At 48.8% G+C, this 120,889-nt stretch overlaps 9 protein-coding genes, 1 long non-coding RNA gene and 1 pseudogene across 13 annotated transcripts; 9 read left to right on the forward strand and 2 right to left on the reverse strand.

The window, feature by feature from the left end:
* The first annotated feature begins 3,080 nt into the window (after positions 1-3,080).
* LOC117850585 (beta-glucosidase 38) lies at positions 3,081-5,828 on the forward strand. Its single transcript, XM_034732442.2, has 11 exons — positions 3,081-3,331; positions 3,438-3,496; positions 3,602-3,677; positions 3,770-3,841; positions 3,958-4,045; positions 4,165-4,408; positions 4,499-4,614; positions 4,708-4,919; positions 5,017-5,048; positions 5,147-5,249; positions 5,356-5,828. The coding sequence occupies exons 1-11, from the start codon at positions 3,106-3,108 to the stop codon at positions 5,625-5,627; spliced, it is 1,500 nt and encodes a 499-aa protein (XP_034588333.1). The 5' UTR covers positions 3,081-3,105; the 3' UTR covers positions 5,628-5,828.
* Positions 5,829-8,282: 2,454 nt separating this feature from the next.
* LOC117850919 (chloroplast stem-loop binding protein of 41 kDa b, chloroplastic) lies at positions 8,283-10,780 on the forward strand. The gene is made up of 9 exons (XM_034732808.2): positions 8,283-8,550; positions 8,661-8,801; positions 8,909-8,995; positions 9,200-9,290; positions 9,562-9,616; positions 9,714-9,774; positions 9,855-10,193; positions 10,279-10,368; positions 10,459-10,780. The coding sequence occupies exons 1-9, from the start codon at positions 8,461-8,463 to the stop codon at positions 10,633-10,635; spliced, it is 1,131 nt and encodes a 376-aa protein (XP_034588699.1). The 5' UTR covers positions 8,283-8,460; the 3' UTR covers positions 10,636-10,780.
* A 4,348-nt stretch (positions 10,781-15,128) lies between these two features.
* Positions 15,129-16,545, reverse strand: LOC117849240 (uncharacterized). The gene has a single exon (XM_034730809.2). The coding sequence runs from the start codon at positions 16,228-16,230 to the stop codon at positions 15,199-15,201; it is 1,032 nt and encodes a 343-aa protein (XP_034586700.2). The 5' UTR covers positions 16,231-16,545; the 3' UTR covers positions 15,129-15,198.
* A 4,941-nt stretch (positions 16,546-21,486) lies between these two features.
* LOC117849238 (uncharacterized) lies at positions 21,487-23,938 on the reverse strand. Its single transcript, XM_034730807.2, has 3 exons — positions 23,774-23,938; positions 23,587-23,621; positions 21,487-22,595 (listed from the first exon to the last, which is right to left on the reverse strand). The coding sequence occupies exons 1-3, from the start codon at positions 23,936-23,938 to the stop codon at positions 21,557-21,559; spliced, it is 1,239 nt and encodes a 412-aa protein (XP_034586698.2). The 3' UTR covers positions 21,487-21,556.
* Positions 23,939-24,138: 200 nt separating this feature from the next.
* Positions 24,139-43,560, forward strand: LOC117849237 (protein ALP1-like; annotated as a pseudogene).
* Positions 43,561-62,089: 18,529 nt separating this feature from the next.
* Positions 62,090-65,455, forward strand: LOC117848940 (uncharacterized). 4 transcript variants are annotated; one of them, XR_004638967.2, is made up of 3 exons: positions 62,172-62,756; positions 62,880-63,022; positions 65,183-65,455. It is a non-coding gene; the product is annotated as an uncharacterized lncRNA (long non-coding RNA). The 4 variants fall into 4 exon arrangements; XR_004638968.2 differs by having other exon boundaries at positions 62,880-63,014; XR_004638966.2 differs by having other exon boundaries at positions 62,175-62,756; positions 62,880-63,018.
* A 761-nt stretch (positions 65,456-66,216) lies between these two features.
* Positions 66,217-68,771, forward strand: LOC117848637 (inositol diphosphatase DSP3). Its single transcript, XM_034730120.2, has 5 exons — positions 66,217-66,562; positions 66,714-66,807; positions 67,940-67,997; positions 68,114-68,157; positions 68,278-68,771. Exons 1-5 carry the CDS (start codon positions 66,408-66,410, stop codon positions 68,503-68,505), a joined length of 579 nt encoding a protein of 192 aa, XP_034586011.1. The 5' UTR covers positions 66,217-66,407; the 3' UTR covers positions 68,506-68,771.
* A 410-nt stretch (positions 68,772-69,181) lies between these two features.
* Positions 69,182-70,463, forward strand: LOC117848636 (photosystem I reaction center subunit XI, chloroplastic). Its single transcript, XM_034730119.2, has 2 exons — positions 69,182-69,475; positions 69,799-70,463. The coding sequence occupies exons 1-2, from the start codon at positions 69,341-69,343 to the stop codon at positions 70,288-70,290; spliced, it is 627 nt and encodes a 208-aa protein (XP_034586010.1). The 5' UTR covers positions 69,182-69,340; the 3' UTR covers positions 70,291-70,463.
* Positions 70,464-77,293: 6,830 nt separating this feature from the next.
* On the forward strand, positions 77,294-78,635 carry LOC117847774 (putative cyclin-dependent kinase F-2). The gene has a single exon (XM_034729056.2). It carries the CDS (start codon positions 77,387-77,389, stop codon positions 78,398-78,400), a length of 1,014 nt encoding a protein of 337 aa, XP_034584947.1. The 5' UTR covers positions 77,294-77,386; the 3' UTR covers positions 78,401-78,635.
* A 4,780-nt stretch (positions 78,636-83,415) lies between these two features.
* LOC117849236 (uncharacterized) lies at positions 83,416-84,425 on the forward strand. Its single transcript, XM_034730805.2, has 2 exons — positions 83,416-83,724; positions 83,817-84,425. Exons 1-2 carry the CDS (start codon positions 83,416-83,418, stop codon positions 84,405-84,407), a joined length of 900 nt encoding a protein of 299 aa, XP_034586696.1. The 3' UTR covers positions 84,408-84,425.
* An 11,919-nt stretch (positions 84,426-96,344) lies between these two features.
* On the forward strand, positions 96,345-97,388 carry LOC117849235 (putative cyclin-dependent kinase F-2). The gene has a single exon (XM_034730804.2). It carries the CDS (start codon positions 96,345-96,347, stop codon positions 97,386-97,388), a length of 1,044 nt encoding a protein of 347 aa, XP_034586695.1.
* The last annotated feature ends 23,501 nt before the right edge of the window (positions 97,389-120,889 follow it).

The following is a 120,889-nucleotide window of genomic DNA, read 5'->3' on the forward strand; positions in this document are numbered from 1 at the left end:
TCAGTTTCATGCATGGACAGGGAAACATAGGCATCGACGAGGTTGGTCCGTCCGTGTGGCTTGCATGCCGGAGATGATGTAGAGAAGTCCGACGTGCGCTGCGGTGCTCTCACTCATCCCTTCCAAGCTCCATGACTGCCCGGCTAGACAAGGCAAGCACGTCGGTGCCGCAGCCTAGCGGCTCTGCCTAGACGTGGCCGGAGACGTGGACCTCCCTACGCCAGAGTCCACCGTACGTGCACCCGAGGTCGACTTCGGCGCCCTCGTCGCCGGCGTTGTACGTGAAGCTTCCGGCGTACACTACGAGGACCAGCTCAACGTCCACTACTAGAAAAATGACTTCTCGTCCATGATCTCAGTACCGGTCAAATTTAAGATTCCTACCACCCGGTACTAAAGGGTTACCTCCCTCCTCTCTCCATCTCTCTCAGCAATAATTCTTATCCTGCTGCTCCCGTCCGCCCATTCTCTATCTCTCTCTCTCCCATCTGCTCCTCTCCCCTCTCCTCCCCACACTTCATCTCCTCTCTCGCAGCAGCGCGGTGTAGTGCCGCCCTCTGCCCCCCTCCCCCCCCTCCGCGCGCCCCTCACCGGTGGTGAGGAGCAGCGGCGGGGCGAGGTGAGGTGGCGTCGGGGAGCAGCCGGCGGAGCGGCGGCGGGTGGGTAGGTGTGGGCGCGGAGGCCAGCGGCGGGGGCGGAGGAGGCGGAGGCGGGGTGGAGGCGGAGGAGGGGCGGACGAGGCGGAGGAGGAGGAGGAGGAGGCGGAGGGAGGCTGGGGCCGACGGGGGCAAGTGGCGGGCGGAGGGCGGGGCCGGTGGCGGCAGGAGGAAGGGGCAAGCAGCGGGCGGAGGGCGGGACCGGTGGCGGCGGCAGTTGGGGCCGGCGAGAGGATTTTTTTATTTTTTAATATAATTTAGTACGGGTTATTACAACCGGTAGTAAATGACCTCCTCTAGTACCGAATTGTTAGTACCGGTTGCACAACCGATACTAAGGGGGTTACGGACCGGTACCAGAGACGATTTATTTAGGAGTGGTCATTCATGGAGACCGACTAGCTCCTCACACTGGCCGCGGCACTCACTGAAGCAATCACATCTGGAGACCACGAGTCCATGAAGCTGCTCGCGTTTGTCCACTGAAGCCTAGTCGAGTCCGTCGCGCCGCCGGACGGCCGGAGAGTTGGTGAAGACTACTTCAAGATATCATCCACAAGGCCACCTACGTGATATATGAGCCATGCATGCATGCACGCACGTATATGTGTGCGCTGCATCTCCTGTTGTTTAAGTGATCAAATAGCTATATAGCGAAGAAGTGATGCTGGCCTTCAAGAGCCTGCCGCCGCTGTCGTCACGACCATCTCGCCACCCACTGTACATGTTGCCGCGGTCTGTCTGCCGGAGTTGCTACTAGGCCGCCTAGCTATTCTTCAGAAGCGCTGCCCGTTCAAGCTTATCCTCAAAGTACTAGGCCACAAGTTCAGGCCCACGATTTATACGTATACGTACACCACGAAGCTGCGATAGGACGTCGCCGACGCCACGCTCCTCTTCCTCATGCATGTACCATCAACCAACAACACTTCACACGTCGTCCCTGTCCGACGAGCCCGGACGACGAGGCGGCCGCGGCATCAGCAATGGCCGCGCTATAAACGGCACCACGGACCGACGAGGCCGTGGATCATGCCTACGCCTGTACCTACCACCATCATTCATCTGCATGGAAGAAGTGAAGCGAAGACGAAAACGACGACCACGCGCAGCTTAATCGGAGGTGTCCCACAGATTTGATTCGTGGGGAGTAATTAACTGGGAGTTTTCTAAAGCCCCGGAAATCAGAAGACCGCATTACTTGAATCAGATGGCCCTCACATGAGGCTACGGCGCGCGCTATATGAAGGGAACTTGTAATTTTGTTGATCAAAGAATTAATGAAATACTCGTATCCCTACTTATTTTTTATTCGTGTACTTAGTACACTGGCACGCTCGCGTTTATTTTATTCCACGCACTACACGCGTTCTCACAATCCTATTTCGTGTCAAACATGCGAAAATAAACGAAACAGTGGCTTATTTCCTCCCTAACAAGAAAATATTGAGTTTCTAGCTCGACCTGTGTACGGTTTGGCTTGGTCTTCAAGAACACACTTTGACCGCTAATTTCTCTTGGAGTCTACGGTTTGTGCCAACAGAAGTTTGATCATTAAAAAGTATTCCTATATTTCTAATTACAAATGTAATGTAACCACAATTCCATAACACAACCTTTTCATATTTGTTAGACTAATTGTTGGTCAAAGCTTAAGAAGTTTAAATGTGAGTGCATTTTAGGACGAAGGGAGTCTACGAGCTCAATAAATATATGAAAACATGCTTATTATTATTATATTTTTAAAACGAAAAGATTGAATAATACAGTGATGATTCAGATTTTCTCATTATGTTTACTGATGACCTGGATTTCGTTTCTTTCAATCTCGGAGGTTTGGTCTAAGAACCACGCACGTGCACCCTATCATAATGATAAGATTGAACCTGCAAACTGAGATTGATGGTCACCATAGACATCTTATTATCAATGGACACGTCATCCAGCATAAAAAAATAGCCACATTAGTGAGATACAATAAGTTACAACATAGATTTGATCCTGTAGGCCATGACCACATCTCAAGTCCAGAAATATTCTGGTGATGCACTTATGATCTCCTCATGCAGCGCACGCCACGCCCATTCTAGAAACATCACGGAGCTCAAGAAGGAAAATGCAACATCATAGCATCAAAGCCTAACTAATCACCCATTCCAAAACCCCGAAAAGAAATAGAAATATAGGAGTAAGAAATACTGGTGGCTGAGCACGAGTACAGAGGCACGTCTCCACAATCACTGGGACGAGGAGTGCGTGGGAGAGCTACCCCTACGCGTGCAAGAAAGAAACAGTCTCTTGTTCAAACCCAGCGCCGCCATTTCAGCTCTGCTCTTGCATGCGGCTGCCGGATCGCGTCCTCCGCTCCCCGGTCTCCATATATAGCGGCCTACGCAGATCAGACTCCCCCCGCCACCGCCGAGTCCCTCACCTGCCACTGTCCTCCGACATGGCGACCCCTGCGCCATTGCCCCTCCTGCTCTTCCATGGGCTCCTCGCCCTCTCCCTGGCGCTCGGCGCGCACGGCAAGCCAGGTGACCACGGCAACCTCACCAGGCAGGCCTTCCCGCCCGGGTTCGTCTTCGGGACCGCGTCGTCGGCGTACCAGGTGGAGGGGAACACGCTCAAGTACGGCAGGGGGCCCTGCATCTGGGACACCTTCCTCAAGTACCCAGGTGAGATGGATGAAACGATCGTGCATTACTACATACTTGAAGATGCATGTGGCGCCCCTGATCTGATGTCTGTGGCTGATGGCCACTCCTGGATGTGCTTGGGCAGGTACTACTCCTGATAACTCCACTGCGAATGTGACAGTCGACGAGTACAATCGCTACATGGTTCGTCCAATGTCTGATCTTGGTGCTTCGGTTTCTAAATGATCTATGTCTATGTCTGATTCATTTGAGTTCCTTTTTTTCTCTCCCGGTTGTCTCTTCTTGCAGGACGATGTGGACAATATGGTGCGGGTTGGCTTCGATGCGTACCGCTTCTCGATCTCATGGTCACGCATTTTCCCAAGTACGTGCTGAAACATACTCACAAAGTTACAATCAGTGGTGACTCATAGGGACCCTGCAATGTCTTTCTGTTTTTTTGGGAAAAAAATGCAGGTGGAATTGGGAGGATCAACAAGGATGGTGTGGATTATTACCACAGGCTCATCAACTACTTGATCGAGAGCCGTAAAGACAATGATCTTGACCTTTCTTTGTGTTCTTGCCAAGGAGATTTCTTTCTTGTGAATGCCAGATTTGGATGCATTTAACTGATGAGACTTGTCTTTTTTTTTGTGGACCAGATATTACTCCCTATGTTGTGCTCTACCACTACGACCTTCCTCAGGTGCTGCAAGACCAGTACAACGGCTGGCTAAGCCCCAGAATTGTGTAAGTAGTGTTCACGATCAACACCATCTTTCTAGCAGCAAAACTACAAGAAAACCATACTACTGTTTTCAAAAAGTCATAACATAACCTGGTTTGTGTTCATGCCTACCATTTTGCAGGGAAGATTTCACGAAGTTCGCAGATTTTTGCTTTAAGACGTATGGTGACCGGGTGAAGAACTGGTTCACCATAAACGAGCCCAGGATGATGGCCGCCCACGGCTACGGAGACGGCTTCTTCCCCCCTGCCAGATGCACCGGCTGCCACTTCGGTGGAAACTCCGCCACCGAGCCGTACATCGCTGCCCATCATCTTCTCCTGGCCCATGCCTCTGCTGTCAAGTTGTACCGTGAGAAGTACCAGGCTAGTGACTGCCCCATTCTCCTCATTCTACGTTAACAATCTTTCTTTCCAGTTTGCACCATGCTCATCATGCCGGAAAGCACATTTCAGGCTCAGCAGACTGGGAAGATCGGCATCCTGCTCGACTTCGTGTGGTATGAGCCACTCACACCCTCCATGGACGACGAATTCGCAGCGCACCGGGCGAGGATGTTCACCCTTGGCTGGTGATAAACCTTACACATCAGCATCTAATGGTACCACGGGCGCAGCGGTGGCTGGACTGAACTGAACACACATCCGATTCAATTTTGTTTCAGGTTCCTGCACCCGATCACCTTCGGCCATTACCCGGAGACGATGGAGAAGATTGTGATGGGAAGGCTGCCCAACTTCACCTTTGAGCAGTCTGCAATGGTGAAAGGCTCGGCAGATTACATCGCCATCAACCACTACACCACATATTATGCCAGCAACTTCGCCAACGAGACACACACGAGTTATGTGAACGACTGGCATGTCAAGCTTTCATGTACGGTTATTCAACGCGCGCTAACAACTTACAAAAGCCATCTTTTTATTTGATGAATCTTTATCCGCATAGCTAACACCTTGGATCATCTATTCAGATGAGCGAAACGGTGTGCCAATTGGGAAAAAGGTAACAATATTTTTCATCAATCGCCACATTTGACCCAGATAATGAACAAGATTACAACTTAGGCAAAAATTTTTTCTGATCTGCAAATACTTATGCAGGGATACTCTGACTGGCTTTACGTGGTACCATGGGGGCTCTACAAAGCCCTCCTTTGGACTAAGGAGAAGTTCAACAACCCTGTCATGCTCATCGGCGAAAACGGTAAATCACCCTGCAGCTCTTCAGTTATCATAAATTGAACAGTAGCATTGTGACACAATCTTAAAGGCATGAACCTTGATGCAAAATTCAATGATCATATGTCCAGGAATCGATCAATCCGGAAATGATTCTTTGCCCGGTGCATTGTACGACAAGTTCAGGATAGACTACTTCGAGAAGTACCTTTATGAGCTCCAATGCGCGATACACGACGGCGCAAATGTCATCGGATACTTTGCTTGGTCACTGCTGGACAACTTTGAGTGGCGGCTTGGGTTCACCTCCAAATTTGGAATCGTATACGTGGACCGAACCACGTTCGCGAGGTACCCCAAGGACTCTGCACGCTGGTTCCGGAAGATGATTAAAAACGAGTGAAGGAACTGTATGGTCGCTAGCATGTGCTTGTTTGCGATTTGGGGACACCAGTTTTGGTTCTTAGGAATAAAGTGCCAAGTAGTTCAGGGCTTCAAAATAAAGATAGTTCTTTTCTTTTCGTTTTAGAGTTTTGTGTTTTGAGGATGATTGCTTATTACTTTACAAAGCTGTCACTGTCCCACTTTGATTGTTTATGTACAGTTTTACAAATATAACTTCGACAAAATGACTATGACGCTGAAATATCATATCTATTCACGAAGCTAGACATCTCTAAAGCATTCGATTCAGTCCGATGGGACTACCTCATCGACTTGCTGCAACACAAAGGCTTTCCTGCTCGTTGGAACCAATGGATTATGGCCCTCCTTGCTACCTCAACTTCAAAAGTGCTACTTAACGGCACGCCTTTGCCACCGATCCAGCATGGCAGAGGCCTCAGACAGGGTGACCCGCTTTCACCCCTTCTTTTTGTTCTAGCCATTGACCCACTACAACACATTATTGCTCACGCGACTCATAGGGGCCTACTCACCAACCTAGGAGGAAGAGCGGTAAGATTTACAACATCCCTGTACGTCGACGACGCTGCCATTTTTATTAAGCCCACACGCAAAGACATCTCCAACTTGGCAAGCATATTGCAACAATTCGGGGAAGCCACAGGACTACGCACGAACCTGCACAAGACACAGATTGCGCCCATCAGCTGCCATACCATCAATCTTGACCACTTACTCAACGATTTGCTGGTGACAAGAACAAGCTTCCCCATGCGCTACCTTGGTCTTCCCTTATCAACAAGGCGCCTCAAAAAAATTGAGTTCCAACCACTCATAGATAAACTGGCAAGTAAACTGTCAGCATGGACTGGACAAAATCTAACACAGGTAGGTAGAATAACCCTCACGAAGTCGGTCCTTTCTTTGCAGCTGGTATATTTCCTTACAACTCTAAAGCCAAGCAATGAGGTACTCCAAGACTTAGACATCCGTAAAAAATTCCTCTGGGTGGGAGACCAACAACTAACCGGGGGTAAATGCAAAGTCGACTGGATGAAAACCTGCCTACTGAAACATTATGAGGGACTGGGCATCCCAGACCTTGAGAAATTCGCACGAGCCTTCCGGGTCAGGTGGCTTTGGCATGAATGGACGTCACCAGAAAAGCCCTAGCACAACACGGAAACCCCATGCAATGAGTCGGACAGGCAACTGTTTACTGCATGCACGGCTATCACCCATGGCGACGGCAAAAAGGCCAGCTTCTGGACATCTGGCTGGCTACATGGCCAGCATCCAAAGGACATCGCCCCGCTCCTCTTCGATATTTCACGAAGAAAAGAACAGGACTGTCCATGATGCCATCAGTAATAACAACTAGATCCGTAACCTTAAAATCGACAACAACATCAATACTTCACTTTTAGCGTCGTTCACCTAGCTATAGGATATGGTCAGACGTACGGAACTCCAGCCAAGGAAGCTGATACTATCACCTGGAAGCTGACAAAATCGGGCATGTACACAACGGCTTCGGCATATAAAGCACAGTTCTGGATTGCACCGAAACACCGAATATCTCTTCCATCTAGAAAACGTGGGCGCCACCAAAGTGCAAATTCTTTGCGTGGCTAATTACACAAAACCGAGTTTGGTCAGCTGACAGGTTGGCCAAATGCTGATGGCCTCACAACGCCACTTGCGCTCTTTGCAAACGTACCATGGAGACTAGTCACCATATTTTGGCCGAGTGCAGGTACACAAGGAGGATATGGGATCTAACGGCGACATGGCTAGCGCAGCCTAGCCTAAGGCCCAATGCCTGGCAACCCTTATCCAACGCTCTGGAATGGTGGACTTCTATAACTACAACACCAGATTCACCGCGTAAGGTTCTAAGAAGTCTCACTCTTCTCATCATGTGGGAGATTTGGAAAGAGCGGAATGCACGCATCTTCAACAGACACGAGACCTCAACAATGGCGAAAATTAAGGATGAGGCCTCAGCTTGACTCTTGGCGGGGGCCAAAGATTTAGCGTTACTTCTAGCATGAGAGTAGTCCCTTAAGCATCTTCTTTTTCTTTATTTCATGTATACTCCTGCTCTATCAATGAAATAGGTACAATCCCGTGCCCGTTCGATAAAAAAAAAGATCTTGATAAATCTGGTAGAAAAAACAGTGACATGAAATTGGAATGTCCATTTGAAGGTCCACCTGTGGCCTTTGCAAAGCTCAGTTGCATAGGATAGTAAAGCTCTCATTCTGGCCCTGTGCCCCACTTGTCAGCGTAGCATCAAATAATATTTTCTCTTTTTTGATGGATCAGTTAATATTTTCGGATTGTATGCCTTTTCCTCACTCATCTGCCTAGCATCAAATAGAAATTTCCAATCATATGTCTTTTATGGCATTTTTTTAAAATTATTCCCACTTTAATAACTGTATATTTTTTATTAGAGAAATGCTAGCAATTGCCCAATAGCAAATTGAGCTACAATATATGTTTAAACGAACAACGATTGGACACACCTTTAGTCCTTCTCACCCATGGTTTGTCCTAGAACAAAGATGTCGCTATCAGTATCAGCCGATCAGCAAGCTGCCAACAAGTGGACAGATGAAAGAACGAGAGGAGATGATCCAACAGAGGATAGGGCTGGCTTCCCCCTCCACACACGCCAAAACCGTCCCATCACCTCATTTCTCTCCTCTTTCCTTGTTCCATTAGCACAGACTGAACCACAAGATCCAGACAAGCGATACACAGCCATCAATCCTTCTCTCTCTTGTTTTCTTCTTCGTTTTATAGTAGAGCAGAGGAAGAGCGAAATGGCGGCCACGGCGTCCCTGAAGAGCAGCTTCCTCCTCCCATCTCCTATCTCCGACTTCAGCGGCGCGGCCGTCTCCGTCTCAACGCAGGTGACAAAATCCGCAGAACAGGAATGCCTTTGTTGATAAGTGAGCGTGACGTATTCCGGCATGCCGGTGAACCTGACGTGGTTGAGGGGTGGGAAATTTTTGTTTGGCAGAAGAGGAGGAGGTCATGGCAGCCGAGAGGGGCGAGGATTCAGGTCTCGGCGGCTGCGGACTCCAAGAACATTCTTGTCATGGGGGGAACCAGGTTCATTGGTGTCTTCCTGTCCAGGCTCCTTGTCAAGGAGGGCCATCAGGTCAGTAGTGCCTTTGCTCAGCAATGATCAGTAGGCCAAGCAATAGTACAGTCAGTTAAAAGAAAGAGTTTTTTTTTAAAAAAAAAGTTGAAGTTCTGTTTGGTCAGGTTACATTGTTCACTAGAGGAAAGGCACCCATCACCCAGCAGCTGCCAGGAGAGTCCGATGCAGAGTACGCAGAGTTCTCCTCCAAGGTGCCCTGTTTCCTCCTCTTTTCTTCATATGTATACACTGTGTCAGTATTCAGTAGGATTCTTCACATGTAATGTGCGTGTAAGAATGTAAGGATACTAAAGGTATAGAGGATACCTTACTGTTTAGGACAGTATAAAAGTGTTACCGAAATCACAAGTTCATCCGTATTGATGCTGGGTTTGGGATGGTTTGCATCTGTACAGATTCAGCACTTGAAAGGTGACAGGATGGACTTCGAATTCGTCAAGACAAGCCTTGCTGCTAAGGGATACAATGTCGTTTACGACATCAACGGTAATACTATTCGAAGCTTAAATAACTACAACTGAAAGTCCAAAACTCTATACATAGACTGTAAAGAACCTGCTCAGGTGCAAACCAGTATGCTAATTCTGTGGGCACCGTAAAAGTGCTCTTCTGCAATCACCCTTAGTAGTCTGTTTTAGGAAAGGTTTTAGTAAAAAGTTAGCATTGCATAGCACCACATCGTCAATCGCATTTCGGCAAAGCATTAACATTGTGTAGCATCATGCTGTTGATGCATTTTGCCTCACGGTGGTTTCAGGACGCGAGGCTGTCGAAGTTGAGCCCATAATCGAAGCCTTGCCCAACCTGGAACAGTAAGCTATAACCACTTCATCTGACACTTCACAAGCTACATACAGTACCCCCCAATGCATCTCTCATCGTCCCAAATTCCAAAAAATCAACTTCCAGGTACATCTACTGCTCATCAGCCGGAGTGTACCTGAAATCCGACCTTCTTCCACACTGCGAGGTTTGTCCAAATCCTCTCTGTCACACAATGACACCATTAAAATGGCGGCAGGGGCTCTCACCATTGTTCTTGGCCGGCAGAGCGATGCGGTGGACCCCAAGAGCCGTCACAAGGGGAAGCTGGAGACGGAGAGCCTGCTGACCTCCCGCGGCGTGAACTGGACGTCGATCAGGCCCGTGTACATCTACGGCCCGCTCAACTACAACCCCGTCGAGGAGTGGTTCTTCCACCGCCTCAAGGAAGGCCGCCCCATCCCCATCCCCGGCGCCGGCAACCAGATCACCCAGCTCGGCCATGTCAAGGACCTGGCCACGGCGTTCAACCTGGTGCTCGGCAACCCCAAGGCGAGCCAGCAGATCTTCAACATCTCCGGGGCCAAGTACGTCACCTTCGACGGCCTCGCACGGGCCTGCGCAAAGGTAATGAGAGATCTCGCCAAGAACAAGAAATAGTGATGTTCAGAGTTCAGCGATTCAGCAATGGATGTGGCTGTTTGATGTGCAGGCTGGAGGGTTCCCTGAGCCGGAGCTCGTCCACTACAACCCCAAGGACTTCGACTTCGGCAAGAAGAAGGCCTTCCCGTTCAGGGACCAGGTACAAAGATAAGATAGAGATCCCTCAGTGTTACTAGTGATAGATGAGAGCTGGCTTGTGTTTGTGACGCTGGGTGATTTTAATTTCCAGCACTTCTTCGCGTCGATCGAGAAGGCGACCAGGGAGCTTGGGTGGACGCCGGAGTTCGACCTCGTCGAGGGGCTCACCGACTCGTACAACCTCGACTTCGGCCGCGGCACGTTCCGGAAGGCCGCCGACTTCACCACGGACGACATGATCCTCGGCAAGAAGCTTGCCACCGTCTGAGCTTCTCGGGATCTTTGGGATCGATGGCTGTAACACGTGACACGGCTAAGGGCCGGTACGTGCAGCTGGTAGGGCGAAAATACGGTTGCTGGCTGTAAATGTGGGGGATACATATGGAAAATTATCTCAATTTTGATTTAGGTTCCGGATCTGTGTGCATCGACTGTTTGGGAATCTTGTAGGTTGTTTCACCTGTAAGAGCAACTCCAAGAGACTGCTAATCTTACCCCCAATACCTGTTTTAGGGAAAAAAAAGAGAAAAAACGGACTCCAACAGTCCACCCAAAACTCCCCCAAAAAATTAGCGATGCTAAAAAACACCACCTCGCCCCGTATATTTTCGCAGCCGCGGTCTTCCCCCAATCCTCCGCGAGCTCCTTCCCGCGCCCGCTCTTTTTTTTTCGCGCGCTTATCTCCTGGCGGCGCCGTCCTCCCCCGGCGGTGCCCTCATCTCCCGGCGGCGGTTCTCTCCCGGCGACAGGCGGCGGCGGCCCTCCTCTCCTGGCGGCGCCCTCCTCTCCCGGCGGGGTGACTTCGCCCGGCGACGGGCGAGCGCTAGGCGGCGGCGGGCCGGGACGCGGCCCTCCTCTCCCGGCGGCGCCCTCCTCTCCCGGCGGCGGCTCTCTTCTCCCGGCGACGGGCGAGCGCTAGGCGGCGGCGGGCATGGACGCGGCCCTCCTCTCCCGGCGGGGTGACTTCGCCGGAACCAGCCCGGTCGCGTAGCCAGGCCGTTTTCCGGCTCTCCGGTGAGCGATCCAGATCTCCACCGCTCTCTCCTCTCTGGTCCCGTCTCTGGTGTGCGTGAGGGCGGGCGGCGACGCGGTGGTGGGGGCGCCCCAGTTCCGCTGCAAGCTCTGGGTGGAGGTCGAGGGCAACAAGGAGAACCTGGCGCTGGTCACGTCCATGGTGGCCAGCAGCAACCTGTCCGGCGGGTTCGTGGCGGCGGAGCAGGGCATGTTCCTGGCGGTGCCGCTGGAGCTGCTTCACGACGAGTCCGGCGAGGCGCCCGCCCTCATGGTCCGCATCGACAGGGCCGGCGCAGCCGCTGCCACTGCCAGTGCCAGGTCCCCGTCCGCCACGCCGCCGTCGAAGCTCCCCAAGAGGCTGCAGTAATGGCGAGAGGAAACTAGTAGGCAGCAATTAGCTTGGTTTCATCAAGTGCCTCCCTTGATCTTTTGCATCTGTATTGGCAATTAGAATTTCAGTGTGGCATAGCAGTTGCTGGATCGGCAAGGATCAATATCCTGTGGTGGCATGGATTGGTACTCTGATGTTAAATGTCTGTGGATTATTCACCTGACAAATGCGGTCTCCTAGTACTCTGATGTTAACTAAAGAGAGAAGTCACTAACAGAAGTATTGCATAGTCATGAAATCTTATAGAGGAGGCATTTGCTTTGCTTAAATAAAAACTTAGTTGCATTGAATTTTGTTATCTAGTTCTGAAATTGCAAGGACATTCCACATGGTGCCACACTTTGAGAGCACCTGATTTAGAGTCCTAAGCATACTGCACTCAACTTAGTTTTCCAGAAGTTTCTTATTCATCCGTGTACTAATGCTTTAGGACAGCATTGCTGCAATCAGATCATGTGGAATTACTTGTGCATTAATTTTTTTGGAGAGCAATTACTTTTGCACTAGTTACAGCATACTTTGTACAGTTTTGATGAGCTAGATATGAAGCTTACCTCAAAAAATCAAAGTGCTGATTTTAATTCCTTTTGTTGCCTGTGCAGATGCAGGCACCACGGCCAACCGCTCCTGTCCGGCAAGGCCAAGTAAGACGCGGCGGAGGGATGCTTCAACGGCGCGTGGTGGTCGTCGGCGGCCAGCACCCTCAATGGCCCGGCGGTGACCACATGCCTCAATGGACCGGCGGTGACCACGACCTCGATCTGGCCGGTGGTCCTCCGATGGCAGCCCTTGCCGGCGACGATTTCAATTCCGTATCCAGTGACCCCTCAGCTGCCTTCGAACAAGTGGTCAACGACAACTCATTTGGGAATGGTATGAATCATAAGCTACTCATTTCAATTCTCTAGGGTAATCCGGACTAAGCAATGCATGTTGGCTTATTAAAGTTTATATCTCAGAGTTGATGAGTAAGAGTTTGACATGCAAGCATATGACATTGTCTGAAATTGTCCTATGAATTTTACCTATTAAAGCAATGATGTTGTCTGATGCAGCATATTACCATTTGACTGAAATTGTCTTACTGAATTAACTCAGTCTTACTAGGTTGTTGGGTTAGGATTGTGATGGCTGCCACTGATGGATGTTAAATGTCACTGGTAATTTTTTGGACCCATGCTAAATTTTTTGAATATTGGAGAACACAAAGCAAGATTAAACCAAATGTGTGGCTATAAATTATTGTAACATGTTATGAAAATGCCATTCCTTTCTTGGTCATGACTGAACATGGTCAACAAGAGACGTCTATCAGATATGCACCATGATCCTTCTCAAGTGATTAGTCATCCAACAATGAATATTTCAACAAATAAAGGCTCTAAAATTATTAAGAACGCCATTACAAAGTACTAGGTTTATTTTAGGCATTTATCTTTCAAATAACAACACCAGGAAGTCAGAACTGTAGCTAATATCCAACTCTCCAAAAAAAGAAAGGCTGCTATGTTAGGCATTTTCCAACCAAAGACAGATTATGGAAGGTAGGTTCAACATGGTGCTGGTCAAAATCAAACTAGAAAAGAACTACAAATATACACAGCACCTCTCCTGTGTATTGTAAAAAAAAAAAGACTGTAGAAAAGAACATTTACTTCAGATGCTATGTGAGAACAAAGATGAAAAATACACAGAGCTGCACAGGTTCCAACAGATGCACCTTTTTAGACATGTTACCAATGGCATCTTCTCACAACTCTTTCTTAACCGGCCTTTACTTAGTTATTATCCTCTTAAGTGGTACTGACATTTATGTGCTGACAGCTAACTTTACTAGAGGATGGATTCTAGAGAGAACATGTTCCATGAACTAGCTGTCTGTCCATTTTTTTTCCAGGAACCTCTATTCATCAGCTTATCAGTGATTAAATGCTTGCAGGAAATGGATATTTTTCCAACATGATGACGGATGAAACCAATCAAGGGGATTTTCATAATTATAGCAACACATATGTTGACCAACAGTCACAGGCAATTGAAGAAGTTCCAGCAGCTCCTTCCGCGAGGCCAAACCATAAGAGATCCAAGAATTTCAGTGACCACGAAGATGAGGTTTTGGTTTCTGGGTGGCTGAATGTAAGCTTGGATCCGGTCGTAGGCAAAGATCAAAAGGGAGCCAAGTATTGGTCTCGTATATATGAGTACTTCAATGAACACAAGACGTGCCCCTCTACGCGTACCATGAATTCGCTGATGCATCGGTGGGAGACCATACAAAAAGCTGTGAACAAATTTTGTGGATGTCTATCACGAATTGAGTTAAGACGTCAGAGTGGTACTACAATACAAGATAAGGTACTTTACTCACTATGCAGTACCAGGTTTTATTTCGACTATTTTATGTTTATATATCAGATATGAATATCCCTTGGATGTTGGTGTGTGCAGGTTGCAGAGGCATGTGCTTTGTACAAGTCTGAAGACGAACATCAAAGAGCATTCCAGTTCATGCATTGCTGGAATAAGCTGAGAACACAACCAAAATGGCTTGCTAAAATTGATGAATTGGCTGTTGGTAAAATATCTAACAAGAAGCAGAAGACAAGCTCAAATGCTGGCCCAAGTGCAAGTTTACCAAGTGAATTAGGAGAAGGTGAGGTTCAAGGCATAGAAGATAATGCACTGACAAGGCCAATTGGTAAGAAGAAGGCAAAAACAGCACTGCTACAAGAGAAGAAAAAAAGTGTGACAACAACCTTAGAAAATATGTGGGTACAGAAGAAAGAAATTGATGGGGAGAAGGAGCTAAAAAAAGAGGAGAGGTTCAACAAAGCATTTGCTCTTGAACAGGATCGAGTTGCAAATGAAAAACTACTTATTGAGCTGAGGAGCCAGGAGGTCCAGTTGCAGAAAAGGAGGGATGAAGAGAGGATTATGACCATGGACCTTACTACCATGCCAGATGAACAAAAGAAATACTACATGTCCTTGCGGGCTGAGATCATGAGCCGACTATCTATGCCTAGTGCTTAATTACTATCATATTATCTATTATATGTCTATCGCTCTGTGAGTGGTTGGTGACATAAATTAATGTCAATTTAATTGCCGTGAGTGCATGGATATGGTCTTGTGCCTGTGCTATTTTTGAAAATAAATACTCGGTGAAAGTATTTGCTGCTAGTACCGTGAAAGACTGAATTATGTACCGTGCTAGTGCCGATTGACCAGATGATGTGTAGCGCATTTACTTGGCACTGGAGAAGCAATACATGGAGACTGAATGACTATGAAAGTAACAATTATTGAAAGAGAATTATGTATGTCTGTATGGTTTATCTCAAACTAAAAAAAATATAACGTAACAAAAATTATTGAAGCATAACGTAGCAAAAAATCCGGACAATTACTATGAACTATAGACAATCATTTGTAGAGGTCTGGATGATGTTGCCACAGGTGCTCAATGAGGTCATCTTGAAGCTGATTGTGAATATCTTTGTCCCTTATATTCCTGTAATTTTTAATAAACTCCTCAAGTTCAGGTGTTTCATCGTGAGAAATATTCACCTTTTCTCCCACCCCATCATAATTTAAATCATCTCCCTCATCGCGCTCATTCTCAACTATCATGTTGTGCATAATGACACAAGCCCTCATGATTTGTCCGATGGTGTCTTGATCCCAAAATCGAGCTGCCCCCCTAACGATAGCGAAACGAGACTGTAAAACCCCAAATGCTCGTTCCACGTCCTTCCTACAAGCTTCTTGGGCAGTTGCAAAATATTTCTTCTTGCTACCTTGTGGTTCAGGTATACTCTTCACAATTGTAGCCCACGAGGGATATATGCCATCAGCAAGATAATAACCCATTGTATATTCATTATTATTAATGGTATAATTCACCTTTGGAGCTTGACCTTCAGCTAGCCGTGCGAATAAAGAAGACCGGTGCAAAACGTTGATGTCGTTGTGGGAACCAGGCATCCCAAAGAAAGCATGCCAAATCCAAAGATCTTTATCTGCAACAGCTTCAAGTATAATTGTAGGCTCATGCACATGCCCGGTATACATACCTTGCCATGCCGAAGGACAATTTTTCCACCTCCAATGCATACAATCAATCGACCCAAGCATACCAGGAAAACCTCTACTCTCTCCAATGGCAAGTAATCTAGCAGTATCATCTTCATTAGGTGATCTCAAGTACTCATCTCCAAAAATCTCAACAACAGCACTGACAAACCTTCTCAGACTCTCAATAGCAGTACTCTCACCAATACGGATATAATCATCTGTAGCATCAGCTGCTACTCCATAAGTTAACATCCGAAATGCAACAGTAATCTTTTGCAGACTAGAAAGGCCAAGCACACCGACAGCGTTTCTTTTCTGAACGAAATATTCATCATGTTGCTCTACGGCATTCCATATGCGTACAAACAGTGTACGCCTCATTCGAAACCTGCATGTCAAGAGTAATGAGACACATGTATAATATGAATTTTTTTTAAAATGGTCCAAATAAATCTATTGTTTACATACCGTCGTCTGAAATAACTATGTCCGTACGTAGGATCATCTGAAAAATAATCTTGATACAACCTCTGATGCCCCGTCTGTCTATCTCGCTGAAGTACTTGATGACCTATGATAGAACCACGATGTTTTGTTTCATCATCGGACTCATTCGCATTCACGGCCACATGAGTAATAGAGATTAAGAAATCATCACTGTCATCATCTGACGACGAATCCAACACTAGATGCATCGGAAAGCTTCGTCGATTCATAGCAATTCCCTTTCACCTATCTCGAATTATAGTTGGAGATCAAAGTAACTGTTTATCCTAGAAATTGGCGGCCAATCGTTACGACAGAATCCTCATTATAGTATGTGACGCAAAAAAAAAACAAAATACAAATGATGCCTAATCATTACTGATTACCTTCATCCAGGACGTGGACTAGGAAGCACCGGGTACTGCGCACATCCAGGACGTGGACTAGGAAGCACCAGGTACTGCGCACATCCAGGACGTGGACGAAGCACCAGGTATCCTAGGGGCTGCCAGACCTGCGCCAGAGCTTCACCGTGCGCACACGCACCAGGTATCCTAGGGGCTGCCAGACCTGCGCCAGAGCTTCACCGTGCGCACAGGGGGCTGGCGGCGTCCGTGCGGGGCAGCGGCGTGGTAGGGTACCAGAGATTTTTGACGGGCTCCAGTACTGGAGAAAAAAAATTAACGGATACTAAATGCGTCCAATCCGATGACGTGGCCTCTTTTAAATTATTGGGGAGTAGTTTTTAGCGATCTGCTGTGGGCTGATATATTTTTTAGGAAAAATTGTTTTAGCATAGCCCCCAATACCTCGTTTTGGGGAAGAATTTTTTGGGGATCTGTTGGAGTTGCTCTAAGAGCAACTCCAAGAGACTGCTAATCTTACCCCCAATACCTGTTTTAGGGAAAAAAAAGAGAAAAAACGGACTCCAACAGTCCACCCAAAACTCCCCCAAAAAATTAGCGATGCTAAAAAACACCACCTCGCCCCGTATATTTTCGCAGCCGCGGTCTTCCCCCAATCCTCCGCGAGCTCCTTCCCGCGCCCGCTCTTTTTTTTTCGCGCGCTTATCTCCTGGCGGCGCCGTCCTCCCCCGGCGGTGCCCTCATCTCCCGGCGGCGGTTCTCTCCCGGCGACAGGCGGCGGCGGCCCTCCTCTCCTGGCGGCGCCCTCCTCTCCCGGCGGGGTGACTTCGCCCGGCGACGGGCGAGCGCTAGGCGGCGGCGGGCCGGGACGCGGCCCTCCTCTCCCGGCGGCGCCCTCCTCTCCCGGCGGCGGCTCTCTTCTCCCGGCGACGGGCGAGCGCTAGGCGGCGGCGGGCATGGACGCGGCCCTCCTCTCCCGGCGGGGTGACTTCGCCGGAACCAGCCCGGTCGCGTAGCCAGGCCGTTTTCCGGCTCTCCGGTGAGCGATCCAGATCTCCACCGCTCTCTCCTCTCTGGTCCCGTCTCTGGTGTGCGTGAGGGCGGGCGGCGACGCGGTGGTGGGGGCGCCCCAGTTCCGCTGCAAGCTCTGGGTGGAGGTCGAGGGCAACAAGGAGAACCTGGCGCTGGTCACGTCCATGGTGGCCAGCAGCAACCTGTCCGGCGGGTTCGTGGCGGCGGAGCAGGGCATGTTCCTGGCGGTGCCGCTGGAGCTGCTTCACGACGAGTCCGGCGAGGCGCCCGCCCTCATGGTCCGCATCGACAGGGCCGGCGCAGCCGCTGCCACTGCCAGTGCCAGGTCCCCGTCCGCCACGCCGCCGTCGAAGCTCCCCAAGAGGCTGCAGTAATGGCGAGAGGAAACTAGTAGGCAGCAATTAGCTTGGTTTCATCAAGTGCCTCCCTTGATCTTTTGCATCTGTATTGGCAATTAGAATTTCAGTGTGGCATAGCAGTTGCTGGATCGGCAAGGATCAATATCCTGTGGTGGCATGGATTGGTACTCTGATGTTAAATGTCTGTGGATTATTCACCTGACAAATGCGGTCTCCTAGTACTCTGATGTTAACTAAAGAGAGAAGTCACTAACAGAAGTATTGCATAGTCATGAAATCTTATAGAGGAGGCATTTGCTTTGCTTAAATAAAAACTTAGTTGCATTGAATTTTGTTATCTAGTTCTGAAATTGCAAGGACATTCCACATGGTGCCACACTTTGAGAGCACCTGATTTAGAGTCCTAAGCATACTGCACTCAACTTAGTTTTCCAGAAGTTTCTTATTCATCCGTGTACTAATGCTTTAGGACAGCATTGCTGCAATCAGATCATGTGGAATTACTTGTGCATTAATTTTTTTGGAGAGCAATTACTTTTGCACTAGTTACAGCATACTTTGTACAGTTTTGATGAGCTAGATATGAAGCTTACCTCAAAAAATCAAAGTGCTGATTTTAATTCCTTTTGTTGCCTGTGCAGATGCAGGCACCACGGCCAACCGCTCCTGTCCGGCAAGGCCAAGTAAGACGCGGCGGAGGGATGCTTCAACGGCGCGTGGTGGTCGTCGGCGGCCAGCACCCTCAATGGCCCGGCGGTGACCACATGCCTCAATGGACCGGCGGTGACCACGACCTCGATCTGGCCGGTGGTCCTCCGATGGCAGCCCTTGCCGGCGACGATTTCAATTCCGTATCCAGTGACCCCTCAGCTGCCTTCGAACAAGTGGTCAACGACAACTCATTTGGGAATGGTATGAATCATAAGCTACTCATTTCAATTCTCTAGGGTAATCCGGACTAAGCAATGCATGTTGGCTTATTAAAGTTTATATCTCAGAGTTGATGAGTAAGAGTTTGACATGCAAGCATATGACATTGTCTGAAATTGTCCTATGAATTTTACCTATTAAAGCAATGATGTTGTCTGATGCAGCATATTACCATTTGACTGAAATTGTCTTACTGAATTAACTCAGTCTTACTAGGTTGTTGGGTTAGGATTGTGATGGCTGCCACTGATGGATGTTAAATGTCACTGGTAATTTTTTGGACCCATGCTAAATTTTTTGAATATTGGAGAACACAAAGCAAGATTAAACCAAATGTGTGGCTATAAATTATTGTAACATGTTATGAAAATGCCATTCCTTTCTTGGTCATGACTGAACATGGTCAACAAGAGACGTCTATCAGATATGCACCATGATCCTTCTCAAGTGATTAGTCATCCAACAATGAATATTTCAACAAATAAAGGCTCTAAAATTATTAAGAACGCCATTACAAAGTACTAGGTTTATTTTAGGCATTTATCTTTCAAATAACAACACCAGGAAGTCAGAACTGTAGCTAATATCCAACTCTCCAAAAAAAGAAAGGCTGCTATGTTAGGCATTTTCCAACCAAAGACAGATTATGGAAGGTAGGTTCAACATGGTGCTGGTCAAAATCAAACTAGAAAAGAACTACAAATATACACAGCACCTCTCCTGTGTATTGTAAAAAAAAAAAGACTGTAGAAAAGAACATTTACTTCAGATGCTATGTGAGAACAAAGATGAAAAATACACAGAGCTGCACAGGTTCCAACAGATGCACCTTTTTAGACATGTTACCAATGGCATCTTCTCACAACTCTTTCTTAACCGGCCTTTACTTAGTTATTATCCTCTTAAGTGGTACTGACATTTATGTGCTGACAGCTAACTTTACTAGAGGATGGATTCTAGAGAGAACATGTTCCATGAACTAGCTGTCTGTCCATTTTTTTTCCAGGAACCTCTATTCATCAGCTTATCAGTGATTAAATGCTTGCAGGAAATGGATATTTTTCCAACATGATGACGGATGAAACCAATCAAGGGGATTTTCATAATTATAGCAACACATATGTTGACCAACAGTCACAGGCAATTGAAGAAGTTCCAGCAGCTCCTTCCGCGAGGCCAAACCATAAGAGATCCAAGAATTTCAGTGACCACGAAGATGAGGTTTTGGTTTCTGGGTGGCTGAATGTAAGCTTGGATCCGGTCGTAGGCAAAGATCAAAAGGGAGCCAAGTATTGGTCTCGTATATATGAGTACTTCAATGAACACAAGACGTGCCCCTCTACGCGTACCATGAATTCGCTGATGCATCGGTGGGAGACCATACAAAAAGCTGTGAACAAATTTTGTGGATGTCTATCACGAATTGAGTTAAGACGTCAGAGTGGTACTACAATACAAGATAAGGTACTTTACTCACTATGCAGTACCAGGTTTTATTTCGACTATTTTATGTTTATATATCAGATATGAATATCCCTTGGATGTTGGTGTGTGCAGGTTGCAGAGGCATGTGCTTTGTACAAGTCTGAAGACGAACATCAAAGAGCATTCCAGTTCATGCATTGCTGGAATAAGCTGAGAACACAACCAAAATGGCTTGCTAAAATTGATGAATTGGCTGTTGGTAAAATATCTAACAAGAAGCAGAAGACAAGCTCAAATGCTGGCCCAAGTGCAAGTTTACCAAGTGAATTAGGAGAAGGTGAGGTTCAAGGCATAGAAGATAATGCACTGACAAGGCCAATTGGTAAGAAGAAGGCAAAAACAGCACTGCTACAAGAGAAGAAAAAAAGTGTGACAACAACCTTAGAAAATATGTGGGTACAGAAGAAAGAAATTGATGGGGAGAAGGAGCTAAAAAAAGAGGAGAGGTTCAACAAAGCATTTGCTCTTGAACAGGATCGAGTTGCAAATGAAAAACTACTTATTGAGCTGAGGAGCCAGGAGGTCCAGTTGCAGAAAAGGAGGGATGAAGAGAGGATTATGACCATGGACCTTACTACCATGCCAGATGAACAAAAGAAATACTACATGTCCTTGCGGGCTGAGATCATGAGCCGACTATCTATGCCTAGTGCTTAATTACTATCATATTATCTATTATATGTCTATCGCTCTGTGAGTGGTTGGTGACATAAATTAATGTCAATTTAATTGCCGTGAGTGCATGGATATGGTCTTGTGCCTGTGCTATTTTTGAAAATAAATACTCGGTGAAAGTATTTGCTGCTAGTACCGTGAAAGACTGAATTATGTACCGTGCTAGTGCCGATTGACCAGATGATGTGTAGCGCATTTACTTGGCACTGGAGAAGCAATACATGGAGACTGAATGACTATGAAAGTAACAATTATTGAAAGAGAATTATGTATGTCTGTATGGTTTATCTCAAACTAAAAAAAATATAACGTAACAAAAATTATTGAAGCATAACGTAGCAAAAAATCCGGACAATTACTATGAACTATAGACAATCATTTGTAGAGGTCTGGATGATGTTGCCACAGGTGCTCAATGAGGTCATCTTGAAGCTGATTGTGAATATCTTTGTCCCTTATATTCCTGTAATTTTTAATAAACTCCTCAAGTTCAGGTGTTTCATCGTGAGAAATATTCACCTTTTCTCCCACCCCATCATAATTTAAATCATCTCCCTCATCGCGCTCATTCTCAACTATCATGTTGTGCATAATGACACAAGCCCTCATGATTTGTCCGATGGTGTCTTGATCCCAAAATCGAGCTGCCCCCCTAACGATAGCGAAACGAGACTGTAAAACCCCAAATGCTCGTTCCACGTCCTTCCTACAAGCTTCTTGGGCAGTTGCAAAATATTTCTTCTTGCTACCTTGTGGTTCAGGTATACTCTTCACAATTGTAGCCCACGAGGGATATATGCCATCAGCAAGATAATAACCCATTGTATATTCATTATTATTAATGGTATAATTCACCTTTGGAGCTTGACCTTCAGCTAGCCGTGCGAATAAAGAAGACCGGTGCAAAACGTTGATGTCGTTGTGGGAACCAGGCATCCCAAAGAAAGCATGCCAAATCCAAAGATCTTTATCTGCAACAGCTTCAAGTATAATTGTAGGCTCATGCACATGCCCGGTATACATACCTTGCCATGCCGAAGGACAATTTTTCCACCTCCAATGCATACAATCAATCGACCCAAGCATACCAGGAAAACCTCTACTCTCTCCAATGGCAAGTAATCTAGCAGTATCATCTTCATTAGGTGATCTCAAGTACTCATCTCCAAAAATCTCAACAACAGCACTGACAAACCTTCTCAGACTCTCAATAGCAGTACTCTCACCAATACGGATATAATCATCTGTAGCATCAGCTGCTACTCCATAAGTTAACATCCGAAATGCAACAGTAATCTTTTGCAGACTAGAAAGGCCAAGCACACCGACAGCGTTTCTTTTCTGAACGAAATATTCATCATGTTGCTCTACGGCATTCCATATGCGTACAAACAGTGTACGCCTCATTCGAAACCTGCATGTCAAGAGTAATGAGACACATGTATAATATGAATTTTTTTTAAAATGGTCCAAATAAATCTATTGTTTACATACCGTCGTCTGAAATAACTATGTCCGTACGTAGGATCATCTGAAAAATAATCTTGATACAACCTCTGATGCCCCGTCTGTCTATCTCGCTGAAGTACTTGATGACCTATGATAGAACCACGATGTTTTGTTTCATCATCGGACTCATTCGCATTCACGGCCACATGAGTAATAGAGATTAAGAAATCATCACTGTCATCATCTGACGACGAATCCAACACTAGATGCATCGGAAAGCTTCGTCGATTCATAGCAATTCCCTTTCACCTATCTCGAATTATAGTTGGAGATCAAAGTAACTGTTTATCCTAGAAATTGGCGGCCAATCGTTACGACAGAATCCTCATTATAGTATGTGACGCAAAAAAAAAACAAAATACAAATGATGCCTAATCATTACTGATTACCTTCATCCAGGACGTGGACTAGGAAGCACCGGGTACTGCGCACATCCAGGACGTGGACTAGGAAGCACCAGGTACTGCGCACATCCAGGACGTGGACGAAGCACCAGGTATCCTAGGGGCTGCCAGACCTGCGCCAGAGCTTCACCGTGCGCACACGCACCAGGTATCCTAGGGGCTGCCAGACCTGCGCCAGAGCTTCACCGTGCGCACAGGGGGCTGGCGGCGTCCGTGCGGGGCAGCGGCGTGGTAGGGTACCAGAGATTTTTGACGGGCTCCAGTACTGGAGAAAAAAAATTAACGGATACTAAATGCGTCCAATCCGATGACGTGGCCTCTTTTAAATTATTGGGGAGTAGTTTTTAGCGATCTGCTGTGGGCTGATATATTTTTTAGGAAAAATTGTTTTAGCATAGCCCCCAATACCTCGTTTTGGGGAAGAATTTTTTGGGGATCTGTTGGAGTTGCTCTAAATGGATTCCAGATGTAATTTGTTGTGCAAAAAAAAACCTCAGCAAAGCAACTCCAAGAGCTCCCTTAAAATTCTTCCCAGAAACGAGTTATTCAGGTTATGCTAAAAAATTTTCCCCCTAAAACATATGAGCCCACAGCAGATCGCTAAAAACTTTCCCCAATAATTTAAAATAGACCACGTCATCGTATTGGACCCATTAGAATCTGTTTTTTTTTTCAGCACCTTGGGAACCCTCACGTCGCCGGCCTTTTTTCCCAGCCTCGTCACGATCACGCCGTAGACGCTCATCACAATTACGCCACAGACAGCAGCTGCGCACGGCCCTATTTCCCAGCCCTTGCGCACGGCCCTTTTTTCCCATCCCCTCCTCACGATCACAGCTGCCATCGCCGCCAGACTGGCAGCTGCACACGGCACCCTCCTCCAAACGCCGATACTGGAGCCCTTGCGCAGGTCCTTTCTTATCCGGTTCCTAATCATGCCGCTTGGGGAACGCCCCTGCGCACTGGCTGCGTCGTGCAACGCCGGTAGCCTCTGCATCTGGTGCCGACCGTCTAAGATTCGCTATGAGTCGACGAAGCCTTTCGATGCATCTGGTGCTGGATTTGTTGTCAGATGATGACGATGATGATTTCTTACTCTTTGTTGCTCATATGGCCGTGGATACGGATGAGTCCGATGATGAAACAAAACATCATGGTTCTATTATAGGTCATCGAGTACTTCGGCGAGACAGACAAGCAGGACATCAAAGGTTGTATCAAGATTATTTTTTAGATGATCTTACATACGGACATAGTTATTTTAGATGACGGTACGTAAACAATAGATTTATTTGGACCTTTTTTTCAAAAAATTCATATTATACATGTGTCTCATTACTCTTGACATGCAGGTTTCGAATGAGGCTTACACTATTTGTATGTATATTGATAGAGCAACACGATGAATATTTTGTGCAGAAAAGAAACGTTGCCGGTGTACTTGACCTTTCTAGTCTGCAAAAGATTACTGCAGCATTTCGCATGTTAACTTATGGAGTAGCAGCTGATGCTATAGATGATTGTGTCCGTATTTGTTGGGGGAAATATTAACGACCTCTCGAAGCCCATGGAAACAACAAAACATAAGGGCCCGGGCCCACCTAAGATAGCAAAGATCGACCGGCGTCAGCCCAACATGGGAGGAGAGAGCCGTGCTCCACCTCGCCCAACCTCGTGTCCCGGGGTCGGGCGCCCCCGACCCTTGGAGGACCAGGTTCCGCCTCGCCCGACCGTGGGTCTGGGGTCGGGAGCGCCCGACCCCCCGCCGCAGGTCTCCGCCTCGCCCGACTCCAGCCGTAAAGGGTCGGGCTACCCCAGGTTCCCAGACAAGTATCCGCCTCTAGCATGAATCCCGTGGGTCCCCCTGTCGATCTCGCCATAAATGCGCCGCAGAGCTGTCAGGGAGAAGGATAGCCGTGCCCTCGACGCAACCCGCTGCAAGTACCCATACACGGCCGCACAGTACTTCCTACAGTAGCTGCGACCTCCTCCGATTCGCCACAGGGCACTTGTCGTTGTCAAGATTCGCGGATCAAGACTTAAACTAGTAAATTTCTTTTATGCGCGTAAGACTTCGGATGGTGGCGTGGGAGACACAGGGTTAGACTGGTTCGAGCAAAGGAACGCCCAACGTCCAGTATCGAGGCTACTCCTGTTACCCACACGGGGTACTGTAGTAGGGGTTACAAGAGGGTGAGAGAGGGAGCTGATCCCAGGTCTCTTGAGAGTGCAATGGTGCAATGGTGATCCGCAGACCTTGCTTTACTAGCTTGGAGCCGGCCTTGATGTTCAAGGAGTGCTCGACGACTTCTCTCGGAATGCCGGGCATGTCCGAGGGCTTCGACGCGAAGATGTCGCTGTTCGCATGGAGGAAGTCAACGAGCGCACTTTCCTATTTGGGAGATAGGGTAGCGCCAATCCGCACGGTCCGGCCGTCGGAGCTGCTGGGGTCGAGGAGGACCTCCTTGACGCCTTCGGTGGCCTCGAAGGAGGTGGCCGACTGCTTGGAGTCGGGCTGGTCCTCGGCACCCTCCGCGAGTTGGACCGCCAAATCTCCTGTGAAGGTGATGGCCGCAGCGTACTCGCAGCATTCCACGTCGCACTCGTACGCCTTTTGGAAAGACGTGCCAACGGTGATGACCCCGTTAGGCCTCGATAGCTTGAGCTTGAGGTAGGTGTAGTTGGGGATGGCCATGAACTTGGTGTAGCACGGCCGCCCCAAGATGGCGTGGTAGGTTCCGCGGAATCCTACCACCTCGAAGGTGAGGACCTCCTTCCTGTAGTTCGAAGGGGTCCCGAAAGTGACGGGCAAGTCGATTTGTCCGAGTGGCATTGCCTGTTTCCCCGGCACGACGTCGTGGAACGGCGCCTTGCTGGGGCGGAGGCGGGAGCGATCAATCCCCATGGCGTCGAGGGTCTCGGCGTAGAGGATGTTGAGGCCGCTGCCTCCGTCCATGAGCACCTTGGTGAGGCGCGTCGTGCCGACGATGGGGTCGACAATGAGAGGGTAGCGTCCCGGATGCCGGACGCGTCCCGGGTGGTCGGACCGGTCGAAGGTGATGGCGGATCCCGACCAGTTGAGGAAGGCCGGCGTCGTAGGCTCGGCCGCGTAGACTTCACGACGCTCTAGCTTTTGATGGCATTTGGAGTCGTACGCCGCTGGGCCGCTGAAGATCATGAAGCAGCCGTCCACCTTGGGGAAGCCGTCTTCCTTCTCCTCGTCACCCTTCTTCTTCTCGTCGGGCTTCCACTTCTGGTCGCCTTTCACCGGGTTGCCTACGAAGTACCTCTTCATGAGGTTACAGTCCTTGTAGGTGTGTTTTGCGGGGAACTCGTGGTTCGGGCACGGTCCCTTAAGCAGCTTGTCGAAGAAGCCGGGAGTTCCCTCCGGAGGCGGCTGTCCTCGCTTGCGCTCAACAGCAGCCACAAGGGGAGCCTCGCGCCGCTGCTTTCCTTTCTTCTTCTACTGGCAGTTGGAGGTGCCTTCGTCAGCATCCTCCTCCCGCTTAGCCTTGCCCTTGGAGCGGTCGAAGATTGCTCCAACGGCCTCTTCGCCCGAGGCGTAGCTGGTGGCAATGTTGAGGAGCTCCTCCGTGGTTCGCGGGCCTCGGCGCCCTAGCTCGTGGATGAGGGGCCGGCAGGAGGTTCCTGCCAGGAAGGCCCATATGACATCGGCATCCGCGACGTTGGAGACCTCAGTGCGCTTCCTGGAGAAGCGTCGGATGTAGTCCCGGAGGGACTCATCCGATCCCTGGTGGCAGCTCCAGAGATCACAGGAGTTGCCGGGGCGCGTGTACATGCCCTGGAAGTTCCCTATGAATATCTCCTTTAGGTCGTTCCAGCAGCGGATCCGACCTAAAGGGATATGTTCCAGCCAGGCTCGTGCCGAGTCGGCCAGAAAGAGTAGAAGGTTGCGAATGATGAACAGGTCATCGTCTGCCCCACCGGCCTGACATGCGAGCCAGTAGTCGCTCAGCCATACCCCGGTGTTCGTCTCCCCCGAGTATTTGGCCACATTCGTCGATTGCCCGAAGCGTGGCGGAAACAACGCGTTCAGGATGCGCGTGGAGAAGGCCCGGGGCCCCGCCAGGTCAGGGCTCGGGCTACGGTCTTCTTCGCTGTCATAGCGCCTGCCGCGGTGGACGTGGTAGCCGCGATCTACCCCATCTTCCCTGTCCGCGCGGGAGCGCCTTTGTGCGTCCAAGGTGTCGCGGGCGTCGCGGACAGGGCCGACACGTCGGTGAACAGATCGAGCCCCGCCCCCTGCCGGCGGTGGAGTCCGTTGAGCGGACGCGGCCTGGTTTGCCCTAGGAGGAGGCTAGTGGACAGACTCCCCCCGCCTCTCCGGTGGCGCATCGGGTGCTGCCCTGCTGGCGTTTTGCCCGCGTCGCCGGGACGCGGAGCTTTCCGCCTGTTGGACGGCGATGCACTCGAGCAGATCGTGCACCTCTTGGCGCGCCCGTCGCTCCTCGTGCAGCGCCGGCTCGGGGAGTCACCGGAGTAGGGCTGCCGCGGCAGCGATGTTCTGGCTGGCGCAAGCGAAGAGCTGAGGGCATTGTTCGTCCACGCAGATGCGCTGCCGGATGTTGCACGCCCGTTGTCGTGCTCCGCCTTCGTTGCGGGGGCGCTCAACTTCTTGGCGGGACGCCGCGCGCGCCTCCGGCTGCCGAGGTCGCACCGGGGCCTTGCCAAGGGCCATAGTTGTAGCCGCGGCACGCGGTGGTGGAGTCCTCTGCCACCCTTCAACGCTGCCGTTGTTGGATCCCTCGGAGTGTACGTCGGCCATGAAGCACTCACGCAAGGGGTGGTGGCTCCCGTTGTCGGAGCCGGCGTCTGAGATCATCCTCGCCACGCCAGCGAGCTCGTTGCTCGTGGGCGACACAGTTATGGATCGCGTCAGGAGGCGACCGTAGGTCACTGCGGCATTGCACAGCCCCAAGAGCCGACCCCCTGGGAAAGTGCCTCCAGCGCGCGCCTGGCCGCTCGCCGCTATCCCGGCGGTGGAGCCGGGGATGGTGGGGCGAGCGGGCAAGACGAGGAGAGGGATCAGCTCGACCCCCTCCCCGGTGGCGAGGAAGTCCAGAGTCCCGAAGCAGATCAGGGAACCCGGAGCGAAGCTGGCGTCGCGGCTGGCCATCTGAAGCCGGAGGTGTACACGCAAAGGTCCCCTTCCTGGCGCACCAACTATCATTGTCAAGATTCACGGATCAAGACTTAGACTAGTAAATGTCTTTTATGCGCGTAAGGCTTCGGATGGTGGCGTGAGAGACACGAGGTTAGACTGGTTTGGGCAAAGGAACGCCCTACGTCCAGTATCGAGGCTGCTCGTGTTACCCACGCGGGGTACTATAGTAGGGGTTACAAGAGGGCGAGAGAGGGAGCTGATCCCAGGTCTCTTGAGAGTGCAATGGTGCTCTAAGTGGGTGTGAGTGTGTTCTGCTTGCTTGAGCGAGAGCCTTTTTTTGTCTCAGGATCTCTGGTCCTCCTTTTATAGCGCAAGAAGATGCTCGGGGTTATAGATGAGCCAGGTATCAGGAGAAGCAATAGAGATAAGCTAAGTAAAATATAACATAAGGAGAGGGTCCTAGGGCCGCCGCTCTCGCTCCGGCCTCCGGTCACTGTCAGCACGTCTGTCGAGGAAGGGCGGTTCCTTCCAGATCCTGTCGATGATCTCCCCGGTCGCCGTTGCTGCCGAGCAAGATGATGATCTTCAGCCTTGGCATCTCTGCCCACCGGAGAGGAGGGCCGATTCTGTTACCCCGCTGATCACCCGTGAGACGCGGATGTCGCATCCCTGTCATCAGGAGCACGGGGCGCGAGAACGAGTGGAGCGCCCTCCTGTGCCATTCGGCGCAGGCCATGAGTACCCTGTGGCAAATCAGAAGGAGCCGCGGCCACTGCAGCTCGCGCCGCACGGTCGCGCATGGGTATTCGCATCAAGTTTCGTTGGGGGCGCCACCCCCTCTCTGCATGCCAGGGCCGTGGCGCATTTGTGGTGAGGTCGATAGGGGGACCCACGAGATCAGCACCCTGATCCTCCAATCTGCGCCCGAGGAGGATATTTGTCTTCGTGGATCTGAACGAGTCCAACCCCGCGCCCAGGGTCGGGCGAGGCGGAGTTTTGCGGCGGGGGTCGGGCGCTCGCGACCTTGGTCCCCTGGGTCGGGCGAGGCGGAGTTTAGTCTTCAAAGGGTCGGGGACGTCCGACCCCGGGACTCCAGTCGGGCGAGGCGGAAAGTGGCCTCTCCCTCCATATTGGGCCGACGGCAATCTTGCCACCTTAGGTGGGCCTGGGCCTTTACGTTTGTTGATTCCATGGGCTAGAGGAGCTTGTTAATATTTCCCCCCAACAGCACTCATGGCCTGCGCTGCCCGGAGCAGGAGGAAGCCCCGCCTGCTCTCGTGCCCCGCGCGCCCGGTGGCAGAGATGCAACGTCCGCCCTCCGCGGGCTGTCAGCAGGATGGCAGGATCCGCCGCCTCCCCCAATGGACACAAGGGTCACGAAGAAATACCATCATCACGCCCGGTGGCTACAGTCACCGAGGTAGCCATCGACAGGATGCAATGGCGGCCACCTTCCTCCGACAAACACACCGGTGGAAGCCGATGGCCGGCGAGGACGCCGATGACCTGGGAACTTGGTTCCCCCTTCGTGTTGTATTTTTTACCTAGCTATGTTTATCTCTTTACTCCTCCCCACACTCAGTCTCACCTGTAACCCCAGTGGTCTCCTTACGGTATAAAAGGAGAATCGGGGGCCTGAGATAGGGAGAGGCTCGAAGGACAACAAAAAGCACCACAATGCTTCCAAGCCAACAGAACACACGCACACACCCTTCTAGAGCATCAGTGCACACCCAAGAGACCTGGGACCGGATCCCTCTCTCGCACTCCTGTAACCCCTACTACAGAACTCTGTGTGGGCAACACGAGCAGCTCCCGATACTAGACGTAGGGCGTTTCTTTGCCCGAACCAGTCTAAACCCCGTGTCTCTCACGCTCACCATCTGAAGCCTTATGCGCATAAAAGAAATTTACTAGTCTAAGTCTTGATCGGCTAATCTTGACAACGACAGTTGGCGCGCCAGGTAGGGGACCTTTGCGCGTACAACACCGGCTTGAGATGGCCAACCGCGATGCCAACTTCGCCCCGTGCTCCCTGATCTGCTTCGGGAGCCTGGACTTCCTCGCCACCGGGGAGGGGATTGAGCTGATCCCTCTCCTTGTCTTGCCCGCTCGTCCCGCCATCCCCGGCCCCACTGCCGGAATAGCGGCGAGCGGCCAGGCGCGCGCCGGAGAGTCTCCCTCTGAGGGGCGGTTCTTCGGGCCGCGCAATGCTGTGGCGACCCATGGTCGTCTCTTGGTGTGGTTCATGACCGTGCCGCCCACGAGCAACGAGCTGGTGGGCGTGGCGAGGACCGCTTCCAACGCTAGCTCCAACAGTGGGAGTCACCATCCCTCACACGAGTGCCTTATGGTTGACGTGCACTCTGAGGGGTCCAATGATGACAGCACCGGAGGGAGGTAGAGGACTCTCCCACCGCACACCGCGGCTACAACCGGAGCCATCGCCAAGGCCCCGGTGTGACCCCGACAGCCGGAGGCGCGCGTGGCGCCCCGCCAGAAGGTCGAGCGCCCCCGCCATGAGGGCGGGGCACGACAACGGGTGCTCGACGTCCAGCAGCGCATCTGCCCTCAACTCTTCGCTCGTGCCAGCTAGAACATCGCCACCGCTGCGGCCCTGCTCCGGCGATTCCCCGAACCGGCAATGCCCAAGAAGCGTCAGGCGTGCCAGGAGATGCGCAACTTGCTCGAGTGCGCTGCCGTCCAGCAGGCGAAAAGTTCCGTGTCCCGGCGACGCGGGCAAATCGCCAGCAGAGCAGCACCCACCGTACCCCAGGAGAGGCGGGGGGAGTCTGTTCACCAACTTCCACCTAGGGCGAACCAGGCCGCGCCCGCTCGACGGACACCGCCACCTGTAGGAGGCGGGGCCCAGTCCGTTCACTGGCGCGTCAGCGCTGTTCGCGACGCCCGCGACACCCTGGACGCGCAGAGGCGCTCCCGCGCGGATAGGGAGGAGGGGGCGGATCGCGGCTACCACGTCCACCGTGGCGGCCGCTACGATAGCGAAGAAGACCGCAGCTTGAGCTTCAACCGGGCGGGGCCCCGGGCCTTCTCTACGCGCATCCTGAACACGCCATTCCCACCGCGCTTCAGGCAACCAACCAACGTGGCCAAATACTCGGGGGAGACGAACCTCGAGCTATGGCTCAGCAACTACCGGCTTGCATGCCAGGCCGATGGGGCAGACGATGACCTGTTCATCATCCGCAACCTACCACTCTTCCTGGCCGACTCAGCGCGAGCTTGGTTGGAACATATCCCTTCGGGTCGAATCCGCAGTTGGAACGACCTGAAGGAGGTATTCGTGGGAAACTTTCAGGGCACGTATACGCGCCCTGGCGATTCCTAGGACCTCCGGAGTTGCCGACAGGGGTCAGACGAGTATCTCCGGGACTACATCCAGCGCTTCTCCCGGAAGCGCACCGAGCTCTTCAACGTCGCGGACGCCGACGTCATAGGGGCTTTCCTGGCGGGAACCTCCTGTCGGCCCCTCATCCACGAGCTGGGGCGTCGAGGCCCACGGACCACGGAGGAGCTCCTTGACATCGCCACTAGCTTTGCCTCGGGCGAAGAGGCTGTCGGAGCAATCTTCGACTGCTCCAAAGGCAAAGCGAAGCGGGAAGAAGACGCCGATGAGGGCACCTCCAACCGTCAATAGAAGAAGAAGAACAAGCAGCGGCGTGAACCACCCCTCGTGGCCGCTGTCGAGCGTAAACGGGGACAGCCGCCTCCAGAAGGCACCCTCGGCTTCTTCGACAAGCTCCTCGACGGACCGTGCCCGAACCATGAGTTCCCCGTGAAGCACGCCTACAAGGACTGCAACCTCATGAAGAGGTACTTTGTAGGCAACCTGGTGAAGGGCGAACGGAGACGGAAGCCCGACGAGGAGAAGAAGGACAGCGAAGAGAAGGAAGACGGCTTCCCCAAGGTGGACGGCTTCTTCATGATCTTTGGCGGCCCGGCGGCATAAGACTTCAAGCGCCATCAGAAGTTGGAGCGCCGCGAGGTCTACGCCTGCCACGCCAGCTTTCCTCGACTGGTCAGGATCCGCCATCACCTTCGATCGGTCTGACCACCCGGGGCGCGTCCTGCAGCCAGGACGCTACCCCCTTGTTATCGACCCCATCGTTGGCACGACGCGCCTCACCAAGTTGCTCATGGACGGAGGCAGTGGCCTCAACATCCTCTACGCCGAGACCCTCGACGCCATGGGGATCAATCGCTCCTGCCTCCGCCCCAGTAAGGCACCGTTCCACGGCGTCGTGCCGGGGAAACAGGCAATGCCTCTCGGGCAGATCGACTTGCCCGTCACCTTCGGGACCCCTTCCAACTATAGGAAGGAGGTCCTCGCCTTTGAGGTTGTAGGTTTCCGCGGAACCTACCACGCCATCCTGGGGCAGCCATGCTACGCCAAGTTCATGGCCATCCCCAACTACACCTACCTCAAGCTCAAGCTGCCGGGGCCCAACGGGGTCATCACCGTCGGCACGTCTTTCCAGAAGGCGTACGAGTGCGACGTGGAATGCTGCGAATACGCCGCAGCCATTACCTTCATGGAAGATCTAGTGGTCCAGCTAACGGAGGGAACCGAGGACCATCCCGACTCCAAGCAGTCGGCCACCTCCTTCGAGGCCACCGAAGGCATCAAGGAGGTTTTCCTCGACCCCAGCAGCTCCAACGGCCGAACCATGCGGATCGGCACTGCCCTGTCTCCCAAATAGGAAAGCGCGCTCGTCGACTTCCTCCGCGCGAACAGCGACGTTTTTGCGTGGAAACCCTCGGACATGCCCAGCATTCCGAGGGAAGTCGCCAAGCACTCCTTGAACATCAAAGCCGGCTCCAAGCCAGTGAAGCAAAGTCTGCGCCGCTTCGACGAGGAGAGGCGCAAGGCCATTGGTGAGGAGCTCCAAAAACTTTTGGCGGCCGGATTGATCAATGAAGTTCACCACCCCGAGTGGCTAGCTAATCCTGTTCTTGTACGAAAAAAGAACGAGAAATGGAGGATGTGTGTTGATTACACTGGTCTCAGCAAAGCGTGCCCAAAGGATTTGTTTCCTTTGCCATGCATAGATCAGATAGTCGACTCAACCGCCGGGTGCGAAACCCTTAGCTTCCTTGATGCATATTCCGGCTACCATCAGATCGCGATGAAAGAGTCCGACCAGCTCGCTACCTCTTTCATCACCCCCTTTGGCCCCTATTGCTACGTTATGATGCCATTCGACCTCAAAAACACGGGGTCTACGTTCCAGTGATGCATGCTTAAATGCTTCGGGGACCTCATGGGGCGAACCGTTGAGGCCTACATCGACGATATTGTGGTCAAATCCAAAAAGGACGACCAGCTCGTCCCCGACCTCGAACTAGCCTTCAAAAGGCTGAGGAACAAGCACATCAAACTCAATCCCGAAAAGTGCGTCTTCGGGGTTCTGAGGGGCATGCTGCTAGGTTTTATTGTCTCCGTGCGCGGCATCGAAGCCAATCCAGAGAAGATAGTGGCCATCGGCAACATGGGGCCGATCCGAAATATAAAAGGAGTCCAGCGCGTCATGGGATGCTTGGCGGCCCTGAGCCGTTTCATCTCGCGCCTCGGCGAACGGGGACTCCCTCTCTACCGACTCTTGAAGAAGACCGACCGCTTCGAGTGGACCACCGAGGCCCAGGAGGCACTTGTTCGGCTCAAGGACCTCCTGACGAAGGCCCCAATCCTGGTCCCGCCAACCGACGGCGAGGCCCTCCTACTCTACATCGCAGCAACCACCCAGGTGGTTAGCGTGACTCTGGTGGTAGAACGGGAAGAAGAGGGACACGCCCTCAAGGTGCAGCGCCCGGTGTACTTCATCAGCGAAGTCTAATCTGAATCCAAGACACGCTACCCGCAGATCCAGAAGCTCATCTACGCCATCCTCATCACGAAGAGGAAGCTGCGCCACTACTTCACCTCCCACCCGGTAACGGTGGTGTCGTCGTTCCCGCTCGGCGAAGTGATCCGAAACCAGGACGCCACGGGACGGATCGCAAAGTGGGCGCTTGAGCTCATGGACCAGGGCATCACCTATGCTCCCCGCACCGCCATCAAGTCCCAGGTACTGGCCAATTTTGTTGCAGAGTGGACAAAGATCCAGACACCACCGGCGCCAGAGAAGGAGGAATACTAGACAATGTACTTCGACGGATCGTTGATGCGGGCCCGCGCCGGAGCGGGCCTCATCTTCGTCTCTCCTCTAGGCGTGCGCATGAGGTACATGATCCGCCTCCACTTTCTTGCATCTAATAATGTTGCCGAGTACAAGACCCTCCTCAACGGGCTTCGCATCGCTATCAAGCTGGGCATCCGGCGGCTGGACATCTGGGGCGACTCTCAGCTGGTAGTCGAGCAAGTCATGAAGGAGTGGAGCTGCCACGACCCCAAGATGGCAGCTTACTACAACAAAGTTTGCAAGCTTGAAGACAAGTTCGATGGATTAAAGCTCAACCACGTCGCAAGGCGTTTCAACGAGGCAGCCGACGAGTTGGCAAAGGCAGCGTCCAGCCGAAAACCCATACCCGATGGTGTTTTCGTCAGCGACCAGCTCAAGCCCTCAATCCGTTCCCAAGAGCTGGAGAAGGTTGGCAACGCGCTACCTGCCCCGGGCTCGGGTCCCGACCTGGAAGAGGTCGGCAACGCGCCGCCAACCAGGGTCGGCGACGCTTCGCCTACCGTAGGGTCGGAGGCCGACCCCTCCGATCCCGAGGCTATGGAGATCGAGGTAGACCCAGCAACAGGGCCCGACCCCCCGCCCGACTGGAGAGCCCCGTACCTTGACTACCTCGTCCGCGACACGCTCCCGGCAAACAAGACAGAGGCACGCAGAATCGCGCGCCGCGCCAAATCCTTCGTCATCATCAACCAGGAGCTCTACAAGAGAAGCCACACCGGTATCCTCCAGCGCTGCATCCCGATCGAACAGGGAAAGGAGTTGATCCAGGACATCCACGCCGAAGCCTGCGTCCATCACGCTGCGCCAAGAACCCTTGTTGGTAATGCCTTCCGGTAGGGTTTCTACTGGCCCACGGCGGTCGCCGATGCCACCCACGTGGTACGCACATGCGAAGGATGCTAGTTCTTCACGCGCCAAACCCATCTGCCCGTGCAAGCGCTCCAAACCATCCCCATCACATGGCCCTTCGCGGTCTGGGGGCTGGATCTTGTCGGGTCCTTCAAGAAAGCGCCCGAGGGCTTCACCCACCTGCTGGTCGTCGTTGACAAGTTCTCCAAGTGGATCGAAGCACGATCGGTCGCACAAATCAAATCCAAGCAAGCGGTACAATTCTTCACCGACATCATCCACCGCTTCGGAATCCCCAACTCCACCATCACGGTCAACGGCACGCAGTTCACTGGAAAAAAGTTTCTCCAGTTCTGCGATGACCACCGCATCCGAGTGGACTGGTCGGCCGTGGCACATCCCCGCATGAACGGGAAGGTTGAACGAGCCAACGGCATGATACTCCAGGGTCTCAAGCCACGAATCTTCGACCGCCTCAAAAAGCTCAGCGGCCGATGGGTCGCGGAACTTCCAGCAGTCCTTTGGAGCCTAAGGACAACCCCCAGTCGAGCAACTGGCTTCACCCCGTTCTTCATGGTCTACGGGTCCGAGGCCATCCTGCTTACCGACCTAGAGTACGGATCGCCGAGGGTCAAGGCATATGACGAACAGGGGAACCAGGCATCACTCGAAGACGCACAAGATCAGCTCGACGAAGCACACGATGTAGCCCTGCTGCACTCGGCCAAGTACCAGCAGGCCTTACGACGCTACCATAGCCGCAAGGTACAGGGCCGAGCCTTCAACGTCGGCGATCTGGTACTTCGCCTCGTCCAGGATAATAGAGGTCGGCACAAGCTGACCCCTCCGTAGGAAGGTCCCTTCATTGTCGTGCAGGTACTGCGGCCGGGTACCTACAAGCTGGCGACTCCCGACGGACAGACCTTCAGCAACGCTTGGAACATAGAACAGCTAAGACGTTTCTACCCCTAGCTTTCATTTCCAAGTTCTGTACATAAACACTTCTATACATTTAAAAAAATTTTGCGGAAAAGAGAATTTTGAGTGGGTCCCATTCAAGTTTCCCTTCGAACTCAGGGATATCCGACCCTGGCTCAAGCCTCAGGGCCGCACATCCCTCGGGGGCTATCAGGGGCTCCAGCCCAAGCCACTTGACACCCTCTCAAAATGCTTTCTCTTTCTGAGCCGACCCTCTTTCTGAACTTTCGGGCATGAAAAGGAGAGAGTGCATGAATGGTGTTCAGGCAAGACTGATCGGACTGCGAAAAGCCTATGCCCCAACGGCTACGGTGCCTTCGCTCATCAATGCTTACTGACACGCCCGACAACACGCTCTAAACTTTCCAAGTCTAAAAAACAAGAAAGAGGATCGTAAACTTTTTCACGACAAGTTCTAGAAAAGGCCTCTATGGCCATCACAAGAAACAAGTTTTTTCCCTAACACATTTACATCTGGGGCGCCAGCCCGATACAGTTAACTCAACCGGGGATCCTCAGGCGGGACAGCCTCGTCCTCGAGGAGCTTCGCCAAGGCCTCCGCTGGGTTGAGCACCGACATGTCGATCTCATCCAGCTCGGCTTCGGAATAGCCGACGGCGTATCCCCCTCTCATCCCGGCAAACTTGATGTCGGAGTAGTGGGAGTCGAAGACCCCGAAGGCTCGCCTCACGCCGGTGTGGAGCACTTCCATGGCGATCTCGCGGGCCTGGTGATACGTCCCGAGGACACGAGCCGCCAGCGAGCTCGTCCCCTCCCCATGGACCACGCCGAGGCCGTCGCAGACGACACGGACCGCGTCCCGTAGGTTGCCGTGCTCAGCGAGCTCCGCGTCAAGCACCTCCCTCAGCCAGTTGAGCTCGTCTGCAAGGATCACCCAGAAGGACCCGCTAATTCAAAAATCACCACAACATCACAAAGACAAAGAAGTAAACAGTCATACCCTCGGATTGGGCCTTCAGCTGGCGCTCCCGGTCAAGCCCCTGAGCCACGGAGGTCTGAAGCTCCCGCGCTGGCACTTGGAGCTAGCTGACCTCCGCCCCAAGGTTGGCTGCCACCTTCTTGGCCTCCTCCTTCTAGACCTTCTCGGCGTCCCGGTCCTGCCAGGCCTTCTGCCGCTCGCGCCGGATGCGCTCGACGGTCTTCTGAAGGGCTTCATGTTCCCCCTTCACCCGTGCGAGCTCCTCGGCGTCGTGGCGGGCCTTTTCGTTAGCGGCTTGGAACTCCTCGCGGTCGCAGCGGGCCCTCTCGGCGATAACCTGGAACTTGGCCTCCGCCTGCCGCGCATCCTCCTGCGTTGCCTGCTCGCGCCTCCGCAGATCGTCGATGACCTGCTGAGCAGCGGCAACCTGCATGGTCAGCTCACCGGTCCGCTGCCTCTCCAAGTTGAAGCACTCCCAGAGCCCCCGCTCGAGCTGGAGGAAATCGGATTTTTCCCGGCTGCATTCTTGGAGAGCCTGCAAGACAGTACACCATCAGGGATACAGCAGCGGGAAGGAAATAACCATCAACAGAGGAGGTACCATACCCGGCCACTGGGGAAGACGACGCCATCCAGCTCCCCCAACGCTGAGGACAGAGTCGCGCGGACGTTAGCGAGGCCGCCCTGCAGCGCCTGCCACTTGCCCCATTCCGTGGCATCATCCAACGTGAAGAGGGGCCTCTGCGGGTCGTCACGAGATGACCAACGCAGGACGGACCCGCTCCACGCCTTGGGAACGGGAGTGGTCGAGGCAAGGGCAGGAGCCGACCTCGACGCCTCCGTCAAAATGGGCACCACCATCCCAGGAGTCGCTGGCCTCACCAACGGTCCCGGCGCACGCGCCCCTGCCTCCGTCGAGGCCACCGCGGGCCCGCCCGTCGACGCCACCGCCTCCGACGCGGGTGTCGGAGTAAGTGTCCCTGTGGCCGCCTCGCCCTCCGTCCTGGCCACCGAGGCAGGCGTCCCCGCCCCTATCGTGGCCTCCGGAGCAGGCACTTCCGCCTCCACCGCCGCTGCCACCTTTGCCGTGGCTTCCCGGGCGGAAGTCCCCGTCTCCATCACCGCCGCCTCCTCCGTCGCAATCACCAGGGTGGGCGTCCCCGCCTCCTCCACCGCCGCTGTCCCCGCCATGGCCACTGGGGTAGACTCTCCTTCCCCTGTCACCGTCGCCGTCCCCGTCGCGGCCGCTGGGGCAACCACCCCCATCTCCACCGCCGCCGTTTCCTCCACCTCGTCGGCATCGAGGTCAAGCACCTCCCCGGCCTGAGGGCCCCCAGGAGCGATACTCTGCACCGCGGGGTCGACCGAAGAGGCAGAAAGAGGAGCGGGGTCCACACCCTGTCCCGTGCCCGGCGGCGGCACCATCCCACCGGCCGCCGCCACAGGGGCCACCTCCGCGGCAGGACCCGCGGTCTCACTAGTGACCCCGCCGCTCACCGCCGGTGGGGCTGCGGTCCGCCCCGCAGAGGCGGGCAACACCCGCAGTGCCTTCTTGGGCGCCAGCTGTGGGACGAGACCTCGAGGGGCAGCGCTGCAAAACAATCAACAAACATCAGCAAGAACAAGCCCAATGCCGAGAAAGGAACAAGATTCGCGAGGACATTCAACTCACGTCCCCGCAGCGCAAGGACGGCGCGCGCGCTTCGCCTCCGAGCTGGACGCCGACCCCGGGGCATCCGGCAACGGCCGCTTGTCGCCGCTCTTCTGCTCCTGGGCCGCAGGCGCAGGGATCAGGGTGGGCTCCGAAGACCCCCGGGGGGCGCTCCGCGCCGACCCCTGGGGCGCGGCCCCAGAGCTTTGCGGGACCAAGTCCCGGGTGGGCGGTCCGCCCGTTTCATCCCTCGCGGTCGTTTGGGAGCGCATCTCCCGGATAACAAGCGCGCCTGACCGGGGGGACAGGATAAACTCTTCCTCCTCCTCCTCGTCATCCTTCTCCTCTTCCTCCTCATCGTCATTGTTGTCGTCGTCGTCGTCGTCCGACACGACCTGCCCTCGTCGCCACCACTGGAACTCCTTGGCGGCCCTCTTCTTCTTCTTTGCCGTCTCCTTGTCCTTGCGCCGCTTTTGCTTCTCGGCAAGGAGACGGTTCTACTGCCACCGCTCAGCGTCCTCCGGCACCGGCGGACGCGAGTCGACGACCCGGATCATGCTGCCCTGCAAACACAAAAAGCCCCGCATCGGAACGGCGGACCGAGAAACACGAGGAAGGGAAACTGGCGCACAAAATCCTTACCAGGTCGATGAAGTTCTCGTCCGGGCGCATCGGAGGGTGTCCGGGCAGCGGGTAGTCAGCGTCCTTGTCCTCCAGCGCCTCCCGAATCCGCTGCCGGATCTCAGAGGCGGCGAGCGCACCCGTCGCGAGGACAATGCCCTCGGTCAGCGCACCGGGGGTCATCTCGGCGAGCGAGCGGACCCGAAGCATCAGCGGCGCCACCCGCCGGGTGTGGTACGCTCCGATGACTCCAGCTCCGGTCAGTCCCCTCCCCTTCAGGTGCTCGATGGCCTACAGCACGCCAGTGATCCACTTCTTCTCCTTCTCCACCAGGCCGTATGCCCACACCTCCGGCGCCGCCTCAATAATGCGGCCGGTGAACTCTGGCAGGGGGGCGTTGGAGTAGTTCTTCACATAGAACCACTGTTGGTGCCACCCCTTGTGGGAGGCCGTGGTCTCCATCACCATGTACTCCTTGGCACGAGTATGGCGAAGGTGGATTCCGACGCACCCTATCGACACCGGGGATGACCGCTGCTGGCTTCCTTTCTTCTCGGCCTTCTGGTACAAGCTGACCGTGAAGAAGTACTTCCACAGCGAGAAGTTGGGCTCAATGCCCAGGAACCCCTCCCACAGCGCGACGAACGTCGTGATGTGCTGAATCCCGTTGGGGTTGAGGTGCTGCAGCTCAAGCCTGTAGTAATGCAAGAGCCCACGGAAGAAGAGGCTCGGCGGAGTCGCGAACCCCCTCTCGTGGAAGTGGGCGAAGGAGACGACGTAGCCGGCGGGTGGAGTCGGCACCTCCTCCATCTTAGGGAACCCCCACTCATCCCTCTCCGTCCTCTCGCAAAGAAGGCCTTTCCTCACTAGGCCTTCGGCACGCGTGGGGCCGAAGTGGGAACGCTCCCAAGATCCCATCGCCGGAGGCAGAAGAGCTCGATGGGGGATGAGGAGGAAAGGTGCGGCGCCGGGCGGAGGAAGACAAAGCGGGCGCAGGAAAGCTGAGGGTGCACGAGGAGGCAAAAAGACTTGAAGGTAGGTGGCGGGCGGAGCCGGCGAGGCGAAGCCCTCGTTTTATAGAGAAGGCGCGAGGGAAGCAGAACAGATGCCCCCATCACAATAAATGCGACGCCAGGTATGCCCCGTCACGCCCGCCTCTTTTTCGGAAACCGCACACACGACCTACAGCCGAAACATCCCCTCCTCCCTCGGTTCGTGGGTCGGCACCCTCCACCACTTCACCTCCTGGAGGACACGCGCACGATGTCTCCCACGTCCGGCCCAAGGCGCTGCCTCCTCCATGTACGGCCCAAGGCGCGGCCTCCCTCCACATTCAGCCCAAGGCCCACCGAAAGGAAGGAAAGGGATACGGGGCTGAAAACGTCCCTACGGCCCATTATGATCCAGGGGTTCGAAGGTTGGCCTGCCACGGGTTCGACAACCGCTGAGACGGGTCCGCAAGCGACCATCACCCGGGCGCGCGATAGCCCAGGGCATCTCAATCTCACATTCGAGTCCGGACCGGCATCAAAGTTCATGGTTTTTCCCCGAAGAAACGCAACGAGCCCCCGGATCCAACCGAACGGATTCGGGAACTATATGAAATGGCTGACCGGAGCCTAGGGTACGCCACCAGCTTGGCCCAAGCCGGACCCCCTCGAACGGGCACCGGGACCCCACTCGAATTCACCCGTTAGTAGGTCAATGAGAACCACGATTCGTCTGACGAGGATAGCATGGCACGGCTCGTCCCCTCCATCCCAGCGAACGGACGCTTGAGGGGTAACGTACAAAAGTCGACCTAGCCTCCCGATCGGTCCCCTGCAACGCGCGGGGGCTCGGGGGCTGGCCTCGCAACCAAAGGCCACACGGGTGGTCTCGACTTAAGACTCTCAAACAGAAGGGAACGACAAGAAATCCTCCCACTCCGAGTCGCTCACAAGATGCGTTACCTGGTCGACGCCCTCGGTCAAGCCGCGCAAACAACACCTCCCGTCCCGGACCAACTGCGAGGATCCCCTACGGGCGATGACAACAGCCTCTAGAGGAGCGTCCCTACTCCACCACAGGCTCGGGGGCTACTATTGGGGGGAAACATTAACGACCTCTCGAAGCCCATGGAAACAACAAAACATAAGGGCCCAGCCTCACCTAAGATAGCAAAGATCGACCAGCGTCGGCCCAACATGGGAGGAGAGAGCCGTGCTCCGCCTCGCCCGACCTCGTGTCTCGGGGTCGGGCGCCCCCGACCCTTGGAGGACCAGGTTCCACCACGCCCGACCCCCCACCGCAGGTCTCCGCCTCGCCCGACTCCAGGCTAAAGGGTCAGGCTACCCTGGGCTCCCAGACAAGTATCCGCCTCGAGCGCGGATCCTGTGGGTCCCCCTATCGATCTCACCATAAATGCGCCACAAAGCTGTCAGGGAGAAGGATATCCATGCCCCCCATGCAACCCGCCGCAAGTACCCATGCGCGGCCGCACAGTACTTGCTACAGTAGCTGCGACCTCCTCCGATTCGCCACAGGGCACTCATGGCCTGCGCCGCCCGGAGCAGGAGGAAGCCCCACCCGCTCTCGTGCCCCGCGCGCCCGGCGGCAGAGATGCGACGTCCGCCCTCTGCGGGCCATAAGCAGGATGGCAGGATCCGCCGCCTCCCCCAACGGACACAAGGGTCACGATGAAATACCATCATCCCGCCCGGCGGCTACAGTCACCGAGGTAGCCATCGACAGGACGCAACGGCGGCCACCTTCCTCCAGCAAACACGCCAGTGGAAGCCGAAGGACGGCGAGGACGCCGGTGACCTGGGAACTTGGTTCCCCCTTCGTGTTGTATTTTTTACCTAGCTATGTTTATCTCTTTACTCCTCCCCACACTCAGTCTCACCTGTAACCCCGGTGGTCTCCTTACGCTATAAAAGGAGAATCGGGGGCCTGAGACAGGGAGAGGCTCGAAGGACAACAAAAAGCACCACAACGCTTCCAAGCCAATAGAACACACGCACACACCCTTCTAGAGTATCAGTGCACACCCAAGAGACCTGGGACCGGATCCCTTTCTCGCACTCCTGTAACCCTTACTACAGAACCCCGCGTGGCAACACGAGCAGCTCCCGATACTGGACATAGGGCATTCCTTTGCCCGAACCAGCCTAAACCCCGTGTCTCTCACACTCACCATCTGAAGCCTTATGCGCATAAAAGAAATTTACTAGTCTAAGTCTTGATCGGCTAATCTTGACAACGACAGTATTGGTGAGAGTACTGCTATTGAGAGTTTGAGAAGGTTTGTCAATGCTGTTGTTGAGGTGTTTGAAGATGAGTACTTGAGATCACCTAATGAAGATGATACTACTAGATTACTTGCCATTGGAGAGAGTAGAGGTTTTCCTGGTATGCTTGGGTCAATTGATTGTATGCATTGGAGGTGGAAAAATTATCCTTCGGCATGGCAAGGTATGTATACCGGGCATGTGCATGAGCCTACAATTATACTTGAAGCTGTTGCAGATAAAGATCTTTGGATTTGGCATGCTTTCTTTGGGATGACTTGTTCCCACAATGATATCAATGTTTTGCACTGGTTTTCTTTATTCGCACGGCTAGTTGAAGGTCAAGCTCCAAAGGTGAATTATACCATTAATAACAATGAATATACAATGGGTTATTATCTTGCAGATGGCATATATCCCTCGTGGGCCATAATTGTGAAGAGCATACCTGAACCACAAGGTAACAAGAAAAAATATTTTGCAACTATCTAAGAAGCTTAAAGGAAGGACGTGGAACGAGCGTTTGGGGTTCTATAGTCTCGTTTCGCTATCGTTAGGAGGCCAGCTCGATTTTGGGATCAAGACACCCTTGGGCAAATCATGAGGGCTTGTGTTATTATGCACAACATGATAGTTGAGGATGAGCGCGATGAGGAAGATGATTTAAATTATAATAGGGTGGGAGAAAAGGTGAGATTTCTCACGATGAAATACCTAAACTTGAGGAGTTTATTAAAAATTACAAGAATATAAGGGACAAAGATATTTATCAGCTTCAAGATGACCTCATTGAGCACCTGTGGCAACATCATCCAGACCTCTACAAATAATTGCCTATAGTTCATAGTAATTGTTACTTTTAATAATTTTTGCTACGTTACAAATTTTTTTGTAATTTGAGATAAACCATACAGACATAAACAATTTGTTGGTACATTACTGCTAATTTATTGGATGTTTGCATACTGCCTCTTAAGTTTGTAGAGTGCAAAATTATGATGCCTGACATTACAAGGCAAACCAAGCAGTTTGCTTCAGAACACCACTCTCTCATGTTTGCAGCAAGCAACATAAAGCATCACTGAATTACCAAACCAAGCAAGCCATCATTAGCAGAACAGAACAAGTCTGAAATTTCTAAATGGCTTTACTGTTAAATATCAAACAGACCAAATCATCGATAGGTTCAAAGTGAATATAACAAGTCTGAAATTAGAAAAGAGTTCCTAAATCAACAGAACAAACATGATAGTAATTAAGCACTAGTGTTAGCATATTGTATATATAGTAGGTCCTAATTGTGGATGTAATCACGCGCCTGTGCGGTAGGCTTGCATGCCACCACGGCTGCCCTATATGTACTCTTGCACACATATGGAATACAATCAACTATTCCCACACTTTCATGGTATCAATCGCGGTTCCGATCTGCTACCCTTCCGCAACCCAAACCAGCACCGCCGCCGATCCGATCGCCACCCCCGTCGCTGACTACATGTCGCCGGGTGTGTCGCCGGTCTCATCGCCCGCGCTGCCGATCCCATCGCCCGCCCCGTAGCTTCCCTCATCACCGGGTGTGCCCGCCGATCCGATCCTGCCTCCGCTCCTGATCTTCTATTGTACGTGCTGTACGTCTCCCGCCCGCCGCCGTCGTCGTCAACATGCTGTACGTGCTGTACGCGGCTGTACATCCTGTACGTGCTTGGAGCTGCACACATCACCGGGTGTGCTGCGTGCTGTACGAGCTGTGCACGTGTTGTACGCTTGCCTGCTGCCCACATCACCGGGTGTGCTATTGATCGCGCCACCGGGTGCGGCTGCCGGTCCTGCCCCTCATGGCGGACGACGATGATGCTGCGGCCGCGGCTGCTGTGGCCAAGGCCGCTGAAGAGGCCTGTGCTGAGAAAGCACACCGCACCGAGGAAGAGCGCCTCCGTTCCGTTGCGCTGGACGAGTACGAGGCCGCCCACGTAGCTATCTGGGCGCAGGCCACCGCCGTCGTCAACGTCAAGGCCCTCATCCCCGTCATTCTCGACCAGGCCACCAACACCTACACCAAGTGGCGCGGCATGTTCCTCACCGTCCTCGGCAAGTACACGCTGACTCGCCACGTCCTTGAGGATGAGGTGTTCCCCACGCGCCCGGCGTGGGTGCAGGCCGACTGTGTCATGTTGACATGGATACACGGCACGGTCTTCGGCGATCTACAGCAATCGCTCATGATGCGGCAGCGACCTGCACGCGAAGCTTGGTGCTACCTCGAGGATGAGTTCCTCGGTCAGTGGGAATCCCGCGCCCTCCTCCTCGAGACACAATTCCGCAACTTCCGCCAAGACTCCCTAATGATCACAGATTATTGCCCTCGTCTCAAGTCCATGGCTGCGTCACTTGCCGAGTTCAGCGACCCCATCGGTGATCGGCAAATGGTGCTCACCCTCCTCCGTGGCTTGAGCGGCAAGTTCCGCCACATGGTGTCCATTCTCAAGATGCATCGCCCGTTCCCAACCTTCGCGGAGGCTTGGACGCACCTCCTCCTGGAGGAGATGGAGATCGACGCGAGGCCACCCTCGCCTCCCGCCGCACTCGTCGCCGCGCCACGCCCGGCAGCAAACACTGGTGGCCTTGCCGCGCCGTGCTATGGGGCGCCCACTCCTCCTGCGCGCCCCCACGGTGCGCCCTCTGGTGGACAGCAGGGAGCACCCACTGGTGGCCAGCGTTCCGGCCGATGTCGCGGCCGTGGCGGACGTGGCGGCCAGTAGCAGCAGCAACAACCTGCTGCTGGCGCCCCTCCCGGTTTCAGCCATGCATCCCCGGGGGTGCACCCGTCATTTGCACACCCCTGGGCCGGCACCCTCCAGATGTGGCCCTACGGGCGTCCTCCACCGGCGCCACCAGCATTCACTGCCGTCCCGCAGTACGGCTACGACGGCTCCTTCAGCAGCGTCCCGAGCAGTGGCGTCTATGGCTCCAGCTACACACTCCGCCTTCACCGTACGTCTACGGGGGAGCAGCGCCAGCATTCCAGGGGCCCTCGCCGGCCTACCAGGTGTCACAGCCGGCACCCTGGAACCCCGTCCATGGAGGCGCTTGGACTCAAGACTCCCTGGCGCAGTCGTTCAACACCATGACGCTCACTCCGCCGGCACCGTCCGAGTGGTACGCCGACTCCGGTGCTGGTTCTCACATGACCGCGGATGCTGGTAACCTCTCCACCATTTCCCCACCATCATCTTTTACACCTTCATCTATCATTGTGGGCAATGGAGCTGTTGTTGTCAAGATTTGCAGGTCAAGACTCTAGACTAGTAAATTTCTTTTATACGCGTAAGTCTTCGGATGGTGGCGTGGGAGACACGGGGTTAGACTGGTTCGGGCAAAGAAGGCCCTACGTCCAGTATCGAGGCTGCTCGTGTTACCCACGCGGGGTTCTGTAGTAGGGGTTACAGATGGGCGAGAGAGGGAACTGATCCCAGGTCTCTTGTGTGTGCTTGTGCTCTAAGGGACTGTGAGAATGTGCTGATGGCTTGAGGAAAAGAGTCTCAGTCCCCGTCTCGTGACCCCCGGTCCTCCTTTATAGCGCAACAAGGAGCCCGGGGTTACAGTTGAGACTGGCCTTAGGAGAAGGAGCAGAAAGGATAAGCCAAAAAGAAAAATAATACAAGGGAGGGCCCCGAGGCCGCCGCTCTCGCTCCGGCCCCCGGTCCCTGTCAACGCGCCCGACGAGGGAGGGCGATTCCCTCCTGATCTTGTCAATGATCTCCCTAGTCGCCGTCACCGTCGAGTGTGATGATGAGCCTCAGCCTCGGCATCCGTGCCCACCGGGGAGGAGGCCCAATTCTGTTGCCCCGCCGATTACCGTAAGACCCGGACGTCGCATCCCTGACACTGCCGTTGGGAGCACAGGGCGCGAGAGCAAGCGATGCGTCCTCCTGTGTCGTTCGGCGCGACTCATGAGTACCCTGTGGCGAATCAGAAGGAGCCATGGCCACTGCAGCCCGCGCCGCACGGCCGTGCACCGGTATTCGGGACCGGATACGTTAGGGACGCTGCTCCCTTTTGGCTTGACAGGGCCGCAGCGCATTTATGGCGAGGTCGATAGGGGGACCCACGAGATCGTTATCCTGATCCTCCAGCCCGCGCCCGAGGAGAATATCCATCTCATGGACCCGAGTGAGTCCGACCCCTGCGTCCAGGGTCGGGCGAGGCGGAGTTTCTGTGGTGGGGGCCGGGCGCTCCCGACCCCGGTTCCCCGGGTCGGACGAGGCGGAGCCTTGCGGCGAGGGGTCGGGCGCTCCCGACCATGGGATCGCGGTCGGGCGAGGCGGAGCCTTGCGGCGAGGGGTCGGGCGCTCCCGACCCTGGGACCGCGGTCGGGCGAGGTGGAGTCCCTCCATCGAGGGGTCGGGATTGTCTGACCCCGGGGCCCTAGGTCAGGCGAGACGGAGTGGGGTGTTCTCTGCCTTCACTGGGCCGGATGTAATCGTGATTATCGTAGGTGGGCCCGGGCCTTCATGACTGTCACTTTGAGCGGTATTAGGAGGTCGTTAATATTTCCCCCCAACAGGAGCACTCCTTCCTGTCACTGCCACCGGATCACATATTTTTTCATCTCCACATCGTAATCTTGTTCTTAACAATGTTGTGGTGTCCCCCAACATTATTAAGAATTTGATTTCCATTCGTCATTTTACCACCGATAATAATTGTTCTATTGAATTTGATCCGTTTGGTCTTTCTGTGAAGGATTTGCAAACAAGGAACGTGATCGCCACGTGCAATAGCTCAGGCGACCTCTACCCGTTCTTTCCACCCGCCACCAACACCTCCGCACTTATCGCTGCACCCACCTCACTTTGGCATCATCGTCTCGGGCATCTTGGGCGTGAAGCTCTGTCCAAGCTTATTAGTTCCAGTGTTATCTCATGTAATAAAGATGATCTCCACCATATATGCCATGCGTGCCAACTTGGTCATCACACACGACTTCCTTTTGGATCATCTAGCTCTAGGGCTAGTCATAATTTTGATTTGATACACTGTGATCTTTGGACATCTCCTATTGTTAGTGTGTCAGGGTACAAATATTATCTTGTTATTCTTTATGATTGCTCACACTACATTTGGATGTTTCCACTTCGCCTAAAATCTGAGACGTTTTCCACTCTCTCAAATTTTTTTGCCTTTATTCACACGCAATTTGGCACCACCATCAAGAGCGTTCAGTGCGACAATGGCTGTGAATTTGATAATTCCACCGCCCGCACGTTCTTTCTCTCCCACGGTGTTGCACTCCGCATGTCGTGTCCATATACTTCTCAGCAAAATGGCAGATCCGAGCGCTCCCTTCGCACCATTAGTAATATTATGCGTTCTCTGCTATTTCAGGTGAATCTTCCTCCGGTTTACTGGGTTGAGGCCCTCCACACTGCCACCTATCTTGTGAACCGCCTCCCCACCAAAACCCTCACCTCCTCGACACCTTACACCCACCTTCATTCCACCCAACCCTCCTATGACCATCTCAAAGTTTTTGGGTGTGCTTCTTACCCCAACTTGTCCTCCACAGCACCCCACAAACTTGCACCTCGTTCTTCCCTATGCGTCTTCCTTGGCTACTCCTCGGAACACAAAGGCTATCGGTGTCTAGAGCTCCAGTCGAATAGCATTATTCTCTCTCGACATGTCATTTTTGATGAATCTTTTTTCCCTTTCGCCGACATGTCAACCACGCCCATGGCTTCCTCCACCTTGGACTTCCTCGTTGATGAGCATGATCTCACCGCTCCACTTCCTGGAGTTCGCGTTGTGCATGCAGGTACCCCAGCTCCTCCGATGTCGCCCGCCGTGCATGGCCCTGTGCCTGTGCATGCACCTGTTGCCACGTCCCAGTCCGCTCCTGCACCGCCGAGCCCTAGAACACGGTGGACCAGCTTGCCCCTGACCGGCGCTACTGCCCCTGTGCATCCCGCACAGGCTGCTGCCAGTAGCGCCCCGGTCGCCTCACCGACTGCACCATCCGGTGCTGCTGCCCCTGTGCCATTAGCACGGGTTGCTGCCAGCAGCACCACGATGCTAGGTGTTGCTGCCCCTGTGCCATCCGCACGGGCTGCTGCCAGCAGCTCCACGACAACTGACCGCACCATCGCCACTCGCCTGGTCTCCATCACCCCAGTCACCAATGCGCACTCAATGCGCACGCGCGGCAAGGCTGGCATCGCCCAACCTATGGATCGCCTCAACCTCCACACTGTGCCCATGTCGCCTTTGCCGCGCTCTGTTCGGGATGCTCTGTCGGACCCCAATTGGCGCTCCGCTATGCAGGCTGAGTATGATGCTCTTCTCGCCAATGACACTTGGAGCCTTGTTCCTCGGCCGCCTGGTGTCAATCTTGTGACTGGAAAATGGATTTATCGTCACAAGTTGTGGGCTTATGGTTCCCTTGATCGCTACAAGGCTCGCTGGGTATTGCAGGGTTTCACACAGCGCCCCAGTGTTGATTATGATGAGACTTTCAACCCAGTGGTCAAGCCTGCAACTGTCCGGGTGGTTCTATCTCTGGCATTGTCTCAGCAGTGGCCCATTCATCAGCTGGATGTCAAGAATGCATTCTTACACGTCACCCTCACTGAGACAGTATACTGTATTCAGCCCAGTGGTTTTGTTGACTCCTCACATTCGGATTATGTCTGCCGCCTCAACAAGTCTCTTTATGGCCTGAAGCAAGCACCCCATGCCTGGCGCCACAGGTTCGCTTCACACCTTGTGTCCCTCAACTTTGTTGAGACTCAGTCTGATACTTCATTATTCTCATACCATCGGGGTTCAGATACTGCCTATCTGCTGCTGTATGTGGATGATATTGTTCTTTTTGCCTCCTCCGCCAGATTTCTCCTTTAAATTATTGCAGCTCTCCAGTATGAGTTTGCCATGACCGATATGGGACAGCTACACCATTTTTTGGGCATCTCTGTGACACATTGTGCTGGTGGCCTTTTTCTCTCTCAGCGGCAGTACACTCTGGATGTTTTGGAGCGCGCCGGGATGAGTGCTTGCAAACCTTGCAGCACCCCTGTTGACCTTCACTCCAAATTATCTACAGATGGGGCTTCGATTGCCAACGCCACACAGTACCGCAGTTTGGCTAGTGCTCTGTAGTATCTGACTTTCACCCGACCAGATATCGCCTTTGCAGTTCAGCAGATTTGCTTATATATGCATGATCCTCGTGAGCCCCACCTTGCTGCACTCAAGAGGATTTTGCGCTACCTGCAGGGTTCTCTCTCACTTGGGCTGACCATGCGTTGGTCACCACCTGCGGAGCTGGTCGTCTACACTGATGCTGACTGGGCCGGCTGTCCCGACACTCGACGTTCCACCTCCAGTTACACAGTGTTCCTTGGGGACAATCTGGTGTCCTGGTCCTCCAAGCGTCAGCAAACAGTCTCCCGGTCCAGTGCAGAGGCCGAGTATCGTGCTGTGGCCAATGGTGTTGCTGAAGCTACTTGGCTCCGCCAGCTACTTACCGAGCTTCGCCACCCACCTCGCCGTGCCACCCTGGTCTATTGTGATAACATCAGTGTTGTTTACCTCTCTAGCAATCCGGTGCAGCATCAGTGGACAAAGCATGTTGAGATTGATCTTCACTTTGTCAGGGAGAAGGTCACCCTCGGTCACGTTTGGGTACTTCATGTTCCGACGACATCACAGTACGCCGACATCTTCACCAAGGGCCTTCCTACCTCGTTGTTTCAGGAGTTTCGATCCAGCCTGAACGTCCGCCATGCTCCCGATCAGACTGCGGGGGAGTGTTAGCATATTGTATATATAGTAGGTCCCTTAATTGTGGATGTAATCACGCGCCTGTGCGGTAGGCTTGCATGCCACCACGGCTGCCCTATATGTACTCTTGTACACGTATGGAATACAATCAACTATTCCTACACTTTCAACTAGGCATAAGTCGGCTCATGATCTCAGCCCGTAAGGACATGTAGTATTTCTTTTGCTCATCTGGCATGGCAGTAAGGTCCGTGGTCATAATCCTCTCTTCATCCCTCCTTTTCTACAACTGGACCTCCTGGCTCCTCAACTCAAGAAGTAGTTTTTCATTTGCAACTCGATCATGTTCAAGAGCAACTCGATCCTGTTCAAGAGCAAATGCTTTGTTAAACCTCTCCTCTTTTTTTAGCTCTTTCTCCCCACCAGTTTCTTTCTTCTGTGCTCACATATTTTCTAAGGTTGCTGTCATAATTTTTTTCTTCTCTTGCAGCAGTGCTGCTTTTGCTTTCTTCTTACCAATTGGCCTTGTCAATACATTATCCTCTATGCCTTGAACCTCACCTTCTCCTAATTCACTTGGTAAACTTGCACTTGGGCCAACATTTGAGCTTGTCTTCTGCTTTTTGTTAGATGTTTTACCAGCAGCCAATTCATCAATTTTAGCAAGCCATTTTGATTGTGTTCTTAGCTTATTCCAGCAATGCATGAACTGGAATGTTTTTTTATGTTCATCTTCGGACTTGTACAAAGCACATGCCTCTACAACCTGCACACACCAACATCCAATGGATATCCATATATGATGTATAAATGTAAAATATTTGAAACAAATCCTTGTATTGCATAGTGAATAAGTACTTTGTCTTGTACTATAGTACCACTCTGAAGTCTTAACTCAATCCGTGATAGACATCCACAAAACTTGTTCACACGTTTTTGTATGCCCACCTGAGAGAATTCATGATATGCGTTGAGGGGCACGTCTTGTGTTCATTGAAGTACTCATATATACGAGATCAATACTTGGCACTTTTTTGATCTTTGCCTACGATTGGATCCAAGCTTACATTCAGCCACCCTGAAACCAAAACCTCATCTTTGTGGTCACTGAAATTCTTGGATATCTTATGGTTTGACCTCGTGGATGGGGCTGCTGGAACTTCTTCAATTGTCTATGATTGTTGGTCAGCATATGTGTTGCTATAATTATCAAAATCTCCTTGATTGGTTTCATCCATTATCATGTTGGAAAAATATCTATTTCCTGCAAGCATTTAATCATTGATAAGTTATCTATCAAACCTCAATGAACATAACATATAGAGCAGTAGTAATTCTACCATGGTGATGAACAGAGGTAAATATATTATTTTTAGTTGGATTCCACTTCCATTTCTTCTGTAAGAACTACCAGATGTCCTCACTATCTCCGTACTTTTGTATCAGTCAAACAACATATCTGTTGGGTTATTCCATTTCAGAATTCGCGCAAGTATTGCTCTCGGTTTTAGAATTTTGACCTGGCATTAATAAGATTTTTGTCTTTCCAATTATAATGGTATTGTCACTTGAGAATGGCTCGCTTGTCAGTCTGGTATCTTCTGCTTTTTCAAAGTTGTTTTATGATGCTCCTTTCTTTTTCTAATGCTTACAAATTGGAGAATGTAAGTTTGTCAGCCTTGATATCTTTTTCTACGTGGGAGAGCTGCTGCTGCAGCCTGGATATCTCAAAACTTTTTTCCAAATTAGTTTTGTCAGCTCAGTTATATGACTAAATTATTTGGTTAGGACTTGTTTTCCTGCAACATCCTAACTAGATGCTGAATTAGTACAGATGCTGAATTACTCAAGCAACTGTTCTGGGACTCCTATCCCAATTACTCAAGCAACATTGTCATAGTAAAGGTTTGAGAATCATGGTGGTTATTCCTGTTCTGTGACTCCTATCCCTATACTGTTGATCATATTAAGCATGCTTTGAAACATAAGTCAAGAAGGGCAAAACTTTGAGAATATTCTTGAGAATATGAACAGAGGGAGTCTTATTGCAAATAACACAACAATTGAAGCATCAGAAAATGATTCACTGCTAGGAAAATCGAGCACAGCTCCACCTGAAGCAGGATTTCCAGAGCATGACACTGGAGACTATGAGTGACTTGAAGCTCATATCTCAAGCTGTGAAAAAGAAAGCAGAACTCATGTTCACAATAATGAGCAGCCTGTTTTCAGTCGATGAATAGTAGTAGGCAGTAACAATTTCTCAAGCAACTGCAAGCCCTCAAGTACAGATGCTGAATTTTAACTCAGATTTACAATAATGGGCAGCCTGCTCTGAATCTAAACTATGGTACTAGCAATTCTAATCAAAGTGCTCTGGCATGAGTCCTTTTTTACTCTCACTGATTGGATGCCTTTGCTCTGTTTCCATAAATATTGTACATGCTTTTCTTATTGTTGATCAGGACATATTAGTTCGTCAGCTGATGATCCAGAGGAACAGAAGTGAAGTTCGGCAAAAATTGGGCATAGAGTTTGAAGATTAAGCAATCAGCAGTCCCAAATTTAGTGAATGCTGGGTGTAGAACAACCAGCTCAGATTTTCCAGCTAAAGCTGTTCTAATCTAATTCAGAATATTACCAGGACAGAAATCTCAAGAATTGAACAAGTGAACAGTGGTACTCAATGGTACTCAGCTTAATGGAACAGATAGATGAGTATTCATTGAGCAAAATGATTCAAGAACAAAACATGAATTTGATTGACGAATTAGGATAATAGCTTATGAGAATCATACCATTCAGAAAATTATTGCCGTTGGCCATGTGCTCAAAGGATGCATAGGGGGTGTCGCTGCCAGGGTAATGCTCCGCCAGGGGATTATCATCATCGCCGGCAACGCCGCCATTCCATTGAGTGTTGGGGCCGCCGACAGCCATGACCCGACGCATCTTCTGCCTGTCGTGCCGATCTTGAACTTGCCGGATTGGAGCACTTGACATTGGTGGCTCCTTCTGCGGGCCTCTTGCGCCGCTGCCGCCCGGGAAGGCCTGGCGCCGCCGCTGCTGGGGAACTTGCGCCGCTACCGCCCGAGAAGACCTCGGGGAAGGCCGGGCGCCGCTGCAGTGCCTCCTCCACCTCGAGCTGCACATAGAAACAGAGGCATACGCTGGAGCCTAGAAGCCTGTGATTTGGGGAAAATTTGATACGTACCTAGGAACTAGTTGCCGATGATCCACAGGACGGCGCGGCCCTTCCTGTCGCGGCCCTCGGGAAGGATAGGGCCGTCCGCCGTCGGGGGGAGGACAGCCCCGGCGCCGCCGTCGGGGAGGGCAGGGCCAGCCGCCGGCTCAGCCGCCGCTCGGGGAGGAAAGGCCGGGCGCTGCCACCGCTCGGGGAGGAAAGGCCGGGCGACGCCGCTGCCGCTCGGGGAAGGCCGGGTGCCGTGGCCGCCGAAGACGCTCGGGAAAATGGCGCGCGTGGGAAAAAAGGCGCAAGTAGGCGTGAGTGGATGGATTGGGGAAGGAGGTGCGCCACGTATATTTACAGGAAAAATAGCTCCGGATAAGGGTGAACGCAAATTTGAGGGAGGTTTAGGGACCTGTTGGAGCAATATTTTTTACTATTTTCCCCAATTAAGGTTTTGGTGTAGTTTAAGGGAGCTCTTGGAGTTGTTCTAAACTAGCTGTTTGTGTAAAATCATGGAGCCTCCTTTCAAACGTCAAATTGAACGAAAAAGAAAGGGGGGGAAGAGAAAGAAGCACGGGAGCCACTCCCGGAGAGCTGAAGCAATCCTAGCGGCTGATTAGACTTCAAAAAAAAATTCAAACCAGAGCAACAAATTGGAGATGCACTGGAGAGGTATCTCACGACCAGAGCATCGAATTGGAGGCTTGAACCTCAAAGCTGTTGGAAAATTAGACAACTGCATGATTAATTTCCAAACTAGATTTATCATGACAAGAATAAAACCTAGCATGTAATTCTCTAACATACTAGGTAATAGTAAGCACAACTTCATTATCTTAGAAAACATGCTGAAATAACAGATTGGATCATGACGTACGTACTTTGCGAATGCAGCTGTGATAGCAAGCGGTGCTGACGGAACGACGATGGTGTTGCGGACGAAGCGCAGCAGATGACGCCGAAGACCATGGGCCGCCGCGACGCCGGACTGTGACGGAAGACAAGCTGTGGTGAAGACCTTGAGCAGTCATGCGGAGCGCTTCCTAAAAACCTTATTCGCTCTCTCCCAGTGCAGGATCACAGGAGCGAGAGGTTCCGGAGACCTGCTTTCCCGTTCGCCGGTGCACGCCGGCGCTCGGGATGGAGTAGACTACGGTGGCAGCGCAGCAGCGAGAAAAGGCAAAAACCCTAGCTCGATTAGATGTATTTTTGGTAGAGGCCGATAGGTTGTATATATATAGGAGAGCCCACTATCTCACGTCGCGATCGTGATCTAAACTAATTAGACTTCCATATATCTCGCTGACTTAAAGGCCAAGTAAACAAAAAATAAAACGGCAAAAGGAAACCGCACCCCCGCAAGGTGAGGGGCTAGATTTCGGCGGACTATTCACGTAGGTGCCGCATCATGTGGCGTGGCGAGCGAGCGTGCGTGGAGCTTTCCTTCTCTCCCCACACACATAGCTTGGAGGAGTAGAGATAACTTTCATATTTAAGTTGGCCTTTTGGAACTAAAAGATTGCACCACTCCACCACTTGCTCATGACCACATGGACTTTTTGATATTTATTTGGAATTTTTAAAATTAGAATGGGCCAAGCCCATTATTTCATCAAAAGCATTCACATCAAGTATCAAATTTCGATGGCGGCGGATGCAAACTTGGGGAAGGACCACTTTTGGAGCTCGCCGACGGAGAAGCAGCAACCTGGATGGCGCATCTGATTGGGTAGAGATGAGATGCAGGAGGCGCTGGCCGCAGCAGCGGCAGTACCGCAGCCTGAAGATTGGGCAGCGGCGTAGTGTTGACAGGGAGAGGATGGAGCTGGCGGCTACAGCAGACGGGGTGGAGCAGGCGGCGGCGCGGCGTTGACAGGGAGAGGTTGGAGCTAGCGGCTACGGCAGATGGGGCGAAGCAGGAAGAGGATTGGTTCACAATAAAGTGATGTTAATACTGCTGGATAGTGGCAACTCTCATAGCTTTGTGAGTTCCTCTTTTTTGGACAAGTGTGGTATCACACCAACACCTATGCAACCACAACAAGTTAAGGTGGCCAATGGAGACACACTGATCACCAGTACACAAGTGCCTCAACTGGAATGGTGGATTCAGGGCCACACTTTCCATACTGATATGAAGGTGTTGGATATTGGGGCCTTTGATGCCATATTGGGGTATGATTGGCTTAATCCACATAGTCCTATGACTTGTCATTGGGAGAACAAAACTATTGCTTTTCAAGATCAAGGCAAAGAAGTACTTCTTCAAGGGGTTCTACCTTCAGAACCTACTCTTCATGGACTATCTTCAGATAAATTGGTCAAGTGGATTGCTGGTAATGATATTGGTGCTTCTACAGTGGTAGAGGTAACACATTCTGCTTCCCCTTCTATACCTGTTTCTGTTCAACAGCTTTTGGATGAATTTAGTGATGTCTTTTCAGACCCTAATACCCTACCACCATCTAGATTCCATGACCACCAAATTCCTTTACTACCAAACTCTACACGTGTCAATTCCAAACCATACAGATACTCCCCTTTGCACAAAGATGAAATTGAAAAATAGGTCAAAGCTCTTCTAGCAGCAGGGTTGATTGTTCCTAGTACTAGCCCTTTTGCTTCTCCAGTATTGCTGGTACAAAAGAAAGATGGTACATGGCGATTCTATGTGGATTATAGGAAACTGAACACTATTACCATCAAGAATAGATACCCTAAGCCAGTTATAGATGAGATCTTAGATGAGCTAGCGGGTACCAAATACTTTACAAAACGTGATATGCGCTCTGGGTATCACCAAGTCCGAATGAATGCTGCTGATGAACATAAGACAGCTTTTAAAACCCATCATGGCCACTACCAATTCAGGGTGATGCCTTTTGGTTTGACAAATGCCCCAGCCACATTTCAGTGTATTATGAATGAGCTCTTAGAACCTTTCTTGAGAAACTTTGTATTGGTCTTTTTGGATGACATTCTGATCTATAGTCCAACATTGGAAATGCATCTCATTCATCTCAAGCAAGTGTTGAGCAAACTGAGGACCCACAAATTATATATGAAACTCAGTAAATGTTCCTTTGCCCAAGAATCCTTGGAGTATTTGGGTCATATCATTTCTCACCAAGGTGTGGCTACTGATCCTAGCAAAATTGATGCAATGGTAAAGTGGCCAGTGCCAGTTACAGTAACTGAGTTGAGAGGGTTTTTAGGCCTTACTGGATATTACCGCAAATTTATCAAAAATTATGGAATCATTGCTCGGCCTTTAACTAATTTGTTGAAGAAGAAGCAATTTTCTTGGTCTCCTGCAGCACAACAGGCTTTTCAGCAGCTCAAGATAGCCATGGTCCACGCCCCAGTCCTGGGACTTCCTGATTTTAGTGCCCAGTTTGTGGTGGAAACTGATGCCTGTGACTTGGGAGTGAGAGCTGTGTTGATGCAAATAGAGCAACCTATAGCTTTTCTCAGCAAGGCTCTGGGACCAGTTCATCAGAAGTTATCAATCTATGAAAAAGAATTTTTGGCCCTGATAATGGCAGTAGAAAAATGGAGACCATACTTACAGACATAGGAATTTCTCATTCGCACTGACCATAAGAGTCTGTCCTGTTTGACTGAACAGAACTTACACTCTGACATGCAAAAAAAGGCCATGACAAGGTTAATGGGACTACAATTTAAAGTTATCTATAGGCAGGGCAAGGATAACTTGGCTGCTGATGCACTATCCAGGGTCAGTCATTTGACAGCTATTCAAGCAGTTTCAGCAGTACAGCCTCTCTGGGCTCAGGAAGTGTTAAACAGCTACTCTACTGACCCTTTAGCTCAAGAGCTTCTCACAAAGTTGGCTGTGACCTCACCTGATGAACATGGGTTTTCTCTCCACCAAGGTATTCTCAAGTACAAAGACAAGGTCTGGATTGCACACAACTCAGCACTTCAGACTAAACTTGTTGCTGCTATGCACTCCACAGCTATTGGTGGTCACTCTGGTATTCAAGCCACATATCACAGAATTAAGAAGTTGTTCCATTGGAAAGGACTCAAGTCAGATGTGGAGAATTTGGTGAAGCAATGCCAAGTTTGTCAACAGGCTAAGCATTCTAATACCCATCCTGCAGGGTTGCTGCAACCTTTACCTATCCCCAGTGGTGCTTGGAGGGATTGGACAATGGATTTCATAGAGGGCCTCCCCTTGTCTGAAGGATCAAATTCTATTTTGGTGGTGGTTGATCATTATACTAAGTATGCTCATTTTATACCCTTGAAACATCCCTTTACAGCTCATGTTGTGGCCAAAGCAGTTATGGACAATGTGGTGAAGTTACATGGGTTTCCCAAGTCCATTGTGTCTGACAGAGATAGGGTGTTCACCAGCGCTTTTTGGAAAGAACTCTTCTCCTTGTTTGACACTAAATTGTTGAGAAGCACGGCCTATCATCCACAGATGGATGGCCAATCTGAAAAGGTCAATCAGTGCTTGGAGATGTATCTCCGCTGTGCAGTTTCTGATACTCCTAAACGTTGGAAATCTTGGCTCTCACTGGCTGAAATATGGTACAATTATTCTTATCATACAGCTCTGGGATGTTCTCCTTTTAAGGCACTCTATGGATATGAGGCAGACTCGAGCATCGCTATTCCTGTCGACAATATGCCTTCGACTGAAGCCCTAGCAGTGGTCAGAGAACGTGACGATCAACTTCAGCAGTTGAAGGACCACCTGGCCAAAGCTCAGAACCGTATGAAGCTCATGGCTGATAAGAAACGTGTGGAACGAAGCTTTCAAGTGGGTGAGAAGATTCTGTTGAAACTGCAACCATATGCTCAAACTTCTGTGGTGAACAGACCCTTTCCGAAGCTCGCTTTCAAATATTTCGGTCCTTTTGAAGTCTTGGAACGTATTGGCCAGTTGCTTACAAGCTTCAATTACCTGAAGGCAGCCTGGTTCATCCAGTTTTTCATGTATCTTAGATAAAGCCTTTCACACCCAATTACACACCCGTGTATGCTGATCTGACAACTGTTGTGGACCTCAGCGTGAAGGATTTGCAACCAGAACACATTCTGCAACGTCGTCTGGTGAAGAAAGGTAACAAAGCCATTCCTCAAGTGCTCGTGAAGTGGAGTCATTTACCAACAGCGTCAGCTACTTGGGAGGACTGGAATGTACTCAAGGTGAAGTTTCCAACACTTGTTGCTGGTGGACCAGCAACATCTTCGGCAGGGGGAGGTGTCGAGACCGACGGCGTCAACACATCACAGGCGTGAAGATGGTGTCAACCTGGAGTGTACGTCTTCTCTGTAATAAGGCATAGCGCGTGTGTGTGCAGCGGGTGCCGTTGGGCCCCAGCTGGAGGTGAGGGAAGAGAGGAGTCTATATTACTGTATTGTGTAAGACAAGATGAACTAGACAATTTACAATAGAAAACATAAACAGATTCGTGAGGAACGTTTCCTCCGCGATCGCTATCTCTCGATCGATCCTCCTTGTCCGCTCACGTCGCCGACGATCTTCGGCGGCCAAGGGTCACGACAGATGGAGCCGGCGGCCGCCGCAGGGCGAGCGAGCGGAGGGAGCCCGATACTTGTCGGATAAAAACTGTTGTCACCGGAGGAGATTTTTTATTTCCGGTTGTAACAGGCTAATCCGACGGTAATTTAAATAGGTTTACTTGCTATCCAAACAGCAATTACACGTTGAGCTTGGAAAAAATTCTGGATCCGTAAATTACACCGGTTTTAGGCTGAAAACCAGTCTTCCAAACAGGGCCTTGTAGAGAACTTAGCTCAGTGCCTTAGAATCTGCGAAACTAAGAGCAGCTCAAAGTAATTACAGGTGAGTTATATAATTGTCGGTGATCCGTAACCAATCGGTACTCTGGAAAGCGAAGGCATAGAATGCCAAGCTATTGACTGCTCCAGATCACCAGCTTGTCGACGTGCACGCGGGGCAGCGAGACCATCTCTTTTTTGAGTGCCCCTTCTCTGTAAGGTGCTGGAACACTATGCATATAACCTGGGGGTAACCAAGCCGATACACATGACCGTGTAAGGATCGCAAAAAGACGCTTCTCATCTACCATTCTTTATGGAAATCTTCTTAACTGCCGCTTGGGAAATCTGGAAGATGAGGAACGACGCAATCATCTTTGAGGGGAAAACAGTGTCAACACGTCTTTGGGTCGTGAGATTCAAGGAGCAAGTAGTCCTTCAGCTGCACCGTGTCAGGGAGGACCATAGACTAATAGTTTTACCATGGCTAGACACAATTACATAGCTTAATCCACCTCTCCCCTTTCTTGTAAATATTTCTGTAAGTATACCCCTGCACTTTTTTCATCTCTTTTATAATGAAATGAAAATGAAGTGCCGTGGGGAAGTTCCCCATAGTTTGCCCTTAAAAAAATTAGGAAATAAAATTTATCGGATGGAAAAATATCAGATAATTTTTTTCTTAAAATTTATTTTTGCATAATTTCGCTAGAAATGGTCCCTAAACTAGCATATATCATAACATAACATTATATGTAACAACAAAGAAATAAGGCAATATATCATAAGTTTAATATATTAGATAGTTTCAGTATATGAAATTTTGGTAGATAAAAATTATGGGACCTACTGATAAACACGTATTTTGGACATTTCTCTGAAATTTCACAGAAAAAGTTTTCCATGGGATCCATGACTTCATACACATGGGTGGTGGTGGTGCTCTGGAGGTTGGTCATATTCATGAGCTCAGTAGCGTTTAATTTGTGTCCTCGTCCCATGTGGGAGTGGATCGCGAGCTCGTCAATAGCGGAGGTAGGCAAATCTGAGAACTAGTGTGCAAGGGATGCAGGGTAGCGAGATCTAATCATTGTGTTTGGATCTAGATAGGATCCTCGATACCACGTAGGACCGAGTGCGATGGCGGCTGAAGAACAATGGAGCTTATTCGTGCGGGTGCTTTTGTTTAAGGTTTTGGAATGATTACCATCTGGGGTCCACTTAAGGAACCACCTGTGAAAAATAGGATTATCACATGAGGTTCCTTACGTAGACCAGATGTGAAAAATCATATGTTCCCTAAGTGAACAACATGTGTTAATCGCTTACCACAAGAGGTCAATTTTCTGCTTGCGTAGTCCTTGGATCATAAGCGGGTAGAACACTGTGAAAATAGGTTACCATCCACCTGAAAAATTTTAGTACACATCTTTAAAATTTATCTGGAATTTATTTGGGCCAAGGCCCAAAACTCTAAAAACTATGGCATCATGCTCATCCTCATTCTGGTTGTGTTGCGTGAGTTCTCACGGGGCCGTGTCTTAGAAAAATTTCTCATTTTACTTATGTTTTCTAGATAAGATAAAAGCATAGATGTCAACTATATATACACTACTAACTTTGTACTCACTTTTCCATTTTTTTTTTTTGGGGGGGGGGGTGTTCTCAATTTCGTCGAAAGGAAGAACATCTCTATGGGGCATAAAATGCTGGAGGAATCCCTCACAGCACTCATGGCAACATACCCCAAATGTTAAGTCATGGACTTGGGCATGTGAATCAAGTATCTTCTTCATTGAGCAATGGAGCCTCTCAAAGCAATAATTACAAGAAGTATCATCAACCTTCTGCTTCAGAACCACATGAATCTCGCAAAAAGAAGTTAGCAATGGGTATGCTGGTCCAAAGTTCAAGTGTGAAGGCATCCTCTAGTTTCGGAGTTGTACTAGTAGAACTCATCACTAGGAGGAAGGCATGCGATGATTTTGTGGAGAATGAACTTGCACCATATCTACTTCCGTTCTTGCTTCATTAAAGGAAAACAGATAGTAAATGATATGGTTGACGAGGAGATTGCAAAAAAGGAAGAGAAGGTTGTTATTGAAGATATCTTCAATCTAGCATTTAAATGTCTGAGCACCGACATCAAAGATCGTCCAGACATGAAGAAAATAGCACAACAATTATTGTTGATAATTGAAGAACGAAAACATGGTCTACAGACTCACAAACGGAAGCCCTTGCATATATTAAAATAGGTTACAAAATTTACATAACATATGTCACTATGTCCCCTAAATAAATTGAATATCATCATCAATATTGTAACATGACTTGCGTGTTTATTGTTTTTTTTTCCAGCAAGTACTTGCGTGTTTATCAAACTCTTATTGTATACGATGTTGTTTTAAGCGATTTCTTGTCTAATAACTATTGCATGAGATATTTACCATTGACGGAGAATATCATGTATTAATTGAGAATCTTCTTTTTCCCAAAAGTACTCGAAAACCATGTGTTTGCAGCGCGCCATCACGAGACAGAGAAAACGGCCAAGAACCATTAAATTCTATCTTTTGATTTGGATGATGGCTGGCAACCATCTTGCACCCACCATTTATTCTAAAACCAACAACCAACATTCCAGTTTAATAGCAACAAGCATCTTCATTAATTTTAAACTACCGGCCGGCCGTAAGATTGGCTCAGTGCACGGCCGCAGCCCTACTCCCCACGCAATATTTGCACACGCATGTGGCCATCAACCTTATCCGTTCTCCCACCCGTGTCTCTTCTGTTTCCTTGCTCCTCCCGTTCTTCCCCCTCCCGCAAGCTCTCTTCCAAATCCATGGCGTTTCGGGGAGCTCTGATGGCTAATAGCGATGATTGGCCATGAGGTCGGTTCTCCTCCTCCTGCTGCTATTCCTCATTCCCTCCTACCTCCCTCTAATTGAGGCAAGACCGGGTTAGGGTTCAGGGATTTGGGGCTGGCGGATCCAGCTTGCTTCATCGTGATCCTCCAAGAGAGCCTCTCCAGACTTGCTGACAAGGTTGACGACGCCGTGGCTGACGCGGCGACGAGGCTTGCGCGTCCCCTGCCCTCCGCCTCGCCGGATCTGGCTATACCCGGCCCCGCGCAAAGAGGAGAAATCGGTGGCGACGACTACGGCAATGCGAAGCTCCATCGCAATCTAACGAGAGAGCTTCCTCTGGCTCGCTGAGGAGGTCGACGAAGCCATGGCCGACGAGGTCTCCATGATTCCGTACCTTGAGAAGGTGAGGACCTGTCCTCTACCTTCCATCGCCTCGCGCATACTCTCTGCTGGAGTCCCCATGTCTGTTCTCCTCTATTTTGAGGTGTGTTTCAGGTTTTATAACTTCTGATGGTGGTGTTGTTAGGTGCGCCAAGGGTGGAGACGAGCATGCCATGGTGCTACGAGATCTGCTCTGGGACACAGTGGTTGACATGGAGGGAGTTCGTGCTGCAAATCACCACTTTATTCGTGCGGATGCCGGTTGTGCTCCAGACGTCATGTCCGTAGGTTCACAATTCAGTTGCCGCACAGTTTGGTTATTTTTCTGAGCAATATATCAACTGAGATAATTGGGAAAAATAGGTAGTTGAGATTGTATGGTAGCAATATTGGTCGCAGCTTTGATTCTTAACTATTTTTTTATCATGACATTTCTGATATTTATCTTTAACAAATAGTCCAAAGAGCGGTAAGACATGAGATGTGTTGATATACCATTTTGAGAGGTGTTAGCTGAAGTGTGTGCATGTCTTGGTTGTTTGATGCAGTGTTTATGCTAAGCTCGAACAAGTTTTAACATGAGATAGTTACTAACTTCTGGTAGATACTACTTCTAGCTTGAGATGGCAATGGTTTTTTTGTGATAAAAGGTGTAGTTTTTTCAAATATATCTAGATTCATGCTTAGAATTTTAACATGAGAAATTAGTTACTAAATTCTGGTACTACTACAGTACTACTAGCTCGATATAGCAATGGCTTGGTGGGCTAAAATGTGCAGGTAAATTATTTTTTTGAATATATACAATATGCATGCATAGAACGTGATTGTTTGGATGACAGAAGATTGAGCACCAAACTTGAAGCAGTAAAAAAAATCTGTCAGCAGAGTTTTGTCTATTAGCTTTCTTTTACGCTGCCTTTCAACTTCGTTAAACCCCGATGAACAACTTAGTATTGGTTTCTTGGTGGTGGAGATTTATTTATCTGCTTAATTTCATGCTCTGATATGAGTTTGCAAGTTAGGTTTTTAAGCTGAGTTTTTGTGTTGTGATATTAGCATTTTCAGTGTTCTCACGATATTCTATTTTGTTCAGGCTTTCTACTGATTAATTTTGTGCTTGGTGCTTTTGTGCTATTGGCTTTTTATCCACTAGACAACCACTTGATGTTTTTACAATGTAACCTAGAACTAAAATGTCACCTATAACCCAAGCACCATACTCAATTTTTATTCTGGTAATTTTCACTACAGATTTTTTTTCCCAGAGATTTGATATAATGCCTATAGGACTGTAGATGCACATGGATGTGCGCTATCATCCAGTGTCATATGTGCCCCCCAAAAAGGTTTTCATTTTCTATGTTCAAATTAGTATGCTAATTGTTTTTCATTGGCAATTATCTTAGTCCTTCTAGCATTTTAATGCTTCCGATAAGCAATTTACATATCCTGATTTAGATAAAACATGTTTCTAGTGTTTTGTCCTATTCTTAGTCACTTGCAGAACTGGATGTGATATGTGTGATGTGTCATTCTGATTCTGATATTCAAGCACATATATTTAACCGGAATGATATGTCATGTTTTTCACCCTCAATTATATATAGGCTTTTTTCCTGGCATGGCAGCATTTGCGCTAGATCCTGCATTTTTTATCATATAAGCATCACTAGTTTTGCCTATCTGTTATTTTGCTTTTTTGCGGTACTGAGTTGGATAGCTAGATGACTAGCTTGAGTAACTACGGTTGATAATGGATATTGATGTGGATGTAAAAGGTGGGGGTAAGGAAATATTTCTGATTTATCTTTTCAAGTAGTTTAGTTGTGACAACTATTGGAGTGGTTTGGGAGTAGTTTAGTTATTTATACTTGCACTGTTTGGCACCAGCAGTACAAGGCTCGATGTTTGATTAGTAGCCCATCTGTTTCCTTAGCATGTCCTCTGCTCTCATTTTGATCTGTGTTCCCATAGCAGCTTGCAGCCATTTGCTTTCGGTTTGATCTGTGGTTGATTTCCAATTGTATCTGCATGTGGGTTTGGTTGATTTTGCTCAACCACATCGGAAGCAATTTTGATTTTGGCTTATCTGTTAAGCTTGTTTGTGCAGTTCTTTGGTCCTTATTTTCTTATTCAATTCAGCAGTTTGATAGTCGCAGATTGGTTTGCATCATTTTATTATTGAAATGCCATTTACTTACTGTGCCTAGGCAATACACTCTTATTAGTTAGGCAAAGTAATATTTTTAGTTAGGCATTTTTTTTTTGGCTACAAAACAAGCAAAACATCCAATTTCTGATGACATTTTATATTTGGAGTGCCTCTGTTGATAATTAGGATACACATGCTAGTTCTTCAGGTCATCCAACTTATTTTTATTTGTTTGCCCTTTTATTATGTCCATGTTAACTGATGTAGTCCCATTTTTTCTTGCTGTATGGCAGGTCACGAAAGGAGCTCATCAGTTGTGCAAGTACGAAGTATAGTAATGTGCACTCTGATAATATGCTGGTAGTTCTTTTTTTGTGAGATGCCCGCACAATCACGAGTCATGAATGTTCAGTTTTTGATTGAAGGGATGAAGGAGAGGCAAATCTGTTTGTGTAAATAGACTATCAAAAACCAAATTGCTAGGTTTATGATATTTTGCAGTTGTGAATCATGTGGTGTATACTTGATCATATGCATATTTTAAATAGAATTGCATGTTTTGTTTACGCAATTTCTTCTGTTTCTGGATCACCCGTGGCTGTGCTTTTGAAATGTAGTGGAAGTATTTTCCATAAAAAGAAAACGGACAAAAGCTTGATAACCTGGTTGCCCGAAATGCACAGGCCCACATATCACATCGAATGTTTGATACTAATTAAAGTATTAAACATAGTCTAATTACAAATTAATTGCATAGATAGAGTCTAATTCGCGAGATGAATCTATTAAACCTAATTAGTTCATGATTTAATAATGTGGTGCTACAATAATTATTTGCTAATGATGGATTAATTAGTCTTAATAGATTTGTCTCGCGAATTAGACTCCATTTGTACAATTAGTTTTATAATTAATTTATATTTAAATTTTATAATTAATTTATATTTAATTCTCGTAATTAACGTCCCCCGCTCGTCGATTGCATTGCCCGTACGAGACTACAGGCGTCGCCTCACCAAACCAAACCCCCCTCTGGGTTCTGGAAACCGCATCCCCTTCCTCCCAACGAGACGACGACACCACCCCACCAGCCACCGAGCCCCGCCGCACCGTGTCGGAGCCTTCCTCCCGCGTCAGGACTCAGGCAGTCAGGCGTCACCTTTTCCCACTGACCCGCCCACCCGGCCACCCGTACAAGAGGGGCCCGTGCGGCCGCGCGCCCCACCCCACGTCCCCACCCCACCCCAGTCCCCCGTGCCGTGACGAGAGGCAGGCGGCGGGTCAGCCCAGCCCATCGCCCACGGGCCCTTCCATTCCCACCCCCGCCCCCGCCCGTCCGTCCCCACGGCGACCGAGCCGACCGTTGCGATCCGTCCCTCACCTCGCGGAGACCGAGCCAGCCCTAGCCCTTAGCCGCCCGCCCTTCGCGCGCTCCCGTCCCCCGCGATCTCCGGCGCCGCCGCCGAACCCGCCCTCGGATCGGCGGGGCCCCGGCCGGTGCCGGGCCAGGAGGCAGGCATGATCCTGGAGCAGGTCGACGAGGAGGGGGCGGGGACGGGCCTGGTGGCGCCGCCGGCCAACTTCGGGATGGTGGACGCGGGGGTCTACCGCTCGGGCTTCCCCGACGCCGCCAGCTTCGGCTTCCTCCGGGGGCTCGGCCTCCGATCCGTCGTGTGAGCCGCCGAAATCCCCCCACCTCGAATCGAAATTGTTAGATTGGAATTATTGGATTGGATGCGATCGGTTCGTTTGGTTCCCTCCTGCGTCGTGTTTGGTGGCGATATGGGCCGTCGTATCTCCGTGGCTGACGCGGCGGTGCTGCAGGTACCTGTGCCCGGAGCCGTACCCGGAGCCCAACGCCGCGTTCCTCAAGGCCGAGGGGATCCGCCTCTTCCAGTTCGGGATTGAAGGCACCAAGGTGGGTCTGATTTCCTATTTTCTTCCCTTGTGTATTATATGTCTCGTTTTCCCCTAAGATTCTTATGAGATTGCGTGTTTATTTGATATGTTGTTCGTAGTACTTAATTGATTGATTACCTCGATTGCGCTCTGGCAGTAGTGGAATTCAATGTGCTCTTTGGGGGGAAAGGAAAACTCAGCACAGCTATATGTTTTTTCTATTGTTTTTTGCTTTGGTAAATCTGATGGGATTATGTGAAGCTTTGGTAGTCACTCCTCCAGTCATAGGATAGTTTTAAGTTGGATTGTCCAATTAGAGCGCAAACTTGGAGGTAATGATAATTAGTGCTTATATTTCAACTGCAAAAGGTATGCAGTCTTGATGATAAATACATCGGTACACTTATATTATATGTTTTGTAGTTCTTAAGATAGATCTATGGATCCAAAGGTATACTGCTTTAGAACATTGAATGGTGGTTATAGTTAGCTTTTCTTTACTGTGTAAAAGGAATCCATGTACCTTCGAAAGGGTATTTATTGTTGTCAGTTGAGCAGGCATCAGATGCCTCCCTTATTTTTAATACTTTGCCTTAATAAAATTTAGGAAAGTAGACCATTGGACTTTCTTAACATCAATTGTCAAAGATGCAGTGGTGTGGATAATCAACAGATAAATTTCCAAATTCTGATACATTGAATGTTAATTTTATTGTTTGAATGCCGCTGTGCTGGTTTTTGAGGTGCTCATTAATCTGGTGTTTGCCTATTTGGAAGCAAATGTGGATGGTAAATTACCTATTATGGTATCCAAGTGCAGGACTACTACAAAATTCTGTCTCCCTTTATCCACAGTTATGAATAAGTTGTTGCAGGTACAGATGGATACAGTTTCCTTGTCAAGGATCAGTTTGTTTCTTCTGGTATTGTACACTTTCAGATACTGCATTACTGAAAACAGACATGCAGTTTCTTGTGCGTACACAGTGTCTGACTTCTATTTGATTCTTGTTGTTACACCCGAATCTGTGACTTGGGACCTATGTATTGTTAATTCCTGTTAATTTCATTTGAAGCAACTATTGTTGTCTGCTGATCTTTTGAATTCCAATATCAGCAAGTTCAGCACATTTAAATGTTTGCATCTGCAGGACCCATACGTGTCCATACCTGTGGATGCCATCGTGGGGGCTCTTAGGGTCTTGCTTGGTACTGAATTAGGCTCCATCTTTTCCAATTTGTCTTTGCTGTCGACCAATAATGTTAAATGATCATATGGAACTATTTTGACCCATCAGTAACTCGCTCTCTTTTATGGTTCTCAGATGTTAGGAATCACCCAGTTTTAATCCACTGCAAAAGAGGAAAGGTACCAATAAATGCATTTCTTTATTCTAAATTGATGGTTCTTTTATTTTCTCTTCTCATTGCCTCAAATCTTGATTGTTTGGTCCTGACTTTGAATTTGATTTCTCTGTCATGACTCCAGCACCGCACTGGATGTCTGGTGGGCTGCTTCAGGAAGCTGCAGAATTGGTGCCTATCATCTGTCTTTGAAGAGTACCATCGCTATGCTGCTGGCAAATCCCGCTTGTCAGACCTGAGGTTCATTGAATCCTTCGATGTCACCTGCATGAGGGATTGCATGCTGAGACTCATCTACCGCTACCACGACTGTCTTCAGAAAAGCAAGCGCCTACAGTACGATGTCAGATAGCATCTGGGGGACTGGGAACGACCTCCCAGGCCCTTGAGTTTTGCTGGAGCATGAACTGCTGGAGAGTTGTAAACCATTCACAGGGCATTTGTTGATTCTTTTATGCCTTGATGCCTCGATGTGAGTGATTCTTTTGTAAGCGGAAATTTATTGAACACTGGTCTGAGCCATTACTTGATTGCATAGTTCTTTTCATCTGAAGCAGTTTGTCACCGCAGGCAATGTGGAATGACATAGTCTGGTGGAAGAGTTTCCTTCTATATGAATTTTGTTTGTGCAGTACTATGCTAACCAGAGGTCGAATTGACAAAGTCCCAAAATATATTTGTTATATTGTACAGGAAGGATCTTGGTTATTGGGAGCTGGTATTGTTGAAGTTTGATTCAAATCCCAGGTTTATAGTTTACTTCCCTAACCCAAAGTCACTTGAAAGTGCAAGTCGAATACCAAAACGCAAACAGCTCTGCTTTCTGCAGATATAAATATTGCTTCAGTATCGATCCAAACGAAGTCCAAGTCACAAGCACAGCAGATTCTGTTTCCACGTGGCAGCAAGCTGGGGGCGCCAGCTAGGCGTCCAGTGGAGGGAGGAGATCTCCACGCATTCGGATAAGGGATAGGGTTGCTCGCTCCTTTCACCCAATGAGCGCCACACAGCTCTGAGCCATATCTCAGCTGCAGGGCCCCATCCATCCAAACACGCCACAGATCTTCTCACACACCCCCTGCAGGATCTAAAGATCACAAACTTTAATTGGGCCGATACAAGGAGACCTCTTCTACCATTTTGCAGGAAGGAAGAGCCCTGTTCGTGAGAGACAGGCAGAGGTCGAGATGGCTACCGCGTACGCTCCCATGGCGAGCCAGGTGATGAAGAGCGGCTTGGTGCACTCGAGGCCCAGGGGCCTTTCAGGCGCTGCGCTGACCAGGCGGCCCCGCTTCACCGTGAAGGCCATCCAGCCTGAGAAGGTCAGTGGATCTACTGAGCAACGAAATAGTGATGCATCTTTTTTATAGTTTTGATCGATTTGGCTCTTGGCTATAGGCAACATGAATTATCAATTTCATTCAAAATGCTTCCAAATCGATCAGTTCTTTGCATGTGTGCTGCTGCTAGAATCTTGATTTCAGTTCAGTCATCTTGTGTGATTCATTTTGATCTATCTCACAGGACTGGAAATTGGATATACAATTTGATGCTCTGAACATTAGCAATTCAATTATATATCTTTGTATGATCAAACAAAATTCTTTGGCTCTGATGATAGAAACTGTCTGTTGTTCTTGAGCAGACAACGTACCAGGTGGTGCAGCCCATCAACGGCGACCCCTTCATCGGCAGCCTGGAGACGCCCATCACCTCCAGCCCGCTCATCGCCTGGTACCTCTCCAACCTCCCGGCCTACCGCACCGCCGTGAGCCCGCTGCTCCGCGGCATCGAGGTCGGGCTTGCGCACGGCTACCTCCTCGTGGGCCCCTTCGCCCTCACCGGCCCGCTCCGCAACACGCCCGTGCACGGCCAGGCGGGCGCCCTGGGCGCCGCCGGGCTCGTCACCATCCTCAGCGTCTGCCTCACCATGTACGGCGTCGCCTCCTTCAACGAGGGCGACCCGTCCACGGCGCCCACGCTCACGCTCACCGGCCGCAAGAAGGAGGCCGACAAGCTGCAGACCGCCGACGGCTGGGCCAAGTTCACCGGAGGCTTCTTCTTCGGCGGCATCTCCGGCGTGGTCTGGGCCTACTTCCTCCTCTACGTGCTCGACCTCCCATACTACTTCAAGTAGACGTCCTCTCTACATGCGTGTGCGTGCATGGGTAGGCGATGAGGTCGTTGATTGAGCAGTGAGCACGTGTATAAATGTACTTCAAGTAACTTGGAACTTGAACTGTTGATTTCTTACTTGGATGGAGTTAATTTACTTGGGGATAAAATTAATGACTAGGTGTTGTATTTGTACACTCTTCGTTCTTGGGCCGTGTTCTTAGGATCGATCAATATGGCGACTATATGCTGGTTTCAGCAGATTTGGCTTTGTCAAAAACTAGCTAGGCCTTCTTCCGGAGGAGAGGATGGACAAATTTTGATAACTGTTCAGTCAAGTCATTAGCCACAGATTGCACTGTCGGTCGCTAGATTTGTAGAAGTGCATCCACTGCACCATGACACTGGTGGTAGGAGTTAGAAGTGTCAAGGTACCGTTTGAACAAGTAGGAATGATGCTTTTGTAGAGGTGTAAGTCAAGGAATGAGTTGGGGTTTGAACAAGCGAGGGCACAGCAGAGACACAGAATTGTTGGACTATCCTAGTGATAAATATAAGTATTCTTTTTTTTTCTTCTAGAAAATAAGGTGTGAGTTAGTTGTACTCCATCGTAGAAAAACAGAATTAAACATTCAAGTCCTCTTGTTAGAGCCATGCATTAGTTAGTTTGAAACTGTGGATGTCATCTACCTCGTTGACCATTGTGCTCTTCGTTATGAAGCATTAAGTGCTAAACCATGAATCAGGCGTTGAATTTTTTTCTTCCAAATTTGCAAGTGGTATCTAAATATATGAATGCACCGGCATAGATATTTATTTTTTTATTTAAAGATCATTTTTACAACATATGTAGCTTAAATGCAAAGTAATTCTAATAAATAGGCATGAGTACATTTAAATTATAAAAGGTATATTATTTATTAAAAATATAATGAGATTACTTTCATGAACAAACATAATAAATCAATGTTACATTGAAGTTTGATGCAAGAAAGGTAAAGTTTGTTGTTTATCACTTTTAATCAATATAGAGTACGATATGATTCCATTTGTAGGCCCTATTTACTGACTGACGGTTGGATGTAGCAAATACAATTGCCGACAGACTGCTACTCGATAAACTCAGATATCTTTGCCGACTGAGAGTTACTCTACAAAACAAGGACCACCGAATGACCGTGCGTTGGAGAGTTTTACCGATTGACCTCTCAATGGTAATAGTAGACTGTTACCAACTGACGTATGTCAGTAATCTGGTGTTGTGCTATAGTGGCAGCACATCAATGACTAAGCCGCAAGACAATGCAAGTTGCTCAGCTATCACCCACACAACTCAGACCCTTAACTAATATTTGGTCATGCTCCTCGTGTTACCACCATTATAACTGCTTTATTCTACTAATAGCAAAACCAGTTGTACAGCCATGGAAAGACATATAAATACAATAAAGGTGCAAGAAAATGTCATATAGATCACAAAGATGAATTATAGGATCTACTAGCTAGAAACAAAAACATGGTAACTAAATATTCTAGGCACAATATACAAGACTTGGGGCCTATTTAATTTGTTAATTTCCTCACAGATTATGTATGCACACTTACCTCTATGAATACACACGTGCAATTGTATCCCTAGATCACCCCCAAGAGAATAGCCGACGGATTTCGATGCTGATGAAGTCACCATAAGGGTCTAGCTGAAAGCATCTAGGCCCCTAATTAAGGTTTTGGTAATTAATGATAATATTCGTGGACTAACAATTTCATGGAGATATGAGTATAGGTTAGTCCTAGAGATGAATTGAGCTTCAAAGGATGCTACGGTGATAGCTTGGATGAATTTACATTGGAAAGCTCAAGGTAAAGGTATATGGTAGGGCTTTCCTATTTTACCAGTCAAGAGGTGCTTAGTGGATGATAATTGACCGGGTTAATAGTCTAGATAGCTGTACTATCAAGAGGGGTCAATTTTATTTGCTTGATGGTTCTATAGTGCCACTTTTCTCAAACAATTGCATTGCATGCATATAGGTCTATCTTGTTTGGAAAGTGGGAAATACGCTGGTAAAAATATGTTTTGAAAATGGCTAGCACGCTGTGTATGGTGAACGGTCTCCCTTGCAAGCGGACCATTATTTGACTTAGCCAAACTTTGAATTTGTTCTGATGCGCTGAAAAGTTAAAGGGCGGATGGTCCGGCCCTAAGGGGCGTCCACCACTTGGTTTGGTTTTTAGACATGACAAGTTTTGGTTCTGGTGGGGCATTAAGTTAGGGAGGACAATCCAGCCGTGAGTGGCGGACGGTCCGCCACATGATCTAAAATTTAGATAGGACCATTCTTGGTTCTGAGAGGTGCTTCGATGTGAACGGTGGACGGTCCATTGGCTAATTTGAAGAGTTGGACAGAACCAGTTTGGTTCTGAATGTTTGGTGAAAGTGAGAGGCGGACGGTCCGCGACATGTCCATAGTAAATATCATGGGGATTGACATGTTCTGGACATGTCTACCTTCTCCCTGCATGGATGAAAATATGAACCGCGGACGGTCCGCGCCTGTAAGGGCGTACGGTCCGCCTGTGCTGCAACAGATAGTTCTGACACACATTTATTGCAGTTATAGCCGTTGGGATGAACTGCGGACGGTCCGCGCTCGTAAAGGCAGACGGTTCGCCAATCCCCTGTTTTCACGCGTTTTGAACATAACGACTAGTTTTGGAGGATGGCTCTATAAATAGCTCATGCCCGGTCGTGGGAGACCTCTCTTGGCACTTTGGAAAGCTTCCATGACATACTTGAGCCTTCTTCCTCCTCTCTCTCACTCACTTTACTTAGAGTTTGCATTCTTGTGAGATTGAGAGCATCCTAGTGCATTGCATCAAGAGTTTGAGCTTTGTGGTACTAGGGAGTCTTCAAGCAAGTGTCATTGGCTTGTTACTCTTGGAGGTTGCCGCCTCCTATATGGCTTTGAGGCTGTGGAGTCATTGAGCCCTTCAAGAAGATTGTGAAGGAGCCCCGGCTATTCTTGTGAGAGGTTCTTGTGCTCACCTCGCCGGAGCGGTGAAGAGCAACTTTAATGGAATCAAGGTTTGGAGAGGTTCTTTGATTCAAGCTGGCTCAAGATCAAGCGGAGTCTTGATAGAGGAGCGGTTGGAACATTTAATCTACCTCAACGTTGATTAGGGGTGATCAGCAAGTCATCGACACCACGGGATAAATTTGTCTCTTGTCTTCGGTTATTTCTTTGCTCAATTTCATTATTGCAATTTACTTTGAGCAATTACATTCCTAGAGATTGAATTATATCTTGTCACCCTAGGTTGCAAACCCTCACCTAGTTCTAGAAAGAGTAGAAATAGAATTTCTCTTGTGTTACTAATTAAATTTATTTAGTGTTATGATTTTAGTTGAAATTGTCTATTCACCCCCCTCTAGTCAGTATCCTTGATCCTACACTAGCTAGTTTAACTAATTAAGGGCCTATTTGTTTCCCTCCTAAATTATATAAGCTGGATTATGGTCCAAAGGTAGTAGGGTAAAAGATCATTCTGGACCACAAATAATCTGAAATAAGTAGCCCAAGACTAATTTCAGATTATTTGTGGTCCCAAGGTGGTCTTTTACAATAGTACCCATAACCCATAATCCAACTTATATAATATAGGTGGACTATAATTTCAAACAAACATGGTCTAAGTCACCACATGCAACTCACTGTCGATGAGCACATTGTCTAGCACTGAAAGAATTGCTCCAGTTCTAGTTAATTGCTAGAATAAATTTAGAAAAATACAAGTACTCATGTTGGGTTGAAGATTCGAACCCAGATGGGCATGTTCCACCCCAAGGAATCAACTGAACTATGCTTAGTTTGCTGAATTAGGAAAATGTCAACCACTAACTAATCAGTTACGTCACATTATTCTAAAAAAGTACAAATTAAATTAGGTGCCACATGGAAGCCAACACATATAAAGAAACTTTTGGAAGGGAGCAGCACGTATAACCAAGTAAAGTGCACATTGACCTACTGGTGCAGCAATACAGGATACAATTTGATTGCTAATATCTTGAGTGTTATATTGTTCATCACATTGAACTTTTATAACATGAATGTTGTAATTTTAAATGTAATTTTACTAAATTGGTGGCTATAATTTGCAAATTATCATACTAATTTGTAACTAAAAATAAGTTTGAATAATAATGTGTACGCACCTTTATGAAAGAAAAATAGAGTGTAATACATATTAATGCCATAAGTTTGAATGTTAATGTGTAAGTGCCTTTGTTGAGTTGGAGACTTGGATCCATGTAAATACATTTCATTACAAGAAATATATATAGCTCAGTTCACCTATATGATTACAATTATGCTGCAAATATCTTGGATATTATATTGTTCATGACTATGAGAAACATACTTCAAGTTACTGTTACAATTTATAACTTATCCGACTAATTCTTCATTAAAGGAAGATTTAAATCTTAATATATAAACCTTTATGAATGCGGCTATATCCAGAAGAAATGAAATCCTAGATCACCTGCACGTACTACACACCTACAATTGGGCGTTTTAGTTTCACGTACGTACTTGGCCATTGCAGAGTTTAACCATTAAAATGGACATGCACTTTGTTGATTTGCGGCTTACAAGTTGGAAGAGGGTGGCTAAAAAATTTCCCACCAAGTTTTGATATTGTGCGACATGTAGAATGAAGGCACCACATGTTCCATAACAGTTGTTTGTCTCTTAGTGAAATATGTGCATGTTTTATAAAGTTTTTTTTAAAGAAACCTAGAACCTTATTATTATCAGCTGAGCTATTCTCAGTTTGCCAAATAAATAAGGAAAATGTCTACTAGCTATCTAGGTCCCGTTTGGTAGAGCTTCGGCTTCTCATATAACGGCTTCGGCTTCTTCGGTGGAGTGGCTTTTTTAGTGAAGTTGAAGCCGTTTTGCAAAATGTTTGGTAAAACGGCTTCTCAATGGCAATATATGTAATTTTATGATCACTTAATGCTTGGAGAGAGAAGAGAAGTCGGTGAAGCCACTTTTTTCGGCTTCTCCTCTCTAGTGTAAGCCGTTTTGCGGCTTCTCTCCGGCTTTGGTGATGAAGCCGTTTTGAAATTGATCCTTTGGTAGGGCTTCACCAAAAATCGGTGGAGAAGTACTTTGAGAAGTCCTACCAAACGGACCCTAGTTGGTTACAACATATTATTCTTAAAAAATACAAATTAAATTAGGCGGTACATGGAAGCCAACATATATAAACAAACCTTTGGAAGGGAGCAGCACGTATGGCGTATATAACCAAGTGCACATTGACCTGCTGGTGTAGTTGTACATAGTACAATTTAGCTGCTAATATCTCGTGTATTACATTGTTCATCACTATAAACTTTATGAACTTTTATAATACGAATATATTGTAATTTTGAATGTAATTTTTCCTAATTTGATGGCTATATTATCAGACTATTCGTAACTAAAAATAAGTTAGAATAATAATGCATATGAAAGAAAAATAGTGTAATGCATACATTTAACGCCATAAGTTTGAATCTTAATGTGTAAGTACCTTTGTCGAATCGGAGACTTGGATCCATGTAAATACATTTCATTACATGGAACATAGCTCAGTTCACATATATGCTTACAATTAACTATGCTACAAATATATTAAAGATTATACTGTTCGTGGTTAGAGGTTAATATGAACATATATTTCAAGTTCTATTGTTACAATCTACTCCCTCCGTTCCAAATTACAAGTCATTTTAGCTATTCTAGATGCATATATATTATTATGTATCTAGATATGGGGTATATCTAAGTGCATAGCAAACTCTATGAATCTAAAAAAAATCAAAACGACCTATAATTTGGGGATAGAGGAAGCATAATTTATCCGACTAATTCTTGATTAAAGGAAGGTTCAAATCTTAATGCGTAAATCTTTATGAATGCATGCTCTATCCGGAAGAAATGAAACCCTAGATCACCTTGTACATGGCAGGTTCGGGTCGTTTAGTTCCTCGTACTTTGTCACTGCAGAGTTTAACTATTCAAATGGGCATGCATTTCGTCGATTTGTGGCTTACAAGCAGGAAGAGGGTGGCCAAAGATTTCCCACAAAGTTGTGATACTGTGGTGACACCGACTATTACACAACGGAAGCTTGAAATACGTGCAATTTTTTTTTTAAAAAAATGGAAGAACAAAATAAAAGTATACTAGTAATGCACAACTATTCCCCAATTGTAGCCGGAAGTCCTGAACCAGGCAACCAGCGCGGCACGGCCCCTGGCTGATCGGTGAGAAACGCCTGGGCCGCCGACGCCAATTTTCTTTCGCGGGTGGCCCAGCTCGAAAAGCACTTTTCATGTGCGCGTCACTGGAGCTTGCCAAAATAAACTAGTTTTCATGGCACCCGACACGCCCGGTGAGGTTGAGCGACTGGTTCAATGATTGGCACGAGGACCGCGAGAAGGTTCGGGGGACCTGAAAGCCGCCGCGCCACCAACCGCATGCTTTCCTCGTTCTGGCCGTCACGGTTTCCTTTCCCTTCCCTTCCTCCAAGGGCGCTCAGCCAAGTATGCGTGACGGCCATTATTAGATGACACATTTTTCTTTCAGCTTGATGAGGCTGAAGAAAGAAACACCTAGGAGAAGAGAGATGGACTTTTGAGAATGAACACTTGTTTCCTCATATTTGCAGAGGACTGTACCACGCTATGCTTAATGTTGTTGCAGCAACATCTGCCAGAATTTTTCCAGTGGATTCGGCCGAATTTGGCACATTCAGACCAAGCCTAGTTAGGAGAGTAGTAATGATGTGCCCAAGCCAAAATCCCAGAACCTCCCAACCGCGAACCCACCTAATCGCATCCCATCCTTGACAACCCGTCCACGCGTTTGCTAGTGATACTGACGCGTGGGCCCGCACCGACGGCTGGGCTGACCGCGTGCCGAACCGAACCGGAACCCCGAGCGGCCACACCAAGCCCATAAAAAACATGTACCACCACCAGGCGTCTCTCCGCCGCCGCTGCTAACCGCAACGAACAAACCAAGAACCCCCGGATCGCCCGCGCCGGCACAGCGCGGATCATGGAGCACTACGAGCGGCTCGGCAAGATCGCCGAGGGCGCGTCGGGGACCGTGTACAGGGCCCGCGACCGCCGCACCGGCGAGACCGTCGCCATCAAGCGCCTCCGCGCGGGGGGCGGCAACGGCGACGGGGACGCCTTCGCCGAGACGTTCCTCCGCGAGGCGCGCTGCCTCGAGGCCTGCCGCGGCCACCCGTGCCTCGTCGAGCTCCGCGCCGCGCACCGCGACGGCGACGGCGGCGGCGCGTTCCTCGTCATGGAGTACGCCGGGCGGAGCCTGTCGGAGGTCGTGCGGGAGCGGGAGGGCCGCGGCGCCGGGCGCCGGACGTTCCCCGAGGCCGAGGCGCGCCGCGTGATGCGGCGGCTCCTGGAGGGCGCGGCGGCGATGCACGCCCGCGGCGTGCTCCACCGGGACCTCAAGCCCGACAACGTCCTCCTCGACGGCCGCGGGGGCGTCAAGATCTGCGACTTCGGCCTGTCCCGCGCCGCCGCCGACGCCGGCGGCGCGCCGCTCACGCCGGGCGTGGTCACGCTGTGGTACCGCGCGCCGGAGCTGATCCTGGGCTCGCGGGACTACGACGCGGGCGTCGACACGTGGGCGCTCGGCTGCATCATGGCCGAGCTCCTCGCCGGTGCGCCGCTCTTCCCGGGTCGGTCGGAGATGGACCAGCTCAACAGGGTGTTCGATACGCTGGGGATGCAGGACATGGCGTCGTGGCCGGGCTTCGCGCGGCTGCCGCGCGCCGGGTCGGGGCTCTGCCACCGCGCCCGGCCGCCCAGCCGGCTACGGGAGATGTTCCCGGCGCTGTCAGCCGCCGGCTTCGACGTCCTGAGCGGGCTCCTGTCCTGCAGGCCGGACAGGCGGCTCGCCGCCGCGGACACCCTCCGTTGCCCGTGGTTCGCGGACGCACCCGCGGCGGCGCCTGAGGCCATGCCAGCTGATCAGCTGCGAGCCTCCTGCGCCGCCGCCATGGCTGCCAGCGTACCTGGTGTCGCTGAGGCAATCATAGCATAGGACACGAGTTACGAGTACAGCACAATAGAAATTGATTCTTCGATTGCTTGTAGATTAAATAATAATTCTTTCCTTTTTGAAAGTATACTTTAGTTTAGACACCGATCGAGCTTGTTTGATGGAGATCTTGTAACCACGTTCTTCACTGACTGAAGAAATGGGTTAAACGTGGACGAATTTTGTTGATACATGAGTAAATTTTGTTCAAATAATGAATTGTTGGATTGTCGTCGTCTTTCGAGGTTTTTTGTGCAAATAATGAATTGTTGTATTGTCATCGTCTTTGGAGGTTGGTGAAATGGCTTCTAGAAATGCTATAGAACATTATGCGACCGGTTGGTGAATAGTTGTGCTTTGAAGCAACAACAGCATACTTCTTGGGGAAACAAAGCAGCAGCGACAGTCGACGTGGATGTACAGAGCATACACTTGTTCAGTAAACAAGGTTGGTGTCCAGGCCAATTTCGATTCGGAGAAGGTAGAAAATCCATGTGTTTGGTGGCCAGTTCTTTGATCATTAACTTTAATTTGCCAAAACAAAAAAGGTCTTGGTTCGATCAGACCTTCTTTTCAGCCCGGTGCCTTGGATAACAGATGTGTGGCAAACGGAACCCAGATAGTCAGCAGCAGCGCCAGACAGCAAGGTGTTCCTGTTTCAAGATCCTTCCGCAAACCAGCCTAGTCGACAAAAATATGGGAGCGTTTGGTTCCCTCTGCTTATTTTTAACACGTGTCACATCAAATGTTTAGATACTAATTAGGAGTATTAAACGTAGACTATTTACAAAACTCATTACATAAGTGGAGGCTAAACGGCGAGACAAATCTATTAAGCCTAATTAATACATCATTAGTAAATGTTTACTGTAGCACACATTGTCAAATCATGGACTAATTAGGCTTAATAGATTCGTCTCGCCGTTTAGCCTCCACTTATCCAATAAGTTTTGTAAATAGTCTACGTTTAATACTTCTAATTAGTATCTAAACATTCGATGTGACGGGTGCTAAAAATAAGTCGGTGGAACCAAACCAGACCATAATCTTATTCCTTGAATGCGATTATTGATGGACCACGTGCGATTACAGCCGAGTCGACAAACGTAAGGATAACAGAATGTAAAATGGAAGAACCGGTATCAACTGGCAACACGTTCCAACCAAATTCGGGCACCCTAAAAACATTCAGAAACAATGAACCCCAGACACGGCTAATGACACCAGACAAAATCCATCATCCAAGAAGTCGTGGCCTTATTACAAACCAAGTTAACCAAGCATTGCTACGAAAATTTACTGTATGCTAAACTAGAACTCTAGCAATAGCAACCATGCAGACCTGGTGATGCACAAGCGAAAGAACATGACAGCATTTCACTTGTCCCAGATTATCACTGCAGCAGTTGCACGGGTACAGTAAATCCAAACGAAAACTGACAGAAGTATCATATTCAATGGGAACAAAAAGAAAAGGACCGCATGTAGATGCTACAGCAGAACTGGTTTGTGCTCTGTGGACAGTTGTATGCGCTAGAGTTGTATGCACTAGAAGAGTGTGTTTTTAGACCCGATCTAACATCTAAAATAAAAGTCAACCTTGTTTACTCACTTCTCTGGAATAAGACCACGCATCTGCGCCTGAAAATAAAAGAATCAAGTAGAACATAGAAAATATTGCCAGTAATCGTGGATTAATACAGTATTTTTGGTGTTTTATCTTCTAATTTCGCGCACTGGAGTTTTAGCGCCCCATTGCAGCCATTGCTGACACCTAGGGGTGTTTGGTTCCTTGAGCTAAAGTTTAATTCATGTCACATCGAATATTCAGAGGCTAATTAGGAGGATTAAATATGAGTTAATTATAAACTAATTGCATAGATGGAAAGCTAAATGGCGAGATGAATCTATTAAGCCTAATTAATCCATCATTAGCAAATAGTTACTGTAGCAGCACATTGTCAAATCACAGACTAATTAGGCTTAATAGATTCGTCTCGCTGTTTAGCCTCCATCTGTGCAATGGGTTTTGTAAATAGTTTATATTTAATACTCCTAATTAGTATGTAAACATTCGATGTGATGGGACTAGGGGGTGGGAACCAAACACCCTCGTAGTTTCTCAAGAATTTTTTTTAACAGTGACCACCAGCTTAATTTTAGGACTACAGAGTACAATGCATTAGCCTGCTCTTTCTTTTTTTTTCTTCCTTTTTCTGCTATGTTATCCTCTGTATGACATGGTGTAGGATGTTTTGTATGCTTTCTTTCTCTTAGTGAAATACTCTATCCTTTCTAAATTACTATTCGTTTTGGTTTTTCTAAATACATAAAATTTGCTATGTATTTAGACATAGTATACATTTAGATGCATATCAAAAGACATGTATCTAGAAAAGTCAAAACAAATAGTAATTTTAGGATGGAGGGAGTACGTGCTAAGGCACGGTCGTGAAAAAGCTTAATTCTAGGACTACATAATGACTACAGGTTCCACAATTTCAATATCAGATATCATACAGTGAATTGCCTGCTCCTGCCCTTTGCAAAACAATTAGATTCAACTGTCACAATAAAGAAACCCAACTTATCGAGGGAAGTCGATAGGAGGCTGTGGAGAGGAAAGTAGGTAGATAGGAAATGTTGTCGGTCGTTGGATCTATAAGGCGAAGGTAATTGATAGTACAAAATTAAGTTCTTAAGATTGTTACATGATATGATCTCTAACTTGCAGAGTGAGCCGGAGACATCAGATGGAACATGCCAATGATTATTTGCCTTTCCTGATTCACACAAAGTTCTGCTAACCTGGGACAAAGAGAATTGAGGATTCTCTCTTGTTAAACTTAAAAACTACGATCATGAAACAATCAAATGGAAGAAAGATCACAACAGCATGCTTGACAAAACTGCGGATCAGTATTCGCAAATATTCCATCAAGTGTTTTGGCCAAAACAAACATCAATTTCAAGCCCAAGCTGGAACAATGATCTAACGGGTGATCCATGCTCCTAACTATCTTATCTATGGTGAAGCACGGCCAAGATGAACCCAGATGTACTGCAGCATATTCTTGCAGCCACATATTTTCTTGTCAACCCTGGAGTCCAACTCCAGGTCATAGCACCAGGCGCCATTCTTATCTCCACAGGTACCATGCTTCCCCATGAAGGTATTAAATGACTTGTTAGAGCTGGGCTGTTGCATCTCCTTTTGCTCTGGCACGAAAAAGAGGCGATCCCTAGGGCTGGTGAGCTTTGCTGTATATATCGGAGGGTGCCCATAGAACTTGGGAAGGTAGACCTTGTTTTCCATGTCTTTTGGAGGCTTAGCCATTGATAGTGATGCAACCGTTCCCGTGAAGATTGCTCTGCTACCCAGTGAGTCTATCTTTTCCCACATCATCTCCTGCTACCCAGTAAGCTTCAGCACATGGATGGGTGTGCCATCCCTTCCCGTCAAAACCGGCAAGCAGCTCCTGGCTAGACTCAACCAGGTAGCCATTTTTGTGTGGGAACTCAGAACCAAAGCTGGTGGGTTTGTGAAGAAAAATCCAACTCCCCCTCCTCTTGGGACCATAAACTCCTAACCTTCCTCCTTTTCCCAGGCAGTACCAGAGACCCTTGTGCAGTACTGGGCAGCAAGACATTGTGAAATCCCTTCATTGTCTTCTTCCTCCTCCATCTCCTTCTCCTTGACCTTTTCCTCTTTCAACTCCATATCCTCTTCTTGCTTCTCTTTAACAGCATCTTCCTCGTCATTGTCGGATACTGAGTTGGAGTCACAGTAGCAGTCACAATTGCAGTCTGAGTCTGCGTCTAAGCCGGAGCCGGAGCCGGACCCAGAGTCTAAGAGTCTATTTGGTTTGACTTCTAAAGTGCTGTGGCTGCCGCAAAAAGTAGAAAGCTAACCAAAGCTTGCGCTCCTAGCACGGTACTTCAACAAAAAGCAGCTTCGCGCGACATTGTATTCCCGCAGCACCTCTTACCCGGCTTTCACCGGCTGCGAAGGATTGGTTTTACATCAAATTACCCGCCTGCCACTCTTTACAACTTACCGGTTCGATATTTTCCATGGCTCTCCTCTCTTTCTCTGGTCCAGAACCATCGCTCTCCTCTATCCACAACCGCAGGCTGCGCTAGGGTTAGCGCACGGGCCGGCGGCGGCGCTTCCTGCTTCGTCATCGGCGACGGCGGCCGCTCCTCCCCGGCAAGAGCGCATCCCGCCCTCTCTTCCTCTCCTAGGGCCGCCACCCTTTCTTCGTCGCAGCAGGCCGCTGCCGCCTTGTCCGTCACAGCGGGTCGCCGGTGGCAGCGGGATGCCCCTGCCCTGTCGCTGCTGCCAACGGGCCGCCGCCGCCCTGTCTTCGTTGCAGCAGGCCCCCGCCGCCCTCTCTCCGTCGCAGTAGGCCGCCGCCTCCAGCGGGACGCCGCTGACCTCTCTCCTGGGGCCGTCCTTGTGGCCGCCCCTTTCGTCTCCTCCCCGGACCAAGCTGTAGGAGCTGGCGCAGCGCAAATCCGTGGCTGGCAGCTCCAGATCTGCAAGCACTCGAGTGGACGGGATTCCGTGAGTCAGGATTCGAGGTGAGTCTCTAGGAGCTCGAGCTCAAGTATATTGAATTCCCTGTTGTGCTCTGTGCTGTCCGTCAGATACATGTAGGTAGCCATTATTAATTCATGGAGTATATTGAGAAAACAAACACATGGCTTGTTCATTCGAGTAGTAAATTGGCATGTGCCATTCGAGTAGTAAATTGGCTTGTGCACATTAAGGTTTTATAAACTGTGTTCTGTGAAATATACTTGTGGGAGTAGCTCATCTAAAAATAACTATTGTGCATATTATTAGGTAGGGTGAATACCACCAAAGATCTGGGGTATTATAACTTCCTTTATGCCAGACTAGATATATCATGGATGAATTGAAGGACAAGAGTATAGAGATAGACACTAGTTCTTGGGTCGTAGTCATGTTATGGTAACTGAATTGAATCAAAGTTTTTTTTCTTCATTCAAGAATGGCTGATAAGGCAGATTGGTGTGATGCCAATGTGAGGCTTTTTATTGATATCTGCAAAGGAGAGATAGAAGCTGGAAATAGGCCGTTGGGATTTTTCAATAGGACTGGTTGGAAAAATGTTATATCTAAGCATGAAGAAAAAACTGGTCAGAAGCTAACAAAGAAACAACTCAAGAACAAGTGGGACAATATGAAAAAGGAATATACATGGTTCATGGAGTTGAAAAATAGTGCAACTGGGCTTGGATGGAATGAGGCGAAGCGAACTGTTGAGTGCTCTAAGGAATGGTGGGATGAACACCTAGCTGTAAGCACTTTACTGTCATTATTCATTGTTCATTTTCAATGTTTTCATATTCTATTACTTGCTAATGAACCCTTTGTTTCATTTAATTTCAGAGGTGCAATAATCCTGAGAAAGGTATCAAATGCAATCATGTGAGGTTCAGAAAACAAGGGCCAAAGCACCTTGATGATCTGCATATATTGTTTGATAAGATACATGTCAATGGCGCTAGTGCATCTTGCCCTGGAGATATATCCTCTGATGAGTCAAGTGATGACGATGTGAGTGAGATACAAAAAACTCAAGACATTGATGATGTGAAGCTGGCTGCTTTGAAGAAATCAAAGCCAGGAAAAAAGAAACGCAAGGAACACTCTAGTTCTATTGTAGAGAAGGAGGAGAAGAGCCCATTCTTTCGACTGTACAAGAACACATGTTTGAAGATAGAAACTGCAGCAGATAAGATATCCTCTAGTGTTGAAGCTTCATCTGCTGCTCCAACCAATCCAGTCCCAAGCATTTCAGAGGCTATGAAGATGGTGAAAGATTGTGGAGTGCAAGAAAAAACTGCTCTAATGCACACAGCCACTTTCCTTATCGTCAAACCTGAATTTAGGGAGGTCTTTAGCTCCCTGGAAACAAAAGAAGGAAGGTTCGATTTGATTGAGAGAGAGCATGAAAAGGAGTTGTTAAAGCGTCAGTAGAACTATTTTCTACTTTATCTAGTGTTGTGTTGTGAACCAATAATTGTTTATTTTTCTTTGTTGAGAACCATTAGTTGTCTGTTATTACCCTTTGTTGAGAACCATTAGTCGTTTGTGCACCAATATTTATTTAGTTGTCTGTGAGAACTATTTGAGAACCATTGGTTATGTGTTCATATGGTGTTCATATATTCGTGTTGTCCATCCATATGATGTTCATATATTTGGTTATGTGCTTCTGTTATCTGAATGGAAGAATTGAACTTGTGTCTGTAGGGAAGAATTGAACTTGTGTCTGTAGATGGATGCCAACATGGAAGAACTGGCCAAAAAGGAGCAAAAGGGATTATTGCTTCTAGCTGAACTTTCCTATCAGGCTGCTACTATTGGTCAAATGGGAAACATGTACACGGATCGTTATTTCAACAAAGCAGAATACAGGGAAACATTAGAAACTGGACTTCAATGGGTTACGAGGTGCTTTGATCGTCCGAGGTACTTTTATAAGATGTTTCGAATGAGCACTGATATTTTCATGGCACTACATGATGTGCTCATCTCGAATTACGGTTTGATCTCAACTAACAATGTTTCATCAATTGAGTCATTGGCGATGTTTCTGTGGATCGTCGGAGGACCCCAATCATTTTCACAAGCTGAAAATCGTTTTACACGGTCGCTATGGACAGTTCACACCAAGTTTCATGAAGTATTGAATTGTTTGCGCAAGTTAGCAAAGGACAATATCAAGCCAAGAGATCCAACTTTCTGTACTGAGCATGAAAGGGTGAAAGAGGACCGTTTCTGGCCTTATTTCAAAGGCGCTATTGGAGCTATAGACGGTTCACATGTTAAAGTTGCCGTTCCAGCAGAGGAAGTGGTTAACCACACATGTCGACATGGATATACATCTCAGAACGTGCTAGCAGTTTGTGACTTTGATATGAGGTTTATCTTTGCGGTTGCTGGTTGGCCGGGTTCTGCACATGACACACGGATTCTCAATCATGCATTAGCGAATTTTCCTTCATTTCCCGTGCCTCCCAAAGGTATGCATGTTGGTTAAGAGTTAGTAATAGTTCTATTGTTGTTTTCCTTTGATGATTTGATTTGGTTTTGTAGGAAAATATTATCTTGTGGACTCTGGCTATCCAAACAGAGTAGGATATCTTGCTCCTTTCAAAGGAAGCACATACCACATACCAGAATTCCGGCTTCGTTCTGGACGTCCTCCTCAAGGGAAGTACGAGATTTTCAATTTTTTGCATTCATCCCTTCGAAATGTCATTGAGCGGGCTTTCGGAGTGTTGAAGCAGAAGTGGCGTATTTTGAAGGACATGCCAAGTTTCTCCACTCGTACTCAAAAGCATATTATTCTTGCTTGCATGGCATTGCATAATTTTATTCGTGAGAGCAATTTGCATGATAAAGTGTTTGATAGATGTGATGCTGATGAGGACTACCTACTACAAGAGACATGTGGCATAACCCAAACACAAGGAGATGAGAGTCCAGATGGGGAGAATGAGGATACGATGAATACTATTCGTAGTAGAATAGCTGATGCTTTGGTTAGGACGAGAGGGAGATAATTATGTGGACCATATGTTAATGGTGGACATTTATATGAACCATATATCTTTTGTGAAATGTTATCTTTGTATTCATGTGGACAATATGGTAATGGTGGCTGCAAAATTTTAAAAAAAATTAAATTTCCCTTTCTAAAATGGTAATTTACATGTGATTAAGTGAACAACACAGTGTTTTACAATCAATTTGCATATCAACAGTCCCTCGTACCTTCCAAGGACATTACAGACCTTCCTTGCCAAACCTACAGTCTCACAGCTGTTTCAACCAAACGACTTTCAGCTTTCTCACAGCTGACAACTTAAAGCAGCTTTTCCACAGCTCACAGCTCACAGCAGCTTTTTCACAGCTCACAGTCCAACCAAACAGACCCTAAGTCTAAGCCGGAGTTTGAGTCTGAGTTGGAATCAGAGTCAGAACTGGAGCCGAAGCCGGAGTCTGAGTTAGAATCGGAATCAGAGCCGGAGCTGGAGTCGGAGCCAACTTCGTCGTCCGAGACATCAACAAAATACTTCCACCTTTCTCCATTCCATCTCTGAACTCTTATAGTGTTCGTAGAAGCATAAAAGCCAAAGATTGCGCATTGCTCTGAATTTCCAGTCCCATCTTTATGCGATGCGCAGAAGTATCCTTCATCGTGTTTGGACTCAGTTGTCTCGAATGCTGAAATATCCAAGAGATTACCGAACAAGAGAGTCTTGTCTGGCGTCGTGAGAGTAACACATCCATTCGCATCTCCTGAGAAGATTCTACTTTCCGAAGGAACTCTTAGAGGGGTACGAACAATAAACATCTTGTTATGGTAGGGACTATAGCAACGAATCAGGTCGGAGTCCGAGATGGTGTTGCTGGTAAGAATGGGGGTGGAATATATCTGCAGGATAGACACGGAACACACAAGAATACCAGTGCTTACAAACCGATGCAAAGCGAGGAACATCGCTTGGGCAGAGTTGATAACATATCATGGAGACCAGTTCTGGTAACAATTGTGACCAAGGAGGTTGCCGGTTATTTTTCTCTTCATCAGTGCCAGTCGTACCCTTCATGCCCATTTCACAGTGAATTATCAATCCTGCATGTATGGTGGGAGGCAGATTAAGTCATGGCTTGGGGGAATTAATCCCGATGTAGGTGACATTTGGTGCCACAGGCTAATTTCTGAACAGTGAAGGCAGGCAGGAGTAGAGGGTCATTACAATGGAAATAGAGAACAAGGCATTGTGAACTACACGTATTACATCTATACGTTCATGTAAGAGTATCAACAATGCCCTAATCTGTTAATTTTTTTTCCCCAAACCGAATTGGCTCTCACAATCTATATAGTAAATTGCGATATGCAAATTGCAGGAACCCAACCAGCCAGCATCAATTATAAAGAAAAGAAGAACTTCCTGTCGGATTCAGGTAGTAGCAAAACCATATAAGAATGTCACATGGAGTAGAAATCAAAGACAGCTGCAAAGCAAACTTTCAGCAGCAAAGATCAAGCAGCTATTTGATGCGTCTATTCCTTTTTTCCAGATAACAAGAACAACAGTACACAGAGTCACAGACACTACCACTTCACAATCAACAATAATCTTACCAGTAGGAATCAATCCGCAGAATCCGCAGAGCCTGTCCAGTCCTAAATCCTAAGCACGAATTCAGATGAGAGAATCACCAGATTCAACCCAAAAATTAGAATCCCAGGGCCTGATTCCACGAGGCCCTGAACTTGAACTCTAATTGGTTCACCAGAATAGTAAGGGCCTATTTGGTTCCTCTTGCTAAAGTTTAGTTGCTAAAAGTTGCTAAACTTTAGTTGCTAAAGTTTAGCCAAGGCTGTTTGGTTCCCTTTGCTAAAAGGCATTCAATGAGAAGGATAAAGACTTGTTTGCCCCTAATAAATGCTACCCTTCTTTCTCCCTCCTCCCATCTTTTCTCTCTCCTCCCTGGTTCAACCGCCAGGGTCCTTGGCGCTAGTTTCCTGAAGGTTGCGCCAGGCTCCTTGGCGCCATTTCTTCCTGGCGCCATGCGCCAAGGAACAAAATGGCTTGTCACGGTGCTGGCAGCCATTTATTTTTAATTGAAGCCAAAAATTGTTGTGTAGCCCAAAAATTACATTGTTAAAAAAAATAAAGGTAACTATGACCTATTGAACAATTCATCGGCTATCCAATCCCGAAACTGGTTCATGCTTTGATCTTCATCTCCATGTTGGGTAGTACCTTCATTTGCTTGATATGATGCTCCTTCCGAAGGTGTAGCATAGTTTTCTTCATGATCCGCACTCTGAAAATCAACATTAGCAATAGCATTCTCTCTAATGAAATTATGAATTGCCATGCAAGCAATAATTATTTGACTTTGCTTTGCCATTGGATAAGCTGGTAAATCGCGCAAAATACACCATTTGTTCTTCAAAATTCCAAAAGACCTCTTGATGACATTTCTTAATGATGAATGTGCATAATTGACTACTCCTTTTTACCTCTTGGAAGTGGTCCGGCTCAAAATTTTGGTAGATGATATTTCGTACCCTTGTATGGGGCAAGATACCCAGGTCAGTTTGCGTATCCAGAGTCCACAAGATAAAACTTTCCTGCACATCAATAGTACCCGTGTTACATATATGCAGAAACATTCGTACTACGTGAAGAATTGTATCATAGAAGACTCTCATGTCATGAACCGATCCAGGCCATCCCGCAACGACAAAAGTAAATCTCATGTCGAAGTCACATATGGCTAACACATCCTAGCTAGTGTACCCATGTCGTCCCGTATGTTGGACAACCTTCTCTGCTGGTACAAAAACAGGCACGTGTGTCCCATCTATAGCTCCAATGCAATTGTCAAAGTATGGAGAGAACCGTGGAGATTTCAACTTCTGATGCACAGTACTAAATGTTGTGTCAACTGGTCTAATGATATCCCCTGCTAGCTTGGAAATACTGTGCAAGACTTTATCGAACTTCCTACTACATGTCCAAGTTGACCTAACAAAACGATCTTCGGCTTGCCTCATGCTTTGAGGGGCACCACACATCCATAGGAATAAAGCTAAAGACTCTACTGATGTCATTCTCCTTGTAGAGTTTAATCCATAAGATTGGACAAGGAGATTATGAAGCCTATCAAATACATCTCTATTCATCCTGAACATGTTGTAGCAAGATGATCTATTTCCTAAAGTTTTGATAACCCATTCATATCCAGATTCTGTAGGCACCCTATATTGTGATCTGTTCAAGTATGTGTCATAATAGTACATACCAAGCAAAGCACCAACGACAACAAGTTCTCTTCTTATCCTTTTCCTCTTAACCAGCCAGTCATCAACATAATCAAACAAGTCAACCTGTACACACATGGAAATGCCATGGATCAGCCATGAAATAGTTCTCAACAAGGCAGGAAATCATATCTCACATGACAATCAAATAGTCCACACAAGATAGTAAATCAGTTCTCACACAACAACTAAATAGTCCACACATGACAGAAGCATAGTTTACACAAGTTTCTTAAATAGTTCTAACTATCTAATGACAAAGCCAACACTTCATGACAGCTACTTGTTGTTGCCCACACTTCATGACCTGCCACACTTAGTTTTCAACCATTTCAACCTTGCTTCTTTTGTCTTCAATGTGCCAAAAGCTATTTTGTTTAGTCTAATGGTAAACAACTCCATAGCAACAAAGTACTCTTCTGACAATTCTGATGCTCCACAATCCTATGCCATAACAAGGCTTTCTTTGAACTCCTCTTCTTCTTTATCCTGAGAATGCCTTCTAAATTCCAACTCCATCTCCTTCTGCTTCAATTGTTGTTGCAGTTCCAGTTCCTTCTGCTTCAATTGTAACTCCATCTTAACCCTCATGGTATTGTTATCTTCAGAGCTGCTAGCTTGCATAGTGTCTATGAGGCCCTTGAACATGCTAAAAAATGGACTTTTACTCTTCTTTGGTGGGCTTGATGCTGTGTCATTTGTACTGGTACTCCTTTTTCGGCTGCCATTACTCATAGGGCTCTCTTGAGGGTAGTCGTCCTCATCCACCGGTAAGTCATCTTCATCAGGGAACTCCTTATCCTCATCCACATCTCCAGCTATGGTAGATGTTGATCCATCAGCAACCTTTTTGTGGAACATCTCATGCAGTAGCTCAACATAGTGAGGTATGAATCTGCTAAATTTATTGCATTCTGGTGACTGCAATCCAATGATAGAGGAATTCAGAAACTATGTACCTTGCAACAAAAAAAAGTAAACAGCACAAACAAAAAAAAATATCTACCTTGCTGTTATCTTTCCACCATTGTTTCAATGTTGAAATTGCTCCATTACTTTTTCTACCTAAACCTGATTGTTTCATTGCCAAATTGTAAAATTTATATAATTTCCTGCATTGTGTCCACCTATTTCTGAATTGCTTGATTTCATGCTTGAGGTTAGTCCTTTCCCTGAATTTTGCAGCTATTTCCTTGAAACCTCTAGAATACACCACCCCACCTGGTGCATTGCCTAACCGGATTTGTTCCACAGATAATTCACAAAAAATGCCTGTGTTTTTTTGCTCCAGTTTGCTTTGTCATATTTGTTCTAACACAAAATGCAAAACATAAATACTCTAACAAAATAAGAGATGCACACTACTCTAAGAGGACAGGACGCTTACATAAGGTTCGTCCCCAGTTTCGTCGTCCAATTCTTCAACATCCTCAATGTTCATGGATGATGACGGCAGAGGCTAGGCCTCATCCCAACCTCCCCCGAACAGATTGCCGGATAGGAGGACTACCATCTGAAATGTAAGAGGAGCAACAATCAGAACCAACAACGACAAATCACCAAGAACATCCACCAAGATGAACCAATTCATCAAAAAAAAGAGGTAAACCTGCAGGCGGCGAAAGTGAAGCAGTAGCAATCCTTCCACGGCCACGGCGATGACCACGTGCAGTGACACCCCTTCCTCGGCCGATGGAAACACCACCATCGCTCTGACGGGGAGGTTGAAATGAGCCGAGATGACCACCATCGCCGCGTCCTCTTCCAGACTCCAGAATATCAGAGTACACATCGAGGAAGGGGAATGCCTCATCCTGGGAGTTGAGGTCAAGATCCTGCATGTTAACCCTCCCAACCGAGAGAGATGGAGCCGCCCGAGCGCGCGACGGGCCTTGGGACAGGAACTCCAACTCGTCTGGATCAGGTATGGCAGCAGGATTAGGGAAAGAAGGGGCCACTGAGGATGAAGCACCCTGCGAAAACCAATCACAGTATCCATCCATCTGCTCGGAGCGGTTGCGGTGGGGATGGGGCAAGGGGAGGTGGCGGCGGCGATGGGGATGGTGCAGGGGGACGTTGGCAGCTGCGGTGGGGATGGGGCTGGGGATATTTGCGCCGGCTATGGAGATGGAATAGGGAGAGGCACCGACGGGGAGGAGGATGGAGCAGAGGCTGTTGGCGGCGGCGATAGGAATGGATCCGGGGGTTACGGCGGCGAGGATGGCGGATCCGGGGTGTGGCAGCGGGACAGATCCGGGGTGGGGGGTGGGGGAAGGGGGGAAGATGGGATGCGGAGATGGAGATGAATCTGGGACCTACGGTGGATGGGGTGCAAGCACCGGCGGTGGGGCTGGACTGCAGGAGCTAGCGGCTGTGGATGCGTCAAGCGGCGGCGGTGGATGTGTGGAGGCGGCAGCGGTGGATGCGAGTAGCAGAGGAGTGAGAGTGCGAGTGCGGGAGGGGTAGGGAGGAATAGAGGATGCGGGGAGCAGAGGAGTGCGGCAGACGCGGGTGGGGTGTGAGTGCGGGAGTGCGGGTGCGCACCAGACAACAATAAATGAGAGGTATAGGGTGTCCAACCCAACCTTTTAGCAAGTTTAGCAACCAAAATCTTGCTAAACTGCTAAACTTTAGCAACTCAACTTTAGCAAGTTTTAGCAAGGGTGTTTGGTAGTTTAGCAGCTAAAAAGTTCTAAAACTTTAGCAATTAAAGTTTAGCAAGGTGGAACCAAACACCCTCTAAGTATCGACTCGACGTGACTAACAATAACAAACTTGGTAATGTTGGAGAACAACCGGACCCTAGGATTTAGTATATACCCCCGACCTCACGCAACCAAATCCTGATTCGATCTGTACTCTGAAAAGTGAAAAAAAATACTCGAACTCCAACAATGTTCCAAAATTAAGATCCGATTCTATTCGCGCGGTTCACAAGCACAGGAATGATGGATCATATTGCAAATCTGCACCCTTCCTCCATCCATAATAAAAAGGAAAAAAAGTCCATTTTACTCCCCTCACCTATCCACTTTGTTTGCTTAACCCCTGAACAAAATTTAGGCTCAATTTACTCCTATAAACTATTTCATTTGGTCCAATCTACCTCTAATTAGATTTTTCTTTTTCCTTTCTCTATTGAATTTTGATTTCAAATTTTGTGAGCAGATACAAAATATAATGCCTTATGTTAAAAAATTATATCAAGAATTTTTCAGGATTATTTCATAGGTTAGGAATATTTAATATGAAATTGATCTTAGATATTAAAAAATGTATGAAAAAGTAATCATGGAAAATTGCTAATGTATTTTTATAACATAGAGCATCATGTTATACGCGAAGAAAAAAAAGAGAAATATAATTAGAGGGTAGATGGGACCAAACGAAATAGTTTGGGAAGCAAAATGAGTCTAAATTTTGTTTAGAGGATTAAATGGATAAAGGAAATAGGCAAGATTCTAATAAAAAGCGGGGCCAGAAAAAGAAAAGAGTGCGCCCAAGCTAGGCGTTTCATCGAGCCCCTAATGTAGGTGGCTGCCGTCGACCATTTCGCACCGTAGACAGGCTCCTCCACTACACCGCCGCGCTGACGCCGATTCGAGCCGCAATCATGGCAACCACGTGTCAACTCAACACGATGACACGGCGTGCTCGGATGCTCGTGTGTCGAACGCCGCTCATTCTAGGCCCCTTTCGTTGCTGCTTTTATTCTTGGCCCATGCGTGGGTTTGGCTGCAAGTGATCGGTAACAAGTACAAAAGGCAAATTAGGTCTTGTTTAGTTGCTCAACTTTGGGGTATCAAAATTACTGTAGCAACACTATAGTGTTTCGTTTGTATTTGTGAATTATTGTCCAAATATTGACTAATTAGGCTCAAAAGATTCGTCTCGCAAAGTACAACAAAACTGTGCAATTAGTTTTTAATTTCACCTACATTTTGTACTCCATGCATGTACCGTAAATTTGATGTGATGGAGAATCTTCTTTTTGCATAGTACGAAAGTTGGAATTTGAGGTGAACTAAATAAGACCTTAATTGACCGGACCACCTTTTTCTTTAGATTAGAATTGACCGGGCCACGGCCACCTGGAGCACGGACTCCGATGTCTGATCTCGTGGAGGCAATTTTTTGCCCAGATGATGCTCATCACATCCTAGCTATACCAATCAAGAACACAGAAGATACTCCCGCCTGGGCAACATTTTGCAGAGACTACTATTGCATGCAGAGGGATGCTGCCTGGTGGAAAGTACCAGTTTCAAACATCTCTTTAGTATCGATTGTGCAACCGTACTACTATATCGGAACTAAAGGGGCATCAAATAATCAGTACTAACTTGTTTTTCGTCCAAAAAATAAAGAAATAATATTTTGAAGAGTCGGGAGGCTCCCACATGCACAATACGCGCAATCTGTGGGATTCAAACCCACAACCTCTGACCTTGTGTGAGCCTTCCTTACCACCTCATATACACAGCACATGTGATAGAGTTAGATATGCTTTACTTTTGAAGTAACCCGTGGAGAGGCTTTTAGTACCCACTTTTAGTACCGGGTGGTATTACGACCCGGTACTAAAGTCACGAGGATTTGGACCTTTTAGTACCGGGTGGTGTCGTTGTCAAGATTAGCGGGTCAAGATTTAGACTAGTAAATTTCTTTTATGCGCGTAAGGCTTCGGATGGTGGCGTGAGAGACACGGGGTTTAGACTGGTTCGGGCAAAGGAATGCCCTACGTCCAGTATCGGGAGCTGCTCGTGTTGCCCACGCGGGGTTCTGTAGTAGGGGTTACAGGAGTGCGAGAGAGGGAACCGATCCCAAGTCTCTTGGATGTACCCTGACGCTCTGGCAGGGTGCGCTCGTGTGTTCTGTTGTCTAGGGGAGCGTTATGGTGTCTTTAGTTGTGCGTCCAGCCTCGCCTGTCTCAGGCCCTCGATTCCTCTTTTATAGCGTAAGGAGGCCACCAGAGTTACAGGTGAGACCGAATGTGGGGAGCGGTAAAATTGATAAACATGGCTAGGTAAAAACACAACGAGAGGGAGGAAGCAAGTTCCCAAGTCACCGGCGTCCTCGCCGGCCTTCGGCTTCCACCGACGCGTTTGCCGGAAGAGGGTGGCGGCCGTTGCCTCCTGTCGATGGCTTCCTCGGCGACTGTAGCCGCCGGATGTGATGATGACGTTTTGTTGTGACCCCCATGTCCGTTGGAGGCGGCGGATCTTGCTATCCTGCTGACGCCCCGCGAAGAGCGGACGTCGCATCTCTGCCGCCGGGCACGCGGGGCATGAGAGCGGGCGAGGCTTCCTCCTGCTCCGGGCAGCGCAGACCATGAGTGCCCTGTAGCCAATCGGAGAGGGTCGCAGCTATTGTAGCAAGTACTGTGCGGCCGGGCATGGGTACTTGCGCCAGGTTGCGTGGGGGCGTGGATATCCTTCCCTCTGACAGCTTTGCGGTGCATTTTTGGTGGAATCAATAGGGGGACCCACGAGATCCGCGCCCGAGGCGAATACTTGTCTGGTGGGCCCAGGTCAGCCCGACCTCCTACGCTTGGGGTCGGGCGAGGCGGAGGCCTGCGGCGGGGGGTCGGATGCTCCCGACCCCGGACCTGCGGTCGGTCGAGGCGGAGTCTTGGTCTCACGGGGGTTGGGGATGCCTGACCCCAGGATACCGGGTCAGGCGAGGCGGAGCGTAATTCCCGTCCCCCGTGTTGGGCCGGCGCCAGTTTCATTACCTTAGGCGGGCCTGGGCCTTCATGTTTTGTTACTTCCATGGGCTTGGGGGAGATCATTAATATTTCCCCCCGACAGGTGGTGTTATAACCCGGTACTAAAAGGCATCTGACGACCTCTAAAAAGCAACCGGTATTGAGCATTGGGACGAATGCTTAGTTTTTCAGCAGTGGAAGTGTTTCCTTTTCGGAGTTTATGCTGCAATAGCCTGCCCAGAGTGAGTCTATAGCACTGAAGGGTGTGCATACTGAAGCTCGGGCTCATTTTATTCCTAATTTCTTAAAAGCCAAACGGGTGAAACATATATGGAGGATTGAGAACCTGGAGCACATTCGACTGGGTCAGATAAGCAAAAAAAGTTCATATTGCATGGACCTGAACTCTGACAAGCAGTTGAAACTATGCATCTTTTTATGGGGTATACAATTACACTATTAGCCACTGCATTGCAACTTCTGTTGTGGACTGCAAGCTGCTGGAAAAGAAAACCAAGAACACGTACTGTTCCGCGCCCGACAACACTGTTGCAATTGCAGATGGAGCCATAGAGATGACGCCGTACGAAAGGGGACTCGGGGCAGCCAGGCTGGCTCGTCGGCTTTGGAGATGACATCGGCAAGTGCCGTCATCGCGGACACAAAGAAAAAGGAGGGGTGGCGGCTCCGGAACGGGGCATGCATACGGTTCGATTAGCACATGGAATGTTCAGATACTAATTAAAAATATTAAATATAGATTAATTATAAAATTAATTGTATAAATGAAAGCTAATTCGCGAGATGAGTCTATTAAACCTAATTAATTCATGATTTGACCATGTGATGCTACAGTAAATATGTGCTAATTATGGATTAATTAGATTTAATAGATTCATCTCGCGAATTAGCCAGGACTTATGCAATTAGTTTTATAATTAGTTCACGTTTAGTTCTTTTAATTGGTATCAAACATCCGATGTGTTCTGAACTAAAAATTAGTCTGGCGGTGGAATGAGAAGACCTGAGCCACTCGATCAAAGAACCTAACGACTGGAACTTCGTGTTCTGCATCGTGATCTCCTTATTTAACGAACCGAACGAAAACTCTGCCACCCCTAGTTTGACGTCCATCGAGGAGTGCATGATCAATCCGAGTTCGAACCGAAGATGCAACGTGGCACAATGCCTTAGTTCTATTCGTGTTGATCTATTCGCGTTGGAGTCGGTAAACCCAGCTGCTGCCTACAAATTCTAACCGCGAGAACATTTCGGCGCTGGATCCCGACGCGCATCTCATCTGCTGCCCTAGGCGACGCGACCGCGCGCTTCCGCTGCGCTCGCCGCCGCCGCCATGGCGTATTACATGACGCATCGAGCCCAGGCCAGCGCCACAGCCGCCGCAGAGCGCAAGAAGCGTAGAGAGATGGCGCGTGCGGCGGCGGCAGCCGCAGCTCCCCGTCCCCGCGCCCCACTCGCCGTCACGATCAGCCGCTACGAGAAGATAGAGGCGATCGGCGCGGGCGCATTCGGCGTCGTGTACCGTGCGCACGACCGGCGCACCGGCGAGATCGTGGCGATGAAGCGCCTGAACGCCCACGACTTCGACGCCCCCCGCCTCGACTCCATCTTCGCCGACGAGGTCAGCGCGCTCGAGGCGTGCCGCGGCCTCCCGTGCGTCGTGCAGCTGCGCGACTCGTGCCGCCGCGACCCGACCACCGGCGAGTCCTTCATCGTCATGGAGCTCGTGGGGCCGTCGCTCAAGGACGCCATGAGGACGGGCCGGGGCGGCGTGAGGCGGCACGCCGAGGGCAAGGTGCGCCGGATCGCGCGGCAGCTTCTCGCCGGCGCCGCGGCCATGCACGGCGTCGGGCTCATGCACCGGGACATCAAGCCGGACAACGTCCTCGTGGGCGCCGGCGGCAGCCTCAAGATCTGCGACCTCGGGAAGGCGCGCGCCGTCGCCGACGACCCGCCGTACTCGAACCCCGTCGTGGCGCGGAGCTACCGCGCGCCGGAGCTCCTGCTCGGGTGCGCCGACTACGACGCGGGCGTCGACACGTGGGCGATTGGCTGCATCATGGCCGAGCTCCTTGCCGGCGGCCTCCTCTTCTACGGGGACTCGATCAAGGAGCACCTCAGCGAGGTGCTCAACGTTCTTGGCACGAACGACATCAAGGAGTGGAGCCATTGCCCCGAGCGCCTGCCGAGCGGCTGCGGGCCGACAAGCTTCCTGCGTGACCTGTTCCCCAGCAGTTACGAGTTGGCCATGGCCACCGGCCGGCCGTCGCTGTCGGAGGCAGGGTTCGAGGTCCTGAGCGGGCTCCTGAGGTGCAACCCGGAGAAGCGGATGACGGCTGCATGCGCGCTCAAGCAGCGATGGTTCGATCAAGCTTGACAACGTGCTAGAGTGAAACGAATGGAGCGGCTTTCATGTGCCCAAACTGTTATTTGTCATGTACAATAACTCTGTTAAAGTAGTTTATATTAATGATTTGTAGCAGTAGTATTTTTGGTGTTCTCAAATGCCAAGAATGTTCTTTGTTTTTGAGCATTATACAATTACAATGGATGCCAATTGAACCAAAATAATAATAATAATAATTATTTGATATGCAAACAGTGTAATTGATACGATATTTCCTGAACTTTTCTGACTATATACTTTGCAGTCTTTATTCTTATGAAAACGGTCTGCGGTCACTTTATTAGGAATTATGCCCACATATCTTTGTCCACAAAACGTATATCAGGGAATGGCTCATATACTAGTCACCGATTTTAATTTGTTTTATAGCTGAAAAGCATTTTTCAAAGGTTGCTATTAGACCTAGCTTAACGAGGCGACACACCAACGGACAATAATTTCTTGAACCCACCATCAACTGCAAACTTTTACAGCCCGTTCGGTGCGCTTCCGCTGGGCTTTTTCCGACTGGGCTTTCCAGGAAGTCGTTCGAGCGGCTTAACGCACCGATGCTGCCTATCGCCTCCCGTGCTTATCTAGTCGCCTCCCTCTCGCCCCCTCCGTCGCGTGCTCTCGCCCCCGATCCGCCGCCGTCGCCCCCGCCGCTCAGCAGCGCCTGCCGTCGCCCCCGCCGCTCAGCAGCGCCTGCGCTCTCGCCCGCTCTCCGCCGCCGTCGATCCCAGATCCCGCCCGCTCGCCGACTCCATCGCTCCCGTCGCTCGGCCGCTCCAGCGCTGTCGCCCGCTCTCCGCGACCGGCGCTCGAGATCTCGCCCGCTCTCCGCCGTCGGTCGCGCTCGCTCCGGATCTGCCGCCGCCGCTCCCTCCGCTCACCCGCTCCCTCGCTCGCGCCGCCTCTCCGCCACCGGCTTTGCGTCGTGTCGCCCACTCCCTCGTGGTCGCCTGCGCGACGCCGCCGTCGGTCCTGCATCTTGCCCCCTCGGTCGCTAGCGCTCGCTCTGGATCCGCCGCCGCCGCAGCTTCCGCTCACCCGCTCCCTCGCTCGCGCGCGCTCTCCGCTGCCGGCGGGCCATCGCGTCGCCTGCTCCCTCGCGCTCTGCCGCGCGATGCCGCCGTCGGTCCCGCTTCTCGCCCCCTCGTCGCTCGCTCCGGATCCACCGTCGCCGCTCCCTCCGCTCACCTGCTCCCTCGCTCGCGCCCGCTCTCCGCTGCCGGCAGGCTGTCGCGTCGCCCGCTCCCTCTCGCTCGGCCGCTCAACACTGCCGTCGCTCCCGCCGGTCGCCGCGCTCGGAATCAATTTCTCCGACTCCGTCGCCCCCTTCGTCCCCTTCGCTCGCAGGTAATGGTGCTTGTTGAGTGTGATGCTTGTCTTTTTGTTGAGTGTGATGCTTGTCTTTTTGAAAGAACTAGGAAGCCTGGCAATATGATCCAATCTTGTACTTCTCTAAATTTCTATTTACTTTGGTCTTTTGTTATCAATTTGTTGGAAGAATCAACACGGCAATGGGTGCTAATTTTGATGTTGTATCAGATTGGTACCTAGAGAATCAGACTACTTACTTCGGGAGAGTTTTGATCATGATACTTGATATGTCGTCTATATCATAACTATTTGGGCAATCTTTGCTGCTATACTTAGGACCATGAGAATTTTACCCTTCCACTAAACATGGACCCTTTTGGTGCCTTTCACTGTGTAAAGTATAAAAATGGGGTGCTGTTTAGTTACTTATAAATTCTTACTGGTTGGTTGTACTAGGATGAATATCTTCAATCATTTGGGCAGAATTTTATTGGTAGCCATGTTCTTCATCCTGTAATCCCTGGGAATTGCAGCTTATTGGTACAAATGTTGATCATACTAGAGCCCATGAGCATGAAATGTATGTGTACATGGTTTTGTCCCAAACTTGTCTACAACTAAATTGATGTGCCTTTGTTTGGTTTTTCACCTTTCCAGGCGACTGATACAAGCCTACTAGCAGGCCAACCGCGAGGAAGTACCAACGGTGCCCACAATGGCATCATCATCGACTTCGTCGTGCTCTCCCCCACCGGTGTGCCCGTACAATTTCCGCCACAAACATGCCAAGACAACTGCTAAGGCAAGTAACATATCCAGTAATTTGAGATTGTTTAGTTGCATGCCTCCTGGTTATCCGTAGCTCGGTGCAATATAATTGCAGCTCCTGTGTACTCAAATGAATAACCGTGCCAGCTGGGATGAGGGCACGATGAAAACTTTGCTGGACTTGTGCAATTCTCAGAAGAACCAGTTTAATTGGAGCAACAGATGCCTCACTAAGTTGGGATGGAAGAACGTGTACTCAAGCTTTAGGGCACAGACTGGGTTGCATTTGAGCAGTAAGCAGCTGCAGAACAAGCTCAACAACCTGAGGAGAACATTCCTGAGCTGGATGGCCTTGCAAAAGCAATCTGGTTTAGGGCACGACACACAAACTGGTGGTGTTGCTACTAATGCCACCTATTGGGAGGAGGACGAAGAGGTACATCCTATGACAGGCCCATAAGTTACTAGGCATCTTATTTGTACTTTTTTGTTTTTGGCCTTGAACATTTACTGTTCCTTGAACATTGCAGGACACCAATGGTGGTGATGCCTCGCCGAGGTCCCAGCCGAGTTCCCAGCCGACTTCTGTTAAGCCTCCACCTTTCCTCGACAAATTGTTTGAGTTGTTTGGCCATGAACCCCAAGACAGGGGCACCTTGCTGACGGCAGGAGGTATTCATGAGGCGACACCTAGCGTGGGGACTGAGGGCAATGCAGCGGACTTGGACCAGGACCCCCTGCCTGCTAGTAGTGCTCGTGCCATGTCCAAACGGCCGGCTCGGGAATTCTCTGTGGACAGTCCTACGAAAAAGAGAAGTGGCAACTTGGAGCAGTACATCAGGGAGCTATCCGACAGTGTGGCAAAAAGGAGCCAGCAACGTGCTGACCGTGCCCAGGGGGAAATGGTCCGTGCAATGCAGCTCCTGGTAGAAGTTGGTCTACAGGAGGGGTCTCCGCTTTACTGCCAAGCTGTTTATTTATGTACTAAGAACCTGGAGTATTGGACGGCATTCACGGAGATGAAAACGAAAGAGAGCCGAATGAACTGGATACAATTCAACTGGAACATGTTGAACAAGTAGTGATTGTGGCATGACTTTGTTTTATTCTAGTGATGTGTACTGATGGGTTTCAAAAATAATGTTTGCACTTGTGTCGGAACAGTAATGTTAGGTTATGTAACATGTCTTGTTCGTTGAACATTTCATTTTAGTTCTAGTTAAATTCCTTTCAAGTTTGATGTCGTCCATGCTCAGCAATTTATTTCAAGTTAAATGTCGTGGTCACTAAATTTCTGTGAAGTGAAATGTTGCATTTGGATCAATACTTTCTTTCAAGTGTACTGTCGTTTCTTTCAAGTTTAATGTCATCTCAGTACATCAGTCTACTTGTGTCAGAACTTTTTTTATCTTGTGTCAGAACAGATTGCTTTGAAGTTATTTGGAATTTTGATGTCTCTTGTCTTAACCTTTTGGACAGGTAGTTCAGTAGGTCATTGGTGGCCCTCCGCTCATCAGTAGCAGGAGCATTGGTTTAATTCTGCGACAGCTCAAGGAAGGGGGAGAGGCAACTTGACTGGCACTTGACAGGTTCGAAACAAATGCATATGTATAATTCGGTGCAACTGCCTATGTGTAAGGTGTGTTTGCTGATGCCCCTTTGATTGTGCATGCACAGGTTCAATCAAGTATGAGTAGTGCAGAGGAACAAAACAATGACACCGGCAGCGATAGCATCTCCGTGTTCGATCTAAAGTGTTTAGCAGGAGCTGCAGCCGCATATGCGGAGGTTCACAGGAGACAGCGTCTTGTGCGGAACCTGCTAGTTGACCTGCCACACATGACGGGACGGCAATGGGTTGAGCTCAATCTGCGGGACAGGCGGCGGTGCTTCCATAATTTTTGTATGTATCCCGACGCGTTCCTTCAGTTGCATGACATGTTGGTTACCAATCATGGATTGAAAACATCGCAAGGGGTAGAATCTGTTGAGGCTTTAGGTATGTTCGTGTGGGCGTGTGTGACACAACAGGCTTGCCATCAAATTAGAGAAAGATTTGATCGGAGTTTGGACACAGTTAGTAGGAAGATGGCGCATGTGGCAAATGTAATGTTTTCATTTGTCCAGACAGTCATCGCTCCAAAGGATCCTGCTTACTCTAAGGTGAATCATAAGCTGAACCAATATGCACCATTCTTTGATGGGTGCATAGGTGCTTTAGACGGTACACACGTTCCCGTACTGGTCGGGCGTGAGTCCCATTTGGATTTTATTAACAGAAAAGGGTGGACGAGCTTCAATGTGTTAGCTATAGTCGATATGGACATGCGCTTCACGTATGTAGGAGCGGGGAGGGCAGGATCCTGTCATGACATGGCGGTGTTGCGGGATTGTATGGCGGCACCGAACTACCCTCATCCACCTGCAGGTATGGTACTTGACTAATTACGCACATGACGCTGCAATTGCAAAATGTGGTGCACTAATGTTGAATATTTTTGATTATCTGTAGGCCGATATTATTTGGTCAACTCGGGCTACGCAGTTCGAGAAGGGTATCTGGGGCCGTATCGAAATACCAGGTACCATTTGGAGGAGTTTAGCAGAAGGTCGGCGGACACATTGGAGGAGAAATTCAACTTTCACCATTCCAGTCTTCGCAATGTGGTTGAACGTGCATTTGGCGTGGTGAAATCCAGGTGGCACATTCTGCGAGAAGTTCCACTATATTCTCGAGAGCGGCAAACGAAGCTTGTTATTGCTTGCTTCGCACTCCATAATTATTTGCTGGACCTTGCCGATGCAAGTACTGCAGGTTCGAACATGGCGCGAGCTCCGGACTATGGGGTGTCCGAATGGGTGGCAGCAAATGCTACTCCTGATATAGCCAGTGTACGAGATTGGATTGCAGCGGGAATCTCTTTGATGTAAATGATGGGTGTATGCTGTGTATGTTAATGTTGTAATTTGTATGTAAGCAATTGTAGTAGTTGTTGTGTACGTTCGTACCCTCCATTGTGTTGATTATGTTTGCGCGACAAAATTTGAATGTTGTACATTCTTTTACCGTTACAAATTTAATTTTGAAACGTAGCAGCACATCCGTAAGGAAAACAGACTGAAAATTCTTAAGGAGTAGCTAGCACTGCTGCCCAACTGCTTCTGCCCCCGCTGCAATCAGCTGAAGCCACAAGCAGCAGCTAGCAGCTGCGCTGCAGCCATTGGCAGCAGAAGCCAGCAGCGGCAGCCACAACTAGCGCTGCCGAACGACCTGTTACTTCGTACTGGCTCTGGAGGCTGCAGAAATGAAAGTTGGCATCGATCGTAAAGGGAAGTCCTAAATGCTGGAATTAAATATCACAATGACGAGACGTGCAAAATTTATGGTAGTGTTTGGTTGGCTCAAATGTAACGTAATCTGATTACTGAAGGTAACGAATCCCATTACATATGTTTGGTTGCAGTTGTTTGTAATCAATTGACACTGTAATCAAATCCCTTACCTAAATAATATATATACAAGCTTGTTACCTCTCCTCCCCTACCGTAATCAGATATAGCACTCACACAGTAATCTGATTGCGTTACTAGAGTGCAACCAAACAAAGAGGGCAATCACCTATTCCACCTCCAAATACACTGTAATCTGATTCCCTTTACGTTTACATTACCTTAGCACGAACCAAACACTATCTACATGTGAGTAGTTATCAATAAATTTCGTTAGTAATCTCTGACGTTTACGAGACCCTAAAATTAGTTGCATGTGTACGCATCTCAATTGTAGTTTTTTTTGGACGATGTATTTATTATTTCCACCTGCAGCGCGCGGTGCTGCTTTCTGCATTTTGCCATGTAATCAGCAAGTGGAGGGCATGTTCTCGCTTCTGCTGATTATTGGGCTTATTAGCAAAGAAGAAAAATTAGAATGAGTGAGCTTATAGCTAGGCCGAGAGGGAAGAAGGGTAATTTGCTAGCCCGCCAAAGGGCCCAAATGGTGGGAAAATGGGCTAAATTACTTCAAATAGCAAATTGAGTGGGGCCTAGGCCCATTCTCGATGCTTGATTTCATATTTATATTTCCAAAATACCACATAAGCAAAATAATATTTAATTCACAGTTGAAATAGCCTCAGCCTCGTGCAATACATTGTTCATTCTTTGTTGTTTCTTAGGCTACGTGCAAGACACAAGTTACATTGAAAATAATGTATACATGGTTTCATTCCCATAAAACTCATTTCACCTCTTTATTCATTAACTGTTTGCCACGTCATAAAAAATGCTGACATGAGACCTTATTAAATAAGAATGAAACTCCCATTAATATTGGCCTAAGGTCAATCTTAGTGTAAAGTTTCATACACTAGTAGAGAACTCACCTTCCATCCACCCCCTTTTATCCCGGTTTAAAGTTGGTCCGGGATTAAAGGTTCACCAACCGGGACTAACCCCCCTATTGGTGGGGGGCTCACCAACCAGGACTAAAGAAACCCTTTAGTCCCGGTAGTAAAGACTAGTGATCTCGAGGGGCCTTTTATCCCGGTTGGAAACACCAACCGGGATAAAAGGACCCCCCTTTTATCCCGGTTGGTGATTCCAATTGGGATAAAAGGGTCCCTACCCTCGTTTCCGTGCACCCCCTCCAATTCCCCTCTCTCTCTTATGCGCGTTACCCTTATCTCCAATCTCTTTGCCCCGCACATTACTAGCCTCCCACTCTCCTATCTTACGCGCGTTACTGGCAGCCTGATTTCCTTCCTTATCTCTTTCTTCCCCCAGCCTCTCATTGGCGCCGCCAACCCCCTCTCCTGCCTCCCGACGCCGCCGCCGTCCCATCACCCTTACTCCGACGCCGCTGCCACCTCCCCCTCCCTCCCGGTACCACCGCCCCCTCTGCTGCCCTCCCCTTCCCCCTCTAATCACCCCTCACTGCCAGTGAGGAGCAGCAGCGGGGCGAGGTGCAGGGCAGCGCAGTAAGAGGTGGTCGGCCCGCGGCGAGCTCGGTGGTCGGCCCACGGCGAGCTCGGTGGCCAAGTCAGTGTAGTTTTTGTGGTGAGTTCTTGCAGTTTTTTATTGCAGGCGGCGACGGCGGCGACGCGCGAGGAGCAGCTGTAAGAGGTGCGGCGGCGGCGAGCTCAGTGCAGTGTTAGTGTTGTTATGGTGAGTTCTTGCAGTTTTTTTTTGCAAGTGGCGGTGGCGGGCGAGGAGCGGCTGGTGGATGCGGTGAGGCCGGAGCAGGCGTGACGGCGTGGGGTGCGGACGGCGGCGGGATGCGGTGGCTCGGCGACGGCGGGGCAGGGGCTCGGCGGCAACGTACGCAGGGAGGACGCGGGCGAGCGAGGCCAGAGCAGGCGCACCGGCGCAGGGTGCGGGCGGTGGCGGGATGTGGTGGCTCGACGGTGGTGGGACGGAGGCTCGGCGGTGGCGCACGGAGGGAGGGTGCGGTCGAGCGAGGTCAGAGCATATGCGCCGGCGTGGGGTGCGGGCGGCGGTGGGATGCGGTGGCTTGGCGGCGGCGGGATGGGGGCTTGGCGGTGGCACACAGAGGCCGGCTGCGCGGGAGCCGAGGCGGGCCTCCACCCGCCGATGCTTTTTTTTAATATTTTTGGAAAACTCTTTTGTCACGGTTGGTATTCCCAACCGGTATAAAAGGGGTCTTTAGTCCCGATTGAGTGATCTGGACAACAGACCCTCTCCTTTTGTCTCGATTGCTTTATCTCGGATGGTTTTTTGGAAGATTTGTTCCCTACCAACCGGGACTGAAGGCGAGTTTTCTACCAGTGATATCACAGTTACCAAGATTGAGAACTTCGTAACTGTGCCTCCTGGGTTTCATGGTGATGAAACTCCTCTCACATATGATGAAACTTACTCTCCTCTCTTCTTATATGATATTGCCACATTAGCAAAATTGTTGATGTGGCATGTTATTTAGTGGTTATGAAATTTTTGATGAAACCTCCACTAAGACTAGCCGTATATGTGCCACTTCTGGGTCTCCTTTGTTTTTGCAAAGAATGGTATTTTTGTGAAATTCGCTTGGCATGTGAAAGATTGTTAGAGGGACAAAGGAGGAAGAAGATGATTGTGCTCGAGAGCAGGTTGATGCCGTGAAAGGATTGCAGAAGTGTAGAAATTGTATTACAATTAGACCTGAGCATTTTAAATCCGGTCCAGCATGGCCCATGGGTTCATCCCAAGCTTGATGGTTTTTGGCCCGGCCACGCTCGTTGCTGGGTCGGGCGGGTCAACAATAATATAGGATTCCTATATAACTTCTGGAAGCCTATTTCTTATTGGACTTATGGTGTTTGAGATTCATACGTGAATCCTCAACGTTGGATGTGACTCCTGCATCAACCCTAGCACACAGCTACTCCTCTCGTTGAGCTCACACGACTGCACCGCCACCGCTCCTTCCGCTCACCTCGGTGCTGCTCTCGTCGTCGCCGCTCCTCATCCTGTCACCGTCACTCCTTCCCGCATGCGTTGTCGTCGTCGCCACCACACCTCCGCTCTTCACGTTGCCGTGCGTGCTGCTGCTGTAGCCGCCGCTCCTCCCGCTGCTGCTCACGTCGTGTTGCCGCCGCCGCAGCTGCCGTGCTGCTGCTGTCCACGGAGAACACGCTAGTAGAAATTATTTTTTTTCAAAATGTTGAATCTAGTTTCTGAAGATGTTGAAATAGATTGTAAAAAAATGCTGAACGTGGTGTTTTTCTCTCCAAAATGTTGATCTATGTTTTAGAAATGTTGAATCAATTATTTTTAAATATTGGTCTAATTTTAAAAAATGTTGAATCTACCCTGTTGAAATGTTGAATTAAGATTAATGCGGGCCTAATGAGCTTTAAAGTTAGCATGTTTAATTATCTAGGTTTCACAAGTTACAAAGGAGCCCTCGCGAAAACTAAGTCAAAAAGAATGAGCGGCCCTGATCTGAAAACTCAGCCCGATAACATCCATGGAATGGTTGTGAGCCCAATTTTTTTTCCGAAATGAACATGGCTTTTTTCGATCCGGCCTGATGCGGAGAATCGATCACTACGTGTCCCGTGTGTAATATTGACTCGTTCCTTCCCCATTATCCACAATCCTTCGAAAAGTTTAATGGACAGTTCTTCCTACAGTGAATTTGATGGTACGTCAACTTACGAAGTCAACTTTGGCACAAGGATTGGAGCAAGCAAGATAGAGAGTTTTGTAATCCTCTGGAAGTCTACTTCTAACATGTTCCAAGATACCATTTGTTAAGTCTCAACCAACCTGTAATAATCTATAGAAAACTAGGGCTCCCGTGTACGGTGGATCCATTGAGTTTGTACCTATAAATAGCACCGAACGATCCATCATATAAGCACCAAAAAAATCGATGCTTATTTCCTATCCCCACTGCACTATAGCTTCTTGTCTTCTGCTCTTCTCGTCCTAATTTGGTCCTCATATCTCAAGCTTACTAGCTATCGTTCGCTCCATCCAGGAAAAGCCCTATACCATGGCTCCCTCCACTGCTGCCGCTGTCAAGGGTGCCTTCTTAGCTGCCATGTGCTTCATGCTGCTCCATTCGTCGATGGGGCAAGAGCCAGCGCCGGCGCCGATGCCGCCTTCCGATTGCCCTAGTTACTGCACCTCGCGATGCACTCCGATATGCCAGGCCAGTTCAGACGATGCGTTAAGGAGATGTGAGAGCATTAGGCCCGAGCTCGCCTATGCCGGTTGCTTTGAGAGCTGCAGCAGCAAGTGCAACTGCAACTCCGCCTATGCCCGTGGCTCCTGCAGCTTGGGTTCTTGCTCCCCGAGTACCTGTGGCTGCCCCTGTGCGTGTAGATGCTGCGAGTCCTGCACGGGTTCTGCTTACGGCCCGTACTCCATGTGCATGGCGGCCCAGCCGAAGGTGTTCGCGTACTGCATGCCCGGTTGCACGGCCGAGTGCAACAACAGATGTGTCAACGGCTCAGTTTTTCCATAGATGCCGTAAGATGGTCGCGTCCCATGCGTGAATGGACGGCTCCGTGCTTTGTCTCTGTGCATGTTATGTTTTGCCTCTTCAAACAAGTGCGATTCTGTTGAGTTACTAATCATGTTATCATGCCCAATATACGAGTGTTTAGGTGTCTGTGTCAGTCAAGTTTTAATGTTAATGTTCGTGTTTGGTAATTGATATCTCTCAACTGTAGAGGGGGTGCGTTCCCCGCTCGCCCGTTAAGCCACGTCGCCACTTAATAATCTGTGAGCCGACCAAGTTCACAACATGACCACTTGATGCAGGTCCATTAAGGTTTCCCGCCTATTTAACCTCGGGCACGATTTCCAACGAGTTATTTGAAACCATATTCTTAACACTTGATTCCAGATCCGTCTTGACCCACAGCTGACCGTCGCTACTGCCGACTGCCCGCTCATCTTACTCGGTCTCCTCCGGCTGCCTCGCACGGCGCCTGCTTGCCGGCTGCCACGCTGCATCCCACATTCGGTCTCTTGCGCTCTCGTTCCAATCCACGTTTTCCTAGCTTCATGTCAGAGCTGTCATGTCCCCTCCCCATAAGAAAGACTTCCTCTAACATCTCTTCCATTTCTCTGCGGCTTCTTTCGCCACCTCTCCCCACAAATCTTGCCCATACTCCTGCCTCCCGAGCACCTATTCCAACCTTCATTGACATAGGAGAAGATGACTGCGCTTGAGAGCAGGTTGATGCCGTGAAAGGATTTGCAGAAGTGTAGAAATTGTATTACAATGTGGAGAATCGATCGCCACGTGTCCCGTGTCTAATATTGACTCGTTCCTCTCCCTTCACTATCCACAAACCTTTGAAAAGTTTATTGGACAGTAGACAGTAGAGTGAATTTGAAGGTACGTCAACTTGTGAAAGTCAACTTCGGGACAAGGATTGGAGCAAGGTAGAGTTATATAATCCTGTAGAAGTCTACTTCTAACATGTTCCTAGATACCATGTGTCAGGTTTCAACTTGTAATAATCTATAGAAAACTAGCTAGGGTCCGATGTACTCATGTACAGTGATCCATTGAGTTTGTACCTATAAATAGCACCGAATGATCCATCATACAAGCACCAAAAGATCGCTGCTTATTTCCTATCCCCACTGCACTATAGCTTCTTGTCTTCCGTTGTTCTTGTCCTAATTTGGCCCTCATATCTTAAGCTTACTAGCTAGTTCGCTCCATCCAGGAAAGACCCCATACCATGGTACCCTCCACCTCCACCGCTGCCGCCCTCAAGGGTGTCTTCTTGGCTGCCATTTGCTTCATGCTGCTCCATTCGTCGATGGGGCAAGAGCCAGCGCCGGCGCCGATGCCGCCTTCCGATTGCCCTAGTTACTGCACCTCGCGATGCACTCCGATATGCCAGGCCAATTCTGACGCCGCAGCAAGGAGATGTGAGAGCATTAGGCCCGAGCTCGCATATCCCGGTTGCTTTGAGGGCTGCAGCAGCCGGTGCACCGGCAACTCCGCCTATGCCCGTGGTTCCTGCGGCATCGGTTCCTGCACCGCTAGTAGCTGCGGCAGCCCGTGTGAGCGTAGATGCTGCGAGTCCTGCACGGGCTCTGCTTACGGCCCGTACTCCATGTGTATGGCGACCCAGCCGAAGGTATTCAGCAGCTGCATGATGGGCTGCACGGCCGACTGCCATAACAGATGTGCCAACGGCTCAGTTCCATAGATGCCGTAACTCGTAAGATGTGCGCCCATGGATGGCTCGGTGCTTCGTCTCTTCGGCTCTGCTGTGCATGTTGTGTTTTTCCCCTTCGAACAACTGTGATTCTGTTGAGTTACTTACTAATCGTGTTATCGAGCTCAATATAAGAGTGTTTAGGTGTTTGCGTCCGTCAATTTTGAATGTTAATGTTCGTGTTTAGTACTCCATAGTGTATATATAGGTGCATAGTAAATCTATATATACCTAAAAAAATCAAAATAACTTATAATTTGGGACGAATGAAATTGATGATATCTCTCAAGTCTCAATTGTAGAGGGGGTGTGTTCCCCGCTCTCCTGTTAAGCCACGACCGACTCACGAATTCACAACATAACTGCTCGATGGATGCAGGTCGATTCAGTTGTCCTGCCTAGGTAACCGCGGACACTTCTCCTAATGAGCTCTTTTTCAACCCATATTAACAACACTCAATTCCTGAACCCTCCTAACGGACAGATGCCCATCGCCAATCCCACTGCCCACTCATCTTGCGCTCTCGTTCCAATCCACGTTTTCCTTGCATCATGTCGGATCGGATCGAGCTGGCATATCCCCTCCCCAAAAGCACGACCACCTCTACCTTTTCATCCATTTCTCTCTGCTGCCTCTTTCGCCACTTCTCCCCCAAAATCTCGCCCATACTCCTGACTCCTGAGAACCTATGCCAACCTGCATTGACATAGGAGCACTAGTAGAGAATTGGCTTTCGATGCGCCCCCTTTTGTCCCGGTTTAAAGTTGGCCCAGGACAAAAGGGGGTGCGCCACGGTAGGCAAAAATGGAGGGCAGAGTTAGTCCCGGTTGGTAATTGCAACCGGGACTAAAGGGGGGCCTTTAGTCCCGGTTGCAATTACCAACCGGGACTAACTTTAGTCCCCGTTGCAACGGCTAGTTGCGGGCTGTTGGTGGCGGCACCCTTTTATCCCGGTTGGAGCCTCCAACCGGGACTAAACTTTCAACCGGGACAAAAGGTGTTCCTTTTTGTCTCGGTTGGAGTTTTTAACCGGGATAAAAACTCATCCCCATTATATACCAAGACAGAGGACTTTCTTCCTCCTCCAGCCCGAGCCAGTCCAGCACATTGACAGAGAGCTGAGCTTCACCTACTCTCCGGTGGTGCCGAAGCAAGGGAGGTGCTGCCCGAAGTTTTTTCCCTCATTTTCGTGGGAATTTGACTCAGCCAACACAAGTGTTGTGAAGGTTTGCTACTTCATCCTCGTGTTATGCTTTGATTTATGCTTTGGAGATGGAAAGATTATTTGCTAGAATGTGATGAAGTAGAAAATGGAGAGGTATTTTGAGCTAGAATGTGAGGGAGATTGATGTGTCATATATAGTATGCATTCTTGCAGTGGTTGAAGAATGATGCTACCTTGTCTAGACGGTTTATCTTATCAAATTCAATATGATTTTTCAAATTCATACTTGTTGAACTTGCATACTGCGTTCGTCTCTGCGAGGATGTTCTCCGCCGAGCAGCAACGTATGTCAAGAAGGAGGTTCGATTCTACAAGAAAGAGTGGATACGGACATCATGACCGTGTCCCCTTTTCCGTAGCATCTAATCTCTTTCATGACGAAGTGCGGTGCCGCCCAGTTGAGAACATGCTCGTGAGATGATCACGGTCTTCAAGTTCAACAACTTCTGCAGTGGTAAGGAAAAAACTTTTGTACATAGATGACTTCTGCTACTTGTTGAACTTATCAAATTCAATAAGGTTTTTCAAATCCATACTTATTAAACTTGCATACCGTGGTCATTTCTGCGAGGATGTTCTCCGCCGAGCAGCAACGTATGTCAAGAAGGAGGTTCGATTCTATGAGAAAGAGTGGATACGGACATCGTGACCGTGTCCCCTTTTCCGTAGAATCGAAGCTCTTTCATGACGAAGTGTGGTGCCGTCTAGTTGAGGACATGCTCGCGAGATGATCACAGTCTTCAAGTTCAACAACTTATGCAGTGTTAAGGTAATAATTTTTGTACATAGATGGCTTCTGCTACTGGAGGAAGTGGCGATGGTGGGGGCGATCGTGGTTCCTCTTTCGGCAAGGGAAAAATCATAGTTGGCCCTCAGCATAAGCTGAAGAAAAAGAGCGCGCTGGAAAAAGCAATACTTCGTTATTTGCAGCAACGTCATGAAGAAGCTATTGCCGCGGGTCAAGAACCTCTTTTTGGTGGTCGTTATGCTACACCCTCAGTCCCGGGTGTTTCACGTCCACTTAGTACTACCGTTTCAGGCGGCACAAATAAACCTGAGGATGAGGCTGGGTCAGCGGAACCTTCGTTTTCTCTGTCCAAGGATGCTTAAAGTCCTCCTAGATAATAACCAGTGGATGACTTGTTGTATTGTATCATGTTGTTTGGATCTTTAATTTAAATATGTGTATTTGGATCTTCATGTTGTTGTATTGTAACATGTTGTTTGGATCTTTAATCAATTTTCACGCGTAATCCATTGTGAAGTGTAATCCATTTTCGTGGGTAATACGATGCAGATGGACCGGCAATGGATTTATAATGCAGACAGGCGGAGCATGGTGTTTATTGATGGCTTGCATTATTTTCTCGAAGTGGCCAAAGCAAACAAGCCAGAGAATGGGTTTGTATGTTGTCCATGCTTCCAATGCAATAACAAGAAGGAGTATTCAAAGGATTCCTGGGGGACTATTCACAGCCACTTGTTTAAATACGGTTTCATGCCTAACTATTTGGTTTGGACCAAGCACGGTGAACAAGGGGTCGTAATGGAAGATGGCGAGGAGGAGGAGGAAGATGACACCATTCCGGACTGGGTTGCAGGCTAAGCTTTTGCAGGTACTACAATGGGAGAGGCTGATAAAGATGAGTTTGCAGAAAATGGCCCTACTGATGACCTTGGTCAGGTGATACGAGATGCATACAGAGATTGCGAAACTGAGAAGGAAGCAGCAAAGTTGCAGCGCATGATAGATGATCACCAAAAATTGTTGTACCCAGGTTGCCAGCAGGGCTATAAAAAACTAGGTACGATACTAGAATTTGTGCAATGGAAGGCAAAAAATGGTGTGTCCGATAAGGCATTTCAGGGGATGTTGAACATTGTCAAGAAGATTCTTCTCGAGAATAATGAATTACCGTCCACAACATATGAAGCTAAACAGATTATTTGCGCTCTCGGATTGGATGTTCAGAAGATACACGCATGCCCTAATGACTGTATCCTCTATCATGGTGATGAATACGAGAAATTGGATGCTTGTCCCGTCTGCGAAGCCCTGCGGTATAAGATCAGGCGAGATGATCTTGGTGATGTCGAGGGGCAGTCTCCCAAGACGAGAGTTCCCGCGAAGGTGATGTGGTATTTCCCTATAATACCACGCTTGAAGCGCTTGTTCAGGAACAAGGCGAATGCTAAGTTGATGCGATGGCACAAAGAAGACCGTAAGGAAGATGATATGCTGAGACACCCCGCAGACGGGGCACAGTGGAGATCAATTGATAGAGCATTCTCGAACTTTGAAAGTGAAGCAAGGAACATAAGGTTTGGTTTAAATACTTATGGATTCAATCCATTCGGTGAGTTGAGTAGTGGCCATAGTACTTGGCATGTGACCCTACATATGTTCAACCTTCCTCCTTTGCTATGCATGAAGCGGAAGTTCATTATGATGCCGGCGCTTATCCAAGGCCCAAAACAACCCGGCAACGAGATTGACGTGTACCTAAGACCGTTGGTTGATGACCTTTTACAGCTCTGGAAGGAAGAAGGTGTACATGTGTGGAATGAGGATAGACATGAGATCTTTAATCTACGAGCATTGTTGTTCGTAACCATCAATGATTGGCCTGCACTGAGTAACCTTTCGGGACAGACAAATAAGGGATATCGGGCATGCACCCACTATATAGACGACACAGACAGCATGTATTTGAAACATTGTAAGAAGGTTGTCTATATGGGTCATCGTCTATTTCTCCCTGCTCACCACCAGCTGAGAAAGAGCGGGATGCATTTCAAAGGGGCGCCAGACCATCGTAAAAAACCTACACACCGTAATGGAAAGCGTGTCTTCGAGATGATGAAGGATGTAAATGTAGTCTTTGGAAAGGGTCTTGGTAGCCAACCTGTTCCGAACGACGATAACGGACATGCACCCATGTGGAAGAAAAAGTCAATATTTTGGGAGCTACTTTATTGGGAAATCGTAGAGGTTCGCAACGCAATAGACGTGATGCACCTGACGAAGAATCTTTGCGTGAACGTGCTAGGCTTCATGGGTGTTTATGGGACCTCGAAAGATACATTGGAAGCACGACAGGACCTGAAAGCCATGGGGCAACGAGATGACCTACATCCAGAAAAGAGAGATAATGGACAACACTACTTACGTCTTGCCAGTTACACTCTCAGCAAGGAAGAGAAGGATAGCATGTTTGAATGCTTGAATAGTATGAAGGTCCCGTTTGGGTACTTCTCGAATATAAAGGGAATAATAACTATGAAACAAAAGAAGTTTACAGATCTCAAGGCCCATGACTGCCACATGTTGATGACCCAGTTGCTTCCGGTTGCAGTGAGGGGTGTTCTACCAGAAAATGTCCAGTTGCCGCTCGTAAAGCTATGCGCGTTTCTCAATGCGATTTCGCAGAAGGCAATTGATCCATCCAAGCAATCAAACCTACAGAACGATGTGGTGCAATGTCTTGTCAGTTTTGAGTTGTTATTTCCACCATCCTTTTTCAATATTATGACGCACTTACTGGTTCACCTAGTAAAAGAGATTGGTATTCTCGGACCTGTATACCTGCACAATATGTGGCCTTTCGAGAGGTTCATGGCAGTTCTAAAAAACTATGTTCTTAATCATGCCCGTCCAGAAGGATAAAAGGCCGTCCCCCTTTTATCCCGGTTGGTGGTGGCACCCGGGATAAAGGGGTAGGCTCCCAGCCCAACCTGGCGGATGCACTCTTTTGTCCCGGGTCTCGTCACCAACCGGGATAAAAGGTTATCCCGGTTGGTGATGGGACCCGGGACAAAAGGCCCTTTAGTCTTGGGTGCCATTACGAACCGGGATAAGGGGGGGGGGGTTAAAAGGCACTGTAGCCCCTTCTACCCCCACGCCATTTACACTTAGCCAAATTTTCGCCAAGATCCCGCGAGCGCTCTGCTCCGTCGCCGCCCGTCCGCCTCCCTCGCCGGCCGCCGCCGTCGTCGTCCCCTATTGCCCCAGCCGTCGTCGTCCCGCCACCTGACCGCGCCCAGACAGCCTCCTCCTTCATCGCCCCAGCCCGCCTCGATCCTCCTCCATCGCGCCCGGCCCCTACCTCGTCGCCGCCGGCCACCTCCATCGCGAGGCCTCGTCGCCCCTCATCGCCGCCTCGTCACCCCTCGTCACCCCTCGTCGCCGTCCTGCCTCTGCCGTCCCGCCGTCCCGCGTGCCTTCGCTCCGTCGTCGCCTCCGCCGTCCCGCCGCCCCGGCCACCGTCGACTGCGCGCGAGGTTCGCCGCGCCGGCACTGGCACCGGGAGTACCGCCTTGCTGACGCTAGGCCACCAGCTGGCGTCAGCAAGGGCCTTTTTTTTAAGTTAGAAAATAAATAGAAATGAGTAGTAATTAGGTAGAAATTCAATAGATTTTTGTATATGTGTTAGAAAATCAAATTAGTGTAAATTAGTAGTAATTAGGTTCGTCGCTCCGCCTAGGTTAGAAATGAATCGTGTTTCGTCGTGGTTCCGTCCCACCTCCGCCGTCCCACCGCCCTGACCGCCGCCGTCCCAACCTAGGCACCGTTCGTGGTTCCGTCCCCGCCTCCGCCGTCCCGCCTCCGCCGCAACTTCATGTTATTGCTAGAAATTCGTACAAAATTCATGTTATTGCTAGAAATTCGCACAAAATTCATGTTATTGCTAGAAATTCGTACAAATTCATGTTATTGCTAGAAATTCGTACAAAATTCATGTTATTGCTAGAAATTCCTACAGAATTCATGTTATTGCTAGAAATTCGTACAAAATTCATGTTATTGCTAGAAATTCATACAAAATTCATGTTATTGCTAGAAATTCCAATAAATATGGACAAATTAGTAGAAATTTGGTAGAAATTAATCATTGTTGCGGCCACCTCGCTCCGTCCCCGCCTCCGCCGTTCCACTGCCCCGGCCTCTGCCGTCCCAACCCGAGGCACCGTCGACCGCGCGAAATTCGTACAAATTCATGTTATTGCTAGAAATTCGTACAAAATTCATGTTATTGTTAGAAATTCGTACAAAATTCATGTTATTGCTAGAAATTCGTACAAAATTCATGTTATTGCTAGAAATTCGTACAAAATTCATTTTATTGCTAGAAATTTGTACAAATTCATGTTATTGCTAGAAATTTGTACAAAATTCATGTTATTGCTAGAAATTCGTACAGAATTCATGTTATTGTTAGAAATTCCAATAAATATGGAAAAATTAGTAGAAATTAATTGTTGCTGCGGCCACCTCGCTTCGTCCCCGCCTCCGCCGTTCCGCCGCCCCGGCCTCCGCCGTCCCAACCAAGGCACCGTCGACCGCGCGAAATTTGTACAAATTCATTTTATTGCTAGAAATTCGTACAAAATTCATGGTATTGTTAGAAATTCGTACAAAATTCATGCTATTGCTAGAAATTCGTACAAAATTCATGTTATTGCTAGAAATTCGTACAAAATTCATGTTATTGCTAGAAATTCATACAAAATTCATGTTACTGCTAGAAATTCGTACATAATTCATGTTATTGCTAGAAATTCCAATAAATATGGAAAAATTAGTAGAAATTTGGTAGAAATTAATCGTTGTTGCGGCCACCTCGCTCCGTCCCCGCCTCCGCCGTTCCGCCGCCCAGGCCTCCACCGTCCCAACCTAGGCACCGTCGACCGCGCGAAATTCGTACAAATTCATGTTATTGCTAGAAATTCGTACAAAATTCATGTTATTGTTAGAAATTCGTACAAAATTCATGTTATTGCTAGAAATTCGTACAAAATTCATGTTATTGCTAGAAATTCGTACAAATTTCAAGTTATTGCTAGAAATTTGTACAAATTCATGTTATTGCTAGAAATTCGTACAAAATTCATGTTACTGCTAGAAATTCGTACATAATTCATGTTATTGCTAGAAATTCCAATAAATATGGAAAAATTAGTAGAAATTTGGTAGAAATTAATCGTTGTTGCGGCCACCTCGCTCCGTCCCCGCCTCCGCCGTTCCGCCGCCCAGGCCTCCACCGTCCCAACCTAGGCACCATCGACCGCGCGAAATTCGTACAAATTCATGTTATTGCTAGAAATTCGTACAAAATTCATGTTATTGTTAGAAATTCGTACAAAATTCATGTTATTGCTAGAAATTCGTACAAAATTCATGTTATTGCTAGAAATTCGTACAAATTTCAAGTTATTGCTAGAAATTCGTACAAATTCATGTTATTGCTAGAAATTCGTACAAAGTACTACTAATTTGTAGAAATTTGTATAAATATTTCGGACTTTGTGGGATTCATGTTATTTTATGATTTCATGTATATACCCTTATGTACATATAACTAAGGCGATTTCTATGAATGTCATATATGATTCCATGTATGTTAATCAATAGTTGAAATGGCAGACGATGGGACTTCAAGGTATCTCATGGAGCAGATAATCGCTGGTGATGGTAGTGGCGACAACCTTCCACTATCGTACACCGATGAAGAGGGCACCCAGGCGGACATGTTCCTCAACATGTCCGCCGATGGGAATGAAGAGCAAGAGGCCCAGTTCCACCTTGCCGTGGCGGAAGGTTCCAGCGAGGTATAATAACGAATCTTGTATTGTTTCACGCCACCGTTACTACTACGTACTAATTAACGAATCTTGAACTGTTAGCCCTCTGGATCGACGCAAGGGCAGAAGACCCGAGGTCGTACAAAGGTGATGGAAGGGAGGCTTCTCATCACGGAAGTGACAGAAGAGGGTAGGTCGGTTGCTCCCGAGAAAGTAGCAAAGAAGTACGTGAGTCAGATTGGGGCAATCATCTGGGACAACGTGCCTATCAGCATCAGAGAATGGAAGGGCAGAAGCACTGATCCATACGCCCTCCCGGAGACAGAGAAGAATATGCTGTGGGAAAATGTCAAGACACATTTCACATTCCCTGAAGGATATATTGAGAAGGATGTGAAAGCGTGGACGCTTAAGAAGATGGCTACACAATTCCAGACATTCAAGAAGATGCTGGATACCCACTACATTAAGAAAGGCTGAACTCCAGACTTCAACGCGTGGCCAAAGTTGAGGGACCATTGGGATGCATTTGTTGAATATAAGAGGAGTGAAGACGGTGTGAAAAAGATCATGACCAACACAACAAATGCTAGTCAGAAGGGCTACCATCATCATCTGGGGTGAGGTGGTTATGGCTCAGCAATTCCCAAGTAGAGGAAGATGGAACAAGATCTGATCAAACGGGGAATCGTACCTGCAACTACTGAATGGCCCGAACGATCAAAAAATTGGTACTACGCTCATGGAGGCTCCCTGAGCCAAGAGGATGTGACGTTGATTTTCAATGACACAATACGTGAGAAGGCCGAACATCTTGTGAAGAACATTGAAGATTCTAAGGCTGGGAGGTTGAAGGTGGACCGAGAAAATGATGAGCTCACATTGGCCCTCGGTAATCCGGAGCACCCAGAACGTTGCCGAGGGTTCGGGGTCATTCTGTGGAAGTTTTCTTTCCGAGGCGACAGCGCCTCGTACAAAAGCCGGAAGCGAAGAAAGGACAAAGAATGATGGAGGAAATCAATCGTCGAGTGGCCCATGCAGTTGCGGAGTTGGCCCAATCTGGAGCATTGCCGAATCCTAACAACGCCAGCCCTTCTCAACGCCTCTTGAGCAATTGTGCTTCTACAGGGGTCCCCAATGCGCAGACGCCCAGGTTAGCTGTGGAGGAGCAATGGTTCCCCGTGGATGCCATCACGCAACGCACCACATGTGAGCTGCATGCACCGGTCGGCAACCTCACTATTAAGGTATACTTATACATAATATTTATGCAATCTTGTCAATTGATCCACGCCTCGAGATTGGAGTTTAACTTGTTTACTTCTGCTATATGTACAAGTAGCGTACGGGAGTGCGTTAGCAACCCTGGCGGGGCAGAGCAGTCATGGCATGGAGATTCCACCTGGCTACGCCAGCGTCCGCGTAGAGCAAATAGTTGATAGCTAATATGAAGGTCTAGAGCTCGACCTCCCAGGAGGCGACGGTGAAAGGACACTGGCAGATGCGCTTCATGGGATCATTCTGTGGCAAAAACGCTACATCATTATTCCCGGCACGGAGCCATCTCCTCAAAGCTCAAGACCGCTCCCCGTAGATCCCCAGCAGCGACCTTCTCCTCATAGCTCGAGACCGTCATCTCCTGCACAACCTGCTCTAGGACCATCCCTTCCATCTATATCAAGGTCTCCATCTCCACCACATCCTGGTGGTGGGAGCGACGACAACAATAACAACACCCCTCCCCGATCACCGTTGCCGGCACCAAGAGTGGCCCCTAGGAAGGAACCTGCACCACCACTAAAGAAGTCACGAGCACCGCCTCCCAAGCAAAGACAGAGAAAGAAGAAAACAAAGGAGCCTGAAGTGACTCGTAAGGAACGCTGGGAGGCAATGTCTCATGTGGAACAATGGGCAGAAATCCAACGAGAGGCCAGTGAGTGGTTCAAGAAACAAGCCGAAGAAAAAAAAGCAAGGGAGATGGAGCCACCGTCAGTAAATTGAAGAGATTTAAACTTTTTTATGAAGATGGAAGAAGGAGCCAAGAAAAGGATACCACTCTTATCAAACTAACGGGCTTTAGTAAAGGCTGATGAAAAGGATAAAAGGAAAGGAAAGTCATCTTCCACCGACCTCAGCCATTTATCAAAAAAAGACGCTCGAAGGGTAAAAGCAATGCCCTTGGATCAACAAGCAGAAGTATTGAAGTTCATGGAAGAAACAGGTCTGGGACTTGATGAATGCCTAGGGCAAGGTGAGACGCCAACTACACCGCCTCCTGAGCCGAGATGGCCTTATGAGCTAGGCAAACCTCTAGTAAAGCCTTCATTGGTACGGAAGCTATCAACAAAGATGTACGCATTCCATCAATGGTACATGATAGCATTCGCCGACTCGAGGGAGATGCTCGGCCTGAAGGTAAAACCGATAGATTTTTACGGCGAAGGCGAGAAAGTGCTGTGGCTAGACTTCAAGGATATATACGAAGTGTACCATCATGATGCCCTGGACGTCTCTCTGATCAGCGCTTGGGTTCTGTAAGTGTCCGTTTATCTCTACATGTAAATTTTGGCGTGCGTCACCGTACTAACTTCGTCTTCCATTTCATGTAGGATGCTAATTCAAACATGCCGTCGAGAGGCGTACCTACATATAGGATTCATGGATCCATCTGTAGTTAACCAACAACCGATACAATTAGCGCCGGAAAAAACCTTGGTGGAAGTATAAAATTTCCTAGACAAACAAAGATTCAAGGATTTCATACTACTTCCATACAACTTCAAGTAAGTGTGTGTATACCGTCTACTTTCGATGTCTTTTTCCTTATCTCTACATGTTAGTTAGCTCTAATATGCATGAACATTTTACGCACGCAGCTTCCACTGGATCCTTATTATAATTGAGCCTGCTTCCACTGGATCCTTATTATAATTGAGCCTGAAAGAAGCCACGTCACTGTCTTCGATTCGTTGAGGAAAGATCTGGTGGAGTACCAAGAAATGCAAGACATGCTAGGCTTGTAATAATTCTGGACCTTTATCTCTATGCAAAAGTTTATTTCCTAAATTTTATCCCTGTTACACTATATCATTCATTATTCTAATCCGCAGCGTATGGAAACAATTCATAAGGACACACAAAGGTCCATTCAAAGAAAAACTTACATGTAACACAGACTTCCCGGTACGTATGAAGTCTGCACATTTATTACATTGTATAACACGAATATTTCATAACTTATTTTTTTCCACACTGAAGTGCTTAAGACAGGAACCCGGAAATAATCTATGTGGCTACTACATCTGTGAGCACATGCACAGTTTTATGGGACCCAAGGGACTAAAGATGACGCCGCACAACTTTAAAGTACATAAAATAAAACTATTACTATTTAATTATTTTCTAGCTCCTTATATGTATTTGTTCGCGTAACATTCACAAATTTCCAAATTATAGATGTTAAATATTCAACAAGGACTCTTGAAGGAAGAAAGAGTAGCGGCAATATGTGAAGGTCTCATTGGATTCCTAATGGACAAGGTGGTAGATCCAAAAGGAGAATTTTATTACGATGGACGACAATTAGACACTCCGATCAGCAACACCTCGACGGGAAGATTGTAGATATATACTTTGATTTATTTGTATATATAATACGCGCTAATTATGATCGATTTGTACTATTTGAATTGTGTATATCAATTACGTATAAGAATTGTGTATATATATAGTAATTGTATAATTACAAATCCCATTCGTTTAAATACTAGTTGATTTCATTCAAAAAAAATCTCAACTACTAAAGATTAACAAAAGGACCGCGGTACTACGTACGTGATGCATGCATGAAAAATTCAGGCGCCAGGAAGGTGCCATGCAGGGCGCCATTTTAGTCCCGGTTGGA

The sequence above is a fragment of the Setaria viridis genome, chromosome 3, assembly GCF_005286985.2.
Source record: "Setaria viridis chromosome 3, Setaria_viridis_v4.0, whole genome shotgun sequence".
Classification (NCBI taxonomy): Eukaryota; Viridiplantae; Streptophyta; class Magnoliopsida; order Poales; family Poaceae; genus Setaria; species Setaria viridis.

Bases quoted from the DNA above. Each gene is read 5' to 3' on its own strand.
- LOC117850585 (XM_034732442.2), top strand. From the start codon at position 3,106: ATGGCGACCCCTGCGCCATTGCCCCTCCTGCTCTTCCATGGGCTCCTC. The intron at 3,678-3,769 runs GTACGTGCTGAA...AAAAAAATGCAG, and splicing joins ATGGTCACGCATTTTCCCAA to GTGGAATTGGGAGGATCAAC. The intron at 5,049-5,146 runs GTAACAATATTT...ATACTTATGCAG, and splicing joins GTGTGCCAATTGGGAAAAAG to GGATACTCTGACTGGCTTTA.
- LOC117850919 (XM_034732808.2), top strand. From the start codon at position 8,461: ATGGCGGCCACGGCGTCCCTGAAGAGCAGCTTCCTCCTCCCATCTCCT. The intron at 9,291-9,561 runs GTAATACTATTC...CGGTGGTTTCAG, and splicing joins TGTCGTTTACGACATCAACG to GACGCGAGGCTGTCGAAGTT. The intron at 9,775-9,854 runs GTTTGTCCAAAT...CTTGGCCGGCAG, and splicing joins ACCTTCTTCCACACTGCGAG to AGCGATGCGGTGGACCCCAA.
- LOC117849240 (XM_034730809.2), bottom strand. From the start codon at position 16,230: ATGAGGCGTACACTGTTTGTACGCATATGGAATGCCGTAGAGCAACAT.
- LOC117849238 (XM_034730807.2), bottom strand. From the start codon at position 23,938: ATGGCAGCTGTGATCGTGAGGAGGGGATGGGAAAAAAGGGCCGTGCGC. The intron at 23,622-23,773 runs GTGCTGAAAAAA...GTTTCTGGGAAG, and splicing joins GCGACGTGAGGGTTCCCAAG to AATTTTAAGGGAGCTCTTGG. The intron at 22,596-23,586 runs GTTTTTTTTTGC...CTTGACATGCAG, and splicing joins CTTGGAGTTGCTTTGCTGAG to GTTTCGAATGAGGCGTACAC.
- LOC117848637 (XM_034730120.2), top strand. From the start codon at position 66,408: ATGATCCTGGAGCAGGTCGACGAGGAGGGGGCGGGGACGGGCCTGGTG. The intron at 66,808-67,939 runs GTGGGTCTGATT...TTGCATCTGCAG, and splicing joins TCGGGATTGAAGGCACCAAG to GACCCATACGTGTCCATACC. The intron at 68,158-68,277 runs GTACCAATAAAT...TCATGACTCCAG, and splicing joins TCCACTGCAAAAGAGGAAAG to CACCGCACTGGATGTCTGGT.
- LOC117848636 (XM_034730119.2), top strand. From the start codon at position 69,341: ATGGCTACCGCGTACGCTCCCATGGCGAGCCAGGTGATGAAGAGCGGC. The intron at 69,476-69,798 runs GTCAGTGGATCT...GTTCTTGAGCAG, and splicing joins AGGCCATCCAGCCTGAGAAG to ACAACGTACCAGGTGGTGCA.
- LOC117847774 (XM_034729056.2), top strand. From the start codon at position 77,387: ATGGAGCACTACGAGCGGCTCGGCAAGATCGCCGAGGGCGCGTCGGGG.
- LOC117849236 (XM_034730805.2), top strand. From the start codon at position 83,416: ATGGCTGATAAGGCAGATTGGTGTGATGCCAATGTGAGGCTTTTTATT. The intron at 83,725-83,816 runs GTAAGCACTTTA...ATTTAATTTCAG, and splicing joins GGTGGGATGAACACCTAGCT to AGGTGCAATAATCCTGAGAA.
- LOC117849235 (XM_034730804.2), top strand. From the start codon at position 96,345: ATGGCGTATTACATGACGCATCGAGCCCAGGCCAGCGCCACAGCCGCC.